At 46.9% G+C, this 117268-nt stretch overlaps 1 protein-coding gene across 3 annotated transcripts; it reads left to right on the top strand.

The window, feature by feature from the left end:
- The first annotated feature begins 24505 nt into the window (after window positions 1-24505).
- Window positions 24506-110548, top strand: Akap12 (A-kinase anchoring protein 12). Of its 3 annotated transcripts, none has more exons than XM_075949726.1 (5): window positions 24506-24627; window positions 24918-25248; window positions 68990-69104; window positions 103622-108650; window positions 109545-110548. In XM_075949726.1, exons 2-4 carry the CDS (start codon window positions 25099-25101, stop codon window positions 108640-108642), a joined length of 5286 nt encoding a protein of 1761 aa, XP_075805841.1. In that variant the 5' UTR covers window positions 24506-24627; window positions 24918-25098; the 3' UTR covers window positions 108643-108650; window positions 109545-110548. The 3 variants fall into 3 exon arrangements, with proteins under 3 accessions (XP_075805841.1, XP_075805849.1, XP_075805855.1); XM_075949734.1 differs by lacking the exon at window positions 24506-24627 and having other exon boundaries at window positions 24900-25248; window positions 103622-107761; window positions 107888-108650; XM_075949740.1 differs by lacking the exons at window positions 24506-24627; window positions 24918-25248; window positions 68990-69104 and adding an exon at window positions 87097-87303.
- Window positions 110549-117268: the final 6720 nt, after the last annotated feature.

The following is a 117268-nucleotide window of genomic DNA, read 5'->3' on the forward strand; positions in this document are numbered from 1 at the left end:
TCTTAACTTCTTCCAAGTTATGCAGCTGACCTAGCTTGCTTCCTAGGCCCACTTCTAAGGCACAGTGATCCATCCGGAAAGGGGCATTTGCAGTTGGCTCGCTGCTCCGCACGGTTTCAATCACTGCAGACTATGAAACAAACGGACAGTAGACAGACGGATGAGGAAAGCATGGGAGCCTGTACACAGCGTGAGACTCACGGGAGGCGGGTGAGACAGTGGAGGCTCAGGCAGAGCCAAGGATTGGAGACTTGGGCTTCTGTGGGGAAGACTAACCTGACAGGCTGTAGGAACAGGGAGAGCACGAGGTTATTCAGTAAGGCAGATGAAGCCCTGGGGATAAGAGCCGTGGCTGTGTGTAGAGTGTAGAGTAAGGTAGGTTTGTCAGGTAGCAGGTTCCCGGGCTCTGCTTCTGATGGAAAGATCAGACACAGCAGCCTGTCCCATCTGTCCTCTGCTGGTAGTTACCTCACTAGCATAGTGCTAGATTTGTTTTTATTTTGTTTATTATTTACTTACTTATTTATTTATTTTTTCTGAGACAGGGCCTCATGTAGTTCAGGCTGGCCTCAAACTCACCACCGCGAAGCCAAAGATGACCTCAGGCTCTGATTCTTCCCTCTTCCACCTCTCAAATGCTGGAATTCCAACCTGAACTATGAAGGGACAGGGATGGAAAGGGGCTCTTGGGACTGACTGGCCATATACTGTGTGGGGCAAAGTAAGTGTGCCCGTGTGTTCTGTGCCTTCATTGCCATAGCAACTCTACCCTGCCAGGTTAGCAACCCTACCCTGCCAGGTTAGCAACCCTACCCTATAAGGTTAGCAACCCTACCCTATAAGGTTAGCAACCCTACCCTATAAGGTTAGCAGCCTAGTGTGCCAGCGCAAGGCATGGCTGCAGCAGCTTGCCCAGTCCTCCCATACCCAGTCTTACCCTGCCCTCTCCAGCCCTCCCCTCCCTGACCAGCCCTTCCCTTCTCTTCTCTCCCATCCCTTCCCACCTGTATTAGTAAAGCTATTTCATTATAGGAACAGACAAACTGAACATTTATCTAGTGGACTTAATGACGGATATCTGTGAACTTAAAAGAATTCTTTTAACAATGTGGTACAAATTAGCTTTAAAAAATTTTTTTTTAAGTTTTTTAGTGAGTTGGACAGTGGTGGTACACACCTGTAATCCCAACATTCAGGAGGCAGAGGCAGGTGGATCAGTGAGTTTGAGGCTAACCTGATCTACAGAGTGAGTTTGAGGACAGTCAGGGCTACACAGAGAACCCTGTCTCAAAAAAAAAAAAAAACAAAAACAAAACAACAGCAAGAAAAAAAACCTCGGTGTGTGTGTGTGTGTGTGTGTGTGCTCATGCGCGCGTGCACAGACACTTCTTTATGGGCATCCCCTTGGCATAGCACATGTAGCGGTCAGAGGACAACTTTCTGGGTTGAATGCTCTCCGCCTATCTGGGTTCACATCCTGGAGCTCAGGTTGTCCAGCTCCGCTGCGAGCTCTCTACCAACTGAACCATCTTCCCGACCTGCAAATTGGCTTTTATTCCTGATATACAAGTGTAGCGCCAGCAAATGAATTAATTCACCCAAGGTCACAGTGTTGGAGCCTGCCTGGAAGTGGAGGCTGGTTCATTGTGACCCACTCATCTGTCTGTCTGTGCAAAAGGATTCACTGGGCATACACACCTTCCCTGGTATTGTCCTGACCAAGCAATCCCCTCTATCCACTTCAACCCATAAAACACGGATAACCTGACAATGGGATCTAAGAAAATCCCCACTAAATCACACTGTGTGTGACCTCCATAACCCAACGTGTGTGTGTGTGTGTGTGTGTGTGTGTGTGTGTGTGTGTGTGTGTAGGGGGCAGGGCAGTGGCTTGTACCTGTATAACCCAGCCAGTGCTCCAAGTCAGGCTGCCTGAGCAGTCGCTGTTTTATTGAAGAATGATCATCCCTGTGGGTTTCTGCAGATTTTGATTTAGCGATGCCACTGATAGAAAAGTGCTCACTGAAACCGCATGGTGAACCCCAGTCACAGAGCACATTCGGAAGAAATAATGCTTTGCCCAGCTTTAACTCAAGGAGATTTTTTTTAAATGCATAGTCAAGATAATTGTCTCTTTTTAAAAAATGGAGCTACAATTTCTGAAACCAGAAAAGTCAATTTCAACCTCTTTCTCCCCTCCCCTTGTTAATCATGATAATGGTTCCGAGCCCCACCACACGCTAGTGAATTAATTGGCCGTGTTTTATTGCGGCCAGAACACACAGCCGCGGGAGACAGCGGGACAAAAGATAAAGAGCGAGAGACAAAGGCAGGCAGCTGGGTGTGGTGGCTCCCGCCTGTGAGAGACCCCGGACGGATTCCTGAGTTTAAGGGCAGCCTGAGCTACCAAAAGTAAGTCCCAGGCCAACCTGAAAGCAAGACAAAAGGGGGGGGGGCAGTTGTGAGGGCGCATGCCTGTGACCCCACGGGACTCAACACCCCGAAGGTGGAGCTGGGAGATTGAAAGTCTGAGGCTAGCCTAGGCTACGCAGGAAAATAGTGAGAATTTTCTGAACAAAGAGGAAGGAGAGAGAGAAGGAAGTGGGGGGGGGAAGGAAGGGAGGGAGGGAGAGAGGAAGGGAGGGGAGAGAGGAAAAGGAGGGAGGGGGCAGGCAAGCTGTATCCTGGGTAGAAGTCTTTAGGTCCTCCTCAAGAGCAGCAAATGTTGTTAAACCACTAGACCATTTCTCTTGCCCTCCGGGAGACGTTCTTAAACAATCTTTTCAACGTTGAAATCTTGTCCTGATGACCAGTGGAATGAGAAAGAAGTCAAGTTACCTAATTTGACTTTAAGATGCCACATTGCCAAAACCAGTTCTTCAAAAAGTAGAGGGTTATGGGCCTGCCCCAAGACCGGCAGGGAAGAGCATGGGGTACATTACAGGCCTGGCTTCTGTCAGACCACCAGCCATTGCCCTCATGACTGAGGACAGGCCTGGCCTCCGCCTGGAACAGATTCTGAAAATCTGGCAACCCGGTCAAAATTCAACTGGCTACCGGGAGGCTTTCCAGCCAGTCCCAGGCCAGGCCCCTTCCTGCGGGTCTTGGAGGAAAAAGAGCCTGGTGCTTGGCTATTTGAGAAACAAAAGCGGCTGCCCTCTGGGCTTCTTTTTCTCTCTCTGGGAGAAGCTTGTCCCTCTTTCTTTCCCTTGTGTCTAAATGTTCTTCTTTCTATGCCAAACGGATGCTTTTCACTGCTGCTGAAAGGAGCGGGCATCAGAAGGTGGAATTCCAGGCCCAGATGCTCTCTTACTGGGGAAGGACCTGGCATGTCTGGGCCCTGAGCAGAAGTCAAGAGTCAGAGGAGAAACTGACTGCAGGCGCAGAGGTGAGGAGGTGGGGAAGGCACGAGGGGCCCCCAGGGTTGTTGCCTTGGCTCTGAGCAAAGACTCCAGAGCAAAGGTGGAGCAAGATGGCAGGGAGAGGACCCAAGATGGCAGATCCCAAAAGACTTGGCCGCTCAGCTAGGGGTTAGGACTCTAAAATACTCTGAAAGTAAAGCATATGGAAGAATCCCAGCAGAGAAACGGGCGTGTCTCAATGTGCGTTGCAGAAAGATGGTTGAAGGCACTCTTTAGTTGTCCAGGAATAAGAGCACAAGAGCTTTAGGTCCCATCCCATCCTGTCCTGTCCCATCCTATCCTCTCCCCCTCCCCCCAGACCGGGTTTCTCTGTGTGGCCCTGGCTGTCCTGGAACTTCCTCTGTAGACCAGGCTGGCCTTGAACTCAGAACTCTGCCTCCCTCTGTCTCCCCAGTGTGCCGGGATGAAAGGTTGTGCATCTCAGCACCTGGCTGAGCATTAAATCTCAACAGGCGGCTAGGAGGTGGTGGCGCACGCCTTTAATCCCAGCAGAGGCAGAGGCAGGTGGATCTCTGTGAGTTCGAGGCCAGCCTGGTCTATAAGAGCTAGTTTTGGACAGCCTCCAAAGCTACAGAGAAACCCTGTCTCAAAAAACAAACATACAAATACATAAATCTCAACAGGCCCCACCAGGCACTGCTGTGTCTATTCCTAAAATGATTTCAGCTGACCCTGTCACAGGGTCCTGTGGAGGTGCAGAGTCTGTGACTGCATGCTCCTGAAGGAAGTATCTTCTTCTGAGGGTGCTCTCAGCCCTCTGGAAAAACAGAAGAGGCCTACCCTCCCACAGAGGACTTTCCCCAAACTGTGACCCTGGAAATAGCATAGTCCTGCCTGCACACCACTGGCATTCAGGACTTGCTGGAAATAACCAAAGTTCTTTTTGTTGGATTTTTTTTTTTTTTTTTTGAGACAGAGTTTCCTTGAGTAGCCTTGGCTGTCCTGGAACTAGCTCTGTAGATCAGGCTGGACCCAAACTTGCAGAAATCTGCCTGTCACTCTTGTTTTTAAGACAGGGTTTTACAGATCCAAGTGGCCTCAGCACCACTACCTAGCCAAAGGCGACCTTGAATTAGTCCCTCTGGTCCACACTGCCCTAAGGCTGGAATTACAGGCCGGCTGCACTTAGTTCACTTTTTCAAGCCCCTGAAATCACCTTGAAGTTGTTAGGTCTCTAAAGACAGAGGTGTCTATTTAACATATCAAAGTGGACCTGGCCTCTAGGTTCTCCCAATGACCTCCAGTCCTTCTCTTTTACCAGGTATGACTGGCATATCCCATCCTCTCCCCCACCCCACCCCCCAACACTCTAAATTTCTCCAGCCCAGGGGTTAGTCTACCCTTCCCCTAGCTATTTATCCCTGTATAAGCCAACCATTTTGGCTACCGGCCCTTTGGTCCATCCTTTGCTCTCTTGGTCTTCTCTTGGCCCAGGCTCCATTCTTGGTTGGTGGCTCCTCTCCCCTCCCCCTCTCCCTTCCCCCTCTTCCCTCCCCCTCTCTTCACAGGACCCAGCTCAGTCTAGTCTTGTTCCCTCTGGATTCTCCCAGGTGTCTCTGCCTCTGGCTATTCACTCCCTCAAATCTACAATTAAACTTTCTCCTGCCCCCTTCAGACCTAGGAGCAGCCAGGTCCTTTCCTGTTTTAATTTCTCTCTCTCTCTCTTTCTCTCTCTTTCTTCCCAAATTATTCGCACCGGCACCAAGCACTTGGCATTTAAAGAGAAGCAATTACAGGAGAATGTTTCACAGTTTCTGAGGATCAGGAACCAGGAAATGGCTGGTCTGGGCGGTCCCTGCTCGTGGTCCCTGGAGGTTATGTGCAAGCTGTGAGTTCACAGAAACACTGGAAAAGTCTCCAGGTCAGAATTCTTGTGTTAGTGGGAAATTATGGCAAGCCCAGGCTCGTGGAAGAAGAAATAATCACATGTAAAGATTACCCTCGACATAAGTATTTTTTTCCTGGCTCATACCTTTACTCCCTGAACTTGGGAAGCAGAGGCAGGGGCATCTCTGTGAGTTCCAGGCCAATCAGCACTACATAGTAAGGCCCTGACTCAGAAGAAGAGGAGGAAGAAGATGGAGAGGAGGGGGAGCTCTCAGGTCTGGGGTTGTAGTTCAGTACCAAAAAGGGGGATGGGGGACGTAAAACACCACCACACACACTATGTCCTAATTGTCTAGATTTTAAAAATAAATTAAATAGCTTAGTGAGTTTTGTTTTGTTTTTCAGCAGTGATTTCTCTAGAAAAAAGGTACCCCCAGGACATGCTGGGCAGTGACATTAATCTTAGCACTCCAGAGACAGAGATAGAAACAGTGCTATAAATTTGAGGCAAGCCTGGGCTATATAATTCTGGTCTAGCCTGAGCTTCAGAGTGAGACTGATGAGTCTTATAAACCATCAAATGTTTTCCTTGAGCCTAGCCCAATTAAATAGCCTCACATCCCAATTTGAGATCCTGCCTCAATTAAATAGCCTCACATTCCAATTTGAGATCCTGCCTCAGAAGATAAATGGGACCTGAGGCTAGGTTAATTTGGCTAGGCTGCTTGACGACTGAGTTACTTATGCACGATTTGGCTCACGTCACCTCACGCTCGGAGCAAGCATTTTACTGGCTGAGCATCTCTCCAGCCCCATTTTTATTGTTTCAGGGTTCAGTAAGCTGTGCAGTAAGCTGGCCTTGAACTGTGTGGTCAAGAATGCCCTGGAATTCCTGATCCTCCTACCTCTGCCTTCTAAATGCTGCAATTATAGGTGTGAACCAGTGGGCCAGCTCATCTCTTAGCTACCATTTTACAAGATTTTTCTGTGTAGCCCTGGCTGTCCTGTAACTCTCTCTGTAGACCATGCTGGCCTTGAACTCACAGAGATCCACCTGCCTCCACCTTCCAAGTGCCAGGATTAAAAGTGTGCACCACCACCTCCAGCTGAAGGCATTGTTTCTAATCCCATTTTTATTTATTTATTATGATGGGGGCTATGAGCTTTGTGTGGCGATGGGTTCTATAGTGGGTAGAAGACAAATTATCTGTAATTATATGATTGTCATCTAATCCAGTGGTTCTCAGTGCTGAGACCCTTTAATACATCATGTTATGGTGACTGTGAAGTTCCTGCACCCCATAAACCTCTCTGTCGACACAGTAATCCATATCAGACCAAATCAAACCGAACTAGAAAGAGCCCAGGTTTAATGGATACCAAACCTTCCGGGTGGCCTTCCAAACCCCCAGAGAGGAGATCAGGAAGGAAGACTGGAAACCCACGTGATTGTTCTCTAGGGTGCTGTTTAAATACCCTGTGGGAGTGGTCTTGAGCATCTCTGGGGATGGTTCACCACTTGATGGGTTTTCTCAGAGGGAGAGTCTGGACTGAGGCAACCCTCAGGGGAGGGGGCTTTGGGATGGAACTTCCACCCAAACATTCCAAACTCTTTGGGCATATGAATGTCAGCGGCTGGGGTGACGCTTCCACCCAAACAGTGACCACCAACCACAAAATTATTTCGTTGTCACTTCATAACTGTAATTTTACTGCTGTTGTGAATTGTAATATAAATTATCTGATATGCAGGATATTTGATATACGACCCCAAAGGCTTTAATTTAATTCAAGACCTCAGGCTTGGCTCAGGAACTTGCAGAGCCATCTGGCTCTCTCTCTATATATATATGTGTGTGTGTGTGTGTGTGTATTATATTACAAATATATATTCAGGGAATATACCTAAATATGTATGTATATATATATATATATTTGAGACAGGGTCTCACTATGTAACCCTGGCCACATATCCAATTTATTTTTAGTCTCAACGGCCGGTGAAATCACAGTGTTTAGCTTTTCTATTTTATAGCCAAAACAAAATTTAAAAAAAAAAAGGCAAAAGAGACTCGTATCCATCTAGCATCTAACATGTAGTCTGGAGAGGCTCGGCTGGTAGAGCAGTTGCCTGACTTACGCTTTTGTGGACTTAATACGCACTAAGGGTCATTTGGAAAGAGGGAACCTCAGTGGAAGACTTACTTGCCTCTGTCAGATTGGCTTGTAAGCCTGACTGTGGGTGTCTTCTTAACTGTTAATTGATGTAGGAGGGCCCCGCCCACTGTTGGTGGAATCCTCCCCGGCTGGTGAGCCTGTGCAGAATAAGAAGGTAGCTTGATGGATAGTTATGGTTTTCCTTAGTTACGATAGAAGGGAAATTAGGCCCAAGTCTTTGGACTCATCAAGATAGCCTAGATAATAGAATGATTTCTCCGAATCTGCCAAATGCAAAGAGACTGGATATTGTTAATGTAATTCTTATTTGATAACGGTTCTTATCGTATATAGTTTTACTATGTTAAAGTTAAAACCTTTCAGCCGGGCGGTGGTGGCGCACGCCTTTAATCCTAGCACTCGGGAGGCAGAGGCAGACGGATCTCTGTGAGTTTGAGGCCAGCCTGGTCTACAAAGGGAGTTCCAGGACAGGCTCCAAAGCTACAGAGAAACCCTGTCTCGAAAAACAAAACAAAACAAAAAAGTTAAAACCTTTCTTTTCGTTTAGACAAAAGGGGGGAATGTTGTTGTTAACTGTGTAAAGGTGTGTTACAGGTGTCTGTGCTGCATTTGTTTAATCATGTATGTCTTGTGTGTCTTTGTTTCACCATGCCTGCATAAGGCTTCTGATGGATCTAATAAAAAGCTGAACAGTTAATAGCTAGGCAAGCGAGGGACAGGATGGCTCGCTGGACAGAGAGAATAAGTGGGAGGAGGAGGAATCTAGGCTTGAGAAGAGAAGAAGAGATGAGAGGGAGACTCTGGGGCCAGGCAGCCAGGCAGCCACCAGACAGACACGGGAGAAGCAGGAAAAGTAGGATTTACAGAATGAAAAGGGAAAAAGCCCTGGGGGAAAACGTAGATAAAGAGAAACTGGTTAAGTTATAAGAGCTAGGAAGAAACTGTTGGACTCTACCGTCCAAACACTGAGGAGTCGCCTTCAGAGACCATCTCACACACCATAGCCGATGCAAAAGCATGAGGATTTTAACCAAAACATATGTATATGGGAAATTGTTCAGAAACTGAGTACGTGCGAGTGTAGCTGTTAGGTCCTTGGTTCCCAGGGGAGGAGGGGAAGCACTATGGCACAGAGGCTGAGAGGATTCAGAATTGTCAAAAATGGCTTCAGGATTGTCTTAAAGTCTTACATTCCCTCCTCTTATTTGGTCAAATATCTCAATCTTGAGATATTAGTAAATTTGGAGGACCAATTGGATCTGTACACAGAGATTAACAAACCAGTGTTGTTTCCTCATAATAGGGAGGTCCTGCTGACAAGCATAGCCAACAAGATTGTGTCAAGCTGGGGTCAGTTCTATTTAGCAAAGAAAAGGCTCCCACTACCAGATTAAACAGTCGCTGGCCTGTGTTAGAGCTTGCCAGCAGTGAAGCAGGGGTTGCGGAAGGGTTCTTAGCACTAGGAGTGGGGCCTAATGGGGGCTACCTCGGCAGGGGCTAGCTGGCCCTGGTCAGGCAATACCGGGTTGGGCCCTAGTACTATGGTCATTGGAGGTGTTACAACAACTCACAGGGTGGACAGAATCCCTATGTCTTTTCTTTTTGGATCATATAACTATAAACCCTAAGTATTGCCTGTTAACTGGTTAGCTCTTTTTTTTTCTCAGTGAAAGTGATTGTGATTTCAGATTTTTTTTTCTGGTGTGGTACGGGTGAAAGAGACTAAGTCCTTTTTGTTAACCCTCAACCAGGAGACATTGACATTGGTTTTACATCCCCAGGCAGCACAATAAAATATTTTAGCCCTCCCCCCATACTGCAGAGTTTGCTTCCCCCCCCCCCCGGACAAATATATCATTCAGAATATTTGTATACAGGATAAAAGTTTCTGGGGGTTTGCTCAGTGTCCTCCCAAGAGTAATTTGCTAAACACAGGTCAAAAGTTAGCTGGGGGAACCAGGTATTCAGGGGATGAACTCCATTGACTAGCCTTAAGGCTTGCCCAGTCTTAAAGTTAGTCAGGGTCCAGGTTAAGTCCTGAGGTATAAACATCAGGGCAAAGATCAGCAAGCCTGGCAGAGTCAGGCCTCCTTGAGAGGATTTTGGGTATGTTGAAGCTTTTATTTGGATGTTCCTGGGTCGTCCTGTGGAGGTGCAGGCTTGACGTGAGACGCATGGATCCAGGCTGCAATACCGTCCACTTTGAGGGCAGTAGGTGTAGGGTCCCTTCCAGAGAGGTTTAAGGTTCTGGGAACGGTGTCTCCGAACGTACACAGAATCGCCAACCTGGAACGGGTATGAGATTTCCGGGTGCCGGGGCTGGTGTTGGGAGGTGCCAGCAGAGAAGCAGGGAGAGTAGCTTAGTCCAGCGGGCAGCAGCAGGGATAGCTAGGGTCCCTTTAGGGAGGGTCTAGTCTGGCCTGCAGCAGCAGGTTCTAGTCAGATAAATACCATTTTATGCCCCAAGTCCTTCCCAACACCCATGGAGACAGTCCCGCTTCTCGCCCCTGGGAGACAAGTGGGGGAGATGTCTGAACCCCCGTGTCCAAATATTTTTTTCCAGGGGAAAATCTTTTTCCAGCCTCCAGGGGCAGCTGTGGGGGATATGTATCTCGGATATCCCAGGAGGCTAGCTCTGCCACTAGTTGACAGAAATCAGGGGTAAGGGAAGGGGTATCAAAGCAAGGGCTTGAGGAGGCATGGATTGCAGGTATGAGCGGGCAGCTGCTGTTCTGGCTGTGGGGTGCTGCAGCTTTTTTCATGTCCCTCCGGATATACCCCAGGTGTCAATTCTGGAACGAATGCGAGATTTCCAGGTGTCAGGGTGGCCAGGGGTCTCTATGCGTGGGCTCGGAGATCTGGAGAGCCTTCAACCATGCCTGCAGATGGGGTTTGTGAGCAAATGGGTCATGAGGGGCCTTAGGAAACTAAGAGGGGCTTCCCCCATATTGGATCTCATAGGGGGTTAGTCCAAGCTGAGACGGGGTGTTTCGTACACAGAACAAGGCTATGGGAAGGAGCTGTACCCAGTCTCTAGTGCCAGATTTCAAAGGCTAATTTGGTAAGGGTCTTTATTTATACTTTTTACCTGTCCTGAACTCTGGGATCTGTATGCATAATGTGTTGAAATAGGAGCGGCGGGCTGCGTCCCTGGCACCCAGCCGCCCGCAGGGCTAGCTTTACCCGAAATAATTACACGGAAACTGTATTCTTTTAAACACTGCCTGACCCATTAGTTTCAGTTTCTTATTGGCTAGCTCTTACACATTGATCTAACCCATTTCTATTAATCTGTGTAGCCCACGAGCTGGTTTACCAGGAATGATCTTAACCTGCGTCTGTCTGGAGTGGGAGAATAATGGCCACTCTTTGACTCAGCTTCTTTCTCCCAGCATTCTATTCTGTTTTCTCCGCCCACCTAAGGGTTGGCCTATCAAATGGGTCTAGGCAATTTCTTTATTTATAAGAAATCACTCCCACATCAACAATGTAATTTTCCCCAGTCTTACCTATGCCCTGACTTTTCTGAGCAACAAGGCAGTTTTACCATCAACCTCGATTACCTTGAGCAGGCCAAACCTCGAGAAGATTTCTTCTTTGATCTTCTTAGTCCTGATAAGAAAAAGCTTCTTTGCCTTCCGGCCAATGTCCCTTTAAGTAGGCTGCTCAGCTCATTCACCATTGCTGCCCTGTCTTCTTCAGCAAATCCTACCAGCACATGCCACCAAAACCGGCTCTGCTTGGGCATTGCTGTACCCCAAGCTTCCCACAGCTGCGGTCTGGGAGCTGGGAGCAGTTGTTCTCTGTGAAACTTGCAAGCAGCTCGGGAAGGCTGTTTGGAATTGGGCTCCAGCATCTCCAGGGCCCCTCCTCATTTCAGTCAGTTGCTGCCTGTTGGGGCAGGTGGCCGTAAGCAGAGTTCCCAGGCTTGGGCTGTGACCAAGGCAGCTGGGAGGAGGATTCAGCCAGCAGTGGCTGCAAAGCCTTCCTCAGCGAGGTGGGCATGGCAAAGGCAGAGAGCAGCCTGCTTTTCTTTACAGCCCTGGAGAACAGTAGGGGAAGTCAAAGTCTCCAACAGGTCTTTTTCTAATAAAAGCGTGGGACACTCAGGAATAATCAGCAGTCCTGTGTCCATAGTCAAATGCTTTAGACGTAGCGAGGGGGAACTCCTCCCCTTTTTACCCCCATACACCCCAGAATCGGACACCTGGGTGCACAGCATAAGCAAGGGGGGCGGAATTTCAGTACTATCACTGTGGCTGCTGCGTAGGCCTCTCAGGTGGGCAGAGCATCGCTTCAGTAGCCGGCTGTGCTACTGCTTCCGACCTGCTTCTGCTCAGCAGCTGCTTTGGGAAGTGTCTCCAGCCCAAAGTCCTGTAGGGCCACTCCTCCTCACTGAAGTCCGCATTTGGCCATTCAGGGGCTGCTCTGTCTGAGGTGTGCAGTCTCTGCAGCTGTCATCTTCTGTTGCCTCCCTATCTGTCTAATTTTTTTTCTTTACTAAGTCCTGGAGAGAGCATCTCTGCAGTCCCTCCATTCTCTGCAACTTGCTGTCTGATGCTGACTGGCCTATAAAAGACATCACTGCATTGGCTTGGCGATCTGCTGCCATGGGATCAAAATGGGTTTACATCCTGTACCCCTCCAATAGTCTTTCTAAAAATCCTGTAGGAGTACTATCAGACCTTTGTACTATTGCTCTTACCTTAGCCAAATTAGCAAATTAGTGGGGTGCTTTGCAACCCCCCCTCCTTTTTTTTAGACCCGCCAACTGGACTCTGGCAATAAAGACGGAGCTGCTCCCTACCAGCTGGAGTATTGAAGTCCCATCTTCTATCTTGTCTGGTGATTGGGTTGGCCTGCTGTCAGCTCCTGGGACATTCTTTTTCCTCTGTGGTTAGGAGCACCTGTAAGAGCTGCTGGCAATCATCCCAAGTGGGCTGATGAATTACCAGAACAGATTCTATAAGCCCAGTCACAGCCTGAGAGTCCCGAGAAAAGGAAGGGTTGTAAGTAAAGATTAGAAGCAGAAAAAGGCAGTATTGTAATTGGCCTGCTCCTGAGAGAAGGGGAAATGCTTGGGAAGTCACTCTTATCCTTCCCCTGTCCCAGCGTAGATGCTGAGTACTGAAGTTTTCAGGGCTAGGGCCCGACCAGGGCTAGGGCTCCTCAGGAACGAAGTGCTTCCTCCTGGGGAGGAGGAGGGAGAAGTCTGTCATGCTCGGCTGGATATCAGGAAGAACCAGAAGTGCCTGGATTCTGGGTTTCTTTTGCTCCTGTACAGGGAAGAGAGAAGACAAAGGGCTTCGGGAGGGGCAGCCGTCACCTCCTCCAGCAGCGGGGCTGCTTTCGGAATCAGGGGAACTGATGATGGCCAGGGGGCCGGTGCCAGGTTCTGAATTCCTGCAGGTGGATTTTAACAAAGACAAACCGACATACAAAAACAAAAATACAAAGAGACAGACATAAACTCAAAACCAGAAGCTGGTGCTCTCACCACCACTCTGGTGTAGAACTGAAAATATACAAGAACAAAAAGACAGACATAGACTCAAAATCAGAAGCCGCGCGGCAGCAGATCCAAAAATACAGATGGAGGATCACGTCTCCCCTGGAGATTAGGGCGACCTGGTCACCCCTCCCTCCGTAAATGCCCATGAAATGTCTTTCAGGGCTAGGGCAAGGGATCTCAGGACACGTCTGCCTCCTCCCTTATCCCCGTTTCAATAAAGACCCTGCGCAAGTACAATTCTCAGATTACTGATTCACAATTACACAGAAACAGAAACACAAACAGACAGACATAAAAATGAGCTCGTTTCTTTATACCTCCAACTGGGTCCAGCGTGTGTCTGGGAGTGACTCGATTCCCTGTCAGGGAACCAAATGTTGGGCTCTAGCGTCCAAACACCCCCAGAGACCATCTCACACATCACAGCCGATGCAAAAGCATGAGGATTTTATTAATTCTGTCATGACAGGGTCCCCCAGCATTCGGGAAGCCGAAGGACCTCAAATAGCTGGTACAGTCAACTTTTAAAGGGGCCACAGAAGCAAGGGGGGTTGTTCTTTGACTATTCTGATTGGCTTATTCGAAAGGGCTATTACCAATAATTGACTGGAGAACTGTTGCCAGATCAGATGAAGTAAGAGGTCATTTTGACCCCGTTTCCCAGGGGACTGAACCAAAACATACGTATATGGGTGATTGTTCAGGAACTGAGTACGTGCGAGTGTAGCTGTTAGGTCCTTGGTTCCCAGGGGAGGAGGGGAAGCACTATGGCACAGAAGCTGAGAGGATTCAGAATTGTCAAAAATGGCTTCAGGATTGTCTTAAAGTCTTACAAAACAAACATAAGAGAAGGCCGGGGATTCATAGAAAAAAGCTGGAGGGGGTGTGGGGGGGCTGTAAGTCAGTAAGTAATATTCTTCCTTGGCCTCTGCTTCAGTTCCTGCCTCTGCTTCCTTCAGTGACAGGGTGTAGAGGGGTAAGCTGGATTGGGTCATTGTTTCATCACATTGAAGGAGAGCAAGCTTGGACAGCTGCCATGTGCTGGGTCCTGGTGCCAATTCTCAGTACCATTCATGGGATAGGTGGGGGTCCAGGACCCTCTGCCCAAGCCACCAAGGGCCCAAAGAGATCAAGAAAGGGCTGAGTTCCTAAGAAAATGCTGCTTTCTAGGTCAGTCTCCAAGGCCCACCCCATGTTTGTCCCAGAGTTCCTCAGGCCCCAGAAGAACCCAGAGGGGAAGGAAGCCCAAGGCCAGTACAAGACAGGGATAAAAGGCCTCAAATCAGAACATCAGTTCTCAGGGTGAAACATGTGAGCCAGGAGAAAGCACGCAAACCGAAACGTTACAAAAGAGCTGCGATGTCTCATTAGCACAATAGACAGGGTGTTAGCCTCATAGAAAGAACTAGAAGAAACTGTTCTGGGTGTGGGGTGTCAGCTGGTCTCCAAGAGGCAACCCATGATTACTTTGCTTGATTTCCAAACTTTATTATTTATTTTTAAGACGGTGTTCCACAGTGTAGCCTAGGCTGGTCTGAAACTCCCTACGTAAACCATGCTAGTTTCAAACTTACAGTGATCCTCCTGCCTCAGCCACCTCTGAGCTGACATTACAGGCACTGGTATGGCCTTTTTCTTTTATTTCATCCCTTTGAGGCCTTTCCAGGCGGAAGAATGTGGAAGTGATGTGGGCCAGGGAGATTGCAGGTGTGTCGGCTGGTAGAGACGCCAACCCTGGAGTAACAGGATTGCACAACCAGGCAGGAAAACTATTGTGTTTGTGTTGATGAAATCTGATCATTCACAGTTTACAAGCAAAACAAACAGCAACCTATTAATACTCTGTTGGCATCTAGCTCATCTTATTCTGATTCACATTCCTGCTCAGGGCTGGATACAGAATTCAATACTCAGTGTGTTGTCCCTGCTGGCAATCCTGACCTACAACCCCAGCTAATATCTACACACACACACACACACACACACACACACACGCTTGCATATATACACGCACCGCACGCACACACGCAGGCACAGGAGCAGGGCAGTGTACAGAATTTTTTTCATCTTCAATTCACTGCAGATTGCGGTGCAGTCTTGAGAAGAACACTGAGATCTAACATACCCTTTATCTAGTTCCATCAATGGCAACATTTTACAAAAACTGCAGAGGATCCCAGCAGTCAGGGGGGTTTACTCTGATACAGCCCAGGGACAAAGCGTTCTGTACTGGTGGAGAGCATCCCGGCTGTTATCTTAGAGCCACGCCTACATCCCCGCAGCCCTCACGTCCACCATCCATCTCTTCATTTCTATAATTTGTCACCAGGGCTGTCATCGAATATATAGTATATAACTTCTGCCCCAACAGTATTTGTTAGAAGGTTGCTGTTGCCAGTTGATGGTGGTGCACGCCTTTAATTCCAGCACTCGGGAGGCAGAGGCAGGCGGATCTCTGTGAGTTTGAGGCCAGCCTGGTCTACAAGAGCTAGTTCTAGGACAGGACTATTCCATAGATAAACCCTGTCACAAAACAAACAAACAAAAAGACCTCCACTGAATTGCTTTTCTTCTGTCAAAAATTGTTTGGCCATGTTATAAGGGTTTATGGTTCTCAGAACAAATTATTTTATAGTTACTTTTTAAGCATTTAGCAAGTCAATATAAAGACATTTCCAGGACTGGAGAGATGGCTCAGCAGGTAAGAGCATTGGCTGTTCTTCCAGAGGTCCTGAGTTCAATTCCCAGCAACCGTATGGTGGCTCACAACCATCCATAATGAGATCTGGCGCACTCTTCTGGCGGGCAGGCATACATGTGTGTGTGTGTGTGTGTGTGTGTGTGTGTGTGTGTGTGTGTGTGTGTGTTGTGTGTGTGTATAATACTAAATAAATAAATAAAATCTTTAAAAAAAAAAAAAAGACTAGTCTTTGGGACTTGGGTTGTGTCTCTCAGCCCAGCTGGGAGATGTTCTCAAGATGGTCAAATTTCAGGGAGCTATTTAGCTACATAGTGAGTTTCAGTCCAACTTGAGACCCTGACCCAAAACAAAACTGTCCAGTTAAGATTCACACAAAGCCAGGTGTGGATGCCCATTCCTTTAATTTTACCGCTTATGAGGCAGAGGCAGATGGATCTCTGAGTTCAAGACCCCATTTCCAACAACAACAAAGTTGGTTAGGTCATAAACTAATCGTATCTGATGGAACACAAATGGACTTTAATTGACCACATTTCTTTTTCCCTTTTAAAAATACTTTGTTACTGGGAGGTTGTGGTGCACACCTTTAATTCCAGCACTCAGGAAAGCAGAGACAGGTGGATCTCAGTGAGTTCGAGGTCAGTTTGGTGAGTGAGTTGCCAGAACAGCCAGGAATGCTTGCAGAGAAACCCTGCCTCGAAAAAGCAAAACAAAACAGAAATCTTTATTACATTTATTTTGTACGTATGTCTGCATGGTCAGAGAACCTGCAGGCGTTGGTTCTTTCCTGTTATGTGGCTGTTAGGATGGAACTCAGCTGTGTAGGCTTGCAGGCAACTGCTTTTCCCCCCACTCAGCCATTTATTTCCATGGCTCCTCTCCTGTTTCTGACCACATTACATTCCACATTTAAGAGCAAATACTCAGCTGGGCACTTGGGAGGCAAAGGCGGGTGGATTTCTGTGAGTTTGATAGTGAGACACTGTCTCTTAAAACAAACAAAAACAAACAAACAAAATGAAAGGAAACAAACCCCCAAAAGCGATTTCACAGCTACATTTTCTTCAGAAATGGGTATTGAATCTATGGCCTGGAGCATCTTGTGCAAGCGTCCTACTGATGTGTGACACAGCAAGCTGATCAAGGCTGGCAGAAAGTGAGATCTCAGCTGCTTGGAAGGGAGGCGAGGTTTCAGGGAGCGAGACCTGGGGCTTCAAGGCACGAAGACAGGTTTTGGGGCATTGATGGTTAGGGTCACGATTTTGTTTGTTTTCAGATAAGGTCTTGCTATTTAGCCCAGACTATCCCCAAACTTGAACTCGAGATACTCCCAGGAACTGGAATTACAGGCATGCACCACCACACCTTTGTATACTTTGGGTTTTTTTTTTTTTGGTTGTTACTGTTTTTGTTATCTTTTGAGACAAGGACTCACTATTTTGTCCTAGTAGACCTGGAATATATATGTAGACCTGGTTGATCTTGAACTCAGAGATCCAATGGAGCACTGACAACACCCTAGGGGAGCACCGACAGCACCCCAGTGGAGCACCGACAGCACCCCAGGGGAGCACCGACAGCACCCCAGGGGAGCACCGACAACACCCCAGGGGAGCACCGACAACACCCCATTGGAGCACCGACAACACCCCAGGGGAGCACCGACAACACCCCATTGGAGCACCGACAGTACCCCAGTGGGTCACAGACAACACCCCAGGGGAGCACCGACAGCACCCCAGGGGAGCACCGACAGCACCCCAGGGGAGCACCGACAGCACCCCAGGGGAGCACCGACAGCACCCCAGGGGAGCACTGAGCACCAACAGCACCCCAGTGTAGCATCGACAACACCCCAGTGGAGCACCGACAACACCCCAGGGGAGCACCGACAACACCCCAGTGGAGCACTGACAACCACCACTCAGAATTTATGCAGCACCGTAGATATGGCAATCACATGCCAGATATTATTTTCAGTAATGAGATGTTTCACTTGGAAAGAAACCCATTAATTTCACAAGATATAACAACTGGTGTTTCAAGTTCTTCTACAGAAAGCAAAATTCAAACTGGGCATGGAGGCTATAGCCTATAAGCCTAGCATAGGAGGGGCTGCGGCAGGAGGATCACTGGGAGTTTGAGGTCAGCCTTGCCCTGAGTGAGACCTTGTTCCAAAACAAATAAACATACAAAAACCTGAAGATCAGGGCCAGCCATGGCTCACTGGGTAAGCAACACAAGCGGCTCACTGGGTAGCGAACAGGGCTTGCTACTCAAGTCCGATGACACAAGGACCCACATACAGGTAGAGGGACAGATGGGATGCATGAAGCTGTCCTCTGAGCTTCACACTGAACACATGGCATGCCCACTGATAAATATGCACACTGAAATAACACAGAACAGAAGAAAGGGAGAGAATACAACTCAAAGTCTGGGGGTTGCATATCTCAGGGGTAGACTTCTCGCTTTTTATGTGTGAAGTCCTGGATTCAGTCGAAGCACCAAAAAATATCAACTTTTTGGGATAACACACACCTTTATTTCCAGGGAGAGAGAGAGAGAACTCTTTATGAGTTCAAGGCCAGCCTGGTCTACAGAGTATACCAGCACCAAAAAAAAAAAAAAAGAAGAAATCAAAATTCAGGACTGGAGAGATGGAGACCACCACACTTGGCGTTACTTGGTGTTCAGGATGAAACCCAAGTCTTTGAACATGCTAAGTAAACATGACCCATCACACCAAGTTATTTTATTTTTCTAGTTTACTGTAGTTATGGTTTTAAAAAGGTTTCTTTTAAATTGTGTAAATTGAGTGCAATGGATGTGTGCCGTTAATCCCAGCACTCGGTGGCAAGTGGATCTCTGTAAATTCAAGGCCAACCTGGTCTACGTAGTGAGTTCTAGGCCAGCCAGAATTACATGAGACCTGTCTGGGAAAAAAAATTATATGTTTGTGTCTGTGTGTGAGTTTGCACACATGAATGCAGATATCAGATTGGATTCCCTGGTGCAGGAGTTCCGGGTGGCTGTGAGCCGGTTCAGGTGGAGCTGGGAACTGAGCTGAGGTCTTCAGGAAAGGCAGGACGTGCTCTTAACCACCTTGTTGCCCAGCCATTTCTCCAGCCCTAGTTCGGTGTTTGAGACAAAGATCTTGCCTTGTGGTCTTTGCTGGCCTGGCCTTGGTCCTCACGCTTCGTCCTCTGCAGTGCTAGGCTTGCTGGCTAGGCCACCACACCCTGATGTCTTTTATTCTTGTGAGACTGGCAGGAAGTCATTTAAGGAAAACAATAACAACAACAAAAAAATGCAGAAACAAAGTAATTGTTCCCCCCCAGGAACGCACATCGCACATCTTTTTCTGGACCGGTTAGGTCAGAGAGCAAGCAGGTAGGACGAAAGACAATCACATGCTCTTCTAGTTCTCGGTAACATGGATATCAACCTCGCTTGTTTTGTTTTTAATTTGTATTACATTTATTTATTTATTTATTTATTTATTTATTTATTGGTATGTGTGTACCCACTTTGTGCACATGCCTACTTGTGCATGAGAGACAGTTGAGAGGCACAGTTTGGGTTTGGGGAACTCGACCCAGGTTCTCTGCAAAAGTAGTAAGCACTCTAAAACCACTGGGCCATCTCTTCAGTTCCTTGCTTCTGAGACAGTCTCTCACATTGTACTGTAACTCTGGTTAACTCCCTGCCTTAGCACTCTGAGTGCTGGGATGACAGGCATGAGCTCCCACAGTTGATAAATTCATTTGTTTTAATTTAGCCTCACCTTGAATGAAGCAGTTGCACTCTTACAGACGTGAAGGCTGGACACCGCTGTGGGAGTGGAGAAACACCGTGTGAAAGATATTGCTGTTTTCACGTGTACAGTTTCTAATATTCACATTCTGTTTGTTACATATTTGTGAAATAGACTGTGATATTCTGATTTATGACTACCTGTCCAAGTAGCAAACTCAGGGTCGTTTGCATATCCCTTGCCTTAAACTTTTAGCAGGTCTAGGTTGGGTTGGGGGGAATGCTCATCTCCTATGCAGGAACCCATGGGCTTGATCCCCAGCACGGCTTAAAACCAAGTGTGATGGGGCACACCTGTGATACCAGAATTTGGGGGGTAGGAGCAGGAAGATGAGGAGTTTAGGGCCAGCCTTAGGTCAGAGCAAGCTAGGCTTAGGTACATAGCCAGCCTAGACTACATGAGGACTCCTCTCTCTCTCTCTCTCTCTCTCTCTCTCTCTCTCTCTCTCTCTCTCTCTCTCTCTCTCTCTCTCTCTCTTTAGGGGGTGGGCAGATCTGGGGGAGTCTCATGCATACAAGGCAAGTACTGTTCTGCTGAGCTAAGGTCCCAGTCCTGAGACCATATCTAAAAATTAAAGTCGAACACTCTTAGTATTTCTTTATGGTGAGTACATTCAACTTGTCTTCTAACTATTTTGAGCTGTATTTTGTATTCTTGCTCACTATATTTAGCCTGTGTCCTATTGGATAATGCCAGGGTACTGAGTTAACCAAACTTTTCTGCCCCTCATACCTTTAAAACAGTGAGGGCGCGCACACATGATGTTCAAGCAGAATTCTATATTATCTCTGAATTCTCATGTGACCAGTTTTTTTTGAGAAATAAACTTAAGAAATACAAGCTCGGCCAGCCCTCCAGGCAATGCATATTTGTTTTTGAGACATCTCAAACTGTTTTTTATGAGAGAATTAACCCTCTCGGGGAAACATCTCAGTCACTGGCTGTCCCTTGGGAGAGTGTGGGGGAGGACACCTGTGCCCTGTGGTGTATCAGATGGCAGTGGGGGCTGCTAGACAGAGCCTGTGTAACTGACGCCTCCAAGGGAGGGGTGGAAAGCAGGGCCAGCTGCCTGCAGCTTCACAGAGGCCAGATCAATTCTTCAGATATTACCAAAACCCAACACAAGGAAACCTTGGAGATTTGCATCTGAGCATTGGGCAGAAAGCAGGGCAGTAACTCTAACTCTGTGTTTGGCCTAAGACAGGCATTTGATGCATGTGTGTGGAAGGGTCAGGGTCGTCAACCAGTTATTGAAGTGTCTCCCTAGCATGTATGAAGCCCTAAGATGCAAGAGTGTTCTGTTTGCTGGGCAGTGGTGGCGCACACCTTTAATCCCAGCACTCAGGAGGCACAGGCAGGCAGATCTTTGTGAGTTCAAGGCCAGCCTGGTCTACAGAGCTAGTTCCAGGACAACCAAGACTACACAAAGAAACCCTGTCTCAAGAAAAAAAAAGAAAAAAGTATTCTACTAGCTCTGAAAAAAACTGAGTATAGTGATCTGATCCATACCTGAAATCCAGGTAATTTCAGTCCTGTAATCCCAACACTGAAGAGGCAAAAGGTCATCCTCCATAAGGAGTCCTAGGCCAGGCTGAGTGAGCTTTATGGAAGGGGACTTTATTTGGTCCCAGGGTCATGGGCTAGATATGGCCCCAGCTTTATTTGACCTCCTTCTTGGGGCAGGTTGTTGGTGTGACCGCACTTTTTGCTGCAGATGACTGCATGAGGGTAGGAGTCTGGCTCAAACAGCAGAATTAAGAGGGGAAGAAAACAAACAAACAAAAGAAAAACCCTCAGTAAAGACTAACCCTCTAGCTGGGTAGTGGTGATCCAGGCCTCTAATCCCAGAACTCAGGCAGAGGCAGACAGATCCAGGCCAGCCTGGTCTACACCAGGGAGTGCTACAGAGAGAAGCCCTGGCATGAAAAACAAATAAACAGACAAGGCTAACTCTAAGGTTTTGTTATGTAGTCCAGGCTAGCCTCAGATTTCCTATGTGGTCCAGGCTAGCCTCAGATTCATGGGAATCCTCCTGTATCAGTCTGCCCAGTGCTGAGATTGTAGGTTTGTGCCCCACGCCTGGCTGAGTCTTACAGCTACTATGCCGGTGTCCTCGAGGTGGTTTAGACAGGCATAGAGAATAGTATGTGTACAACTCTTCATTTTTTTTCCACATTGAGGATTAAACTCAAGACTTCACGTGAGCTAAGGAAGTACTCTAATACTGACTGTTATACGTCCAGGCCCTTAAAATACAATTTTACTTTTTATGCTTTGTTTTCTTGGTTTTTCTGTTTGTTTGCTTTGTTTTTTAAGACAGAGACTCTTGTAGTTACAATGGCCTCGAACTCACAATCTTCCTGTCTCAGCCGCACAGTGCTTGGATTGCAGGGGTGTGCCACCTCACCTAGCTGTTTTGTGTTTTGCTTATTTTAATGAGTGGGGGGCGGCGTGTGTGTGTGTGTTCCGGGGCGAGTGTGCAGGTGTCTTCCTCAGTTGCTCTTCAGGTTGCTCTCCAGGTGTTTCTGTTGGTTTCGTTTTGGTTTTGAGACAGGGTGGCACTATGTGACCCTAACCAGCCTGGAACTTCCCTAGAACCCGTTACAAAGTTCTGCCTGCCTCCGCCTCTCAGGTACTGGGATTAAAGACGTGCACCACAGAATCTCAGGGTTTTGAGGTTGTCCTTTTCTGACAGGAACTCTCGCTGACTTGTCTAGGGTGGCCAAGAGTCTTCAGAGATCCTCTTGATCACAGTCCTCCCTCACCGCCCTTGCTGGGACTGCAGTCACAAGCCCACTTCACTAGACTTTATATGCTGATGCTAAAAATTTAAACTCAGGTCTTCGTTGTGTTTGCACCATCTGACTGAACCATCTCCCCGTCCCCTCAGTTTCACTTTTGAAAAATAAGAAAACACACAGTTTTATAGCGTGGATACTAAGCATAAAAGAGTAGCCTGTTCTGCACACGGGCACAGGCAATGTATTCCTCGGCACGGGGTCTGCACATGGCTAGCTGGAAATCTCTGGCCTTGAAATCTTTTCTGAACATTTCGAGGCTACTGATGTGAAAAGCTTTATCAAGAATTTCCCAAGAACTTGAACAGCATAATCTCACAGAATGGGGGGACGTTGATACCATTTGTATCAAAGCAATGGGTAAGGATAATACCGCCCGCTGCGTTTTCAACTGTGCGGACTTCACTGTTCTCGAATAAGCCCCTCCCCCATTCTGGTGTGGAGATAGAACCCAAAGCACGTGATCCAGGGCTCTGCCTCAGAACCACACCCAGGTTCTCAAACTGCTTCAACTGCATTTTCAAGTTCCTACCATCCTGAGGAGATCAAAACGTCTCTTTTTACTAACATCCTTGAGAGAAAGGGGTTGAGTACTGAAGCGGCTTGCGGGAGAAGAAAGTGTTGTGTGGTGATCGAGTGTGGGTTTGGAAGACCCATGCCCAGTGGGTGCCTTGCTCTTCCAGCTACCAACTGGGAAACCCTGGGTACACAAAGTTTGATTTCTTTAGTTAATTCCCTCCCCGTCCTCTACCGGTAAAACGAAGACAATAGGATGTCTGCCATTGGGTTGTTGTAAGGAGTGTATTGATGATCTATGTAATGTCTTCTGAACAGTACCCATTACAAGGTGAGAATGCAGAGACACAGCTCACTGCTAGAGCGCTTGTCTCACACACCCAAGGCCTCCACTCCCCAACACTTTAAGCAGCGGGGGAGGGGCGATGCTAATATTCTCCAAACAGTCAAACTTTAAGTTAAAGCAGGGTGTGGTCTCTCAAGTCTGCATCGTCTTCTCGCCAGAGACCTGGGCTAGATAGAGCCCTCACGGCTAGCCTGAACTATCCTGTGAAATTCTGTCTCAACAAACAAAACATCAGAACCCAAAACAAGTTGAGACAGGTGATATAGGCTTCCAAATAGCTACAAGCTAGCAGCCTGAAAATCTTTTTAAAAGAATAAACTCCAGAGAAATTCTCCTTTGTGTATATCCACAAAAATAAAATAATTGAGAAAACAAATTTTTAAATGATTTATTTTATGTGCACTGGTGTTTCGCCTGCATGTATGTCTGTTATGAAGGTGTCAGATCCCATGGGACTGGAATTACAAACAGTTGTGAACTGATATGGGAGTGCTGGGAATTGAACCTGGATCCTTTGGAAGAGCAGCCAGTGCTCTTAACCACTGAGCCATCTCTCCAGTCCCAGGAAAACAAATTCTATCTTGAAAAACTACTGAGTGATTCCCGATATGTTCTTGTATGACAACGAATAAGGAACCAAGTTAGCGTATCCGTTGACACTCAGCTCACCTGTACTGAACCTGGGATGAGCTATTTATCTAGCACCTAGGCTCAGTGCTCTTGTTGTTTTTTACATCTTCCTTAATTCATTCACTAATGGAGTCTCAAGCTGGGCTGGAATTCACTATCCAACCCAGGAGGGGGCCTGAGGCTCAAGGTGAGCTCTTGCCTCTGTCACTCAGGTATATAAGTGTGAGCAGAACTCCTGGCTCACCTAAGATTGTTTTATAGTCTCCCCTCTAGCACCCTCATGCTTAGAGCGGGGTAATCCAACGAAATTTCAATTAAAGTCCAAGACTGATTGGCTGCGACATTCATAGAATGATTATTTAATCAAGGGGCAGAAGAAAACAGACAAGCCCCTTGGCTAGTGTTCGGAATCTTCATGATTGGAGGATACCAATGGTGACTGAACAGACCTAAGCCAACGTGGTGTTTCGGCGTCAGCAGAGGCAAGTGGCCTGGATGTGTAACCTTCAGCATCGGACCTCAAAGGACAGGCACATTTCCAGTAACAGCTTCATTTCCCCGCTTTCCCTGGGGAAAGAGGGCGGTGAGCTCTGTTGATGGAATCAGCTGACATCACTGGCTGGGACCACGGGGACGCTGGGCCCACCTCAGCAGTGGCCTGACTGCATCAACCTCTGGGTTTCCCAGCTCCTGCCACGTGAGCCGACCTAATATGGCCAGGCTCGGGAGCAGCCCAGGAGCGCTTCCTTTCTCCTGCTAAAGGAGAGAAGGCTGGAACAAATGCCTCAAGTCAAACACAATCTGAAGAAAAGCAAATGGGGATTTGGGTTCGCGCCTGGCCAGATGCAAATCCCAGGGCTGCAGAAACTCCAACCTTGGGGTATCAATCATTGAATTAAAAAACAAAGCTTTTGCTGCCTCCCCCTCTGTCTTGCTGTCCCTGAATCTTCTTCAGCCCCGGGACAGATCCCAAAGCTCTAGTCTCCTTTAGGGACCTGAGGAGCCCTGGGGGGTGGGGTGGGCTGCTGGGAACCTGGTGGCGGAGCCTCTGGTCCTAGCAGCCTAGGGGGAGATGCTGCAAGGCGTGTCTGGGCTGTGCTCATGTGATGAAGGGAGGGAAAAACAAGGAGGGGGAGGAGGCTACGAGGTGGCTTTTTTTTTTCTTTTAAGGAGTTTGCCACGAGCGCGTCCCCTTCATTCGCAGTCCGGGCGCGTTCTCAACAGGATCGCGGAGATTCGGTGCTCCTCACCCCTAGTCCCCGTGGTCCTGGGAGCACGTCCCCTAGACCCTCGGCGTCCCCGCGGTCTCTGGAAGGCCGCTAGCCAGCGGGTATAGAAGAGCCACTGAGCCATGGGCGCAGGCAGTTCCACCGAACAGCGGAGTCCCGAGCAGCCGGCGGGGAGCGACACGCCGAGTGAGCTGGAGCTCAGTGGCCACGGGCCCGCAGCGGAAGCACCAGGAGCAGCTGAAGAACCTGCCGAGGCGGACCCCGCCACCAAGGTATGCTGCGGCCACCTGCCTGGGTGGGGCGGGATGGAGATGGGGCGTCCTGGCGGTTTCCGCCTGCCACAACTTCCCGCCGGTGCAGACCGGCTGCAAACTCGAGCGCAGCCCTTTGCAGGCTCTCGGGGTCTGTCGCACCGGGGCGGGGCTGGCATCTTTGTCGTGGGTCCCTAAGGGCGGCGACCTAGCCCTTCCGCAGCCATCAAATCTGCCCCTGCCCGCCGCTCTCCAGCCTTCCCTCTCTTCCGGTGGGCTGGCAGCCTGGGGGATGGCCGGTGGGGCATCCATAAGAACTGACCATGGCCAGGCATTTGAAGCTACTCACACACCCCCAGGTACATGGTCCCAGAGAGGGAAAGTCGAAACGTGCTTTGGAGCGTTGCTAACCTGGGTCCTAGGTTCCCCACCCAGTATTGGCCTTGACACCAGCTTCCACCCGGGCCACCGGATTTGGTACCCAGAGTCCTGCGGCAGCGCCTGGGACACCGCCTAGCTGATGCAGAGAGCCTGGCGTGTAGCTCTGTTCCAGACAGAGAGAACCCGAGCAGAAGCACCAATGGAGGGCTAGGCAAAGCTCCTGGCAACCTGTCTCCCTTTCTCGCAGTTTGCTGCCTGTGGACTCAGTCGGATAAACAAATACTGGAGTTAGAAGTTTGCCACCGATGTAGGCAAAGGCTTAAGCGAGCGTTCCTTACACTCTTTCTGTAGAGTCTACTGAAAAATCTCTAGAAATACTGCATTTTACAGGCCTGCTTGGTTCGAGGTCGGAATATTTCATCTGGTACAACACAGCCTCTACCTTTGTGTCTTATTCTCATTCTAGTATTTTCTTTAGTTGTTTTTCTTTTGTTGTTGTTCGGGGTTGTTAATTAATTTGCTTATTTATTTTTTTTGAGACAGAGTCTCCCTCTAACCAGGCTGGCTTGGAACTCACGAACTGGCCCAACTAGTGGCAATCCTCCTGCCTCAGCCTCTCAAATGACTTCGCAGCCACGCCCGGCTGGCGACATGGCATTTTAGCTGTTTTCCAGCACGTGTTTGTGAGCAAGACTTCACATAGGTGGATTTATGCTCTTCCTACAAAAACATGTGAACAACCAAACAACTTGAAGAAAAATCAACCGATGGCTGAATTTGGGGATAGAGAGTAGAGAGGACCGTTAGGAATGTCTCTGGAAATGTAAACATCTTTCTGTGTAGAACAAAAACCATTGAGGTCCAGGTAAATCTCACAGAAGTCGGACCTATCGCCTTGACCTCTTTAGTTGTCCTGTTATAGAATAGGCTGACGGTGCCTCTTAACAGTTTCTACCTCCACTTTTTTAACTAATTGCTCCTTGTAAAATCCAGCGTCCTCACTGCTTCGGATGCTTAGGTTTCCGACCCTCACCTCACCTTCTGTGGTACAGTCTCCATCCTTTGGATGCCTCAGTTATATTTGAATACTGTGTAACAATCTTTTTTTTTTCTTTTTACTTCTTTCTTTTTCTTTCGAGACAGGGTTTTTCTGTAGCTTTTGGAGCCTGTCCTGGAACGAACTCATGTAGACCAGAAAGAGTGTAGGTGTGTGCATGATCTGTGTGTGTAGGGGAGGGGTAAACGTGCCCTGGTGTTCACGTGTGAAGGTCAGACAGCAGCCCTGTGGAGCTGGTTCTCTCCTACCTTCACGTGAGCCGTGGCCTTGAACTCCTGTCTCCAGCTCTGCGCAGCAAGCACCTCTACCTGCTGAGCCTTCGCACTGCCCCACCCCATGTTTTGATGACCACTGCTGTCAGCGTAGTTCCGGTTTGGAATACAGCAATTATAAGGTATAACTGCCAAAAATTTGTAGTCAGGAGGCATTCCTTACCTCGGTTTTTACACGACTTGAAGTAGTATTATCTGTTTACACTGAAATATGGACCATATCCCCTTCCCAATAAATTACATTTGTTTACTTAAAAAAAATCCATTCCTTTTTTTTTCCACTTTCCATATCCCCCCAACCTGTATCTCCTTTCTCCATCCTAGGCAACCGCCATCTTGAAACATTCAATCTCTTTCATAAGATGACTTAAGTGACATCCACAGCCACAGCATCCTTAATGCTTTGGCCAGTTTCCCAGTTATCAATTTGGAGATGGATCGATACACTTGCATGTGCTTGTTGGGATATATATGTGTTCCTTCATTTTATCGCACTGATCACTCAGGCTTTCTTGACCTAAGACTTTTCAATAGGACCTCAGAATTAAGAATGATTTGGCACCCCCAAATTCTACCCTTGCTCTCTATCTTAAGCCCCAGTCCCTGACCTCCAAGGTGGAGAGGTCCCATCTTTCACTCTTGGCTCCTTAGCCCTTTGGTCCCTTCCCGGCAGAGTCTACATTTGTGGATTTAGGGGCTTTTAAACTAATAGCTTGGCTGGTCTGCATGCTCCACAAGGTAAGAGCCTCTCTGGTTTTGCTGACAAACTGCCCCCTGTGTGAGGCATGGTTCCCGGCACGGCGTGTTGGGACTTAGAATTGATGGGGAGAAGTGATGCTATTGGCCCTTGGGTTTTCATTGGCAAATACCAGCTGTCTTTCTCCTGCTTCACCTTTAACCTCCTTTTGATTTATTAGATTTATTTATCAGAAAGTGACTGAGTCTGGCCTATTTCGTAATTAGTAGATGGAGGAGACGATTGAGGGAGAAACTCAGAGACGAAGATTTGTTTTGTTCGTTGGAAGTAGTGGCTTGGAAGGGTGTGGAAGCCCACATTTGCAGTCCTAGCACGGAAGGCCGAGGCAGGGGGACTGCTGTGACTGCCTTTGAAGCCAGTCAGAGCTATGTGAAACTTTGCTTGTTTTTTGTTTGTTTTGTTTTGTTTTTTGCTTTTATTTGTTTATTTATTTTGCTCAGATGACACATACACTGAGTTACTTATGGGTTACATCATGAATATATAATCTTGATGGATGTGTAGACATTTGGGGGAGGTTTACTAGATAGTATACGGTTTTCCCCTTTTTGGGTAGAATGATCTTTTATTTTCCTTTTTATGTAATTAATCGTTAAAGATTATAATCAGATTTTTTTCTGTATGCACTGTCAAACATTTATATCATACATGATACACATTTAGTAAATCAGTTGGTTTGGGGTTTTTGTTTTGTTTCTTAGACAAGGAGTCCTTCTGTAGCCCAGGCTGTCCTGGAAACTCACAGTGCATCCCAGGCTGGCCTTGAACTTGATCCTCCTGCCTCAGCCTCCAGCTCCTGAAATTACAACTGGGAGCCACCACTCTATTCAGCTTCCTTTTTTTTCTGTTAATATATTTTTTAAAATCTTAGGTCAACATATAAAGAAATGGGTTTTCTCACGGCATCTGTGTAAAGTCCATACTTTATTATTTATTGGATGCTAGAAAGGGAACCCAGAGCGTGTACACTAACAGTCCCCATGCCCTTTTCTGGTGACTTTAGTTAGCAATTATTCCCTCAGAGTCCCCAAAGGCAGCTTCCTAATTGAATTCTGCCACATGCCCACGCACGTAGAGGGCTAAACTTGTTTGTTTGTATGCTTTTTAAAACTATTTATTTGTTTGTTTGTTTGTTTGAGACATTGTTTCTCTGTAGCGCTTGGAGCCTGTCCTGGAACTAGCTCTTGTAGACCAGGCTGGCCTCGAACTCACAGAGATCCGTCTGGCTCTGCCTCCCGAGCGCTGGGATTAAAGGCGTGTGCCACCACCATCCTGCATTTGTATGCTTTTTGAGGCAGGGTTTCTCTGTGTAGCCCTGGCTGTCATGGACATGGCTTTGTACACCAGGTTGGCCTTGAGCTCAGAGACCTGCCAGCCTCAGCCTCCTGTGTACCACCACCCAGCATCTTTGTTTTTAAAGAAATGATTACATATTGTGTGTGTGTGTGTGTGTGCTTGTGCTTGCACGTGCCACTGGAGGCCAGAGTGGGCTTCAGATTCTTTGGAGCAGGAGTTCCAGGGTGTTGTGTGCTCCCTGGTGTGGGTGCTGAGATCCCTCTGGTCCTCTGACAATAAGTGTTCTTAGCCATTGAGCCATCTCTAGCTTCTGGGAGTTAAATAATATCTTCTTCCTCTTTCTCTTGTTTTGGGGCTTGCCAAGCAAGCTCACAACCTCAGGCCAATAGAGTTAAACCTTTGATTGCTCAAGTTTAACATTTCAATGCCCTGTGTTTTGGTTTTATCTTGACACACTTCGGTAAAATGCAGGGAGTCCCGTGGTCAGGCTTCAGTCTTCATATGCAAATCCTAGGGGGAAATTGCCTGGTCAGTTATTTGCCGGCTTTAAGACTTTGTGGCTACTCTTGGGGACGGTGAGGTTGGCTTCTCACACCCTCCACTGCGTGTTTATAAACTTGGTGCTCTGGCAGCTTATATTCATTCAGCTGCTGCCGGACCAGTGACTAACGACCATTGGCCTGGTCGATCTCGATTTCTGGAGCCAAATTGAAGGTCAAATTTGGCACTCAGAATGCCTCTGAAGTAACCTTTGCTTTTAATCTTTGTTTTTAAATTAATGATTACGTGTGTGTGTGTGTGTGTGTGTGTGTGTGTGTGATAGTCCATGCTGACTCCAAACTCACTGTGTAGAGGATGCTATCCTTAAACCTCAGATTCTTCCTCTACTGAGGAAGGTGGAGTTTTTGCGTGTGTTACCTATATTCCAGCAGATTTTCCCCATGACAAGAGGGGGCTGTTCTCTTGCTATCTCAGAGACCAAGCCCAGCAAGCGTGCACCTTTGTCATCACAGCCCTTGAGAGACTAAGGTAGGAGCATAGAAAGTTCAAGACCAGCCTGGGCTAGATAGTGAGTTCCAGGTTAACTTGGGATAGAGAGTAAAAAGGCCTCAAAACTTAAACAAACAAAAACAGCTGAACCTTGGTGATGGAGAAGTGAGTAAGGTTTCAAGTCATTTAGGATTGCCAGGAGGTGAAAGAATACGGCTACATAGTTTGAGGTCAGTCTGGGCTATTGGTTAGTGTACTTGCCGCCCGATTGCGAGAACCAGTGTGTGAGTCCCCAGCACCCACATTAAAAGTTTGGTTTTGTAGCCTGTCATCCCAGTACCAGGTCACTGTTGCCTGGTTAGTCTGACAGCTGGGAGCTCCAGGCCTAGAGCGACCCTGTCTCAAGGGAATAAAGCAGAAAGTAACTGAACTGGCCACCTGTTGTTCTCCTCTGACCTCTGCAGAGACTCCACTGGGCACGAGCGCACACACTTTTTAAATAGACAAATGTATAATTTATTTAGTTTAGGATATCTATTAACCTTTCTGGGTATGCATGAGACAAGCTTCTTCCCCTTGCCTAGGCTGGTCTCATATCCCGGGGCTGACGTGGCTCTTGTCCTCAGCTCCTAGTAACTGGGGTAATAGGCAGGCCGGATTGAGTTCCGCTTTAGTGGGCTTCTGTGCTTCTAGATCAGAAACCTCTTCTAAGGAGTGACTGTCCAGATGAGCTGGGTTGAGACTCATGTCATAGGAGAAAAAGGACGGAGGAAACCAGACACGGAACCAAAAGTTACACATCTTGTAAAGCTTAATGCAGAGGCGACTCTATACAGCTAAAACTGTCCTGTTCGGTTGGATTTTATTTATTTATTTATTTATTTATTTATTTATTTATTTATTTTTTAAGACAGGGTCTCAATGTAACCCAGGCTCACACCAGGCACTCCTCTTGCCCCAGCCCCCCTTTTTTTTCCTTTTTTTTGGTTTTTCGAGACAGGGTTTCTCTGTGGTTTTGGAGCCTGTCCTGGAACTAGCTCTTGTAGACCAGGCTGGTCTCGAACTCACAGAGATCTGCCTGCCTCTGCCTCCCAAGTGCTGGGATTAAAGGCGTGCGCCACCACCGCCTGGCTTGCCCCAGCCCCTTGAGGGTTAGGATGACTGTAGGCACACATCATACAGAGCTGGGGTTGCCTGTTATCTATCTCTTTATCTTTTGATACCTTGCAGGTCAGATAAACAATTTGGTTTCAGCTTGGTGGCCTGGAATTTAGCAGGAGACACCCCACTTTGCTCAGATCCTTTGGGCCCAGTGGAGGAGCTCCTTTAAAAGCCCTGCTTCCTGTGAAATTTAGGGCAATCAACACAAAGAAATAGTATCCATGCGTTGAGGCCTGGATGGTAGCTGAGATCCATAGCCTGTTCTTAGCAGGTGGGAAGCCCTGAGTTTCATTCCCGCCTCCACACCACACAAGCACAAAGGTGTTTTTGTTTTCAACCCAATGAAGCTCCCCGTTTTCATTGTCTTCTGTAAGTTTTCAAATATATTCAGGGTTTAGGGAACAGAACACCTGTGGAAGAAAAGGATCACGGGAGGTTATGCTCATCACTAACCTGTGTAGTTAGTTCTGTGTGGGCTGTCCTTTGTGTACTGTGGAACTGGAGTATATGACATTCAGCATTTTGAGAAAACAGTTAAGACCTCCATCTGTTGAAATCCTGAACCCAACTTTCAGCTCTCTTAACCAAAACATTTAAAAATACGACAGCAGCAGCCAGGCGCGGTGGCGCGCCATTTAATCCCAGCACTGGGAGACAGAGGCAGGCCAGGCCCTCTGTGAGTTCTGGGGCTAGTCAGGGCTACACAGTGAGACCCTGTCTCAGAAAAAGAAACAAAGTAGAAATACTACAGAGCAAGGTAGGCAAGGAGGAGGGTATATAATGTATTGTCTGTGTTAGCACATGAGCATATAGTACCGTGGCCAGGGTATGCAGGTCTGAGTCAGTTCTCCAGTTCTCCCACGAGCCCTCAGGCTTAGCAGCAGGTGCTGTTAATCAATGACTGGTCTTGCTGGTAGAGCTACTATAACATTAGCTTAAGAAACAAAACAAAACCTGTGGGCGGTGGTGGCGCACGTCTTTAATCCCAGCACTCAGGAGGCAGAGGCAGGCGGATCTCTGTGAGTTCGAGGCCAGCCTGGTCTACAGAATGAATTCCAAGACAGCCAGGACTGTTACAGAAAGAAACTCTGTCTTGAAAAAGCAAAACTAAAAAGAAAAATGGGGGAGGATTCATTTTTATTTCATAGGTGTGTTTGCCTGAAAATATGATATGCTTACCACATGTGTGCCTGGTACCCGTGGAGGCCAGAAGAGGGCATCAGATCGTGGAGAACTATAGTTACAGGTGGTTGTGAGCCACCTTGGGAGTGTTGGGATCCGAACCCCTGTCCTGTGGAAGAGCAGCTCGTAAGTGCTGAGCCACCTTTCCTGCCCTTTGTCCTTCTGTGATTGATTCTCTGACTCACTAGTTGGATCCTGGGCCTTGGTGCTAGGGGAGGAAAAAATGTACGTTTGTGATTACTCTTGTTTTGTATTATCAGGGCTTTTCTTTTTCTTTGATTTGGAGATAGGATTTTATCTCAAAGGCCAGATACTCCTCCCTTGAAATCACTCTGCAGCCAAGTCTTGCCCTTGGGTTTTTGAGCCTTCTTTCTCTACCTCCCAAGTGCTGGGATGGTAGGCGTGCGTGCGTGCGTGCGTGCGTGCGTGTGTGCGTGTGTGTGTGTGTGTGTGTGTGTGTGTGTGTGTGTGTGTGTCAAGGCTTAGGTGAAAACCCAGACTCATTAAGGTTGGAGCTTGTGTGGGTGGAATGGAAGGTGTCAGATTTCTTTCTTCTCAAGTATCTGGAGAAGCAAATAAAGGAAAAAGGAAATTATCCTCCTACGTAGTATGCTGTGGGTGGAGGCACCCCTGCACAGGAGCCATGTTGGGTGGAGGCTGGCGCCCACAAGCCGTGTCAGGAGTGTGTGTACAAACTGTCTGGTGGAGGTTTAGGGGTAGAGGACACTTGCTTACCAGGCACAAGGTCCTAGGGGGTTATTTATTTATTTTACTTTATTTTGAGACAGGTCTTTGCTACTTAGCTCTGGCTGGCCTTGAGCTTGCCTCAACCTCCCAAGACCTGCTTTATAGATGAGTACTGCAGATCGAGCCTAGTCCTCCGTGCCCACCCCACCACATGTATCCACGAGCCAGCACAGACTCCACCCTTGAGTTAGGCTCCCATCTCATTTATTTATTTATTTATTTATTATGTGTACAATGTTCTGCCTGTATTTATGCCTGCAGGCCAGAAAAGGACACCGATTCATTACAGATGGCTGTGAGCAACCATGAGGTTGCGGGGAATTGAACTCAGGACCCCTGGAAGAGCAGCCAGTGCTCTTAACCGCTGAGCCATCTCTCCAGCCCTCCCATTTAGATCTTAATCCATCAAAAAGAGTTTAGTTTTATGTGTAAAAGGAGAACTCTGATTTTATTGTGCTTACATGTTTCCTATTACTCTGGTATCATGGGTCACACAATCTCTCCTGTTGAATCTGTTTCTACATATGCGTCTGTCTGTTTCAATTAAAAAATTCAGACAACTTCCCTCTGTATTTGCATATTAAATTAAAAACATCTGGTTAATTATAACACCAATCGTATGGGTTTAAAGGGTGGTGGTGCAGGCCTTTAAACCCAGCACCAGCGAGGCAGAAGTAGATGGATCTCTGTGAGTTGGAGGCCAGCCTGGTCTACAGAGTGAGTTCCAGGACAGCCTGGGCTGTTAACGCAGAGAAACCCTGTCTCAAAAAAAAAAATGGGAAATTTTTTTTCTATTTCATATCTCACATCCTTGCTTCTCACAACTGAGGTGAGTGGTGAGTTTGTGTCCACTTGAGTATAAAAAAAAACAGAAATTGGGCATTGTTTTCTAAACTTCTTCTTAGCATGTGATAAGCACGTGATAAGTATGATCCAGGCATGATTGCACATACCTGTAGGCTTAGCGTTTGAGAGGATGATGCCAAAGGAGGGAGCGACTGAAGCTAGCCTTGGATACACAGAGAGACCCTGTTTCTAAGGGAAAAGGAACCGTGTCCATATTTTCTGAGCTTGGGGATAAAGCCCAGCGATGACAGTTTTTCTGGGTTGGATCTCCAGTGTAGAAAACAGAGATCGACCTGCCTCTGCCTCCCAAGTGCTGGGAATAAAGGTGTGCACCACCCCTGCCTGACCAAGCAATTAATTCTTAAGCACGTAGTGTTCAGAAGGCACAGGGTTAGATGCTGTGAGTGAAAGGAAAGCACACAGCATCGGAGGCAACACCGCAGGATGGGGCTGGAAAGGAGGGACCCTTCAGATTCAGTATTCAGTGATGGATGGAAAGGAAGGACCCTTCAGATTCAGTATTCAGTGACGGATGGAAAGGAGGGACCCTTCAGATTCAGTATTCAGTGACGGATGGAAAGGAGGGACCCTTCAGATTCAGTATTCAGTGACGGATGGAAAGGAGGGACCCTTCAGATTCAGTATTCAGTGATGGATGGAAAGGAAGGACCCTTCAGATTCAGTATTCAGTGACGGATGGAAAGGAGGGACCCTTCAGATTCAGTATTCAGTGACGGATGGAAAGGAGGGACCCTTCAGATTCAGTATTCAGTGACGGATGGAAAGGAGGGACCCTTCAGATTCAGTATTCAGTGACGGATGGAAAGGAGGGACCCTTCAGATTCAGTATTCAGTGATGGATGGAAAGGAAGGACCCTTCAGATTCAGTATTCAGTGACGGATGGAAAGGAGGGACCCTTCAGATTCAGTATTCAGTGACGGATGGAAAGGAGGGACCCTTCAGATTCAGTATTCAGTGACGGATGGAAAGGAGGGACCCTTCAGATTCAGTATTCAGTGACGGATGGAAAGGAGGGACCCTTCAGATTCAGTATTCAGTGACGGATGGAAAGGAGGGACCCTTCAGATTGAGTATCCAGTGACGGATGGAAAGGAGGGACCCTTCAGATTCAGTATTCAGTGATGGATGGAAAGGAAGGACCCTTCAGATTCAGTATTCAGGGACGGATGGAAAGGAGGGACCCTTTAGATTCAGTATTCAGGGACGGATGGAAAGGAAGGACCCTTCAGATTCAATATTCAGGGACTGATGGAAAGGAAGGACCCTTTAGATTCAGTATTCAGGGACGGATGGAAAGGAAGGACCCTTCAGATTCAGTATTCAGGGACAGATTTAGGTGAAGTGAGAAAGGATGGAACTGCCGTCCGTTGGTCCATAACCATGCAGAGAATTTTTCTAGATAACTGCTTTGAAAAGCAAAGAGTATGGGACAGGAGAGGTGGCTCAGCAGTTAAGAGCACTGGCTGATCTTTCAGAGGTCCTGAGTTCAATTCCCAGCAATCACATGGTGGTGGCTCACAACCTTCTGTAATGAGATCTGGGCACCCTCTGCAGCCATTCATGCAGGCAGAGCACCGTATACATAATAAATAAATCTTAAAAAAAAGCAAATAGTATTTTGGAAAAGTATTCTAGCCACATCAAAGACCATTAATGAGGAGGCGAGAAGGGTATATTAAGGAGATGGATCTTTTTAAGCGGATAATGGAGAAAGGATGATACATCACGTTTCACCCAATGGTACAAGAATTGCTCCGACAGTGGAGAGCTTTAAAAGTGAATGTAAGCTTGGTACAGAACAGAGTGCAGACACAGAAGGTCCCCCAGGTGGAGGATGAAACTGGGAAGGACCAGATGGAGACAGGTGGGACATGAGGTAGCAAAGGGAGATGACCAGCGAACATTTTCTAAGGATGCTGTTGGCTCGGATATCTGCCTGCTCAGTGAAATCTGAGCAGGGTACAGGCTTGGCGCAGGGTGGTCAGGAAGACCAGCGAGTGAGGGGAACAGCTAGCTAGTGGCTCAGCAGGTAAAGGCATTCGCCACACTAGCCCAAAGACTTGTTTGATCCACAGAACCCACTACAGAGTTGTCCTCTGACCGCCATACATATGCCGTAGTCTGTGTGTGCCCAGACTTAACACGAACACATCATATATACCTTTCCTCATTAATAATAAAGACCTAAACACTAAAACAACAAAAAGCAACCCCCCTTAAAAAAAAAGACTCACAATCACTATTCAGGCCCTTAACCTGTAATCTCAGCACTGGGTAAAGCTGATGAAGGAGAAAGATTTGGGAGTCAGATGAGGTTACAAATCAAGTCAGGTGCAATCTTGTCTCAAAACAAAACAAGATTCCCTTGAACTGCCAGGTTCAAGTGATGCTTCTGGTTCAGCCTCCCACACATCTTGGACCATTTGTAGATTTATTTATTTATTATGGGTACAGTGTTCTGTCTGCATGTATGTCTGTCTACAGGCCAGAAGAGGGCACCAGATCTCATTGTAGATGGTTGCAAGCCACCGTGTGGTTGCTGGGAATTGAACTCAGGACCTGTGGAAGAGCAGCCAGTGCTCTTAACCTCTGAGGGATCTCTGCAGTCTGAAGGGAGATATTTCAAACTGTTAACTTGCTACTACTTAAAAACATCTGGAAAGAGTGTCTAGAAGTACAGATCTAGATCAGGTTGGCTTCTGGGCATATCTGGAGGTCTGGGGAAAGATCCAGCCTGAAAGTGTGCTGCCATTCTTTGAAGCCCTGGAGGCAGTAAGAGTAGCCGAGCGGTTTTGACCTCTATCTCCTGCTGTCCTGACTTCCCCTCAGGACAGGCTGAAACCTGGAACTGAGCTCAAATAATCCATTCTTTGATCAGTTCCTTTTTGTCATGGTGGCCTTTTATTGCAGCAGCTGAAATGAAGCTAGAACATCACTTGACAGGAGTAATTTGGGCTCCAAATAAGGGTTTACAGGAAGGTGTACCCGCAAGAGGCTGAGGCAGGAGGATTTGAGTTTGAGGACAGCTGAGGCTATGTAGCCTGATATGAATATATAAATATATAGGTGCAGGCTTCAGCAAACTACGTAATGGCTGACTGACCATCACGAGATGCTTCTAACTACACTCAGCTACGCATCTCCAATAGTGGTTTCCACGGGAGCACAGACTGGGCGTGGTGTGCACAAAGGTCATCAAGAGGAGGGGATAATGCTATGGAATCTGTAGGTGGTGGTCAGCAAGGGGTATAGAGAGGAGGAAAGGTGGACAGAAAAGAGATAATAGCGAAGGCAGCGAGTTGGTCAGCTGCCAGAACACCACTTACCATAACGAATCTTCTCCATTAGGAAATGGAGGTCCCTGAGGGTCGACCGCACCCCTTCTGTTTGAAGGTGGAAGAGGAGGTGTCTCAGAGACAGCTCATCTTGGCTTTCAGAGAGGGTGTTTTTTGGGGGGTAATGCACATGCTCAGTGTTGGCTGTTCGGGCCGTGCCAAGACAAGGCGGCCGGCCGGTTTACTCTCCTAGTTTGTGTCTGAGTGTATGGTTGCTTTTGGAGTAGATCGGTGCAGGCTCTGGGTTCCAGCTGTCACAGCTGTCGATGCATCACTCCCTTTAAAATGTCCTGTTTGTTGTTGTTGGGGGCGGGCGCCGGGGATTGTGTGTGCTATGGCTTCAGTATGGCTAGAGGACAACTTCGGGGAGTCGGTCCTCTCCTTCCACCTTGTTTGAGAAAGTCTGTCTTGTTCCTGTTGTGCTGTGCACTCCAGACCAGCTGGCCCTGGAGGTTCCAGGCAATTCTCTCTTTCTCTACCTCCTGTCTCACAGGTAGTGTTGGGGGTTGCAGTGTTGGGGTCACAGTCCCAGGACCTAACTCGGGGTTGCTTGCAAAGTGTTTTTCCCTCGAAGGCATCTTGCGGGCTCGTCACTCTTTATTTTAAGCACAGTTTCGCTCTGTAGCCCAAGCTGCCCTGAAATGTACTGTGTAGCCCTTAACACAGGACAATCGTGATTCGGCCTCTCAAGAATTAGGAATAGAGGTGTGAGCCAAAATACTGGCTGGACACGCCGCGATACTTTGAGCCATACATGATGACACACACATACACACACCTGAAATCTCAGCAGGGTTAAAGCCGGAGAAGTACTAGTTCAGGGATAGCCCGAGCTACATAATAAACCTGCCTCCTAAGGGGAGGGGTGACAAGAAAAGGAAGGTTGTGAGATGACTCAGTCAGTAACGTGTTTGCCATCCAAGCATGAAGGCTTGAACCATATCCCAGCACCCATGTAATGTGTGTATCCATAATCCCACCACTGGCGTAACAAAAACAAGAGGATGCCCGGGGCTTTCTGGCTACCCTGTCCAACCAAACTGATGAGCTCCAGGTTCCATGAAAGACTCTGGCTTGAAAAATTAAATTGTGGCTGGGCATGGTGGCACATGCCTTGAATCCCAGTAGAAACAGAGTTCTCTGTGAGTTTGAGGCCAGCCTGGGCTATGTAGCCAGTTCTAGACCTGGACTACACAGTGAGACCCCGTCTCAACAAACAATAACAGTTGGCCATGGGTGTGTACACACACATACACACATACACATGCACAATAATACAGGTAATAAAAATCTAAAGGGGCTGGGTATGGTGGCACACACTTTCAAACCCAGCACTGAGAAGGTAGAGACAGGTGGATCTGAGTTTGAGGCCAGCCTGGTCTACAGAGTGAGTTCCAGGGCAGCCAGGGAGTACACGGAGAAACCCTGTCTTAGACACACACACACACACAGAGAGAGAGAGAGAGAGAGAGAGAGAGAGAGAGAGAGCGAGCTTTTAAAAGATGCCGGGCGGTGGTGGCGCACGCCTTTAATCCCAGCACTCGGGAGGCAGAGGCAGGCGGATCTCTGTGAGTTCGAGACCAGCCTGGTCTACAGAGCTAGTTCCAGGACAGGCTCCAAAGCCACAGAGAAACCCTGTCTCTAAAAAAGCCAAAAAATAAATAAATAAATAAAAAATAAAAAAATAAAAGATGAACAACTGAGGAAGACCTGGCCTCTATATACATGTACCTATTCACACATATACATGAGCACACACATACATGAACACAAACAAATACAGATGCTTCTTCGTGTCTTGTTAGCTTTCGTCACGAAGTGTAGATTGTCATGCAATAAGCAGGAGTAATTGTTTTGTAGTTCTTAACATTTTATTTTTAAAATTTATTCATTTTATTATTACTGTTATTACTTTTGTGACAAGGTCTTAAGTATGTAGCCCTGGCTATCCTGGAATTCACTCTGTAGACCAGGCTGACCTTGAACTCACAGAGATCTGCCTACTTTTACCCCCCAAATGCCACTATTCTCAGTTTAATTAACTAATATTTAAGATATACTCTCAATCTTCCTGCCTCAGCTTTCTGATTTTAGGGCTTACAGACCATGTATCGTTTTCCTTTGCTTTAACGATTGCTAGATTTTATTATGTGTGGTTCTTTTTGTTTGTTTGGTTGGTTGGGTTTTTTTTTATGAGATAAGGTTTTTCTGTGTAATAGCCCTATCTTTCCCGGAACTAGCTCTTGTAGACCATGCTGGCCTCGACCTCACAAAGATCCACCTTCCTCTGCCTCCTGAGTGCTGGGATTAAAGGTGTGCGCCACCACCCCCTGGCTATATGTGTGGTTGTTACTGATCATTTAAACCCAGTCCTAACAGACTTTCCAGAAGACTGCCTTTTAGAAACTTGTTGTTTGGAATTACTCTTCTCCACTGGGGTGTGAGCACTAAGTTCCACAGAAAGTTCAACGCGTGTTATCCCTTCTCTGAATTTCTAGTCAGACAGTGCAGTGTAAATAACAGTGAGGTGGGGGAAAGTGGCCTCCAGGTCACTAAGAGCTGGCCACTTCTTGTTTGTTTCCATCTTTGAAGCAAAGTCTCACTTTGTAGCCCAGGCAGGCCTTGAACTCCTGCCTCAGTCTCCTGAGAGATGGGAATGTGGATGGGTACCATCATGCTGGTGTTTTTATGTGCATTGCTGTTTGCCTGTGTGGGTCCCCAGGAACTATCATTACAGACCGTTGTGAGTCTGTAGGTGCTGGGAATTGAGCCCCCAGGTACTATGGAGCAGCGGCCGGAGCTCTTAACCGCTGAACCACCTCTCATGTTGATTTTTTTAATTGTTTCAGAAATAACATGGACAAACAAATCATTATTTAGAGTTGAGCTCCAGCTTCTATGTTGTAACTGGGGATATTTAAATGGAAATTTATAAATGTTTTGTAGACAATAAGTCACTCAAGCAGTAGGGAATGCTAGAAATTTTTGTTAAATTCTTATTATCACAATTTCTTCCAGTCTTGGCACAACTGCTGTAGAAAATTGACGCAAAAAAAATACTGAACTGTAATGAAACTAAAACCCAGGTTGATGAATTTACATACACACACACACACACACACACACAGAGAGATACACACACACCCTTTATTGATAAACCTCAAGGACTAAAATTTACTTGTAAGAAATTAGGTAATTTTAAGTCTTTTGCTTATAACAAACTAAATTTGGTTGCTTTGATCAACATGAAAACTAGTAATTCTTTTAGTAATAACTGAGGTCTTTAGAATGCTTAAATATATATATATATATTTATTCTAGTTGTTATCCTATGAGGGGATTTTGTGGCGACTGAGACCCAACGGTAGTATCCAGACTCTTAACAGTGATACATTTCAAATGAGTCCCTCAAGACAGGGAGGAATGCAAAGAATGGTGCAGTATTCAGGGAAGTAGGTCATGGTTTAAAGAATTACTTTGGACAGGGAAAGCTTTCTCAGGCAGTCAGTCCCTCTGAGCCCTGGGACCCAGCTGCTTCCTTTCCCAGAATGCTTCAGTCTTAGGCAAATCAGGCAGCAGAATGAGAGCTGGATTCAAAGTTCCAGATTCGTTGTTCAAGCTCAGTCTTCAAGAAATAGCATATGTGGGATGGATACTTTTTGGTGTGTGGGGGGGTCCCTGCATGGTCCTGAGATTTTATTTAACGACTAATAGGCAGGGGCTGGAGAGATGACACTTCCGGCTCTTCCAGAGGATCTGAGTTTGGTTCCCAGAACCCACATCAGAGGCTCAGAATTGCCTATCCCTCCTGCTCCCAGGGATCTGATCCCTTCTTCTGGCCTCTTTGGAAACCCACACACACGTGGCATACAGTCTCATAGACTCACACACACACATATTAAAACAAAGTAATAAAAGTAACAGGCAAAAGGAAAGGAGGGGGAAAGAAGAGGGGGTTGAGTACATTTAGCAAGAAAGGAGTGTCAGTGGTTTTAAAGAATTGGGGATTTGGGGTGTTGGAGATACAGTTCAGTTGGTACAGTATTTACCCATCACACATCGTCCTGGGTTCAATGTGTAGCGCGGTCCAATTGTCTCAGCACTTGGAGGTCATCTTCAAGGTCATCTTCTGTATTGAATAAGAAGCTGACTAGGGCTACCGGAGACCCTGTCTGAAAACAGACAAATTAAATGACCCAGGGGTCCTATCTGGAAATATTGGATACTACTGGGGACACATCTTTTGTAGATGACTGTGGTACCCATGATCTATGGAGGACTAGGGCTGGACAGTAAAGCAAGTTCGTGACAGCCAGGACTACACAGGGGGACCCTGTTGCAAACCAAACCAATTATGTGGTGCATATGTGTGATGTGTGTGAGTGGGGGTGCCCTAGTAGACAAAAGAGCAAGAGAAGAGAGAAAGAAGAGACCAGACAAAGGGACCAGGAGATCAAGAGGCCAAGTGTCCACAATGGTTTATGTTATACAGGAAGGAGAAGTTGAGAAGGGAAGTCCAGCCTCTGGGAGGGAGAGGAAAACAGCCCCACGGTCAGCCTTACAAACCAGGCAGTGGTGACACACACCTTTAATCCCAGTAGCCACACTAGTTGCCATAGAAACCAGGCGGTGCTGGCCTTTAATCCCAGTGGTGCACACCCCTTAATCCCAGAACTAGAGAGGATTATAAACAGGAAGAGACAGCTTTCGGATTTAGTCTCAGATTCCTGAAGGCAGGATCACCATTTCGAACTGAAGTAAGAGCCAATGGTTGCCTGTTTTGCTTTTCTGACCTTCAGGTTAATCCCAATTTCTGTCTCTGGGATTTTATTAATTGTGCAACAGGGAGGGGCCACACTGGGAGAGCTAGCGAGCATTGTTTTGAAATGTTAATAGACACCTAAATCATGCCTCCTAGGTTTCCTTAACGTGAAACATTTCTGGGGGTTGAATTAGGGCTACCAAGTGTGCGTGGCAAACGCCTTTAGTCACTTAGCCATCTTGCCTCTCCACCATGATTTTATTTTATCATTAATGAATTAAGAGGTTTTTTTTTTAGTGCTGGGGGGAGTCAAACCTAGACCTTATGCCTGTTTTGTTTTTGTTTTGTTTTGTTTTTTGTCGTTCTTGTTTTTGCTTCTTTTTGTTTGCTGTTTGTTTTTGTTTTTGAAGACAGGGTTTCTCTATATCATAGCCTAACTGTCCTGGAACTAGCTCTGTGTATCAGGCTGCCTATGAGACAGGCTTTCCCTGCTGGGTAGGAAGGAGTTCTTGATCCTCCTGCTTCAGCCTCCCTAGTGCTGAATTTGGGGCCAGGAGCAGCCTGCCCAGCCCTTTTTCTTTATCTCCTTATTTAACTGGATCCAGATGTGGAGATAGTGGACAGGGAGGGGCCCTTAGGAGATAAAGCAGAAAACTGAGCCAACAAAAGGAATGCTTTAGAAAATTCGGGATCCAGTCCCCTGCAGGTTGACCTTATTGTTCAAAGAATCCAGATAACTTGTTTCAGATTTCACTTGACTTTCAGACCGCAATAATAACTGTTTATAGACTTAATTTCAGCTGGAGCCGATAGTCCTGGCCCAAGTCGCCTTTAGCCTTCGTGCGCCCTCCCTTGACCGTGTTTTCTGGGGCCCGAGACAATCAGACTACTGTGGAGCTAGAAAGCTGTAAATTACTACGTCCCCAAACCTCTCCCTATCCTGCAGAGAAGCTAGAGATTCCGTGCCTGTGTGTGTGAACTCGAAGGAAGAGCAAGGGAAGGTCAATCTGCCCGTTTGAATGGAGCTGCGAATTCCTCCGCTGGCAAACTCAAGTACGGGGAAATGTCAGCGGCTCCTTGCTTTTTATGGTCATGAAGAAGGAGAGTCTCCAAAGCCTTCGGTTCCTATGCTGTGAACGGACCGGCTGGTTTATTTCAGCTTCAGATAAGAGCTTGAGTAGGACTCTGATTTATTTTCGCCTTGAGTCTGATCACCGAAAGCTTTAGAGATTGATTACTAGAGAAGAAAAGGACTGTACTGGAGGGTCATAACAACCCCAGCTTTTAAGAAAGTTATTCCTTTGAGGTCTCAGGTAGCCCAGGTTGGCCTTATACTTGTGGAGGACAGAGGATGAACTTGAATTTCTGGTCCTTTTGTTTCTATCTCCCAAGTTCTGGGTTCACACTGTGTGCAGCGCCAGGGATCAAAAGGGCAGTGTTTGCAGTTCGCTTTCTCCCATTTACTCTGTGTGTGTGTGCGTGTGTGTGTGTTTCATGTTAGGCAAGCCCTCCCGACTGGGCAGTGTTTGCAGTCCTAGGCCTCTTCCCATTTACTCTGTGTGTGTGTGTGCACTCATGTGTGCATGTGTGTGTGTGTGTTCCATGTTAGGCAAGCCCTCCTAATTAGGCAGTGTTTGCAGTTCTAGGTCTCTTCCCATTTACTTAGTGTGAGCGTGCACGCGCGCACGTGTGTGTGTGTGTGTGTGTGCGTGTGTGTGTGTGTGTATGTGTGGTCACAAGACATCTTTGGTGAGTCTCAACTTCCCATTCCACAGGTTCCATGGATCGAACCCAGGCCGACAGACTTGGCAGCAAACACCTTTACCCACTCTCTCTCCAGCTGTTTGTTTTCACCTTTTTTTCTACAAGACTGTGCTGGACTATTTAGTTTCAGAGTGACCTCCAGCTTGCAATCCTCCTGCCTCATCTTCCCAACTGCTGGAATGATGAGTGCACCCTACTAGGTCGAGCTAAAGGTGAGGTCTAAAATCAGTGTGTGTCCAACACGTGCCAGGCCGAACCTATATGGGCATTATACATTATTGGCAATAAGACATTCGCTTTCCTGGACCTCGCGAGTCTCCACACGGAATCACATTCTTATCCTTGGCTTGGTATTCAGATGAGAACCATTGGAACATGGTTCAGATTGGAATGTTACTCTGCAGAGAATGGTGGTGTTCATGGTTGAGGAGGGTCCATGAGGTGGAGCTGAGGCTTTCTGTGAGTTAAAGACCCCTCTCTCCAAGTACAGGAGTTAGTTGTCAGTCATTTTACATTCTCTCTCTCTCTCTCTGGAGCAGGGATTGCAGGCATGTTCCAGCACACCAGCTCCATTTGTGCCTTTTCTTCTTATGGCATGTGTGTTCATGTATGTGCATGTATGTGGTGTCTGTGGTGGAGGGATGCTCACTCACATAGAGGCCAGAGGTCAACATGGGGGTCTGACTCAGTCCATCACCACCTTTTTAAAAAATAGTTGTTAATGTTTGCACTATGTGTACGTGTGTGTGTGTGTGTGTGTGTGTGTGTGAGAGAGAGAGAGAGAGAGAGAGAGAGAGAGAGAGAGAGAGAGAGAGAGAGTGCTGGCGCTCTCAGAGGCATCAGTTCCCCAGGTAGCTGTAAGCTGTGTGACGTGGGTGCTGGGAACTGAAGTTGGGTCATCTGCCAAAGCAGTACACGCTCTTACTTCTGAGCCATGTCACCAGCACATCGCCTTAATTTTGTAGACAGACTCTCACTGAACCTAGAGCTCCCTGATTGGCCTGATTGACTGGTCCACAACCTCCAGGGATTCTCCTGTCTCTGTTTCCCAGTGCTGGGCATGTTGCCATATGCTCTGGATCTCCCCAACCCTCCCTCCCTCCCTCCTTCCTCCCTCCCTCCCTCCCTCCCTCCTTCCTTCCTCCCTTCTTCCTTCCTCCCTCCCTCCTCCCTCCCTCCTTTCCTCCCTCCCTCCCTCCCTTCCTCTCTTCTTCCTTCCTCCCTCCCTCCCTCCCTCCCTCCCTCCCTCCCTCCCTCCTCCCTCCCTCCCTCCCTCCCTCCTGTGTATGTACGTGTGTCTGCATGTATGTAGGTGCATGTGTGTGAAGGAAGGCAGAGGTTATCTGAGGTCTTCGGTCATTCTTCACTTTACTTACGGAGGCAGGTCTCACTAAAACCCAGCTCTCCAATTTAGTTCTTTTACCTAACCAGTTGGCCCCCAGAGACCCCATCTCTACCTTCTGAGTGTACCCTGGGATTACAGAGGGCACCACACCCACATGGTGGTTTTCTATCTTTGATGATAACGAGCTCTGGCAGCTTCAGTTTAGATATCAGAGCAGCTCCTGCTTGGACAGCTCAGCATTGTCCCAGGCTACCTCACTCCATTCAGCCTAACAACCGTCTGTTCCCCGAACCAGACAATTTAGCACTGATTAAATATCATCTACTGCAGAGACCTTCTGGTTCTTTAAATGTGTGTCATACCATCTCAGGCTGTGGTTGTGCACGCGTTTAATCCCAGCACGAGGGAGGCAGGGGCAGATGAGTCTCTGTGAGTTCAAGGCCAGCCTGGTCTACAAACTGAGTTCTAGGACAGCCAGGGCTATTACACAGAGAAACCCTGTCTTGAAAAAACAAAGAGACAAACAAACAAAAACCACAGCAAAATCCTTTGGTGAGAGGGTTCGGGGCTTTTACAACCTTCATCTTTTTCTTGGAACCTATACAGAAGAAGAGTGTCAATTCCAATACTTCACGCGGTCCCCAAACCTCGACAGGTACACACCTCACCCACAAATAAAACTTTTTTTTAAATTTATTTATTTATTAAGGATTTCTGCCTCCTCCCCGCCACCGCCTCCCATTTCCCTCACCCTCCCCCGACCAAGTCCCCCTCCTTCATCAGCTCGAAGAGCAATCAGGGTTCCCTGACCTGTGGGAAGCCCAAGGACCGCCCACCTCTATCCAGGTCTAGTAAGGTGAGCGTCCAAACTGCCTAGGCTCCCCCAAAGTCAGTACGTGCAGTAGGATCAAAAACCCATTGCCATTGATCTTGAGTTCTCAGTAGTCCTCATTGTCCGCTATGTTCAGCGAGTCCGGTTTTATCCCATGCTTTTTCAGACCCAGGCCAGCTGGCCTTGGTGAGTTCCCGATAGAACATCCCCATTCTCTCAGTGTGTGGGTGCACCCCTCGCGGTCTTGAGTTCCTTGCTCGTGCTCCCTCTCCTTCTGCTCCTGATTTGGACCTTGAGATTTCTGTCCACAAATGAAAATTTTAAAAAGTTTTTAAGGATCAGAATATTCTATACATATTATATTGAACTAGGAATTTGAACACTAAAACCGAGACATCTTCTTCAGTAGCATGCTGGCAGCAAGGCAGAAGAAGCTTTTGGAGGTTTATTTTTCCCACTATCTGTTCCAAGCTGGGACCACCTGCGCACAGACCACTTCTTTCTGATGATGGATGGCTAGCTCTTCAGGTTGCGTATATTCCTCCCCAGTGTAGGATGCAGAAAGGCTAGTTTCATTCTGTTTGTTTACTTATTTATTGATTTTTGGTTCTTTTTTTTAATGGCTTTGTGTAGATTGCATCAATAGAGTATCTTGTTGTCCTGGAAAATTACTTGTTTTTATCTGCTCATTTTGACTAGTTTTAACTGTTTAGTTTGTGTCTGAAGGGAGATAGCTGGTAAGTAAACATGGGGGTGAACATAATTAGTAATTGGTGGTACCCTGGTTTGCCTACGTCTAATAATTCTTGATTAATTGGCCAAAGTGAACTCTTATGTATAAACATGATTTTGATAGTATCGAGCATAGAGAACTTGAAATAAAATTTTTTAGTGCTGAAAAATAAATGTTGTTTTTACAATTCTTTCTATGTTCTTGGCTATCTTTTTTTTTTTTTTCCAAGACAGGGTTTCTCTGTGTAACAGCCCTAGCTGTCCTGAAGTAGCTCTGTAGACCAGGCTGGCCTCGAACTCACAAATCTCTGCCTGCCCCTGCTTCCTGAGTGCTGGAGTTAAAGGTGTGAGCCACCACCACCTGACTCTTGGATATATTTTTAAGAGTACTTGCTGCTTTTTCAGAGGGCCCGAGTTACACCCTCAACATCCACCCATATTTGGTGGCTCACAACTACGTGTAATTCCAGCTTCCTGGGATCTGATGCCCTCTTTTAGCCTCCATCGAGACCTGCACATAGGTGCTTGTGCGCGCACACACACACACACACAGATCACTAAAAAACCTTTTCAAATGAAAGTTAAGTGTAATGCTAAAACTGCAGGAATTAGTTTTTGTGTGCGACAGGCGATGCTTGTGTGTGCGCACTTGCTGTGTGCGTGTGTGCACTCGTGTGCCTGTGTGTGTGCCCACGTGGAGACAGAAGAAAACTTGTGGGAGTTGGTCCTCCCTACCATGCGCATTTAGGGTCAAACTCTGGTTGTCAGTCTTTACAGCAAGTACCTTTTCCTGCTGGGCCGTGTTGCTGGCCCCTTCACCTTATTTTTTTGAGCTAAATTCTCTTGTTGAATCTGGACTCACAGATGAGCTACAGTGGCCAGCAATGTCCGGGGATGTTCCTGTCTCTATCCACCCCTTCCAGCGGTGGAGTTACAACACGCACCACTGTGTTCAGAAAACTACTGTGCTTTCTGTGGGTGCTGGGGATTCGAACTCCGGTCTTCGTGATTCCACAGCAAGCATATCACCCATAGAGTCATCTCTGCAGCCCCTGTAGGAATTTTATAGTTCTAATCTGTGTTGCAGATGTTTAGTTGGAGCCACGAATGGGTTAAAATTTTACCATTCATTCTCTGAGAGTTTGCTTTATACTTGAAAGTGATTAAGAAGACATTATCACTAGCATTGGAGGGTCTGCTTAGGGCTTTAGTGGAACCAAGAAAGCATGGCTCATTCTAGAGTCTGCTATCCCGTCCCGGCGGTGACTATTCTAGCCCTGGAGGGATGCAGTTCCTCCAGTTCTGGATGCCTGCGTCTCTCAGCGACTGCAGCTGATGAGGTCTCCTGGTGGGCAGAGCCTTCCCTGCTCAGCATGGAAGAGAAGCCACCGGAACTGGGGGTAGCTCAAGTGTACCAGGAGAAAACTTACTGCGGATCTATTTCCTGTTGTTTCCCTGGGAAGCCACTGATTGTCACGGCGCAATCTCATGCCTTTATGAAAGCCGAAGAAAGCTCATTGATGTCTTTTTCTCCTTTTATTGATCTATCTATTTAATTGAATACATGAGCATTGTCTTTTAGGATTCCCCTTTCTGCTGTGACGTGGGAAGCCTGAGTGTGGCGGCTTGGCTGTTTGGAGGGTGAGATTCCTTAAGCAACTTTAAATCTTATTTCCTCTCAGTCATTGAAAGAAAACAAGCCCAGAAAGAAGCCACAGGTCAGGCAGTGGTGGTGCACGCCTATATTCCCAGCTCTTAGGAGCCAGAGGCAGGTAGGTCTCTCAGTTCCAGGCTAGCCTGGTCTACAGAGCTAGTTGCAGGACAGCCAGGGCTGCACAAAAATCATTAAAAAAATCCAAGAATACAGTGGTTCCTTTTGTCTATAGGACAGCTGTTCTCAACCTAGGGGTCAAAAGACCCTTGCACAGAGGTCACACAAGACTATCAGAAAGCACAGATATTCACAATTCATAACAGTAGCAGCATTATAGTCATGAAGTAGCAAAGAAAATGCTTTTATGGTTGGGGTCACCATAATATGAGGAACTATTAAAGGGTCACAGCGTTAGGAACCACTGCTCGAGGGGTGATTACTTCTGCGTCCCTTTAAAGTTAGATGTGTCCTGGTCTTGGAGATGTTCCCCTAGGTAAGGGGTGTGTTGCCAAGCCTGGCACTCTCCTGAGTTCAATCCTCAAACCCCGTAGCATGGAAGCAGAGAATTATTTTTGCAAATTGTTCTCTGACCTTACCCTGCACGCACATCCATGCACTAACGCACACAGAAATAACTTCATTAACATTGGTCCATTACTGCTGACCTCCAGATACACCAGAGAGAGAAGGGGGACAGTTGATAGATGGGGCTGAAAGAAATGGTTGCCCCTTACAGATGCGGCTTAGGCTAGACCGCTTTAGTAAGCAATACGTATGTTTTTCCTTTACTAGAAAGCCTATGCCAGGCACGCAATGCCTAGAATCCCAGCACTCAGCAGAAAAGAGAAGCAGGCTAAGGAGGCTAAAGAGCCCTGGACTGCATGCGCTGTCATCTCTGGCTACCCTTATATTCAATACTGCATCCTTCGGTTTCTGCCTTTCAACTGATGAGATTAACATAGGCCTGGCTTGTTGCTGTTTAGTGAGATTAAAGTCTTAACGATGTAGCCCGTTCTCAACTGGAACCTGTGATCTTCCCGCCTTGGCCTCTGAAGGCTGGAATTACAGGTGATATTAAACAACAAAAATTTTAGTATTACATTAAGTCTGTCCTTACCACTCAGGGGTGTGCGTGCCTGCTTGCATGATCATGCACGCTCCCTAGAAGGAAGGAGATCTTTCTTTACTGCAGAAGGGAGATAATGGGATTTGCCCATCTTCTCTTTGGTGTTTTAATAGTTACTTTTCAGCAGGGATGTGCTCCTGTAAGTCTAGTTCCTATCTGAAAGGCTCACTCCATCATTCCATAGTTTTCATATGTTAACTTCCTTCCACATTGGCTCGTTAAATGAGGAACAGTTTAGGCCTCAGAATGAGCTAAATGCCTTCAGCTTCCAGAATCTCTCAGCAGAGACTATATCTAAAAATGTGGAACACTTTGCAGATTTGGGTATCATCCCTGCACAGGGGCCATGCAAATCTCTGCACCAGCCTATCTTTAGTAGTACACACTGCCAAAAATATCGCAGCAGCCATGCTTTCTTTATAAGATAATAACCGGCCCCCGCCCGTTTTGGCACTCGGTTGATAAGCATATGGAATTTCTCTGAGTTGTAATTAGCTTGGAAGAACCTCAATTTGCTTTCCTTTCTAGAATACTCGTTCCTTATATTTCTGTGTAATTTAACAAACACATTGGAGTTAAGAAGGCCGTCCTTTTTATTTGCTAGTGAGCACACTGAGCTGCTTGCCGTTCTGCAGGAAATGGCTTTGTCTTGGTTCCTTCCTCCTGGTGTTTCCTTAGCCTAAGCTACTGGGCCTCACCGTGCAGTGGAAAGGGAGAAGATGCTGGCTGAGTCCTCAATTATGCCACTTCCTAGGGTGGGTGGCCGAACTTGTGTGTGCGTCTCTACCAGCCGGATGGAAGGTTATTAGAGTATTTGTTTTAACAAGCCGTGCTGGCGGGTGATGGTGGTGCAGGCCTTTAATCCCAGCACTTGGGGGCAGAGGCAGTTGTATCTCTGTGAGTTCAAGGCCAGCTTGGTCTACAGAGTGAGTTCCAGGACACTCAAGGTTACACAGAGAAACACTGTCTAAAAAAATAAAATAAAAACAAAACAAGAAAAGCCAAGCCATGCTGGTTTTTATTTTGACTCATGAGTTTGCTTTCACAGGAGAAGGATGATGCCTTAGCATTGGTTTGGTTTCAGCATTTCTTTAGGTTATAGAATGTATAAATACAATTCCATATGTAAGTCAATAATTTTATCCTGTGAGATGCATTTATTACCCACTTTGTTCTTGGTATGTTATTTTCTGTTTGGAAACTGGTTCAGACTCAGCCTGGTGTTGAACACCTATTCGTCCAGCACTTGGGAAGTAAGACCAGGAGTTCAAGGTTATCTTAAGCTATATAACAAGTCCAAGACCAGCCTGAGGGATATGAGACCCTGTCCAAAAGAAACAAGAAAACCCTCATGCTTTATAGCTTCCTATTTAAAAATTATTTTTAGCTGGGCAGTGGTGGCATATACCTTTAATCCCAGCATTCAGGATGCAGAGGCAGGTGGATCTCTGTGAGTTTGAGGCCAGCCTGGTCTACAGACCTTGGCTACACAAAAAAACCCTGTATTGAAAAACCAAGATAAAAGAAATTATTTTTTAAATTATTTGTGTGCGTGCCTGTGTGTGTGTGTGTGTGTGTGTGTGTGTGTGTGTGTGTGTGCACGTGAATTCAGAGGCCCATGGAGGTCAAAGTTGGAGTTACAGAAGATTGTGAGCTGCTTAACATGGGTGCTGGGAACTGAGCTTGGGTCCTCTGAGAGAGCAAGATGCTCTAACATTAAATTATGTGACAATTGAGTTATATCTTTCCATTTCCCTATGTTACCAATATTTTTAATTACATATATGTAAATGGAAGCAGTTAGGCGGTGTGTGCACACAAGCACCTTTGTGTCGTGGTACACACACGGAGGTCAAAGGATAAGCCGTGGAAGTCAGTTCTTTCCTTCTCCCAGGCGGGTCCTGAGGATGAAACACCAGTACTCAGACTTGGCAGCAAGCACCTTTACCCACTGAGCCATCTCGCTGGCCACGTTCCCACTCGTCAGCGGGCCAATTGCTGCTGTGATAAAATCCCATGACGATGGCAATTTAAGGAAGAGGTTGTTTGGGCTGTTTACAGTTCTAGAGGGAGAGTCCATCATGTCAGGGTGGGCGTGGCCACCGGTGGGTGGCTAGAGCAGGAAGCTGAGAGATCACCTTGCCAGCCACAAACACTTAGGTGGGGGGGAGCAAACAGAGTGGGGCAAGGCTACAAGCTCTCAAAGGTCGCCCTGCATGAGAGACACACTCTAGAAAGGCTGTACTTTCCCATACCCTCCCCAAACATCAGCACCAACTGGGTACCAAATATCCAAATCTATGAGCCTGTGATAGTCATTTCTCATTTAAGCAAGCACACCCTTCACTAACAGGTTTGGGATTTTTGGTGTCTTGAGGAGCTGAAAACATCTTCCCATAGACATTTTGTGTACGTGTGGATTTGTTTCCTAAGCTGAGCTCTCAAGTCCTAACTCAAGCTTTTGTTACCTTTTATCCTCTATGGTCCTTGGGGAGGAATACTGGGCCTCACATGTTTTTTCTTTTCTTTTTTTTTTTTTTGTCACGTGTGTTTTCATGTGCTCCACCCAGGAGCTATGCTCTCCATCCTGGCCATTTTGTCTATGTGATACTGAAGGATAGTAAGTCTGCTTGCTGCCTTTTCCCCTCTGGACTCAGTGCTTGACAGTGGAGACTATGGAGCCTCTCAACTCCATCCTTCTAGCTGAGGCTCTCCATTGTCCCCTTTACCCAGGATCCTGCCCTCCTAGCTTCCTACAATCCCATCTTACTGCAGCCAGGCTGGTCTGGAGGCTTTTGGAGTTCGCTTATTGTCAGTTGCTGCCTAGTAACGCTGTAAGTTTCATGCATCACCATATCCTCCAGCAGGTTCTAGACCCCAAATGTCTCCTTTGAGGCTTCTTCTACTTGAAGCTCCTCCCAGAAGCTTCCCACTGCCCTGGCTTCCACCTGAACTGCTTAGCTCTTTCCGTAGTTCAGACATGTGTGAGAATGTGGGGGACCCATCAGAACAATAAATCATGTGTAATAATAGCCAGGGACTTGAAGAATTGGGGGTCTTGGAGAAATGATGCCTTGGGTTGCAGAGTATTGAGACTTTAGTGCTGTATCAGTCTGCTTGCTGTTACTATAACAAAACTCTCAGTGGCGCTGTAATTACTGCCTGGCCCATTTTCCCTTGCAGCGTACCTGATAAACTTGTTCTTTTTCTAAAAAATACCAGGACTAGTGATAGAGGTGATTACCGGAGTCATAATTCTGGTGGCTGGAACAGCATGAAGCTGACTTCTTTGCAAAAAATCCCCAATTACGTTGCAAGGCTACGTTCAGAGTCAAGTGCATAAGATAGTCTTGCTCTAAGACAGTCCAGTCTCTCAAGGAAACTCACATGAAGCGTGACCCCGTGACCTGCTACCTCATTCTAGACTCGACTTCTCCAAAGTTCCATCTATTTAACATGTTTCTGCTGAGTAGCAAGCCTCTAAGACATACTCAGACCGTATCTGTACTGTAGTGAAAAGATCACAGTTCAGGAATCAACAAAGTGGGAGTCGACCTGGAACCAGCTCAGACGAATGGTCCCTCAAAACTGGGGCGGGCCAGGTCCAAACAATCTTACTGTTTTCCAATCGTGAAATAACTTTCTCATTATTATGCAAATGGTATTGTGATGGTTAATTGTAGTCGACACACTCTACAGTCACCTGGGGAGAGTCTCAAAGGCAAACAGTCTACTTTTTGTTAGGCTGTGTGCATGTCTGTGGGGGATTGTTTTAATTGAAGTGGAAAGACCCAGCCCACTAGAAATGGTAGGTAACATTTCCTAGGCAGGGTTCCTGCCCCAAAATGAGCAAAACTGGGCATGGGCAATTGAGCACTCATTCATCCCCCGCCCCCCTCTCTCGGACACGGGGGGGGGGGGGGGTGTCTCACTATATAGCCCTGGTTGAGATCCACCTGCCTCTGCCTCCCATATGTTGGGTTTAAAACACTAGCTTGCCAGCTCTTGGTCTTAACTGGATGTGGTGTGATTCACTATTTGAAGCTTCTGCCTTGACTTCCTCACATTGGTAGATGGTGACCTGGCTTTAAACCTGAAATAAAACCCCTTCCTTCGAGTTTTTTGTTTGTTTGTTTGTTTGTTTGTTTGTTTGTTTCCAGGGCCTTTTTGTTTTTCTCCAGACAAAATTTCTCTGTGTAACAGCTCTGGCCGTCCTGGAACTCACTCTGTAGACCAGGCTGGCCTCTCACTCACAGAGATCCGCCTGCCTCTGCCTCCCGAGTGCTGGGATTAAAAGGTGTGTGCCACCACACCTGACAGTTTCCTGGTTTGTAAAGATGATTTTTCTATGCTGTGGATTTAGAGCAGGTCGTTTCTTGCAGTTCAGTATTTGTCCAGAAAGAGCAAAGGCTTTCGATTTCGATCTACAATATGACCATCTTCTGGAGGTGATACGCTTATTTTAATGTAAAGCAAGACACTTTTTTAAGAAATACATGTTTTTAAGAAATACATGTTTGCATTTGCCTGATTGCATTCCATATGTATGCCGGTACCTACTGAAGCCAGAAGAGGGCACTGGATGCCCTGGAGCTGAAGTTATCAGTGGTTGTGAGCCCCATGGGTGGATGCTGAGAACCTAACCTGGGTCCTATGCAAGAGCAGCGAATACTGTTAGCTGCTGAACCATCTTTCCAGCTCCCATTTGCTTCTTGACTGGTACATCCAGTCAGGCATGGTGTAGGAGGCCTGCTCAGCACCCTGGCCGGTATAACAAGACCAAACTCACCTGGCAAGATGGGTCAGCGGCCCCCAGGTATAAGGAGTGAACTGACTCGTGATGCTGACTTCCCTGTGGTCCGTGGTCCACCCCACACCCCATTCACACACGTACACAATTTAAACAATTAACTAAAACCCCACAAATCAAGCATCACTTTGGCCTCCTGTTTGGGGCAGTGCTGGTTCCCAACCTCAGTTTGGATCTCTGGTTTTTTAACCTCTTCCCCCTTACGCAGCAAGTAACCTTCCCACTCCTGCCCCCCTACCCAGCAGGCAATGTTCACAATTCCTGCCCCCTCTATCAAGCAGGTAGCCTCCCCACCCCTGCTCCCCCTACCCAGCAGGTAGCCTCCCAACCCCTGCTTCCTCTATCCAGCAAGTAACCTTCCCCACATCTGTCCCCCTACCCAGTAGGTAAGGTCCTCACATCTCCTATTCTGAGTTACTCCTCTTAGACCCCTTCTGTAAATTTTGAGGGCACTTGAACCCCGATTTGCCTGATCAGGAGAAGCTGCAAAGTGTGCTAGCAGAGACATGGAAAGAGTTATAGAAGGAGCCGCTCTCTGCATCGCTGAGAGTCAGCGGTTTGGTGTAAAAGCCTTTTCTTCCCACCTCTGGTCCAGTAAATCTTGGCTGTGCCTAAGGCAGCTGCAGGACAGGGACAGGCCACTTTTATTTTGATCTGCAGCAGGCGCTTGGTTCCGTGGAGTAGCACAAACAGACATAAGCGCCCGAGTCAGCGGAACCCACTTCCATTTATCATTTCCTTCTGCTAATAACTGTTGAGGTGTATCCATCAAAATGGCATCTTTCAGGTCCATTATCAGAGCTAAATATTTAATGACTTCATTAAATAGCCAATGCCATTGTGTGGAGGGCATTTTACTGCTGCCTTTCACATAAAGGGAACTTTTCCTTGAAGTCCCCGGGAAGGTTTTAAGATAGCTCTGTGAGCCACCTGACCAACTACTCCGTCCCTCCCTCCCTGTGTCCCTTGCTGAGCGCCTTCCAACTTAGCTGCAAGGAGAGGGGGGCCCATGGCAACTCCTACTTAGTAGGCTTTGGAAGGAAAAGGCAGAGATGGCTAATCAATTGAGAAGCGGTCTAGGATCCAGCGCAGGTGCGGTAGACAGATGCTTTTAGCAAGCCTTGCATGGCTCTTTGTGAATTGGCAATTTGCTGTTTTCTTATTCTGTAGTTGTCTGTGCTGGAAATGTTCAGTGCGTTGGATGATGGGCTAGCACGGTGGGCTCCTGGGTAAATCACATTATCCTAGATAGCCCATGCTTTTGCATTAGATGCAGTCTATAGAAAACAAGACAAGCTATTTTGCTGGTTCTCTTTTTTTTTTTTCAACCAAAGCATGATACATAGATGCGAACTGAAGAGCAAAAGGGTGGACAATGCATTCTATCAGTATGTCGCAAAGCCACTAACTTTTCTTAGGTGGCTTTAATGTTAATTTTCTTGCATCTTGCCTGTATTGGGCTAATTTGGGAGTAAACTTCTGTTCCCCTTTCTATGTATTGTAAGCGCCAGCATGATGAAGACCCTCCAAGAGACAGAGATCCTGCTGCCCTGGGCCGCTGCCAACTAGCAAGCATCCTTGTGCAGAGTGGGTGATGCATTTTGTATGGGAGACCCTGGTGTGTTCCTCCTGGCCATCTCTGCCTTCTGTACTAGATGTAGGCACGGATTATGCAAAGTTTGAACACTATGCATTTCCCACTTTCTCCATCTTTCCATGGCGAACTTTTTATCTTTAAAAAAAAAGAATATTTTTAGAAATGCTTTGAAAATTCCATACATGCATGCGATACATTTTGATTGTGTTCACGTGGTGAGTTTCTGGGGTCCGTGTTACAGATTTCCCCACTGCCTGATCTTGTGCTACCCAGGCTGGCCAGAAACTTGATACACAATAAAGCATTGGTTCTCAACCTGTGGGTCTTGACTCCTTTGGGGGTTGATTGACCCTTTCACAGGGCTCACCCAAGACCATTGGAAAACATAGATATTTGCATTGCAATTTATAACAGTACCAAAATTACAGTTATGAAGTAACAGCAAAAATAATTTTGTGGTTGGGAGTCACCACAGCATGAAGACCTGTATTAAAGGATCTCAGGTTAGGAAGGTTGAGAACCCCTGACTAGAATATGGCCTTGAACAAACGCACTGCTTGGTACTGGGGTGACAGGTGTATGGGACTTCCCTTGATTTGGAGACATACCTTTCATGAGAAGTGTATTTCTCACACTTTGGTTGGCCATGGTGGGACACACTTCTGTTGTTTTGTTTTATTGTTTTTGTTTTTCAAGACAAGGTTTCTCTGTATCCCAGACCAGCTCTGTAGACCAGGCTAACCTTAAACTCGAAGATCTGTCTGCCTCTGCCTGCTGGGATCAGGGTGGTGACTGCTAGTGAGGTGCACCTTTAGCCCCAGCATTTGAGAGGCAGAGGAGGTGGATCTTCGTGAGTTCGGAGCCTGCCTGGGTTACATATTGAGACTTTCTCTCAAAAAATTTTTGTTTTTTCAAACTTTAAAATTTAAACATCACTGGGGATACCACTGGCTTTTGGGTGTGTGTGGGGGGGTGGGAGGGTGCTTTTTGTGTTTTTTTTTTCTTATTGAAACTTTGTCCAGCTATGAAAGTAGGTTTTCCCATGGCACATAGTAGATTTCCGAACATTCTCTGATCAGATTCCCTAGGCAGAGGCATAATGGAAGACTTTCCTGTGAAGTAGCAGGTCCCTTTGAGAAAGCCACCCTGACATGCGTGGCTGAGAAGCGCAGCAGCGAGAATTAGGGCTGCACTCACACCTCGGCTCCAGTTCAAACCTGCTTGGAATTCCTGAATGCGGGGCTCAAAAGCAACCCAGAATCTGTGTCACCAGAATTGTGAGAAATGTCTCTGTGTCCTAGTTTGTGTATTGACACAATTTTATTTATTTGATATGTGCTTGGAGGTGAACACATATGCCACGACATGTTTATGGAGGTCAGAGGACAACTTTTGGGAGTTGGGTCTCTCTTCCACACTGTCGATCTTGGCGATTAAACTCAGGTTGTCGGGCGTGGTGTCAGTCAACCACCTCGTTGCCCTATTTTATTTTTAATGATTAGAGTCCTACCATTTACCCAGACCGGTCTCAAGTTCACTATGTAGCTTACTTTGACCTCAGCAGTCCTTCTGCCTCAGCATCTTGGGTACTAGATGGGATTTCAGGTGCTGGCCCCCATACTAGCTCAAGGCCATTTCTATCCTGTGACGTCACAGCAATACTTTCTGACCTTTGTGTTGAGGATGGAAGGTGGCCCTTGATTTGTCCTGGGAAGCATGTATGTATGTTCAGCCACTCCGAACTTTACCCATGGCCTTCACATTGGAGGTCATGACAGTGATGAAGCTCTGCTCTGTTGCTGTGAAGAGACACCATGACCATGGCAACTTGTAACCGAAGGCATTTAGTTGAGGGACTATGGTTTCAGAGGGTGACTCTGACCTTGATGGTGGGGAGCGTGGCAGCAGTCAGGTCTGGTGCTGGAGCAGGGGCTAAGAATTTACATACTAATCCACAGGCAGCAGGCAGAGAGAGCTGGGCCTGGTGTAGGGTTTTTGAAACCTTCAAGTCCACCCCCAAAAACCCACCTCCTCCAAGGCCACACCTCTTAATCCTTCCTAAACAGTTCAACCATTGGAACGAGCATTCAAATATACAAACCTGTGGAGGCCATTCTCAATTCAAACTCCCACAAGATCTATAGTGTGTGCTCTCTGATTGTCTGAGACCCAGAACTCAAAGTCCACACCAATCCAAGAGGTGCTAGGGATACAAGACTCCTAGACACGCTTCTCTCTTGTCTTTCTCTCGTCCTCTCTGCTCCTGGTGGAGCTTCAGCGTTGCTTTGGGATTTATGAGAGTAAATACTGAGATCAGTGGGCTTGTTGTTCCTTGACCTTCCCATAAGTATTTCTTTAACCATTTGGCTAAACAAACACCTGTTTCATCTACCGTTCACTCCAATAGCAAACTTTAAGCAAATCACCGTGCACCCAGAGATGAGGAGTTAGCCCCCTGATAGGCAGACAGGAAGAGAGGGGTGCAATCAGGTAATGCAGAGGGCAAACTTTGGTCCTCTTCTTAACTCTTCTAACCTGAGTCAGAAGCCTGGCAGCCTGTGACCAAGGCCTGGCAGGCCTTTGCTCTCTCTAGTAGGCACCCCCACTAGTGGACATGCCTGATAAGCCCAAGGCCAGATTAGGACATGTTTAAACCAAAGTTGTGAGCCTATCATCAACTTCTCTGCTTGCTCTGCCTGACGAAGCCTAAACTAGGAAGACCCCAGCCTCAAAGACAGACATGACTGCTCTCTGATCCTCTGCCCTGCTTTGAGAATCTCCCTTCTCTCTCTAACTCTCTCTCCTCCGTCCCTCTCTCTACCTCCCCCCCTCTCAAATGCATGCTCTCACAAGTTTCTTCACACCTAATAAAAAAGCCTTTCTCCACGTGTTATTCTGTCTGCTGTGTCTGAGGTAGCCCCTGCTACTTCTTGTTGCTCTTGAGATTTTTTTTCTAGCCTTTTCACTTTAACCAGCAGGAAAATTGAACCTAGCCAGTCACAGTATCAGAAGTGGTGGGTGTGTTCCACAAACACCCAAAAGCTTGGGTACTGGGCTCAGACCCTGATGGGAGATGGTAGAGAAAAGAACCTTTAGGATATTGGGTTAGGGGGCGGGGAGTTAGCCTTTTGTGGGTTAAAAGGGATACAGGCTCATGGATACTCCCCTCTCTTTGCTTACTGCCCCCCACCATTCCACTGAGGTAAACTGGCCTTCTCGGCCTGAGTTCTCACTAAGATATACTGCGCCACAGGCCAAAGCATTGAGACTGAGCTACGGGACTCGGGAAGGTGTGAAATCATAACACACCCGACCTCCATAAAAGCAAAGAGCCTTTCTCCTTTTCCACTAATTGGCTTCAGGTATTTTGTCCCAGCAACAGAGGTAAACACCCTTGGATCTGCAGTAGGTAGGGATTGTGTTTTTCTTGGCTTTTAGTAAGTTAAAAGACAAAAGGTACAGCTATTCACTCGGTCCTTGGGCTTCTTTTGGGGTTGGGGTGTGTGTGTGTGTGTGATCCACGTGTACGTGTGTATCTGTGTCCATGTGTACATGTCACAGCATACGTGTGCAGGCCAGAGGACTTTGTGAAGCTAGTTATCCCCTTCCACCTTCGTGTGGGTTCCCGACATCAAACTCAGGTCACCAAGATTGTACAGCAAGCACATTCACCAGCTGGGCAATACTGCTGACCCATTTTGTTTGGAAGGTTCTTTTTTATGTAGCCCCCGAGTGACAGTATCAATAGGTGTGTGCCACCCCTAGCTTCTCTTGGCTCTTTCTGGTTGTAGCTAGTGCTTCCTTTTTGTTGCTTTTTTTAATTTTTATTTTATTTTGAGACAGAGTTTCTTTGTGTAGCTCTGGCTGTCCAGGAACTCGCTCTGTAGACCAGGCTGGCCTCAAACTCATGGAGATCCTCTTGCCTCTGCCTCCCTGGGGCTGGGGTGGTCAAAGGCGTGTGCCAAAACTGGTTGACTTGGTAGTGGTTCTTAACTGGGAATACGATGACCATCTCTAGGTGACCCATGCTTGGAGTGGGGCAGGGACCAAGGGTTACCCTGCGTGTTCTGCCGCTCCTGTGTGGTGTCCACACAGAGAGGGATGCTAGTTGCATGTGATTTTTAGGTTGCATACCTTCTTACAGCTATGTTTGCTGAGCGTCCGTACAACACTGACTTCAAGTTGTGTGTGTTCCAAACATGACACGGGTGACAGACACTTGGCAGACGGGATTCAGTTGACTGTCTTCACAGTGGGTCGCTCTTGCTGGTAGATGGTACAGTTTTCTTTCCCTTGTCTCAAGCAGAGATCTTATAAATTCCCCGTGCCTGAAATCAGTCCGGTTGATCTCCTACCTAACCAGATTTAGAACGCTTGTGTTTTCTTTTACATACTTTCCCAGAGAACCCAGAAGTTTTAATATTTTTCAAAACACTTCTATCATTTAAAGTGGGGGAATGCCTGACTGCACTGGGAGCGAACACATGCATGTGTCGGTGCTGACTTATTTATGGAGGATGTTACTAACTGTGACTCACAGGGGGTTCTTCGGGCAGATCATTTTAGAAAAAACGCTACAATGATTTTTCTCCACAGAGGCTCAGAATGCGCACTAAGAGCCCTTTTAAATTTAAGTAAACAAGCCCAGTTCAGTGAAGCTGGGATTTTCAGGCTGAGTGGAGAAACAGCACCCTCCAGGCTGGTGCTGATGGAGCTGCTGTGCTAGGTCTCCATATTCCAGTTTGAAAAAGGGTTTTTTTTTTTTTTAAAAAAAGAAGTCTGAGTTTGTAGACAGTGTTCCTAATTAAGTGATCTCACCGTGGGGTTTGTTTACATGAGTGATCTTATGTTAATTACCTCCTAGGCTGTTCAGCAATCTGAATATTTGAAATGTCTGCTTGACTAGAAAAGGATTTGTGCGTGCTAAGAGCAAAGCAGTCGCTTCAGAGGCTCTCTTGTAACACTCCCATGACAAAGACACGCCTGAGTTCTTCCGGAAATCACGTTAAGATGTTTAATGAAAATTATAAGACTAGCAGATCGAGGATTCACAGACGGGGGGCGGGGCCCAAGACGCTATCAAGCGGCCCCGGTGTACCCTCAGCTCGAGCTCTGGGCAGGTGCCAGTCCAGATCCTTTCCTCGGATAGTAAGCACGACATGGTCAACAGCAAGGGAGAAGCAGTCTCTCTGCAAGGAAAATGAAAATTTTCACTTCTTAAAAAAAATATTTATTTCAGTTTGTCTGTGGTGAGTGAATTTCAGGACAAGCAGAACTGTTACACTCTTTAGAAACCCTTCCTTAAAAAAAAAGATTTTTTTTATCTTTAATTTTCTGCGTGTGTATGTGTGCCTACAAACAAGTGTGTGGGTGCAAAGGAGAGCAGAGCTCCTGGAGATGCCCAGTTCAGGGGCTGGGACTAGGTTGGGTCCTCTGCAAGAACACATGCATCTTAACTGCTGAGCCATCTCCATAGCTCCTGGAAAATCAGAATTTTCATACTGAGATTAAATTTACATCTGCACAGTGCGTTTTTCCTAAGGCAGTCAAGTATTTAAATGGTTAAGTACACTGGTATTCCGGGGGTCATTTGGGCGATGATGGACAGACAAAGCCATCGGTTCTAACTGAGATCTCAGAAGCAGAAACTCTGACATGGAGAAGTGTGTCCAGGGTGCTAACAGGGGAGTCAGGACGTTTGCCCACCTCAATGGGCATACGTATCCTGTCTTCTGAATTCGTCAAATTAAAGCCAGCCTGCAAGGAGGGTGTCCGTTGTTTCCTGCTTTCATTCACTGTATGCGAGTGGAAGGAAACACTCTGATTGTATAGAAAGCTCAGGATTGGGGGACATTTATATTCTTCTCAGAAGTGTTTTGGGGGATGGGTGTCACCACGCCTGTGAGCGTCTGTTTTATCTCAGCTGCCAGAGATAAGGACTTCCCAGATGGCTCTAGAGGTCACCCTGGTCTCCTGCTCTTTGCTTGGCAGGCCCAATAATCCTGCTGAAACCTACTAAGCAGTTCGTTTATCGTCTTATCAAGTGCCATAGCCCACTAAGGCACATCACTGTCTCTATTTCACTGTGTGTGCGCGTGTAAGAACACGTGCCTGTAAGAACACACATATGGAGGCCAGAGGACAACCTCAGAGGACTTCTGCAGGCATGCCATTGGCCTTTTTATTTGAGGCAGGGTCTCTCCTCCTTGGCATGGAACTCTCCAGCTGGGTGAGGCTAGTCCCAGGAATCCACCGCTGTGCTTCCCCAGCACCTGGATGACCAGCCTGAAGCTCGCATGGTTACTGGAGCTCACACTCAGGTGGTAGGGATTGACCTCAGGGCCTCCTGTTCATGCTGTGACCTCTTCTCCAACTCAGCTATCTCCTTAGCTCCTCGCCTACTCTTTATCAACTGTATTCAAGCGGTTTTGTGTATGCGTGTGCATGTGTGTGTATGCGTGCGTGTGCAGCACATGTGCAGGCCCAATGGAAGCCAGAGTCAGATTTTTTTTTTAATTTTTATTTATTTATTATGTATACAACATTCTGCTTCCTTGTATGCCCACACGCCAGAGGAGGGCACCAGATCTCATTACAGATGGTTGTGAGCCACCATGTGGTTGCTGGGAATTGAACTCAGGACCTCTGGAAGAGCAGCCAGTGCTCTTACCCTCTGAGCCATCTCTCCAGCCCCCCAGAGTCAGATTTTTAACTGGAGCAGAGATACAGAAGGTGCCTGATGTGGGTGCTGGGACCCGAACTTGGGTCCTCTGGAAGAGCTCTTAACCTCTGAGCCATCTTTCCAGGCCCCTGCATTGAAGTTTTACTAACTATAAAGGTTTTTATTTTATTAACTATGAAGGTTTTTTGATTGGTTTACTTTATTTGCATGAGTGTTTTGCTTGCACATACGTATGTAAATCATGTGTACGCCCGATGCCTGAAGAGATGGGAAGCAATGTTGAATTTCCTAGAACTGGAGCTCTCTGGATGTTTGTGAGCTGCCGTGTGGATGCCGGGAATTGAACCCAGTCTTCGGCAGGAGCAACGTAACCAGGGGCCATCTTTTCAGCCACAAGTTATATTTTATAGATTTTTGCTATCATAGTCCATATTGGCCTTAAACAGTAATCCTCCTGCCTCTGACTTCCCAGTATTAGGATTAGAGACCCATGCTACCCACAGCTAGGTAGCTAGCCGATTTCATCGTCTGGAACCAAATGTTGGGACAAGTTTCACTGAAGAACTTTTCTTCTAATTCTGGAAGGTCCGAAGACACACTAGTTTTCTCATCGTTCTGGCAGAACAGTTGACAATAACATTATTGGAAGACAGGCAGGATTCATTTTGCTAATACTGTTCTGTCCTCCCTGAGACCCTGCTCGTTACAAGAGGACAGTTTAGAAAAGATGACCTCAGTGTGATATGAGCCAGCAACGACGGGATTAGAGCAGGTGTCCTCATCTGAACGAAAGGATTAGAACTTGTAAAGTGTCTCCAGTGCGCTTCTGTGACGTCATGTTCCAGGTGTTCATCTGGATCCCAGACCCTTTAAAAACAGAAGACCGCATTGGGTCTTGATTTCTAATCAGGAGAATGAGCTGAGGTGAGGTTTCAGAGCCTGGGGAAATGTGAACTCTACCTCAGAACTTACTTAGAGCTGCTCTGCCCCTATTGAGAATCCCCCGTGCTGTGGTTTGAATGAGAAATGTCTCCCATAGGCTCGGGTGTCTGAATGCTTGGTCCTCAGTTGTTAGATCTGTTTGGGTAGCTTTAGGGGGTATGGCCTTGCTGGAAGAAGGACAGTGCCAGGAGAGAGCCCTGAGGGTAGCTGCTGCCAGTGATCTCTCTCTCTCTCTCTCTCTCTCTCTCTCTCTCTCTCTCTCTCTCTCTAATGCTCAAGGTAAAAGACCTCACCCCCCAGCTTCCTGCTTCTGGCACCGTGCCTGCCACTTGATACCTTAATGGACTTTTATCCTCTCTGGAACCGCGGGGCAACATAAACTCTCTCTCTCTCTCTTTTTTTTTAAAAAAATTATTTATTTATTATGTATACAATATTCTGTCTGTGTGTGTGCCTGCGGACTAGAAGAGGGCACCAGACCCCATTACAGATGGTTGTGAGCCACCATGTGGTTGCTGGGAATTGAACTCAGGACCGCTGGAAGAGCAGGCAATGCTCTTAACCTCTGAGCCATTTCTCCAGCCCTAAACTCTCTCTTCAAGTTGTTTCCAGTCGTGATATTGTACCACAGCAACAGAAAAATGACTGATACCCCACCCCAAACAACAAAAACGGCAGGAGCAGAAGAACTACGGGCAGCTCTCTTCCTCCCTTGCCCCTTCCTTTAGGAAGAAGAAAGAAATGAACTTGCACTTGCGACAAGCGATTGTCACTAGATCCCAGTTGTTGAGAACAAATGACATAGCAGAGATTTTACAGTTGATTTATTAAGATCTTAACATGTGTCAGGTGATGTGCTAGGTGTGTGTGTGTGTGCGCGCGCGCGCGCGCGCGCGCACGCACGCACGTACGCATGCGTGTATGCATGTGTGTGGATGTACGTGCATGTGTGTGTTTTGCTGGTGATCAGACATGGGAGTGCCCGGTGCTAAGTAAATGCTCTGAGCTATATATATTTCAGCCTCGGTCAGTATTTTGATAAATGGCTTGACTGAGGGCATTAATATGCTAAGGACACTGGTAGACAATAAGGATAGCAGCGTTATCACATTCAGTTATAATGACTTCTGTACTCTTCACAGGGTTAGTGGTCATGGGAAGAGCTGGGTGTAAGTGTAGGTAAGTGTGTGGTAAGTGTGGGTCTCAAAGCCAGGACAAAAGGCTTAGGTGCCTGGTAAACACATCAGAGTGGACCTGGCCCCCTGGTTCTCCCAGGAACCCTTGGTTACAGGGTCCTTCAGGCTCACATATCCAGTTCCTTACCATAAACTTCTCCAGCCCAGGGCCTGAGCTGCCTTTCCCCTCCATGTCCTTCCTTATATAATCCAGTCATTTTGGTAACCTACCTTTTTAATTATTTTTATTTTATTTTTTTGCCCTCTTTACTGCTGCACCTGGACCCCTCTCTCCCATCTCCCTCCCTCCTCCATCTCCTCACGTGGCTCAGGGGTATGGCTCCTCTGAACTCTCCCAGATGTCTCTGCCTCTTCCCATGCTTACCCTCTTAGCCACTACCAACTCTCTTCACAATACCTAGGAGCAATTATGGCCTTTCTTTGTATTTCTGTTGTGATATTTTCATTCAGTGAACAATTGTCTACTATGCCCAAGGCTTCTAACCCTACACCACACATAAATCATACTTTTTTTAAAAAAAAATTCTGTCCATCTGTGCACATGATTTCAGCCATCATAGGCGGGGTGAGTCACAGGGGAGCTGCCTCCCCTCCATGTGACAGGTGCTGGGCCGTTCCCACCTGTGTGGGCCGTGCAGGGAGAATGTTAGGTAGGAGCTGTAGTTCCTGCAGCAGTCTTGCCTCTGCCCCGTTATCCTCACAGCCGGCAGGACCTCATGGATTTTGTTCATTGTTTAAGCCTTTCATTAAAGGACTTGATCCTCCGCACAGAGAACTCAGGGCAAGCCCCAGAGAGTTCTGTGGTGAAGGAAGGAGAGGGAGATGCCTAGTGGTTGCTCTCAGACATCTTCCAAACATTAGATGTTCTCGGATGTTTTTAGAGGAAGGCGAGGCTGTTGCTGGAAGCATTTGAGAGTTTTGATTCTTTCAGTGTTGCTCTGTTGTAACGTGGTAACACTTTACTGGGATAAACTCTGGCTGACCCCCCCGGAGGATATGAGCTTGCAAACACTTAGGGTTTTGATTTGGTCAGAGGAGGCTTCTTTGCTTTTTGAAGTGCAATCCCAGTGGGCAGATTGGGTTTCTGGTACTCATTGTGTTTTTGGGGTAAGGGCTGCGTCTTTCTATTCCAATTTTTGTCTTAAAAGAAATAAATGTATCTCTAGTACTAAATCCAAGATGTGTGGATAAAGCCGAGGAAGGAAGCTTTAGAGAGAAAAATGGGGCACAGATTTCTTTCTTTCTTGACTGAAAACCTTGAATTACAAAATTACCTTCCCCCCTGAACTCTGGATACCACTGAACCTCATCTGGGCCCGCCCCTTCCTGTCCTGGCATGAGCTGAATGTAAATCCTGTCTTCTGAGGTCCTGTGAGTCAGATACGGATTAAAGGTGATTGACCGAAAGGGTTAGTGAAGAAACGCTTCTCCAATGTGCGGAACCAGTGTGGACTCTCCAGTTTGGCGGTTGAAAAAAGCAAGTGCTAGGTTTGGAGAGGTTTGGTTGGTTCAGTGGTTGTGAGAATGTACTGCTCTTTCAAAAGACCCAAGTGTGGCCGCCAGCACCCATGGAGGAACTGCTCACAGCCACCTGTAACTCCAGCTTCAAAACTGTGATCAGCAAGCATGGTGCTCTATGCCTTTACTCATAGCACAGGGAGGCAGAGGCAGATGGATGTCTTTTATGAGAACCGCTTTCAAAAACCAACCAATTAAAAAAGGAGGAGGAGGGGGGCTGGAGAGATGGCTCAGAGGGTAAGAGCACTGGCTGCTCTTCCAGAGGTCCTGAGTTCAATTCCCAGCAACCACATGATGGCTCACAACCATCTGTACTGAGATCTGGCGCCCTGCTCTGGCGTGCGGGCATACATCGAGGCAGAATGTTGTATACAAAATAAATAAATAAATCTTTTTAAAAAAAAAGGAGGAGGAGGAGGAAGAAAGAACAATTAGCCTTGTTTACACTTTCCAATTAACCTAATGTTTATAGCCTTAAAAGTGGGTTTATGAGAGGTGATGTCTGTTTAATTTCCAATGTCATCTCTTGATTTTTGCAGTGTCTCATGTCGCCCAGGGCAGTTTTGAACCCCTAACCCTCCTGCCTCATTCTCCCTCCCAAGTACCTGATATTGCAGGTTTGTACCACCACGCCTAACATATCAAGATAGAACTTAAGATTCACTGAGCTGCCGTGTAACCCAGCTAAACATGTGATTCTGCCCCCAACCCTTACTCCGCTTGCTAAGTCAATCCGATTCGACCTGTGCCTAGTTCCAGTGCTACCCAGTTAAAATATGCTGGCGTTTTTGCTGATGGGCGCTGTGGAGACAGCACCCCTCCTTTCTCTTTTAGCCTTCATTTAAAATTCCTTTCTTTCATATTTTGGTAATCGAAGCCTTGAAGTGGAACTGTAATCTGAGTCCCGCGTGTAATAACTGGGCTCAGCATGGGCATTTTGAAGCCGACGGTGCCGTCTTCAATGTCATTACGCGATGTTATTTCAGGAGAGGCGCAAGAGGGTGAAGGGCTTTGCTGGCAAAAGGGAATAGCACGGTGAGATCAGTTCAGCACACCTCCAGTCTTCTGGATCTTGAGGCCACAGAACCTTCGAGAATGATCAGAACTGGTTTGTCCAGAGACTTCCATTGGCCCCTGAGCAGTGACAGCAAGGGGAGGTCTGAGCTTTGTCATTGGTCCTTCCCTCTTTCTTTTAGGTGCGCGCATGCGCACAGCACAGATGTGGCGGGCAGAGGACAGCCTCCAGCTCTCAGACACCTTTCACTTCTTGTTTGAGACGGGTCCCTCATTGCTCTGGAGCTTTACCAGTAGTCCAGGTTTGCTGACCTGTGAGATCCAAGGATCTATCTGTCCCCGTTTCCCATCTTGCCATCTCCGGGATTACAGAATATGCCATCACACCTGGCTTTTGGTATAGGGAGAAAATTTTCTAAATAGTTTTACTTATTCTATGTGTATGAGTGTTTTGTCTGCATGTATTTGTATGCGTACAATGTGTACTTTGTTTCCTTGGAGGCCTGAAGAGGGTATCAGATTCCCTGGGACTGGCGTTCTAGATGGTTGTAAGTCCCCATGTGGTCCTCTCTAAGAGCAGTCAGTATTCTTAACCCTAAGCTATCTCCCCAGTGTCGCCCCCTCTTTGAAACTTTAGCATTTCTTTGTGTGTGCTGGTGAACATACATGTGTGTGCGTGAATGCTGTGGTGTGTGAAGGGCAAAGGACAACTTGTGGGGGTTGTTTTTCTTCTCCTACCAGAGATCAAACTTGGGCGAACAGTCGTGGCAGGAAGTGCATTATTCACAGAACCATCGTTCCAGCTCAAGAGCTGGGCTTCACTACAAGGCGTTTTAGCAGATTTAGGAATAGGCATTAGTGGAAAAGAGGGATGCTCAGGGGAAGAATAGGATACGTCCAAGAGCGTGGGTGTGGGCTTTAAAACCAGAGTCCCTGAGATGCTACTTTATAGGAGAAAAATATTTTTAGGGCCAGAGGCAATAGATTTCTTCCGTAACATACCAGGGCCATGAATCCCCAACACTACAAGGAAGAGTGAAAAGAAAGAGACTGGGAAAGTCTGTCTTCCATGCTAGTGTGTGAATGCAAAGTGTAAGACTCATCGGAGTTCTTTAGTGTAGTGTCTGAAGCAGGATCTTGACTAGTGATTGGACAACAGACTAAACAGACTTCTGCATACACTCACATACAAGGGTCAATCTTTAGGACATCTTGCTGACTGAGGTTTCTGTCCTGCCCAGTCTCACAGCCATTCAGTCCCAAAGAAACACACAGAAGTCTACATTAATTATAAATTGGTTGGCCTATTAGCTCAGGCTTTTTATTAACTCATCCTAAATTAGCCCATAATTCTTGTCTGTGTTAGCCACGTGGCTTGGTACCTTTTATCAGCAAGGCATTCTCATCTTCCTCTGTGTCTGGATGATGACTGCAGACTGTGTCTTTCCTCTTCCCAGAATTCTCTTGTTCTCATTGCCTCACCAATACTTTCTGCCTGGCTACTGTCAATCAGCGTTTTATTAAAACAATACAGTGACAGGGTACAAGACCCTTGTCTCACAGCAACATTGTGTATTCTATACGGTTGCTGAAGATGGATGTAGAACTTAGATCTTCATCATGGAGCCTCCGTTTCTCTGTGTTCCTCCATTTCGTAGTTTATACTCTGGGAATCGAAGCATTGCTTTTAACTTGGACGAGGGGATTGAACTCACGTATATGTGGCTTTGTCTCCCTCACAGCTCCTACAGAAGAATGGGCAGCTGTCCGTTGTCAATGGCGTAGCTGAACAAGGAGGTGATCATGTCCCAGAGGGAAGCCAGGATGGGCAGGAGGAAGAAGTCATTGTTGAAGATGGTAAGCTGTCCTTGCAGGCCAGGCTGGCTTCGGCAGGACACTGGGAGCTGGAGGGCAGGCCATAATCACAGTGAGCCATGAACTGGGTTGTCGCAGACTGTCAAAAGAAAGCGTTATATCATACTGCTTCATGGTGGATGATGGCAACAGTACAGTCAAGTGGTCTCAAAAGGAGATATTTAACTGACCCTTTGGGTTCAGCCCTGTACTCAAGGGTTGACATCATGATCTATTTCTTCAATATTCTTACCTGGGACTTAGTGGTTTTTGTTTGTTTGTTTTTGTTTTGATTGCTTAAATCTTTGTCCCTTCTCCGTGTGCGATGTCAGATGTGAATCTCATTGGAAATACTAAAATCATACTTGTTTTAGAAAAGTGATGCCCAACACCTCCCTGAAATAAAAATTAAAGTAACAGTTTCGCACCTCTTTAGAGAAGCCCATGTTGACCACACAGAGTTCCTGGAAGTTACATACATCCCTTTGCCTGAATTGTGATGTGCTTCATAGCTTCTGGCTCTTGAGTTGGGGAAAGGTCAATGCGCTGGTGCATCTTTAGCCAAAGTGTTGCTTCCATGTTGGTTCATGGGGCAGGAGCGTTGGGGTCGTGTTCCATTCAATTCAAGATATGGTGGAGCCATTGAGGTACTCAGCAGCTAAAGGTGATTGCCACCAAGACTGCCAGTCTGAGTTCAGTGCCCAGGACCCACATGATAGAAGGAGGGAACTGACTCCCGAAAGTGGTTCTCTGACCTACACAAGCATGCGCACACAAGGTATAGAAATAAACATAATTTTTAGAAGATATATTCAATGAGGGTTTGACATCTTGTAATTTGGCTCCTGTGTGCAATATAAACAAGAGACAGATGAAAGGGCTGGGCATTTCCTCGCCGATTCTTTGCACACATGGAACCCGTTTCTCCTCTCCTGTGCCCCCACGGTGCTGCGTCAAGCCGGGAGCTGCTTTGAAGTTGGTGGGAACACTGATCTTCATATATTACCACAGACACCATATAAAGTCAGAAATGCGCACACAGTCTCACAGATGGAGTATCTCTCTGACCTAGTGCGAGAGTTTCAAATAATACCCACCAGACAGCTGGAGTGGACCCAAATCAAACCCCCAGGACCAAGCCTTTGTCCTTTCCACGTTCGTTTCCAATTAAGCCAAAGAGCGGCTGGTGTGTCTGTGTGTGGAAGGTTGTGTGTGTACAGGTGGGTGTTTGTGTGTGTGGAGGCCCGAGGACGAGCGCAGGAGACGGCCACTTTGTTTTTTCAGACAGACGCTCTCACTGGTCTGAAGCTTTTCACATAGGTTCTGCAGACCCCAGGGACCGATCTGCCCTCTTTAGCACTGAGATTAAATGTTCATGCCACAGTGGCTAGGCTGTCGTGGTGGATTCTGGGAATCTAACTCCGGATTTTGCTACAGACAGTGACACTTCCACAGCTCTCCAGTGCCTTTTTCTTTTTTTCTTTATTCAAGACAGGGTTTTCTGTAGCTTTGGAGCCTGTCCTAGAACTAGCTCTGTAGAGCAAGCTGGCCTCAAACTCACAGAGATCCGCCTGCCTCTGTCTCCCAAGCACTGGGATTAAAGGCGTGCGCCACCATCGCCCAGTTCTCCAGCGACTTTAAAAGCTCCCCTTGAAGTCATTGTGGCTCAGGTGCTTCAGGGAAGTTTTATCACCAAGTTTTTCTACTTCTGATACTTCTCACCAGGGGACACAGGAAGGCGGTCAGTGGAAGATTAAATGCAATAAGAAATAAATAAGGCTAAGAAGAGACTGCAAGAGATGAGAGGTGCTCAGAGTTCAGGTGGAGCCGCTCTCTGAGATCAAGGGCAAGAGCATAACATTTGGGGACAGAAGAGAAGCTGGTCTCAGATGCATTAGCATCAGGGCTAGCGCTGAAGTGTGCAAGGCCCTGGTTTGATGCACAGACGTGCAAGCAATGAAAAGTTTATTAACAGAACTGAGAACAGCTAACGCCAGCACTTATGGCCACCTCCCACACCACGTTAGTGTTAGAAGCCATGGCCGTGTGCATTCTAAGCACGCGCTACTGTCTGCCTACCTAGCTGCATGGTCATTAGTAGGAGTCATGACAATGTCGTGGGCTAGGCAGTGTTTCTGAGACTTGAACCAAGGTTATTAGAGTCTGAACTGACAAACACGGCACTTTCCCCGTGCAGGGCACACAAAGAAGCTGCCTGGAGGAAGTTTCCCATGAGCCTAACCTGCTGGTCACTGACTGCAGGTGGCCTGCGATAGCTGCGGATGTGCCCAGAACAAGAGCCACAAATTTACCTAAAACGCCAGGAGATTTTTTTTACACTTTTTTTTCTTATTTTTTATCGATTTGATTTGATTGATGGCACTTTTCTTGAATATAAGCTTTGTGGATGACAAAATTGTGTTGTAGTATCACAACTATGAACAGGCTGAATGAAAGCCCAGGGAGAAAACCCAGGACTAGGTAAGAGGGAGCTAAAATCAGTGTGGTTTGGGATCATTTTGTGGACAGTTTGAGATCTCTGAAATATGACAGAAAAAGAAAGCTTCTTTTTCTAAGTGATCTTCTTTTTTCAAAAAAAAACCTTATTATGTTTTACTTTCTTTGTGATGGGTATGTGTGGATGTTTGCCCATACACTCACTTATTTGTGAGTGTGCAGAAATTTGAGTGAATTTGTGGGGTATTATCTGTCTGTATGTCATCTGTCTGTCTCTCTGTCTGTCTGTCTATCTATCATCTATCTATCTATCTATCTATCTATCTATCTATCTATCTATCTCTCATGTGCCTGTGTTAGTGTGTGCGTGTGTGCGTGCGTGTGCGTGCGTGTGTGTGCGCGCGCGCGTGTGTGCGTGTATGTGTGCGTGCGTGTGTGCGTGTGTGTGCGTGCGTGTGTGTGCGCGCGTGTGTGTGCGCGCATGTGTGTGTGCGCGCGTGTGTGTGTGCGTGCGTGCGTGTGTGTGTGTGTGCGCGCCACAGTGCACATGTGGAAGCCAGAGAATTGCCTGCAGGAGTCAGCTCTCACCTTCTATTGTGTGAAATGGAATTCAGGTTGTCAGGTTTGAGCGCAAGCACCTTTACTCTTTGTGCAATATTGCAAGTTCGCGAGTGGGCTTCTTATGTGACCTAGCTGTTATGTAGGCTGGATGTATGGGATGGAGTCAGGCACACGTCCCATAAGACCCTGAGAGCATGGTGTCCCCTAAGAGTCTGTTTCCTGGAGGCTTGCTGTTTGCTCTCCTTTCCCTCCCCTCCAGATGTGATCTCTCAGGACATTCCAGCCACATGGCTAAACACCAGCTTTTATAGAAACCCATTCTGTCTCCACCCATGACTGTATTCCATGACTAACCTGAGGAGACCCAGACTGTTGACCATGGCTGGCCTGGGAAGTCTGGGCACAACCCAAATGTTGAGTGTCGGAAGAATGGAATGAAACAGACTCTGTCCTTCATAAGATCCTGAACTCAGCTTCTGGGAAAGGCTAACCATCCCTGGGGAGGGCTGGAGAGCCCGCCATGAGAGTCTCTTCCAGCGGCCTGTTCTATAGGCAGAAAGCTATTCCTTTGCTTTTACCTTAATCTTCTCTGCCTGGCTGTAATAATGCATAGCCCAGCAGAGCTGATGTGGATGGAATCCTCATGTTAAATTCTTCAACAGCATTTTTCCATGCTTTTCTTCTGATATCACTGTTAAGCCTGTAATTAGGCGCTTAAATTTTTTATGTATATTTATTTATTTGCGTGTGTGTGTGTGTGTGTGTGTGTGTGTGTGTGTGTGACAGAGAGTGGGGGGACGTCAGAGGACAGTTTGTGTGAGCTGGTTCTCAACCTTCCTTGGGAGTTCTAGGAATTAAACACTGGTTGCCAGGCCTGAGAGCAAGGGCCTTTATCCCTGAGCCATCTCACTGGCTGGAGATGCTCTAAGGAAAGGTGTATGTGCACATGCATGCATGCATTCAGAGGCTAGAGGAGGATCACCCTCCTTCTCTACCTTGTTTGGAGAGACTGGATCCTGTGTGACACTACAAGCTCACAGTTTCATCAGCCATCTTCCCGGATCTGCAGGCTCCCTCCCCCAGCGTTGGGGTGATAGCACCCCACAGCCCTGCCTGGCTTTTACATGGGCCCTGGGAATTCAAACTCAAATCCTCTGGCTTGTCCGGCAAGTGCTCCCCCCTCCAGACCCCTGTGGTTAGGTTAATGTGGTTCTTTCTGGAAATCAGAATCTACCCGAAAGATGACAATTGTATAAACAGAAACACAGTTTTGAATATGTAAACACTCCACTGTAGGCTTTGGAGGACTCTGGTGTCTACTATGTCCGCTTAATAATAAAAACAAGTTTAGACCCACGTTAATCCTTGGGAGAATTGGTCAACGGTGGCATTTAGGATTTGATGAGCTAAACTAATGAGAGTAAATGACCATCAAGGGGCATTCCTGCTGAAGGGTTTCTTTAAAGTGAGAGGTGGTATTTCTGAGTTTGCGGGTGTAGTAGTGATAGAACAATAGCATACTGGGGGCTCTGGATTTGATTCACAGCACCACCAAAAAGAAAAAGGAAAATGTCATCCGGGTATGGTAATTTACACCTGCCTATGATTCCAGAATTTGGGTGCCTGACACAGAAGGATTGCTTTCAAGTTCAAGGCCAGCTTGGGCTACGTAGTGAGTCTCAGAGTTCTTCTGATACTAATTTTCTGTATTTGATTTCACTGTTGTGATTCAATACTCTGACGAAAGCAATTTCAGAAAGGGTTTACTGTGACTCACAGTCCCTATGGCAGGGAGGTTGTCAGCAAGAGCTTGACACTGGTCACGTGGGGTCTGCCACCAGGAGGCTGAGAGCGGCCATACAGTACTCAGCTGGCTTTTATTTCCCTGTAGGCCAAACAACACACCCAAGGAATGGTACCCCCTTTGTGGTGGTTCTTGAACCCCAATTAACCTAATGAAGATAATCCTTCACAGGCAAGGACAGAGGCTGACCCAATCTAGAAAAATCCCTTGTCCGTGTGCCTTGGAGGCCTAGGTAGTTCTAGGTCCTGTGAACTTGACGGTTAGCATCAACCATCACAACTCAAGAACTGGCTGGCACCAGCTTTAGACAGACAGATGTGAATGTTTCCCATTGCAACTTGCTCTCCTTTTCTGAAATTAAGAAATACCGATAATTCAATGACATAGACATTTTTTCTTTGTAAGATTTCTGCCTGGCCTCCCTCCCTTCTTCCTTCCCTCCCTTACCTTAGCAACTGTAAGTGATAGAACGGTTGACTAAATATATTCCAAACTGAAAAGTAGATTATACAGGTGGGGAAACGGGGCTATGGAACTTCAGAGTGAGCTTTTGAAATATTTAGCTAGGTGGTGGTGGTGCACACTTTAAATCCCAGCACTCAGGAGGCAGAAAGATGGTGGATGTCTGTGAGTTCGAGGCCAGTCTGGTCTACAGAAAGAGTTCCAGTATACCCAGAACTCCACAGAGAAGCCTTGTCTCGAAAAACAAAACAAATTTTACTTATTTACATGTGTGTGTGTGTGTGTGTGTGTGTGTGTACATATATACCTGCCCCATACCTGCTAGGCAGGTGCCCCACCTCGTGTCTACACTCCGTACTGCCTCTGTTTCCTTTCTGAGATTTGCCTTATTGCAGAGTCTATGTACCAAAAACGACACTTCTCCGTCTTCCTGGTCACGTGTGTAAAAAAGAACAGTGGTGTTTGCTTTCGGTCGCTTTTCTTCACATGGGCATTGCACGGTTGGCACACCCAGAGCTGAGGGCATTTTATGCCAACGGCAATGGCCGTGGCGTTTGTCCTCCACTGCTATGTGGTTTGAGAGAGTTAGCCAGGTGAGCCAGCGCATGGCATGCGCATCCCAGAATACAGGGTAATATTTATAGTATTTCCATTACACGTGCTGAGCCTGCAGCTCGCCCTCCCCCATCCCCAAGGGCCTTGGTTAACGCTGAGGTCTCCAGAGAGTCTAGTCCTCATTTCACAGTAACCCACTTTCCCACAGCTCCACGCTATTCCCCAAGTGCAGGCGTCAGTGGAGGACTCGCGGCTCAATTATTTAAAGGCTGAATTTGCCGCATCGTGGAGATTTCATTTTGTGGTGGTGCCTGTATCGTCACTAGTTTTATTGAGTCTGAGCTTTCCCATCCCTGCTGCTGAATGCCTTTCGGCTATGGGAAGACCATCGGTGGCCGCTGCGTAATGACGGTCCTCCCCGTGAGCCTGTTACCTTAAGACCATCCGTGGCCGCTGCGTAATGACCGTCCTCCCCGTGAGCCTGTTACCTTACCGACAATCCTTAGCTTTATCTGGAGCATATGTGCACTAAGACTTGCTCTTGGTCCCTGTGACAATGACCCCACACTTGCTTTTTCCCTAAGGGGTGCTTTCCCTACTCAGAAGAAATAATTTATGATTTCTTTTCTATTTCTAAGCTTGTGACATAATCTTGCTTAGATTTTTAGGACCTTCCGGCCACCCCGATTATCCTCCATTCTTACCTGTTTTTCTTGTTACCAGCTGTTAACATCTGGCCTCTGATGCCTCTCTCCTCCATGATGAAGAGTAGGGTCAGGGCTGGGGAGGTGGTGAAGGTGCTCCTTCCCTGTGGTTAGGTTTTGTAACCTGCCTTTATTTTTGTTAAGAGTCTCCCTGTCTAGCCTAAGATTACCTCAAACTCAGGGTAGCCTTCCTGCCTCTGCCTGGCCGGTTCTGCCATTATAGGTGCAAGTACCGTGCCTGCCAGTACCCTGACCTTTTGGGTCTTGTTGCATGGGGTGAAAGAAAGCTAGAACCCTTCCAGAGCTCCCAGCTGGGCCCTAATGTGTGCTTCCTGCTGGCGCGCATCTGTAATCGCCCAGACCTGTCCGTGAGTGAACAAGGATTCCTGGAAACCTCTGTGGACAGAGGGAAGGCTCCTGCCCACAGCACACGGTTTGTGTCCAGATCCAGTAACGGTGCACTGTGTTTTCTCAAGCTCTGTCCTGTTGTTTTGAAAACTGAAGAGCGCTAATGCAAAGTAAGCCTTGAACTCGGGTGAAAGGCTTTCATTGTGCCATCCCTCCCTGCTCCCTGCTGGTGTTGGAAGAGCCCAGACAATCCTCCTGTCTCAGCTTCCCAAGTGCTAGGATGATAGGTACATGCCACCGTGCCCTGATTCTTTGTCCTCTTTCTAAACTATTTGATTAGAGAAGCAAAACTCAAGATGAAGGTGTTTAATTTCATACACACACACACGTGCATGTGACCTTCGTTTGACTGTGGAGTCCGTTTCTACCTGTAAAATGAGCATTCTCATCTATCTCCAAAGCCTGACTCATCAGTATTTCCCCTTTGGGCCAGAAACCACAGAGGATTAGCTAACATAGGCACCTGAGCATCCTGAGTCAGGTGCTTAAAATGTCATTATGCGTATTTAGAAAATGATTTCTTTGGTTTTTTTTTTCTCAACCTGATGCTAAAAGTCATTTTCTGAATTCAAAGTTTTAATGTTAATTAGATAAAAGTTTTGGAAGGGAACATTGTAGTCAATAATAGCTTGCTTCGGGGTCATCTAGGGGTGAGAAAAGAAGGTTAGTGGCTTTATACTGAGTGTGGTCCCAAGATGTCACATGGATCTCTGGTGCGTTTGTTCTGCTGAGCTCCTGGAAGGTTGGGACTGAACAGGAAGGACAGATGGAAAAGATGTTGACAAAAGCCATTGCTTCCCTGTCAGCTAACTCTGGAGGTGTCGCCTATAGAAGGCTATAGTGTCCTGCCGTTCTGCTAACTCTGGAGGTGTCGCCTATAGAAGGCTCGAGTTTTCTGCTGTTCTGCCCCCTGCACTGTTTGGGGCTGTGTGCTTTGCTGGGGTGATTGGGGAAGGCAGCGAGTGTGTTCTGTTATCTGACTTTCTGCCGCTATGAAGAAATATTGGAAGTTGACTGGCGAAGAGAAAAGGTTCTGTTTGGCTTCTGCTCTGTAGGCTGTAGTCCAAGAATGAAGGCATCTATTGCTTTGGGTCTGGTCCAGATAACCAGGACCAGAGCACGTGAAGGAATGAGATGCTCACCTCATGCTGGGAAGCAAAATGAACAGGAAGGAGGCTGTCCCATAATCCATTTCAGGGGTGTGCCCCAATAACTTAAGGCCTCCCACTACAGTCCCCCTTCTGAAGGCATGTGGCACCCTCCAGTAACACCACGGGGGGGGGGTGGATGTCCAGCATTCCAACCGTAGCAGTTAGGCAAAGGGAATGTATTCTCTTGGTTTAAAAGTCAGCCTCTGGGTCAGCAAGATGGCTCAGCAGGTAAAGGCAATTGCTGCTCAAGTCTGGCGACCTGAGTTCAAATCCCTGGAACTCACATAAAGGTTGAAGGAGAGAACTGGCTCCTCCACAAAGCTGTCCTCCAGACGCACAGCCACGCACACATACACATAGCAGACACACAGACACCTAAAATCAGTATATGACAACCTCGAGCTTTTCCCATTTGAGGCCAGCTTGTTTTACATAGTGAGTTCCAGGCCATCCAGGTCTCTAAAATAACAACAACAACAAATTTCTTTACCCCAACTTGTGCTAGTACTTGTGTGGTATTTTTTTTTATTGCTATTATTGCTCAAATGTCTGTTTAAAGTCAAGTAGTCCCTGGCCCTCTGGTGATATGTGCATTAGTTATTGAGGTGAAAAAATAATATATGATTAGTCTAATAAATGTATCTTTTTCTCTTTTCTTTCTTTCTTTCTTTCTTTTTTAAGATGAGGATATCTGTATCTGGCCTAAAATTCAAGAAATCTCCCTCTTTCAGCCACCCAACTGACAGGATTAAAGCTATGTACCACAATGCATGGCTGCTTTAATGTATCTTGAAATATTTAAAGTTTTGTGTGTGTGGGTGTGTGTTCGTGTTCATGTGCTTATACAGAAGTTGCCAGAGTTGGGATTGGAGTTGGGATTTTCTTTCCATCATATGAGTCCCAGGGATCAAACTCAGGTCACCAGACTTGACAGCAAGTGGTTGTTGTTTTGTTTTGTTTTTTGACTGAGCCATGTCTCCAGCCCCCAGCTTTAATTTGTCTTAACATAGGTGTGTCATGTGTAGAAAAGTGCCAAACATGTGTCCGCTACCTCACTGCTACAGCAAAGCTCTAGACCAGATGACATCATGACAGACCTTTGTTCTTCTCAGAGTCTGATGAGCAGTTTTGATGACTCCTGGGGTCTCTCCTTGGCTTGCAGGGGACTGCTTTTCTGCTGACCCACGTGTCCTTTTTCTGCATTCCTGGATGTCTCCACATGTTCAAATTTCTTTTCATGAGGAGGACACCAGATAGTTTGGGTTAGAGCCCACCCTAACTGACCTCATTTAAAAATTTTTTTAGTTTTATCTATCTATCTATCTATCTATCTATCTATCTATCTATCTATCTATCTTGTTTTTTTTTTTTCGAGTTGGGGTTTCTCTGTAGCTTGGAGCTTGTCCTGGAACTAGCTCTGCAGACCAGACTGGCTTCGAACTCACAGAGATCTGCCTGCCTCTGCCTCCCTAGTGCTGGGATTAAAGGCATGCGCCACACCAACGACTGGCTTAGTTTTTTTTATTTTTAAGAACTCTCAGCCAGCCAATGGTGGTGCATGCCTCTAATCCTAGCACTCTGAGAGGCAGAGGCAGACAGATCTCTGTGAACTCAAGGCCTGTGTGTTGTACAAAGTGAGTTCCAGGACAGCTAGGGATAAACAGAGAAACCCTGTCGAGAGAGAGAGAGAGAGAGAGAGAGAGAGAGAGAGAGAGAGAGAGAGAGATTCCCCATGCTTGTCTTGTTCTATAGCCCAGACTAATGTCTAGGTAGAGCCACCGTTCTTGGCTCAATTGCCTGAAATGCGGCTCAGTTGGAGTGTTTATCTAGCGTACACAAAACCCTAGCTTCTACCCCAGAACCACACAGTTGGGATGCGCTGGCACCTGCCTGTGAAGAAGCGCTCAGGAGACCCTCAGCCACATTAGCCCCATTCAAGGCCAACTTAGGGTGCACGAGATCTTGTCTCTAAAAATGAAAAAAAAAAAGAAGAGGGAATCCCTACCCAAATGAGGGACCAGGTGGTGGGAGAGGAGTTACCCTGTCACCATCCCTGTGGTTGTTAGACCAAAAGTCAAGTTTGGGACCAAGAAACCTTAGTGGAAGACAGCTGCGAGGATGGACGTCAGGTCCCTGCCCTCCATTGCCTCCTCTTCTGGGGAGTTTTCTCCATTAAAGGAGGCCTGAATGTCTGCCTTTCTCCGGCTGCCCTCCCAGTCACTTCCTGGGCAGAGCGCGCTCACCTCCCTTTCCACAGGCAGCCCTGTTTGCAGGCATCTGACATGTCTTTCCTTTTATCTGTCCTAATGTCTCCAGAGAAAAGGACTTAAGGATATTTCCAGCAGGAATGTGCTCCGTGGAAGCCTGCCAAAGCTAGCTAGATTTCACTATTACTTGCTAGTTCTCGTTTCTAAGTTGATTTCTCAATCTCTTTAAGACAGGAAAGTAAAGTCAGACATGGTACTGTTTGCTGGGAATCCCAGAGGCACTTGGGCGGTTAAAGTGGGAACAACAGTTCAAGGTCCCCTTCAGCTATATATTGAGTTCAAGGCTAACCTGGGAAACATAAGACCTTGTTTAAAAGAAAAAAAAAGCTGGGTAGTGGTGGTGCACACCTTTAATCCCAGCACTTGGAGGGTAGAGGCAGGCAAAATCTCTGAGTGCAAGGCCAGCTTGGTCTACAAAGTGAGTGCCAGGACTGTTAAACAGAGAAACCTTGTCTCAAAAAAACTAACAAGAAAAAGGGCTGGAGAGATAGTTCAGTTGATGAACATGCTTTTGGACTTCAGTAAAGCCCCAGAAGCTACATTTAACAAGTCAGATATGGAACATGCTTATAACCCCAGTACTGAGGAGGTTAAAGTTCCTGGGACTTAATGGGCAGCCAATCCATCAAGTCTACATGGTGTATTCTAGGCCAGGGAGACACCCTATTTTTAATTGTTTCATGTGTATGGGTGTTTTGCCTGCATGCATGTCTGTGTACAATGTAGGTGCTAGGATCCAAACCCACGACCTCCACAAGTGCAGCTAGTGCTCTTAACTGCTGAGCCAACTTCCAGCCCCAAATATGGCAAATTAAAAAAAAAATAGTTGCTATTGTTATTATCTTTATCTTGTGCGATTGTCATTACAGTGGGTATGTGCGTGCGTGTGTGTTGTGCGCATGCCACAGTGTTCATGTGGTGGTCTGAGGGCAACTTCCCCTGGTTGGTTCTCTCCTTCCACCAAATGGGGTCACAGACATCTAACTAAAGCCATCAAGTCTGGCAGTGAAAGCCATCTCGCCAAGCCCTAAAAGTAATTTTTCAGAATCCCTGACAGCATGTGTCCGGCCCTAAATTTAATTCCCAACATAACAAATACAAACAAACAAAACTGCCCAGAAAGTCAATCAAGAGTCTCCATGGCTGGAGAAGGCCTTCACGAGGCCCTTACCATGATGACATACTAATCTCAGACTTCTAGACTTAGTTAAAGGTTAAGAAATGGATACCGCTTGTCTAAGAGCTGCATGCCGGGTGTATGGTACTTTGTATCATTGCCCAAGACAGCTAAGAGACTCAGCAAAATGAACTTGTTTTCATCACAATTGTCAAATCTCCACTCCAAGCGTTTCCCTCGCCAAGTTAATTTCCGCTCAGTGTGTTCAGACACACTGGGATTCCATCACGGTCAGCATGATGGATACGCTGCTGTCCAACCTGCCGCCATCCAGACCTAAGCCCTAACGTGGCTCCTGGAGACTTCAGCCTCCTGAAGCTCACGGAAAAGACTCTCTACCGCACGTTTCCATTCAGTCAGCTCGAAATCTAGGCGACTCACTTGGGGGAAGTTCCTTCCCCACTTCTGTTAGACACTGCCCTATTGCTGTGAAGAGACACCATGACCACGGCAGCTCTTCTAAGAGAAAGCACTTAACTGGGGACTTGCTTACGGTGTCAGACGGTCTTTCCATTATCCTCTTGGCAGGGGCATGGAGGGAGCATGTGGCACACGTGGTGCTGGGTTAGCAGCTTCGAATTAGGTCCTGATCCCAAGGCAGAGAGAGAGAATACTGGGCCAGGTGTGTTCTTTTGAAACCTCCAAAGCTACCCCTAGTGGTACAGTTCCTCCAACAAGGCCCTACCTCCCAATCCTTCTCAAACAGTGCCACTCCCTGAAGACAAAGCATATATATATTATATATAATATGCATACATGTATATACACGTATGTACATACACGTGTGTATACACACACATACATACATACATACATACATATATAAACTTTTCCCTTTGTGCTTTCTAATGTAGCTACTAGAAGGTTTGAGGCTGCCATTATTGTTGAGGTAGACACTGCTATAAGAGAGAATTAGGGAGTGTCATGTATACAATCGCCATTATTTCTCCTGCATCTGTAGCCTCAAAGTACACCACTCCTTTTAAGACGTAAGGAAAAATGGGGAGCTGCTCAGTGAGTGAGGTGCTGGCTATGGATGCAAGCATGAGGATCCCAGCACCCTCATAAAAGTAGGGTGCTATGGCTCATGTCTAATTCTAGCACTGGGAGGGTAGAGACGGCCGGATCCTGGGGTCTTGCTAGCCAGACAGTCTAGCTGAAATGACAAGCTCCTAAATCACTGAGAGACCCTGTCTCAAAAGCAAGGCGGAAAACAATGGCAGAAGACGTCAGACATTGACTTCTGGTGGGTGCACACACACGCACAAGCACATACAACACACAGTCACACTAGCAAATAATTTTTAAAGATACATGTCACACCTGCATTTGGAACTACATCACATATACCTTTTGCTCTGAATAAATGGGTGTGGGTTTGGTTTACTTACACCCATAATCCCAGCATCCAGGAGGCAGGGACAAGTAGATTTCTGTGAGTTCCAGGGGTGGTAGTTGGCAACCAAACCCAGGTCCTCCATCGGAGCAGCACACACTCTTAACTGCTGGTCCATCTTTCCAGCCCTCCTTCAAATCGAGTTTTTAATGCCGATTTTCCCCCACGCTCTTTAAGTGATTTAAATTTCCATGCTCTCCAGATAATTTATTTGGATTTTTCAAATTTAGATAACCATATCTATGTTAACATGTCCAGTGCCTCTGGACCGTAAAATTCTATTAGCCAGCGCCTTTGATGCATAGGCAGAGACCTGAATGCGCAGAGCCCTGTAAAACCAGCTATCCTGTCTCTAACTTGTCAATTACAGATATTCGGTACAGCCTTTATTAGTCTTTAATCCCAGCATTCGAAAGGAAGAGACAGGCATATCCCTGAGTTTGAAACCAGCCTGGTCTATAGAGTGAATTCCAGGGCATCCATCACTACTCAGAGAAACCCTGTCTAATAGTCAACCTATATAGTGTATTCTTTGGGACTGCGGATACCTAATCAGCCAACCGTGGAATCAACTAGCCTCAGATCAAACAATCTGCATGCTTATGCATGTGTGCATGCTAGTGTGCTCTCTGAACATGCGCAGACATTTTTCCCTGCTAGTACCGCTAAGCAAGACAGCACGACCACTGTTTGCCAGGGTATGCATTTTGTTAGGTGTTATGAGTAATCTAGAAGCGATTTAATGTTTACTATTGAGATCCAGGCATGAGGACACACATCTGAAATCCCAGCATTGGGGAAACCAAAGCAGGAAAGTGGTGATTGAAGCCTAACCTGGGCTACCTATACAGGAAGACCCTGCCTCAAAATGAAACAAACAGAAACACAAAAGCCAGGTATAAGTAGTGCCTGCTTTTGTTATTCCAGCACTTGGGAGGTAGAGATGGGAAATAAGGAATTCAAGACTAGCCTGGGCAACAGAAGCTATTGTCTCAGAACAGACAAACAAGACACTCCCCGCTCCCACACACAAAGTGGACAGGTCAGTCTGTACCGTGCAGATGGAGTAGACCCTTGTGGTGTGCAGTGTCCTGTGTAATCTTCAAGACCGCAATGCATACAATGAGGCCAAATACGCTGAGTCACCAGACAATATCCCTATGTCCCCAAAGGATCTTCGGAACCTTTCTCTGCTCCCAAACATCAGTCTAGGGGAGGGTGTACCCTGGACAACAAAGTCCATAACTGAAGCTGGCAGGGGCTGCTTGCCTCCCAAACAAGACTTCTTATCAAGACGTAGGTGTATGGGAAACTTTTTTCATTTCTAATTGTGAGTCTCCCCTCCCCTTCACTGTGGTTTTCTTTAGTTTTGTCTTACGTCTGTGTCATCCCCCCCCCATGCGACAAAGTATATGTAAGTTTTATTATCTTAACTTTTTGCATGTAGATGTGGTTTGGGGTTGTGATATAGCCTTGCTAGGTAGCCCTGGCTAGGCTAGTTTTTGATATGTAGCCTAGGTCGGCCTCAAAGGTGGCAGTTGTTCTACCTCAACTTTCTAGATCCTGGGATTATAGGTGTAAACCACCAGTTCTGACTACCTTCACCACTTTTTAAATTTTTATTATATGTGCATGGTTGGTTGGCCTGCACATATATCTGCACTGTTTTGTGTGTCCCTGATGTCTTCAGAAGCGAGGAGAGGACATCAGGTCCTTTGGAACTGGAGTTACAGACAGCCATGAGCTGCCTTGTGGGGTCTGAGAGCTGAACCTGGGTCCTCTGCAAGAGCAGCCAGGGTCCTTCAGCTCTGAGCCAGTCCTCCAGCCCCCACCGACTTCATCCGTTTGAATCTCGGCTATTTCCTTACGGAGATGCATTAAACTTGTTTACCCTGTGTCAGTCGATGGACGCCAAAGCTGCTGCTGCCACTTTGTCCCCGTCGTCACCATGAACTGGCATGTCTGGGTTTTCCTGTGGGTGTGTGTTCTCGTTTCTCTTGGGCGTATACCTGTTGCTGGGTCATCTGGCAACTGTTAGACTTTAGGGAAGTCCCAGGCATTTTCCAAATCAGCCTTGCTGTTTTCCTTGCTGCTGGCAGCGGTTTTTCATTCCCTGTTATTGCTGTCATTTGGTTATTAGCATCCTGGTGGGTGTGAAGTGGTTTTAATTTGCATATTTCTAGTGGATAATGTGGAACATCTTTTCATAAGTCCTTTAATATTTCTCTCAGATTTTTATTTTTTTTAATTAAAAAAACTTTTCTCTTGATTTTTTTTTTTACTTTTATTTCATGTGTATGAGTTTGCCTTAGTGTATGTTTGTGCAAGCCAAGCAATGTTGGTGTATGTCTTTAATCCCAACTCTCGGGAGGCAGAGGCAGAAAGATCTCTGTGAGTTTGAAGCCAGTCTGGTCTACAGAGTGAGTTCCAGGACAGCTGAGCCTACACAGAGAACTACTGTCTGGAGGAGGGGGGGGGGGTGAAAAGAAATGTATCTCTCTCTCTCTCTCTTTCTCTCTCTCTGACAGAGTTTCTCCGCAGCAGCCTTGGCTGTCCTGGAACTCACTCTGTAGACCTGTTTGGCCTTGAACTCACAGAGATCCACCTGCCTCTGCCTCCCAAGGACTGGGATTAAAAGCATGAGCCACTACCGTCCAGTTACAAACTTCTTAAAATTTTAGAAATCCTTCCTAGTGTTGTTCCTTGCCGGCATCTCCAGCTCTCCCTTTCCTTCCTGGGCCTCTGCACATGTGCTGTGAGGAACAGTAGCTATATTCGGAACACCATGAGTCCCTAAGAGTCACGCTCTCCAGGTATGGCACATACTATTGCCCCTCTGTGCCCCATCTTTCCCTAGGCCAGCTCAGTGTTACCCCCCAGGGTAAGCTAAATTATCTTTTCCTGGGTTTGGCTGCCACTCACAACTGAGATTACTGAGGCTCAAGACAGCATCTGATTGGCTCCCAGTGGGTTTCACTCCACAGAAATGGAGCAAGAACTTGGCAAATATTTGTTGGAGGAATCATGCAGATTTAAGAAAACAGCCCCTTCCCAACACACACACACACACACACACACACACACACACACACACACACACACACCTATTATCCACCAAATGATGACCTATATTATCTTATTCTTTTTCTTCCTACGGTGATGCTGGATTTAAACAACTTATTTCAACATGAGTGGAATGGAAGAAAGTCGCTTGCATTTACTGTGACCTCCTGCCTGAGCTCTCTGCGGTTCTCCTGATTGACGGCCTTTCTTTTTAAGGTCAGACCCAGAGGGCTTGTTGAGCAGCCCTGCCAACCACTCTGGCCTTCATAGCTCAGGGTGGTAGAGATCCCAGAGGATGGGGCTAGGAGAGCCAACTCCTTGTACACCGTCCATTGCTCTGCCTTCTGGCGTTAGCTGCCTCTCTAAGAATTTCATTAGAGACGCGTAGGTATTGTCTCCTGTGTCATGAAAGCAAAGAGCGTATATTTGCTCTGGTTGTTTTGTTTCCTTTGTTTTTTTAAAGCTTCATTTTTTGTCTGAATTTTCTATCTAGGGAATTTCCCCCTTAGCTATTGCAGTGGCATTAGAATTTGGAGTCAAAAGGGAAGGTGTTAGTGAAACGATTGTGTCAGCCGGTAAATCCGGAAGAGCCGGGTTGCCTGTGCTGAGAAGACTCTTGGGACACTCAGGGGAAGTGTCTTGTTTAAGGCAGTCGCTTCTGCCTCTAGGGGCTTCTTATCCCTCTACACACAGTCGGGATAGGTGTGTGTGGTGGGGTGGTGACTGAGCTGTCTGGAACCCCACCTGTTGGAAATGCAGAGAGAGGGCAAAGGTCTGTTCCTGGGTCTTAGTCAATCAAGATAAGGCCTTGCTCACCTTGACTCACAGCCCCGTTAGGTGTTGTCTGGGAAGCTGTAGGAAATTGCCTAGCTGGAACTGGCCTTTTCTTCTGTCTTCCTAAGCCTGAACGTGGTGCGTCGCGCCCTCTGGTGGCAAGAAGGAGTGGCCAGAAGCCATGTGTGACAGCTGGGCTGGGCTTCAACCTATCTTTGATTTTTCTTTAGCACCCCCCTCCCCCGTGTCCCTTGTCTTTGCCCACTCTTTTCCACACTGATACCCTCGCTCCAGGCCCCTAAACAGTCATGAATAAGGCCTTCAGATCTGAAGAGAAGAGCGATAACAAAACCTTTCATTTCGGGGTGTGGATAGGCTGTTTGCTCAGACGGACAAGGCACGCACGCTGTGATAAAATAGGAAAAAGAAGAAAAGAAATCTTCGGGTGTCTAATGGACCTTTCCTAAAAGAACACCCAGTTCATTTATTACTTGTTTCTTCGTGGAGAAACAATCTCAAGACTAACGGAAAAGGAAATACCGAGCTGCCTGAATTTTAATACGGCTTCTGTTTTACTTGCTGTACGTTAAAGGCAGGAGAATGTTGGTGTGCTTTGAGCCAAATCTTTAGCTCATTTCTACCCTGCAAAAGGGAAAGACCTAAGCCTCAGACATTTCTGCTTTTGAAAAAGTTGTCCTGAGTGAATTCTGAGGAGTTGCTTTGTAACACCCTTCGCGAAAAGCCTGGGGAACAGGATTGCAGAGAAGCTGTGGATTGTCACACCGGCCGGTGTGTAGGAAACAGATGGCAACATATAAAATACCATAGGCTTTAAAAGGGGAGTGCCGTTTAGCACCTCACCCGCCTTTAAATCAGCTGCAGGACACAGAACACGGCGTTAAAAATCGGAGAATTTAATATCTGTGCAGTTATCGCCTTTACATAATTTTAGACGTTTTGAGATGCAGGAGTCGGTGCCAGGAATGAAATCACCGCATGGATCAAATACTGGTTCTTGGGGTCTCGTTCACCCCAGAAACTTTAGAAAGGTCCCTGGGCTTGTCGCTGTGGACCACGCACAGAGATGAGCGGGGTAAAACGGGGCACGTGACTTCCCTGGGTCCTGCGGCCAAGTCAGGGCAGAGGTGTGGGCGGGAGGGCTTGTGGGCGGGACCTTGCCTGGGCGGGGCCTGGGGCGAGGGCGGGGTCCTCCTATAATTAGTAGAGAAGCGTCTCCCGTGCTCATTGCTGCACCTCTAGGGCGCGGGAAGCTCCCTGACGCTCTGAGGGTGGTTGGGACTTAGTTCCTTCTGATCACACCGGCGCCTTACTGGGTTAGCAGGGAGGAGACGGAGGTTTCTGCCAGCTGCCGCAGGAGGGCAAAGACTGTTGTTAAATATGCTGGGGACGATTACCATCACAGGTAAGACTTCGTTCTCCCTCGGTGGCGGGAAAGTACTTCTTCTCCCTGCAGATGTGACTCTCAGAGGAGAGTCTCAAATGCTGAACAGTGGCTGGAACTTTTTTGGCTCTTAACTTCTCTCCCTGCATTTTCCTCAGGAGAGCGTTTCGTGGTCTCACAGGAACCAATGGATCCACGCTTTATTTTTATTTAAACCAAAATCTTCCTGGAAGCGCTAATGGAAAGATGCATTTAGTTAGGGGCCATATCCTTTCTTTACCCTTGGGGAAGTGGGAGGGGGCTGTCGAGGAGCCACGGCAGCCAGCTGAATTGAAAACGTGTCATATTGGCTGCCCATAACCTGTTCTAGTTAGTCTCATTTTTTAAGTTTCTGTGTCTGAGAAATTGCAAGTGTTCGGGGCTTTCTGGTGCATACTAATGAGAACGTTGGGGTGAAGACGTGTATCAGACTAACGTTTTAGTTTAGTTCTGGCTTAAGTGGTTGGCATGAGTAAAACCATAGTTCCTAAAACTATAGCAAGAAACACCGTTAAGATGTTAGCAAAAATCGTCATAAAGAAATGAACTTTATTTTTTTCCCATGCTTGTTTTCTAGGAATCTAGTTGTACGGGTCCTGATGGAAAGCCTGCTTTGTAGAGGGTGGACTGCCTACGCTAGGCTTTCAGAATGCATTTGCTTTTGATCGTCTTAGGCAGTTGTGCTGTGGCTGGGCTTAGGGGATTGTGTGTTTGTGTTTTCTTTCCCTTTCGCCCCCTCAGAAATTAAACTCCACTTGCTCTCTTACATTTCTAAGAAACAGCTCTGATTTAAACATTTTTGAGATGGACATTGCCAAATCTGTTGTCTTAAAGTGGGGCATAAACTTTCTGTGGCTTCAGTGTTTCTCTATGTAACTGCCCCCCCCCCCCCCCCCGCAAAACTGTGTCTCCCTGTGAAATTTTAAATGAATTCGAAAGTTAGCAAAGCTAAAAATATCTCTCACTTCCTATAGTTTAGCTTGTTTATGCTGAGGGCTCCTTCATTGTCTGTCTGTCCGCTCTCTTGCTTATCTTTCTACCAGTGGGCAGTGTGGAAATTTGTGAAACCTAGAAAATAATAGACACACAAAACTTTAACGTGTAGATGTCTCTGTCAGTCTGTGTGTGGATATGTGGATGCAGGTGCCCACCCTCTGAGGCCAGAGATATTGGGTCCCCTAAAGCCTGCAGTTACAGGCTTTTTTTTAGTTGTCTGGCTTTGGTGCTAGGGTCTGAATTTCTGGCCTCCGCAAGAGCTGTGTGCTCTCTTTTAACTGCTGAGCCCTCTGTCTAGCCCCCAACTCATTATTAGTTCTTACACGGATGAAACAGTGTTTCGAAGGGGACCCGTAGGATCTCACTTTCTTCTAGTATTTCTCAGTATAAGGTGTTGCTTTTGTGCATTCAATATTTTATTAGTTTGTCACATGCTCAGTTTCTTGGGCAGGAGCGGGTTCAGCGGGTTGATAGACAGACTAGATCAGTGGGGTGATTAGATTAGGAGGACTGTTCAATATTTAAGGTACTGTCAAATGGTTGGATCTATTGCTGTCTAGAATATACTTCACAGTGTGTATATGGACAATGTTGCATGGTTTTGTGCTTTTTTGCTACTAATCAGAAACTGCACAAGAGGCTGGGCATGGTGGCGCATAGATACATGCATCCATTTGGGTCCCAGAACTCTGGGGGAAGAAGGAAGCTGAGTTCTGTGGGTACAGGACCAGTCTGGTCTACACTAGAGAGTTCTGGGAAAGCTGGTATAACATGGGAAGACCCAGTCTAAAGGAAGAAATAATAATGAAAGAAAGAGCACAAATCATAATGGCAAGGTGTTGGAGATGTAGCTCGATAGGTAAAATGCTTGATGGCATGCCGGAAACTCTGGGTTTGATCCCAAGCCCTGTAGAAGCTCCGCATGGTATCACAGTCCTGCAGTCCTACCACTGGGAAGCTGGAGACAGGAGGAGGATCAGGAGTTCAAACCCAGGCTGGAATACATGAGACCTTGTGGGGGGGACACGGGGGGGGGGTGGAGAAGGAGAAAAGTTAAGAGCAAGGAGGCTTCTTCAAAGGAAATTTCAGTGGTTGTGTGGCTGTTTTTCTGGGTGGTAACTGATTAAGGAAGATGTGTTTTCAGTAGTCTTTAGTCATCAGAATTTTGGAAAGCAGCCAAGAAAGGCTTGGAGCTACTTGTTTAAATAAGAAGAGTGTTTCTGTAGCATTCGAGGAGGAGCCCGGTGCTTAAGCTTCTTAATCACTGACAGGGCTTATGGGTGCATGTAGGAACGACTGAGAAATATCTTTTCACCTCTGAAAGCAGGAGAAGCTTTAAAGACCTGTTCATGGCCTGTCTTCCAGCTCACACAGACCCCCGAGGTGTAGACAGTACAACCTGAATGAGATCTGACAAATCACCGTTCTCGACTCCCGTTAGCATTAACTGGGCATAGACGCTAGGAAATGGTTGTGATAGGGTGGTGAAAGGTTCCCTTTCCTATTGCTCAGAGTGGTTGCATAGATGCCCGCATTGCCGGAAGAGGCCAGATCCAGTTAGAGATGGTGAGGAGCCATCACGTGGTTACTGAGAATTGAACTCAGGACTTCTGGAAGAGCAGCCATTGCTCGTAACGGTCAGTTCATCTCTCTAGCCCCCTCATTTTTTTCTTTTTTAAAAGACAGGGTCTCACCTAGGCTAAGATGGCTTCAAAGTCCCTGTGTAACCAAGGACCACCTTATATACCTTACCCTCCTGGTCCTTCTGTGTCATTTCCCAGTGCTGGACTTACAGGCCAGGCTTGCCACACCTACTTTGTGCAGTGCTGGGAATGGTGATCAGGGCTTCGTGCACGCTAGGCAAGGGCACTCTGCCACCCGTGCCAGCCCAGAAGTTTTTATTTTTTTACTCTGCATCTTACTTATTGCGCGCGCGTGTGTGTGTGTGTGTGTGTGTGTGTGTGTGTGTGCTTGCATGCATCCTTGTGCTTCTGTGTGTTGTAGGAAGACAATTTCCTTGTCAATTTTCTGTTTCCTCTGTTGATTTCCCAGGATGCAGCAACTTGGGTCCTTAGGCTTGTTCGGCAAGTTCCTTTGCCCGCTGAGCCATCTTACTCAAAAAAAAAAAATCCCCATTAAAGTAAAGGTCTCTGTTATATCCCTGGCTGGCCTGGAACTTGGTATGTAAAATAAGGTAAACTGACCTTAAACTCAGAGATCTCCTGGTGCTGGGATTAAAGAATGTGTCACAACACCCGGCCAGAGCTCCTTTTTGAATTAAGAGAAAGTATCTTTCCACGTTGGAGAGGTGGCTCAGCTCTTAAAGGAGCTGAGATCTGACCCAGTGCGCTTCCCAGGTGACTCACAGCTGCCTTTAGCCTTACCTCCAGGGGTCCAACATCCTTTTCTGGTCTCTGTGGGCACCTGTGCTCGGGTGCACGCCCACACACTAGCATCCACATTTGTACATAATTAACAATAAATAAGTCCTTTTGTAAAAAACATCTTTCCTGTTTCCTTAATTCACACATTTTTAGAATAACTGATAATATTCCTCCTTGCTAAATTGAGCAAAAGCATTTTTTTTTAATCTCCAAAGTAAACTGGGGAATCCAAGTGTAGTGGGTGGGTCACTCCTGTAATCTAGCGGTGGGATCCCCTCTGGCTCAAGGCTAGCCTGGGTTATAAAGAAATGAGGCCTGTCTTTTAAAAAAAAATTGGGTAAGATCCAGAGATTTAAATTTTTTTAATTAAAAAAATTAAAGCAGGGAAGCATGCCTGCATATTGTAGACAGTTTATACTGCACTTATGCAAATCATTTTGCGGGGGCGGGGACGACAGGTTGCACATAGCTGGTATAGCATGTTGGCCCTAATCTGTGGTGGGAACAGAACAGTAGTCCAAAGAGTTCAAAGGGTTGTATTCTTGATGCTTTATGGATTCCATTGTTTATCCCTAACAATTGTCCCAAAAACCCTGATTCCTGCGCTTCCTCTTCTCCTAAAAGGAAGTTACTCGAGCATGATCTCCTAAAGGATCACTTAGCCGATGCTATCTAAGGGCATGCCCTTGCACCTTTGGTGGCCAAAGGCCGCAGGGTAATGATGTCACCTGGGTGACCCAGTACTCGGTTTTGCCTCTCCGAGTTAATCCCAGTTAAACAGGTTCTTCTGGCTGGAGGTTCCATAGCTGATGAGCTTTGGAGCTGAGTTGAGCTGGGCGTGTTTTGATAGAAGGGGTGGGTTCAGAATGCAGAGAATTCCTGGAGACATTCCAGGAGATGGGGGGCGGGGGGTGGGGGGGTTAAACCGTTCCAGATGTCACACACAGAAAGCTCTGCTTGGGGACAGAGAGCACTGGTTATTCTAAGCCTGAAAATTGAATGTTGTAGTTTTTGTGGTGTTGCACAGTTATTTTTCTTCTTCTTCTTTTTGGTTGTTTTAAAAATTGGTGCCGCCAAAATTGAACAGCTACATTAAGATAAACGTATTAACATTTTGTGAGGTACAAAAGGTTGCTTTTATTTTTCTTTTAAGTTGTGTGTGTGTAAAATACTTTCATTTCAGTCTCCTGAGCACGGCCATCTCTTGGCATCTGTGGGGGAATTGGTTCCAAGATCTCCATACAAAATGTGTCCATTAGAAAAGAATTTTGTTTTTTTATTCTAACAGCCTCTGCCACCGCCCGGAGTACTTCCGCCACCTAATATACTGTAAATAGTTAGATTGTCATATTGTCCTCAGAAGCGGTGAGGAAGAAAAGAGGTTGGTACAAGCCCAGTTCAGATGGAGTTTTAACCCCCACCCCCCGCCGAGGATTTTTTTTTTTTTTGCTGGCAGTGTGGTTGAATATCCATGCATCCTATATTCACGATGCATGTTGAATGGGCTCAGAGGCCATTTGCAGGTAGCATCAATTCCGTTAACATAGTGAGTGTGATGTTGCTTACGCTATTGGGAGATGCAAAAGACCTGTGGTCCCCACACAAAGCTTGTGAGATGGTGTTGCAGGTGCCCATCTGGACCCTCGGAGGGATTTTGGTCCCATTCCCCGGCCTTTGCAGTGTCAGTGGCATGGGAGAAAGTGGGCTGCTAGCTGGGACAGTATGAAGATGCCTGTTGCTGTTAACTTGGCTTATCTAGTGAACACCCTCATTTGGATCCTGGTGAGACTCTCCTGTCATTCGCAGCAGAGCCCCAGGAAGAGTGAGCGTCATTTGGACCCCTGAGCACTTGAGGCGCGAACAGCCTTTGTTTTCACTGCCGAAGGATTGCTGAGAGCTGTAGGGAGAGACCGACTCGTCCACAGCTGGTTGTATTGATGCGTGGACTTTTAGGGGGCAAGAAAATGTACCCCCAAGTCACTGTTGCTTCCAGTACTTGGTTTTTTAGCTTTCTCTCTCTCTCTCCCTGTCTGGTTGGACAACTCTAAGGCAGATAATTCTGCAGGAGCTGGGGTGTCGTTCAGTGTGCGTGTGTGTGCGCGCGCGCGCGCGCGCGTGTGTGTGTGTGTGTGTGTGTGTGTGTGTGTATCCTTCATGCTTCCTAAGCAGGAAGCCGAAGACTCAGCTCCCTGCACTGATTGCCCACGAGCAGCACAAGGATTTAATGTATTAGTCAAGAGTGATAGGAGAGAGCCGGCTCCACAGTTAGCTGTGATCTGCGCTTAATCCCTGGAGCCCACGGAAAGGTGGGAGGAAGGAGCCCGCTCCACAGAGTTGTCCTCATGACGTCCACACATGCATTGTGGCTCTCGTGCACCCGTCCACACATGGCATGCGTGCACACACACGCAAGAATGATATGTATTTTTTTAATGATTAGATTTTGAAGCCATGAATGAAGAGTAACCATTAATAGAGGGGTGTGATGATGTGTCTGAAAGATGAGATGTGACCCTTCTTTCATGGAAGGCTGCCCCATGAATATTACTTCTTATTTGAAGGAAGGAGAGGTGTTCTTTTTTGTGTGTGTGTGTGTGTGCCCGCGGACACGCACGCGTTTGCAAGACAGAGACTGAAACAGAGAGAGACAGGATCTCACTATGTAGCTTTGGCTGACCTGGAACTTCCTATGTAGTCCAGGCTGACCTTCTCAGAGATCCATCTCCCTCTGCCTCCAGAGTGCTGCAATTAAAGGCGCGGGACACCATACCTGTCTCGCTTTATTCTATTTGCAGTTTTCTTATCTGCCATCTTCTTCTTTCCCTCCCGTTAGAGCAGTGGTTCTCAACCTTCCTAATGCTGCGACCCTTCAATATAATTCTTCATGTTGAGGGCTGGAGAGATGGCTCAGAGGTTAAGAGCACTGGCTGCTCTTCCAGAGGTCCTGAGTTCAATTCCCGGCAACCACCTGGTGACTCCCAGCCATCTCTAATGAGATCTGGTGCCCTCTTCTGGTGTGCAGGCATACATGCAGGTAGAATGCTGTATACACAATAAATAAATAAATCTAAACACAGAAGAAAAAAAATTACTTTAAAAAAATTCTTCATGTTGTGGTGATCACCAGCCATTAAATTATTTCATAGCTGTCATTTTGCTGCTGTTATGAATCATAAGGTAAATATCTGACATGAAGGATATCAGATATGTGACCCCTGAAGGGGTCCATGACCCACAGGCTGAGAACTGCTGCATTAGAAGCTTGTTGGTCTAGGTCTCTTCTCTGGCAGGCACCCCCATGTCTTTGGGCTTTTTTGTTGTTGTTGTTTTTTTATTTTGTATTTATTAAAACATTTAATAGCTTCTCAAGCTGGACCTGGTGGTACATAACCTGTAATCACTGCACTTGGGGAGGTGGAGGCAGGCAATCGCAGTTCAAGGCTAGCCTCAGCTACATAAGGAATTGGGCATGTGAGACCCTCCCCCAAACAAGTCTCTGCTTACTAAGTATTATTTGTGAATATACCCTGTCAGGAGCTCTGGCCGACCACAGGTAGAGGAGAATAATGTCCGCTCTAGGGATCTCTACCTCCAGCCAGGACTGGGGAAATAATGGGTGGTTTGAATGTTCCAAGTACTGGTGGACCAGTGACAGCTAAAAGAGTGAAGAATTGTGGGTAAAGGATGGTAGAAAAACATAGATGAACATGAGGCCCCTCCAGGCTCCTGCAAGTCCAAATGGGGTGAGGGAGCCACGGTTTTTACATGATAGAAAAAGTAAGAGAACCAACTTGAAACGCTGGCTTTCTTTGCTTAACACCCTGGACAGGTTTGTATTGGAAGTTAAGGGTTTTCTCCTCCTCCTCCTCCTCCTCCTCCTCCTCCTCCTCCTCCTCCTCCTCCTCCTCCTCCTCCTCCTCCTCCTCCTCCTCCTTCTTCTCCTTCTTCCTTCTTTCCTGAGTGCTGGGGCTTTTTTGTTCTTAAAGGCCCCGGCACAATTTGCAGTTTTGCTGAGTTTGAAAGTGCATGTGGACTGCCTGTGTGTGACTTCAGCTCAGTTCTTGCACCTTATAGGCCACCAGCAGCTGGCTGGACAACACTGCCCTCTTCTGTTCAAACTCCATCAGGGAGTCACACTGCCTGTGAGCTCTGCAGTCTGACCACAAAAGAGAGGACCGACAAACTACTGGAGGAGGGACATAAAAATGAGTCATTAAGCCACAGTTTGGCAAAACATCAAACAACTTATTTAAAAAAAAAACTAAATAGCCGTCATCTCTTCACATTGTCTTTATAGGAATCCTTTTTCCTATAGATTGCCTATCAGTAATTACCTGTCTATAGACTTTTGGAATTCACAAAAGTCAGCTAAGAACTTGGATATGGTCGTGCACATCTCTAATTTCAGCATGTATGAAATGCAGGCAGGAGTATTACAAGTTCAAGGCCAGCTTCAGGTATATAGTTAGTTCATATCCACCTCGGGCTATAGGAGGCCCTGTCAAAGAGAAACAAACAAAACCCACAGAGCAATAAGCACATTTGTTTGGGAAAAGGAAACACTTTTAAAGCGACCTGAGTTTTTAAGGATCATAACCAGCCGGCTTATTAATTACTAGTAATAATAGTGTTTCAGCCAAAATGTAAAGCGCCAACCCGAGGACTAGGCATCTGGTTCACTGGGAAGTACATGGGCAGGAGGATGGGCTGGTTGTGTCCAGTATGATGCTCTGACCCTTTAGGGGAGGGGAACGCTGTATTTCTCATCTTATCCATCTGCAATCCCAGCACTCAGACATTGGACTCTCAAAATTCAAGGGTAGCTATATGTGTGTGAGACGGGAACTCACTCTGTAAACCAGGCTAGCCTAGAATTCTCAGATCCACCTTGCCTCTGCCTCCCAAATTCTAGGATTAAAGGCTTGCGCCGCCACCATCTGACGATTTACAATTTTGTGTGTGTGTGTGTGCATGCATACATGTGAATCCCGCCACACTTTAGTGGGGATCAGAGGACAACGTTGTGGGAACTAGTTCTCTCCTTCTACCTTGTGGCTTCCCTAGGATAAAATTCAGGTCATCAGGATTGGTGGTGATAGGCACCTTTCCTCAATGAACTATCACAGTGGCCCTGTGGAACAATTTGTTCTTGGACAGTTTCCTCCGTGTTTATGACGTACTAGTGATGCCCATTGCCTCTCCTCCCACGTCTCCCTTAGACCCCTTTCACCCAATCTCTGTCGAGCTCCTGCTCTTATCTCTACCAGTGCCTTTTCCAGGCTCATGCCTTGGTTTATTTGGTGACCCATTCAGTTTAACCAGGGCCATCTGTGTTGGGTGAGTGCTGGATTGGAAACTGAATTGGAGGTACCCACTGGTCATCAGTGGAAGGCTCTGAAGGCAATGAATCATCATCCTCTCTCTGATCTATATTCCTAGCAAACCTTTTAGCTTAGCAGCGAGAGATAGCCTCGCCCCTTTCCCCCCAGCCACCCAGCCTGACTGTTCTTATGCAAACCCGGGACAGGTACCTGCAGCTGCTGGGCTTTGTGATTGTAGTGGCTGCATTTCACGCAGAGGATTTTGCATTTTGCAGCCCTAATGTAGAATTTTGGGGGGGAGCGGGGGGGGGGTGCCTTTATTTTATGCGTGCCCATCTCCTTTGGTTCAATTTAGGGATTTTACTCTTAGCTGGGATTGTACTGTTAGCCAGAATGCATCATGGGTGACTTTTTCAGGATACTGTGCACAGTGACACTTCTCCCTTACAAGTTATTGAGTGGCTTCCACCCTACTCCTCAGCTTCCTTGCTGTAGAACCGGTTGTTCCTCTAAGTCTCTCAAAGACACACATTCTGATTTAGCATCATCAATACTTCTTGTCTTAGCCAGTTCTCCCCTCCCCCACTTTGTTTCAAATTGATGGCCAGTAATCTTGGTGGATGGTGTGTGTGTTCTTCTGTTTGGTTGGTTTATTTTAAAAAGCATGACTGTTAAGCATGAAGGAACCCCACTTTTCACATTCAAACAACCCTAATTGTCTGCTTCGGGCATACAGCAATGTTCCCTCCACATGTGAGAGGTGACAGGTACCAGCCCTTGTTCTTGTCCTGTGGTGTTTACAAGTTTAAAACATTGTGATGACTTGGGGTGGGGGGAGGATGTTCATGCTTTGAAAGTGTATAGAATCCAAAAGATGAACTCTGTGCTTGTCTCTTTTCACACCTGACTCAAGGTGCCACAAGTCAGCTTCAGTTACCCCAAAGTGCTGTAAGACAATATAAGACAGTGACCATTTACTCATCTGGAGCTAAAGAAACCAGCTTTTTTTTCTTTTAATTTTTTATGTATGTGTATTCTGTCTGCATGTATTCCTGCATGCCAGAAGAGGGCATTGAATCCCATTATAGACAGATGGTTGTGAGCCACCACGTGGATGCTGGGAATTGAACTCAGGACCTCTGGAAGAGCAGCCATTGCTCCTAACTGCTGAGCCCTCTCTCCAGTCCCGTCCCCATTTTTTAAAGAGCCATTTGGATTCATAGAAAAGTTAGCCAGAATTCAAAGTTTTCATGTATCCCTTGTAGTCTTCACTGCCAAATCCTTTCCCAAAGTGGGCCTTCATTTTGATTGTATGATGGAACCTTCCTGCATATATCAACACCCAAGAGTGTGCAGTGTATGGGTTTAGTCCTCGTGGTTTATGTCCTATGGATTTTGACAGGTCAGGAGGATGTATACTTTCAATATAATTAGTATCAGAAAGTATAGTGTCCCTAACTCTCCCCTTAGTACCTATTCATTCTTCCTTCTCCAATCTCCTGTCAACCCAAGATCTTCTTACACAACTACCTGCTGGGTTCCATGTGAGTGCCAAGGATCACGACTGCCATCTCACAGGATAAAGAAATGTTTAGTATTGGAATAAACTGACCAGTTGCCCGCCCCAAGTCACTATAGGGGCCTTCTCCCTATATCGCCATTTTTGAAGTTTTTGTGTCTTCTGAGACAGTTGGAAGCTCTGCCTTCAAGTTCTAAGATTTTATTTATGTGGTTATAGGGAAGAACTTGGCCCTGGAAGTTAGTTTTTTTTTTTTTTTATAAACAAAGCACTCACTCCCAAGCCAAACCCACTCAGAGATGTGTCCTGTGTGCCTGTGGCCATTACTCTGAGGATTAACTAGCTAATCATATATAGGTGGTCAGGAACTATGGGAGAACCCATTACATAATCGCGAACTAGGGAAGAGGGGGAAGCCCCCACACGTGATCCTAGAACCTTCTGGTGTGGGGGGAGGGGCTTGCCTTGGTCACCTGGCAGACAGCCCCCCTCCCCCCGCCCCTCTGTGACGTATGTAGCCGTCCTCAAGGGTGCCCCTCTCAAAAACCTGGGTGGCCGGTGACGGCGCCGCAGCCGGTTGGTGTCCCGCAATGGGGCAGCCGGGAGCGGCTGGCGGGGCCACGCGGGCCGCTTTCCGCGGCCACCCACCACCATGCCCTGGTGGAATAACTTCTGTTGTAAGTAGAGGGTGTCCTTCGTGTCCCGTCTAAGTCGCCACCCCCACCCCACCCCACCCCGCCCTCGCCCAAAGCAAGTAGCCCCGAGGCTGGGAATGGCAACACCTCTTTTGGTGGGTGTGGTTCCCAGTCCACTTTCTCTCCGTTTTCCTGAGGTTCATAGCAAGCCAGGATGGAACGCTTAGGTTTTCAATCCTGAGCTCCCTGCTCTTGAAGAGGCCTCGGCCTTGGAGAGAGAGCCCAAATCAAGCCTCCATAAAGGTCATGTACTGCACCTACTAAAACCACCTCAAGCTACCCGGAGATGAGTATAATAGATTTTTAACACAGGGACAATACTTGAGGCTACCCCAAGAGCAGATATCACTGGCCAGACAGAGGGCACAGCCTTCAGGACCATACCCTAGCTTGGAAAAGGGACAGAGGTGGCTGGCAGAGGGAAAACAGAAAATGATTCAAGACTGGAAAAGGCATTGTACTCCCCAGTCTGGAGAGAGCAAGCACGGAGCGTGGAGGGAGGTGGGTGGCGTCTATTTGCGTGGGCCGCTGCGTCACAGTGTGTGGGCGCGTGGCCAAGGCATCGCTGTGGGTTCAAGCACCACGGCGCATGACGTGGGACGGCAGGATATAGGCTGTGCGAATGCGCGTGTGCGCCACAGGGGTGCACGAGGACATTTCTGTGTCCTGTTGGAAACTGACTGAAACGGCCTTGGGCGTGGTAGTTGCGAGGACTAAGCGCAAGGCTCCGTGCCACCAGATATTCGCCAGCTTGGCTAATTTAGAGGCCGAATTTTTGGAAGTAGAACCTTCCTGTAAATTCTGTACAGATTGGGGTTGGCTGAAGCAGGAGGCAAGTGGAGGCCGAGACCCACAAAACTGTGAGTGTACAAAATTACAGGCAAATGGGGAAAAATGGATGCCATGCGGATGAGGTGGGTTGCATCTGAAGATTGTTCTGACAATACTAAGATTTTCCCTGCACGAGTATTGTAGACTTGTAGGCCAGTTAAGACTTGAAGACTTCTTAAGATTTAAGAATTCATAAAGCAGTCCCCTATTGCGTAGCCATTTTCATTGTCAAGAACCTTTTTGGTCCTGCTAGTTGGCTGGGATACTGTTTGTTTTTGTGTCCTTCAGCTCAACTCTAAGGATTCCAATGCAGAATTAAAAGGGGGAAAGGAGGTAAAATCTCTTCTTGCATTAAAATATTTTTAATTAATTATTTTCAAATTTCATTTTACATTCCAACCACAGTTCTACCCCCTCCCCATCCTGCGTTAGAATATTTGTAAACATTGGACTAGAGTCTGAGCTTGCCTAGCCCAGGGTTCAATCCTCGGGACAGCATTAATGGGCTTAGTGGTGTATTTCTGTAACCTCAGTCAGAAGTTCGAGGTTATCCTAGCATCTCCCGCCTGGAGGTCGCCCTGGATATGCGAACTCTTGCCTCAGAATAAATCAAACACAGGGAAAAAAAGGAACGGTTGATGGGAATGCACCAACTGTCCAGTGTTGACTTTTAATGGGAACAGGTGGAAACAAGCCAGTTTCCTTATTTCAAATGCTGCTCAGAATTAGTGAGGAAGTGTGTACGATATTTTTAGGTTAGCAGACCACAGGTTTCATTGTGGCATTTCCACACATCCATGTCATCATTTTCTTTGCTGATTCCATATCCTGGTGTTTGAGTAGTGCAGCAACGAACATGGTTGTATGAGTAACTGTGTGGTGTGTTGACTAGAGAGTCCCGTGTGTCCAGACACAGAATGTCTGTAGCTGGATCGGGCTGATTGCCATCGCCTGGGTGCCCAAATTGACATTCCTACCAGAAGCGAATTAAGGGTTGCTCTTCAATGCAGAAAAAGACTCGACACCATAAGCAGTATAACTGGAATTGTGTCTGAGTTTTCATTTAGCTTTGGATGTTTACCTCAATGTTTAATATGATGCTTTATAAAAAAAAAGTTTGAAGTTCTGGGGATTTTTTTTTTGTTGTTGTTGTTTTGTTTGTTTTGATTTTTATTTTTTGAGACAGGGTTTCTCTGTGTAGCTCTGACTGTCCTGGAACTTGCTCTGTAGACCAGGCTGGCCTGGAACTCAGAGATCCACCTGCCTCTGCCTCCCACGTGCTGGGATTAAAGGCGTGGTGCAAGCCTTTAATCCCAGCACGTGGGAGGCAGAGGCAGGCGGATCTCTGTGAGTTCGAGACCAGCCTGGTCTACAGAGCTAGTTCCAGGACAAGCTCCAAAGCCACAAAGAAACCCTGTCTCGGGAGAAAAAAAAAAAAGGCTTGCACCATCACTGCCTGGGTAACACTTTATTTTCAAAAGTGAAATAATAATTTTGATAATAAGTAATAATTTTGAAATAATATTGAAGAAATAATAATTTCTAGGGTTTGCTTTTTTCACCAAAGTACAATTTTTTTTGATCCCCCTTCCTTTTTTTTTTTCACTTTTTAAGTGGTAAACAGAAATTTATTTGGCATGTGGTTCTGGAGGCCAAGAACTCCAAGATCCTGGCTCCGTGTACAAACTATATTCAATCAAGCCAATTAACATAACTATTATGCTACCGTGTTATTGTGTTGACACCTCTAAAACTCATTTTTAGCAATTTTGAAATATGCAAGTATTATCCATCGTCCTCTTATACTGCTGTGGGTGACTTGAGTTTGTTAAAGATAGATGAAGCTATCCCAGTTTCCCAGCACCCTCCCTCCCTTTATTGTTGGTCCTGCGTGTAGAACACAGGGCCTTGTGCATATTAGGCAAATACTCGCCACTGGGCTACATCCCCAGCCTTTATAGTATTTTGAGACAAGGTCTTACTGTGTCCTCTACACTGGTACTGGACTAGCAATCTGCCTACTTTTGCCTTCCAAGTAGCCAAATTTTGTGCCAGTTTAAATGCTAACAGTTTTTAATCTGGTAGATGAAGAAGTACATATCATGTAGAGGAAAGTAGACTGGGAAAAACAAACTAAAACATTACACACCTAGTCATATTATATACCTAGCTCTCCTCTATGGTGATGATAATATATGGAAGACAGGCCAGAGGATTTAGGCTAAAATGAAGTTATTTGTTTAGTCAATCAAAATCTGCCTCCCTTTTTATCAGAAATAAACCCCATCTCATCTTAAATCATTCATTCTTACCACCTCCCCCCAGGACCCAAACATACCCTCTCAGTGAGTGGCCTTTCTGAGTGAATATCTGTCTGATTCTGGAGCCGGGTGGGATCTGCTATGTTGCTAATTCTCTTAGTTACTACAGTTACCTATGACCCCCAGCTTCAGTACATTGCATATAGTCTTGCTTTTTACACCGAAGATTTGTTTCTTTTTGTTTTTCAACACAGGGTTTCTCTCTGTATCCCTGGCTGTCCTGGGACTCACTCTGTGGACCAGGCTGGCTTTGAATTCACAGAGATCCCCTTGCCTCTGCCTCCCAGTGCTGGGATTAAAGCCATGCATCACCACCACCAGGCTCCAGTTATTTTTTTTTTTAATGCCATTTCATAGAAAAAAAACCACGAGCATCTATAGCCTTCCACACACGTTCTGCCTCTCTCTCCACCCATTTGAAGTTTCTTGCAGGCAAGCCTTGATGCTTGACTTTTGGCCTTTTGTGACATTGTGCTCAACAGATGTGGGACACTGTGCATTTGACTGATTGTTTCCTCACAACTGGATTCTGTCCACTGTGACTGGCATGTGCCTTCTTGGGGCCTCCTACAAGGATGTCAGACCTGATCACGTGGTTATGATGGCATCCTTTAGATTTCTCCATTGTAAAGGTTTTGTGTCTTGTTTGTTTGTTCCTTTTGAAATTATCACCTGTGTGTTGATACTCTGACACTTTAGGCTTCCTGACCAACTTTTTACCCAGTGAATTTATATAGAAGGAAGCCCACTTGTTTGTCCCAGCTGCCTGGCTAGCTTAGACCCGAAATAATCACACAGAAACTGTATTAATTAAATCACTGCTTGGTCCATTAGCTCTAGCTTCTTATTGGCTAACTCTTACATCTTAATTTAATTTGTCTCTATTAATCTGTGCATCACCATGAGGTCGTGGCCTACCAGCAACGTTTCAACACATCTGTCTCCAGCAACAGCTCCATAGTATCTCCCTCCCCTAATAGTCCAGTTTTCCCGGCCTACCTAAGTTCTGCCCTATCAACAGGCCAAGGCAGTTTCTTTATTCATTAGCCAATAAAAGCCACACATACACAGAAGGACCTCCCACACCAAACTTAACAACTTTTTTATTTTTCAGAGTTTCTCTGACTGTCTTGGGACTCACTGTGCAGACCAGACTGGCCTCAAGCTCACAGAGATCTGCCTGCCTCTGCTCCCCAAGTGCTGGGATTAAAGGGCCACCACCACCACCTGGCTTGAATTTAGCATCTTTTTTTTTTTTTTTTTTTGGTTTTTTGAGACAGGGTCTCTCTGTAGCTTTGGAGCCTGTCCTGGAACTCCCTTTGTAGACCAGGCTGGCCTTGAACTCACAGAGATCCACCTGCCTCCGCCTCCCAAGTGCTGGGATTAAAGGTGTGCGCCACCACCGCCTGGCGAATTAAGCAACTTTTGATCCTTGACTTTATGTACTATTTCCTACCACCATTTTAATTTTTTTATTATTATTTTGGTTTATTTGGTTTTTTATTTATTTCAGGAAGACCATCTTGTTATGTAGCTCTGACTGTCCTGGATCTCGCTATGTAGACCAGGCTGGCGTGGAACTCACAGAAATCTACCTGACTCTGCCTCACCATGCTGAACTTGACTTTCTTTTTAGTTTATTTTTGTTTAGTGTGCATTGGTGGTTTGCCCGTATGTATGTCTGTGTGAGCGTGTCTGACCCACTGGAACTGGAGTTACAGTTGTGAGCTGTCATCTAAACCAGCTAAGTCATTCTTCCAGGGCCCCCTTCCCCCCATTTAAATAATACTCCTTGATCATCATTTACTGGATTTTGATTTTGTATGTTTGTTTGCTTGCTTTTTAAGATTTTTTTTACACTTCTGTGTTTTGCTTACATGTATACCTGTGCACTATGTGTGTTCAGTGCCCACAGAGGCCACAAGAGGGAGCTGGACCCAGCTAACGTGAGGAAGCTTAGAATAGAGTCCAGATCCTCTAGAAACTGCTGCTGTTATTAACCACTGATCCATCTCTCCAGCCAGTGCAACTCATTTCTTGGTAACCAAGGAAAGGCAAAGAAAAAGGAAAAGCGTGAAGAACCTTTGAACTTGAAGTCTTGATGGCCCTTTGATAGGAGTAGTTATTGCCCACCTAAACATTTGCAAATACCCGCATTTTCTACCTTTCCTTAGTATTAAGGAGAGTATTATGTTTGTTGAATAAATAATTTTTCCTTTCTCTTTGTTAATAGTTGGACAGAGAGAGTCAGAAGATGTGAGAGAAAAAGACCGAGCTAAAGAAATGGCTGCCAACTCTGCAGTTGTTGAAGACATCACAAAGGATGGGCAGGAGGAGACGCCTGAAATAATCGAACAGATCCCTGCTTCAGAAAGCAACGTAGAAGACACGGCACAGCCCGCTGAGTCCCAGGCTAATGATGTTGGCTTTAAGAAGGTATTTAAGTTTGTCGGCTTTAAGTTCACTGTGAAAAAGGATAAAAATGAGAAGTCTGATACTGTCCAGCTACTCACTGTCAAAAAGGATGAAGGCGAAGGGGCAGAAGCCACAGTGGGAGCAGGTGACCACCAGGAGCCCGTCATGGAAACCGGAGAGTCAGCATCCAAAGAAAGAGAGCTGAAGCAATCCACCGAGAAGCCAGAAGACACCACAAAGAAAACACAGAGCAGCACAGAAGAAATTCCCCTTCAGGCTGAATCTGGCCAAGTGGCTGAGGAAGAAGCCAAAAACGAAGAAGAAAAGCAAGAAAAAGAACCCACCAAGTCCGCAGAATCTCCAACCAGTCCAGTCAGTGGCGAGACGACGTCTTCCTTCAAGAAATTCTTCACTCACGGTTGGGCTGGCTGGCGCAAAAAGACCAGCTTCAAGAAGCCGAAGGATGATGAGCTGGACACTTCTGAGAAGAAAAAGGAGCAAGAGGCAGAAAAAGTCAATGAGGAAGAAAATGAAAAGACAGAAGGTCCTTCTGAGCATGCCCCAGCCTCCGAGCAGCAGGAGTCCACAGAAGACACAAATCAGGCCAGGTTGTCCGCAGATTATGAGAAGGTGGAGCTACCCTTGGAAGACCAGGCTGGCCTGGATGGATTGGTAGAGAAGTGTGCTCCCTTGGCAACGGAAGTGTTTGATGATAAAATAGAAGTCCACCAAGAAGTTGTTGCGGAGGTCCATGTGAGCACCGTAGAGAAAATGGCGGAGGAGCAGGAAGGGAGGAAAGAGGCAGACGAGGATGTGAAAGAAACAGGAGTATCCGTGCCCCCCGAAAAACCAGCTGAGACCAAGGAGGCCTCTCAGGAAGCTGAGCCTGCTGAGGACCTGGTTCCGAAGAGCAAAGAAGTGTGTGTCTCTGGAGGTGACCACACACAGCTGACAGATCTAAGTCCTGATGAAAAGATGTTGCCCAAACACCCGGAAGGCATTGTCAGTGAGGCGGAGATGCTGTCCTCTCAAGAGAGGATCAAGGTACAGGGGAGCCCTTTGAAGAAACTCTTCAGTAGCTCTGGCTTAAAGAAGCTGTCTGGGAAGAAGCAGAAGGGGAAACGAGGGGGCGGAGGAGACGAAGAACCAGGAGAACACCAACAGGTCCAAACTGAGTCCCCAGAGAGTGCCGACGAACAGAAGGGAGAGAGCTCGGCATCCTCCCCAGAAGAGCCTGAGGAGATCACATGTCTGGAGAAAGGGCTGTCGGAAGCACAGCAGGAAGGGGAAGTCGAGGAAGGAGCTACTTCTGATGGGGACAAAAAAAGGGAAGGAATCACCCCCTGGGCATCTTTCAAAAAGATGGTGACACCCAAGAAGCGGGTTCGAAGACCTTCTGAGAGCGACAAGGAAGAAGAAGTGGACAAGGTCAAGAGCGCCACGCTGTCATCCACAGAGAGCACCATGTCAGAAATGCAGGAGGAAGCCAAGACAGTTGGAGAGGAGCAGAAGCCAGAAGAACCGAAGCGGAAGGTGGATACCTCGGTGTCATGGGAGGCGTTAATTTGTGTGGGGTCCTCCAAGAAGAGGGCAAGGAAGGCATCCTCTTCCGATGATGAAGGAGGGCCGAGAACAGTGGGAGGGGATGGTCACAGAGCGGAGGAGACCAGCAAAGACAAAGAAGCCGGAACCGAATCTGCCCCTGCCATCACCCAGGAACACGAGCAAGCGCAAGGAAGTTCTTCACCCGAGCCGGCCGGAAGCCCTTCTGAAGGGGAAGGTGTCTCCACCTGGGAGTCATTTAAAAGATTAGTCACGCCACGAAAAAAATCCAAGTCAAAGCTGGAGGAGAAAGCGGAAGACTCCGGTACAGAGCAATTGGCTTCAGATGTTGAACCAGGTAAAGAAGAGTCTTGGGTTTCCATTAAGAAATTTATTCCTGGACGGCGGAAGAAAAGGCCAGATGGGAAGCAAGAACAGGCCACTACCGAAGATACAGGGCCCACAGAAATCAATGATGATGACCCGGATGTCCCTGCCGTCGTACCTCTGTCTGAGTACGACGCGGTAGAAAGGGAGAAGATGGAAGCCCAGCAGGTCAAGGAGAGTGAGGAAGGACCCCAGCTAGAGGGGGCTGTGTATGTGTCTGAGGAGCTTAGTAAGACCCTGGTTCACACCGTGAGTGTGACCGTCATTGACGGGACCAGGGCGGTCACCAGTGCCGAAGAGCGGTCTCCTTCTTGGATCTCCGCTTCTGTGACAGAACCCCTTGAACACGCCGAAGACGAAGCCACGCCATCCACTGAGGAGGTCACCGAAAGAGACATCATTGCAGAAGAAGCCCCTGCGGTCACCCAGACCTTACCAGAGGGCCAAGATGCCCATGACGACACGGTCATCAGCGAGGTGGAAATCACCTCAGAAGCTGTGACAGCTGCAGAAACCACAGAAGCCCTCCACGCTGAAGAAGCCACCGAAGCCTCGGGGGCAGAAGAGACCACAGACATGGTGTCAGCGGTTTCCCAACTGACTGACTCCCCAGACACCACAGAGGAAGCCACCCCAGTCCAGGAGGTAGAGGGTGGTGTGCAGGACAGAGAAGAGCAGGAACGACAGACACAAGCTATCCTCCAGGCAGTGGCAGAAAAGGTGAAAGGGGAGTCACAGGCGCCTGCCGCCCAGAGAGCAGGGCCCAAAGCCCTGGAGAAGGTGGAGGAGGTGGAAGAAGATTCCGAAGTGCCAGCTGTGGAGAAAGAGAGGGATGTCGTGCCGGAAGAACCCATGCAGGGAGCTGAAGCTGAAACTGAGCATTCTGCCCAGGGCTCTGATGTTGTTCAGACTGCACCAGAGAGCCTTACAGAAGTTCCCGAAGTCACAGCGGGTGTAGAGTTGAAGGAGCAGGTCACCGCAAGCCAGCTTATAGAGCCCCAGCAGCTGGTGGATCAAGCTGCAGCCCCCGAGTCATCCGAGACCCTGACAGATGACAGCGAGACAAACGGAAGCACCCCCCTAGCAGAGTCAGATACACCCGACGTGACGCAGCAAGACGAGGCCATCGAAAGCCAGGACAGTGAAGCCATCGCAACTGACGGGCAGTTGCAGGTCCCAGAGGCAGTGGTAGCTCCCGCTCAGGAGGAGGAACCTTCAGTACCACCGGCTTTTCCACCCCAAGAGGAACATGGGGGAAAACCAGAAAGAGACATCCTAGAACCTACACGGCAAGAGCTTGTGGAAGTGGTGCCTGTTTTGGCACAGACTGAGGTGGGTCAGGAGGCTGGCCTCCTTGGTGAAAAAGTCACAGACAAACTATGTGTTGAAGGACCTGAGGGGTCTGTATACACAGATGGACCTGACAGTCGAGAGAAGATTGCTGAAGTGGAACGTGACGATGAAGTATTGGGAGCCCCTGAATGTCAAGAAAGCAAGAATCCGGAGGGGCAGAGTCCTAGCCCAGAGGAGAGAGAGGTGGAAACTGGTGTCGAAAAGGAGAAAATGGAGGCAAAGCCAGAGCACGTGAGTGAAGAACGCGAGCAAAAAATGGCTGCTTTTGAGCCTGAAGAAGCCCCCCCACAGCCCATCGAAACAGCTGATGTGTCCGACTCAGAGAAAGGAAGCTCTTCTCTCCCAGACCAAGACAAAGCAGTTTGTGTAGAGGTTCAAAGCTCGGAGCCACCAGTCACTCCCACAGCCGAACCTGTGAGAGAGGCTGAGGAAACTGTCACGATTTCAGAAGCAAGTGAAAGTCTGGAGTCTGTGGGTGTGCATTTAATGCCAGCAGAGAAGTCCTCTGAAGAGGGTGACTGCTGGACTCCTCAGCCTGGAGAGGACACTGTGGCCTCGGGGCCCGAGTCTCAGGCAGAGTCAGTCCCAGCAATAGCATCACCCGCTCCTGAAAACACCCTCCACTCTGACCTGCAAGGAGAGATGAGTGCATCCCAGAAAGAGGGATCAGATGAAGGTGACGAGCAGGTTGGTGGTCAAGGAGAGATGAGCGCATCCCAGAAAGAGGGATCAGATGAAGGTGACGAGCAGGTTGGTGGTCAAGGAGAGATGAGCGCATCCCAGAAAGAGGGATCAGATGAAGGTGACGAGCAGGTTGGTGGTCAAGGAGAGGCAGCGAAGGAGGGAGTCGTTAAGACTGCCTCTGAGGTGTTGGAACTTCAGAGCCAGAGCACTAAGCTTGTCCAGAACATCATCCAGACTGCCGTTGACCAGTTCTCACGTACAGAAATGGCCCCCACAGCCTCTGCTTCCGACACACAGGCCCAAGTCCCGGTGATGCAGGCAGACAGCCAGGAGGCTCAACAAATGCTGGACAAAGAAGAAAGCCTCCATCAAGTCCTGGCCCAGGATGAAGCAGTGACTACCACAGCCCAAGAAGAACTTGCCCTTTCTGATGTATCCAAAGGCATGAGCGAGGCTTCAGAAAAGGCCAACATGCCTGCAGTCAAAAGTGCCAGTATCAAAGACCAGCAGTGCGAGCGGGTCATTGCCCCACTCGGAGCAGAGGGAGACGGAAGTGGAACAAAACCTGTGCCAGGCGATGATTGTGCCAAATTCGGAGAAGGTGTCCAGAAGCTGCCATCTGAATCCAAAGATCAAAGGGGGCATGCTGCTGATGGCCCCAAACACCAAAGCTCAGCCCAGGCAGAGGCGGATGCCTCCGGAAATCTAACCAAAGAGTCTCCAGACACCAATGGACCAAAGCTAACGGAGGAGGGAGATGCCCGGGAAGTAGGAATTCAAGAAGGAAAAATGTCCACTGAGTCAGTCAAAGAGATGAAGCTCCCAACAGAAGAAGACCTACAGGAGCCAGAGGGGGACTTGGCAGAATCCTAAGATGTTGGGTAGGTAGACTTGCTTCTGGGAGGTTGATTCTCCGCCCTACAGCCATACAGTTACACGGCAAATAATCAATTTATACAGACCTTTCAGCGGGACATAATAACCAACTAGAGGAAGGTCTAGTTGATATTTATTTTTTCTTTTGGTTTTCTGTTTTAAATTTATTTTTTATGTGCATTGAAGTTTTGCCTATCAAAGGGTGTGTGGATTTCTCTTGAACGGGAGTTATAGCAGCCGTGAGCTGCCATGTGTGTGCTGGGAACTGAACCTGGATTCTCTGGAAGAGCAGTCAGTGCTCTTAACCACTAGGCCATTTTATTTTGTTTTTTTCTTATCAGAATCCCACTAAATCTTTTGTTTGTTTGTTTGTTTTTTCGAGACAGGGTTTCTCTGTGCATCTTTGGCTGGTCCTGGAACTCGCTCTATAGACCTCAAACTCACAGAGATCTGCCTGCCTCTGCCTCCAGAGTGTTGGAATTAAGGTCATACGCCACCATGTCCTGGCCTCTTAATTGATTTTTAGAGACAGGGTCTCCCCGTGTAGCCCAGTCTGGACTTGACTTCTGCCTTCAGTCTCTCCTGTCATATCATTGTATGTGTTCATGCCCGCATAATGTGGGCGGGGTAGGGTGCCTATGCTGTGGTGTATGTTTGGGGGGGTGGGGTGGGTCAGAGGACACCTTCTGAGGATTGAACTCAGGTCTCCAGCTTGTGTAGTAAACACCTTTAGCTCCTGAGCTGTCTAGCCAACCCTTTTTTTTCCTGTTAGTGGAGTTCAGGTCCAGAATCCCAGGCAGCCCGTCCCCATAGCTCTTGTGTGATTGCTCTGTTGACAGTAACTTGAGGGTGGAAAAGAGATTTTTTATTTCTCTCTCTCTCCTCTCTTCCTCCTACAGTTACTCATTGTATACTTGCGAGACCAGAATGTGAAGACAAGCCACGGAACAAAATGCTGCTGTTGGGACCTTGAGACCAAGACTGCCGAGCCCTTGAGATTCAGAGATTGGGCTATCCACTGATTTCAACCTTGGAGAGCACCCCGACAATCCTGAGGTTTCACCGGGAGCTAGAGCCAGCTAACATTTCCTTGTTTCAAAACTGCTTTGATTTTTTTTTTCCCCGCCTTGGTACACCATATATTTCTGATTTAAGGTCCTACATTCTCAGCCTGGAACCGATGTCGGCAATACCTAGTTCTACTTCTCAAACTGGAGCGTTCTCCCTTCTGTATTTATATGTATGTTTTATGTAATCCTCCTCCTGTACCTATTGTATATTTTTTTCCTAACGTTTAAGCACATGCCTTTTGTATTATGCAATATGTAACGGGCGTGCAGCCATCATGAAGCTTCGAGAAGCCCCAAGCCTCAACTATAACCTGTGGCAAACAGAGAAATAACATTCCTGAGAGGAAGGTACAAGTCTTTTTAAAGTTCACTGATGCTTAGGTTTGTGGGTTAGCCGTCTCCTGAACGTGGTCGTTTCCCTATGCATATCGAGCTCAGAAATAAAACGCCATTTGGAAACATCCGGAATGTCCCAATATTACTGTGACGTGTTTCTTTCTAATCCAGTCCAGGTAGGAAAAAAGTCTCTTTAGTGGCAGATTAAACCCCTTCTCTTAATGACATGGACAGATGAGTGTGCCTAAGGCCGTGAGATGCATTCCATCTTATGAAGAAGGAAATCCGTTGTACTTTTTTGATTGTACTCTTATATGCTGGATCGAATTCATACGCAGAACGAAGCGAGTCCTGCTCTTTATAAATGGTATTTTGATAGATACTGGAGTGTGTCTGTGTTGTATCTGTGCCCCTTTTAAGAACAATGTTGCATTATGTTCATTTGGATAAACTGTGATTTGACAGCTGATTTAAATAAAATATTTGCTTCACTTAGAGCCACTCATTTTTAGTAGGTGCTAAGGGGCCTGGGTCCTATACGTACTGTGTTAGAATAAATATACTGACAAGAAGAGAAGAGGAAGAAGCTGGAGCTTTCTTACCAGGCACCCAGGAAGATGTCACTTTGTCCTGGTTTGGCACACAGAGGAAGCCACGATGGGGATGGCTTTTGTTGAAGGAAACCAGTGGAACCAGGTGTCGCAGGACACACCTACACTTGTAACCCCACCACTCAGAAGGCAAACAAAGAGATTTGCTGAAATTTCAGGCTAGCTAAGAACGACGGACGTTTTTTTTATTATTATTTAAAAAACTAAGGGTTGGTAAGAGGGCTTGAATAGTGTCTTAGTTAAGGTTTTATTGCTGTGAAAAGACACCATGACCATGACAGTCCTTGCAGGCAGTTACACTGCCGGAGAAAGAGCTGAGAGTTCTACATCTTGATCCACAGGCAACTGGACACTGTGCCACGCTGGGAACAGCTTGAGCACATAAGACCTCAGAACCCGCCTCCACAGCGACACACTTCCTATGAGGCCACATCTGACAGACAGTGCCACTCCCTATGGGCCACGTATTCAAACACATGAGTCTATGGAGGCCATACCTCTTCAAACCAGCATAAAAAGTAAAGGTGCTTGCTTTGCAATTCTGGTGGGCTGAGTTTTACTCTCTGCAGAACCCATAAACAGTTTTCTGTAGTTTCTGAATAGTCAGTGTGGACTTCACTTGACATAATGACTGTGGTGTTTTGAATAAAAAAGAAGCCCACGCCGGGAAGTGGTGGCGCACTCCTTTAATCCCAGCACTCGGGAGGCAGAGGCAGGCGGATCTCTGGGAGTTGGAGGCCAGCCTGGTCTACAAGAGCTAGTTCCGGGACAGGCACCAAAGCTACAGAGAAACCCTGTCTCGAAAAAACCAAAAAAAAAAAAAAAAAAAAAAAAAGAAGCCCACTATAGGCTCATCTATTTGAATGTTTGGTCCCTAGCTGGTGGGACTTGGAGGTCTGTCACTGCAGGGTTAGGCTTTAAGGTTTCAAAAGCTCATGCTATTCTCAGTTAGCTCTCTGCCTTGTGGTTGTGTCTCAAGATGTAAGCACTCAACTACTGCCCCATGCCTGCTTACCCGCCTGCCACCATTCTCCCCGCTTGGATGCTCATGGGATCATACTCTGAAACCGTAAGCACCAATCAGCTCTTTTATTAAGTTGTTTTGGTCGTGGTGTTTCTTCCCAGCCACGGAGAAGTAATGAAAACAACTAATGACCAGCTAAGAACTAGAACTCCTCTCTTCAATTCTGATGGGGCATGCTTCGGACCCTAGCATGTCAGGAGCAGGGACAGGAAGATGGAGGACAGATGGAGGACAGCCTCTTTCTTCAGGATAGGATCCAGTCCATGAGATGGTGCCACCCACATCCAGGGTTGATCTTCCACCTTCCAGCCAAGGCTGGAAACTCCCTCACATACAAACTCAGGGTTGTAGTTCCTAGGCAATTCTAAAACCAATCAAATCGCCAGTATTCATCATCACAATATCCAAGAGCAAATGCCGAAGTCAGCAGCAGGATGTACACATCTAGAGAAGAGAATTTGAAGCAGAGGTACATTAAGAGCTCTATTGGGGGAAACAATAGCCACAGAGATTCTTGCAGCTTTTGAAGTGAAAGAAGGTTGACTAAAGCCAAGGCCTGCACATGCTACACAAACACTGTACCACTGAGATGGTGACTATAATCCCAGGCCAGGATCTCAAGTTGACCAAGCTAGCTTCAAATTTGCCATCATCTTCTGTCAGTCTCTCAGACAGCTACGATTCAGAGGCATGTGCTACCACACCCAGTTCCTTGCAAAATTTCTCCAAGCTTTACACAGAAACTTTGGCTTGGTGTCTGAGAAAGAAAAGGCTCTCTCTCTGTCTCTCTCTCTCTCTCTCTCTCTCTGTCTCTCTCTCTCTCTCTCTCTCTCTCACACACACACACACACACACACACACACACACAGGCACATTGCAAAAAACTAATACCTTTCTTTCCTTCTTTCTCCCTCTCTTCTTCTGCTCATTGTGAAATTGCAGTTGGTTTTCTGTAGCATTTTCCTCTAAAGAAACACTCTACCAGGGAAGCTCAGGAAGTAAACAACTCAGGAGTTTCAGGCTCTTTCTGAAACTGACCAGACTCAGTAGGCCCCTCCCTCCCCAAGTTTATTTAAGCATTAACAACCAGCTGATAGATACTCCATGTAGCCAAACTTCCTGGAAGAGGTTCAGATCAACTGACCTGCCTAGAAGAGACAGTCTTGGGACCTGTTGAGCTACGTGTAAGTCATTCATTAATCATCAGGGTTAACCCATGCTTTTGGGAGGGCTCTCAGTGATGCAGCTATATTTGAGTCCTTTCTGTTCCTGATAATGCGCCATCACCCTTACTCCTGTAAGTAACCTTACTTTGATTTGTTGTTGCTTCCCTATCTGGGGTGAGTAGATCTTCACATTTCCCCAAGACTAGGGTCAAACAACAGCTGGCCTTAAAATTGAGATCTCCATGCCTCAGTGCTGAGGGGCTGGTATCACACAGGACTGAATCAGCATGCCTAGCTGAGGCAAGGCTTGAAGGACTCTATCCCGCACACCCAAGCAAGGTGAATATGAAAGGAAACCTTGCACTTCCCTCTTCCCTCCTTCCTAAACCACAGAATACACACTAAAGCTAGCTAGCCACCAAGGTCTAGTCCCTTATTTGATCACCTCCCTCCCCCCCAAGGCTTACTGCCTTGGTCCAGCTATCAAAGTATTGAAATCCAGCAATCAAAAGCCCTCTTTTGGCTCACCTCATTAACATACCCAATCAAAACAAAACCAACGCATCCTAACACAGGGTTTCCCCCTTTCCCTTTATAAATTAGCATTTGCCCATGGGCCAGGCCTGTTTCCTCTCTGTCCTCCAAGGCAAATGTCCCTTCTTCCTCTCTTCTTTCCTCTTCTTCCTCATTCTCAATCTCCTGTCTTTTCTCTCATTCTCTGCCCTATGTCCCTCTGGTCTTGGTGTGTCCTGTGCTGATTTTGGTCCTTTCTAGACTTACTTAGAACTAACTCACTGGTGCCGGTTCACCTTCCTTTCCAATATACAGAGGCTAAGAGATGCCTCAGCATTAAGAGCTTTCTTCTCTTGCAGAGGACTTGAGTTCAGTTCCCATCACCATGTGGGAGGGAAAGAGAGAGTTTGTAAGTGTGGGGGCCAGCCATGGTAAGCTTAAGTATGGGCAGGTTACCCAAAGGAAGTTTTTTTTTTTTTTTACTTCCAACCATTATCACCTGGGACTCTGGCCATTGATAAATTTAAATGGAGGCCAGAGTCTCAGTAGTTTACCCTGAGGCAATGTCTGGTTGCAGGAGTTACCTGATCCCTACCCAAGAACTGACCATTCAGAGGAAATGCCTGGCATTCCAACCCCTGTAGATAGGAACACCTGCCAGGGCACAGTAACCAGGACACCCTAGACAAATGTCAGCCAATCAGGGGTCTTAAAACCTCGGAGTCCCCTCACCCTCACTTTTACTACTATAAAACCCTATTCTAATTGAGCTCCGGGGTGGCTCTCTGGTTATTCCAATACGTTGGACGTGCGGAGAGACCGAGTTTGCAAACTTGATTAAAATAAAGGCTCTTTGCTTTTACATATGGGACTCGGTTTCCTTGTTGGTTTTTGCGGGGACTTCGCAGATTTGGGCATAACATTAAGCACATGCAACTTCCAGCTGCAAGGGATGGAATGCCCTTTCCTGGCCTCCACAGGTACCACAGGTGCACAGAAACACACACACAGGTGGAATGTAAAGACAGAATGGATTAATCCAGCCTAGCATTTCTTGTTATCAAAGTCTGAAAAGGAGATTTTGACAGACTGTTGATAGTTCTGGAATATTGGCTCTGGGTCGCCTTATGATTGATATTTTCATTTTCAGACATGTTCTTCTAACAGGCCACACACCCTCTCTCTGTGGAACCTGAAGAGAGTTTTTCTTTCTTATCCCGATGCATTATTTTTTCTTTATCCCCCAGGAGGCCCACGTATTTCCAGGAGGCATTTGCAGTCTCTTCTGGCTCAGTTTCCCACTGTAACTCAGGGTCTGGGTCTTGGCTCTCTCAGCCTTTGGCTGGCTGGCTTCAAAGACCTTTCTCTGCTTGAGGACATCTCTGTCTAACTGAAAAGAGAAAGGAAATTTTAATCCATTCTTTTATTATTTATTTATTTAACTTTTTCCACTTACTTTTTATGTAACAACCAGTTTATCCTCCTTCCTCTCCTGTTTCCTGCCCCCACCACTCCCATCTACCCCCTCCCCATCCAATCCTCCTCTGTCTCCACTCAGAAAGGGGCAGGCCAGTCTGTAATTTTATTAAATATTTGTTTTGTTTTTTGAGACAGGGTTTCTCTGTAGTCCTGAAATCCACTATGTTAGATTAGGCTGACCTCAAACTTGGAGATTCATCTGCTTCTGACTCCCAGGTTCTATGATTAAAAGTGTGCACCACCACTCCCCAGCTCTTTTAAGTATTTATAGAAAAATAATTGTAAAGGTTTAATAAAAAGAAAAAAAATTGTAAAGGATGAAGGATTATGAAGCTTTTCCCAGCAGTGAGATCTGGACTTTGGGTTAAGTCTCTGATGCTATCTATGCCTTGTTTGTTTTGAAACAGGCGTGGAACTAGCTCTATAGACCAGGCTGTCCTTAAACTCATAATGACCTGTTTCTGCCTTCAGACTGCTGGCGTGTGCCTGGTCCTGATCTGTTTTATATCTTCCCCTGGACTCCTGTGAAGGGTAGGGCTGGCTGCTTCTTGGAAAATTTACTTTGCCTTCTTTCTTCTTCCTCCTCCTAGCCCCTCCCCTTCTCTTTAAGCAAAGTCCCCGTTTACTCTAGGGTAACCTGGAACTCACGGTGTACCCCAGGGGCAGCTGGCTTTTTTTTGCTTTTTGTTTCCTGACAGTTTTACTATAGCTCTGGCTGGCCTGTAATTCATGGTAATCCTCCTGCCTCTACTTTCCAAGTACTGGCATCCCAGGCATGTGCCTCTGCTCCCACCTCTTCGACTACTTTCTTATGAACAAGCACATCTGGAATGTGGACAGGAAGTTTAGGACAGCTCAGAAGTCTTCAAACCCTTTCAGTTCCCAGATGCTAACGGAAGGGAAGCCCATTATCCTACAACAGAGATACCAGGAAACCTGTGCCGCTCAGAGCGGGGTCAGCATCAGCACCATCTGGGAACTCCTTATAAACTATGGGGCTCCAGGCTGACATGTCATTCAGCTAGTAGGACGCTTGCCTAGTGCCCAAAATCTCAGCACAGGAGTGGGCTGGAAAAATGAGGAGTTTGAGATCATCCTCAGCTACACGTGGAACATGAGGCCAGGACAACGCCAAAACAACAACATTAGCAAAAAAAACTCTGAGTCCATCCATGTCCTCTCAAGAATAGGGCCAACAATCTTTCTGCTTAAGCCTTCCAGAGAGTTCTGTGACACAAAGTTGAGGGCCTCTGTGGTAACATGAAGCTTTAAAATATCTTGAGAGGTGGGGCATGGTTGAGTATGCTTCATGCCTTTAATCCTAGCATTTGGGAGGCAGAGGCAGGTAGATTTCTGAGTTCAAGGCCAGCCTTGGTTACAGATGAGTTCCAGGACAGCCAGGGTTACACAGAAAAACCCTGTTTGAAAAAAAAAAAAAAAAAGACAGTCCCTCATATCGGAGACATCATGAAAGGGCCCTTAAAGGAAAGAATCCTCTATAAAACCCAGAGAGAAGCCTCATTAAGAGAGATAGCTTAAGGCCGGGCGGTGGTGCACGCCTTTAATCCCAGCACTCGGGAGGCAGAGGCAGGCGGATCTCTGTGAGTTCAAGACCAGCCTGGTCTACAGAGCTAGTTCCAGGACAGGCTCCAAAGCCACAGAGAAACCCTGTCTCGAAAAACCAAAAAAAAAAAAAAAAAAGAGAGATAGCTTAAAGAATAAGAGATAAATAGGGTGATGGGGGAAAGCCCAGAAGAGGAGCCTTTAGAGCAGCGGTTCTCAACCTGTGGGTCATGACCCATTTAGTAAACCTCTACCTCCAAAAAATATTTTCATTATGATTCATAGCAGTAGCAAACTTGCCTGATCTACAGAGTGAGTTCCAGGACACTCAGGACTACACACAGAGGAACCCTCTCAAAAAAACAAACCAAAAAAAAAAAACCAAAGTAGCAAAATTACAGTTAGGAAGTAGCAAAGAAAATAATTTTATGGTTGGGGTCACCATACATGAGGAACTGTATTAAAGGTCGCAACATTAGGAAGATTGAGAACCAATGGTGTAGAGAAATGCCCCAAATAGAGCAAAGTATCTGACTCAAGTTTAGATCCTTTCAGGGGGTGAGCAGTGGGAAGTTGGACAACAAGTAATTTAGTTCAATATAATCTGTGACAAGGAGCAGCATGGAAGAGCCAGGTACCGGGTAAGGTATGAACATTCTAGAGCACAGCACGGCACAGCTTTTCAACTCGCGACCCCTCCCGAGGCTGTTTAACAAAACAGCCATAGAGATTCAAACATAAGTACAAGGATGAAATGGATCGATTCCTCGGTGTCTGAGAATGTAGGTTCGTCTGGTGTTCTGAGTTATTGTTAGGCAGTACCTCCTGATCTGTTCAAGACAGCTGGTTGGATGACAGCTC

Source organism: Microtus pennsylvanicus, chromosome 1, assembly GCF_037038515.1.
Source record: "Microtus pennsylvanicus isolate mMicPen1 chromosome 1, mMicPen1.hap1, whole genome shotgun sequence".
Classification (NCBI taxonomy): Eukaryota; Metazoa; Chordata; class Mammalia; order Rodentia; family Cricetidae; genus Microtus; species Microtus pennsylvanicus.

Coding starts and splice junctions, on each gene's coding strand:
- Akap12 (XM_075949726.1), top strand. CDS start 25,099: ATGGGCGCAGGCAGTTCCACCGAACAGCGGAGTCCCGAGCAGCCGGCG. Junction 25,249..68,989: donor AGGCGGACCCCGCCACCAAG/GTATGCTGCGGC, acceptor TCTCCCTCACAG/CTCCTACAGAAGAATGGGCA. Junction 69,105..103,621: donor AGAAGTCATTGTTGAAGATG/GTAAGCTGTCCT, acceptor CTTTGTTAATAG/TTGGACAGAGAGAGTCAGAA.